The 133,548-nt window shown below is 40.6% G+C and overlaps 2 protein-coding genes across 6 annotated transcripts in view; both read left to right on the top strand.

Annotated features, from left to right (window-relative positions):
* The first annotated feature begins 31,972 nt into the window (after nt 1–31,972).
* On the top strand, nt 31,973–100,475 carry PPM1B (protein phosphatase, Mg2+/Mn2+ dependent 1B). 5 transcript variants are annotated; one of them, XM_069852650.1, is made up of 9 exons: nt 31,973–32,196; nt 46,771–46,879; nt 49,002–49,099; nt 60,297–60,442; nt 74,127–74,990; nt 76,905–77,022; nt 87,251–87,362; nt 91,135–91,192; nt 96,762–97,802. In XM_069852650.1, exons 5-9 carry the CDS (start codon nt 74,145–74,147, stop codon nt 97,065–97,067), a joined length of 1,440 nt encoding a protein of 479 aa, XP_069708751.1. In that variant the 5' UTR covers nt 31,973–32,196; nt 46,771–46,879; nt 49,002–49,099; nt 60,297–60,442; nt 74,127–74,144; the 3' UTR covers nt 97,068–97,802. The 5 variants fall into 5 exon arrangements, with proteins under 5 accessions (XP_069708751.1, XP_069708750.1, XP_069708752.1 ...); XM_069852649.1 differs by having other exon boundaries at nt 48,752–49,099; XM_069852653.1 differs by lacking the exon at nt 96,762–97,802 and adding an exon at nt 98,642–100,475 and having other exon boundaries at nt 32,123–32,196; nt 48,752–49,099.
* A 15,698-nt stretch (nt 100,476–116,173) lies between these two features.
* Nucleotides 116,174–133,548, top strand: part of SLC3A1 (solute carrier family 3 member 1) — a 19,095-nt gene continuing 1,720 nt past the window's right edge. Inside the window, exons 1-8 of the mRNA XM_069852645.1 lie at nt 116,174–116,857; nt 118,102–118,281; nt 122,596–122,750; nt 123,743–123,868; nt 128,262–128,381; nt 129,393–129,517; nt 130,811–131,009; nt 131,776–131,922. Of these exons, the coding sequence (XP_069708746.1) occupies nt 116,431–116,857; nt 118,102–118,281; nt 122,596–122,750; nt 123,743–123,868; nt 128,262–128,381; nt 129,393–129,517; nt 130,811–131,009; nt 131,776–131,922 (1,479 nt within the window). The 5' untranslated portion in view covers nt 116,174–116,430. The remainder of the gene's footprint in view (nt 116,858–118,101; nt 118,282–122,595; nt 122,751–123,742; nt 123,869–128,261; nt 128,382–129,392; nt 129,518–130,810; nt 131,010–131,775; nt 131,923–133,548) is intronic.

Raw genomic sequence — 133,548 nt, 5'->3', positions numbered from 1 at the left:
ACACAACAACCCCATGCAGTGCTACAGACTAGGAGAAGTCTGTCTAGAAAGCTGCCTGGAGGAGAGGGACCTGGGGGTGTTGGTTGACAGCCGACTGAACATGAGCCAGCAGTGTGCCCAGGTGGCCAAGAAGGCCAATGGCATCTTGGCTTGTACCAGAAACGGAGTGACCAGCAGGTCCAGGGAGGTTATTCTCCCTCTGTACTCCGCACTGGTGAGACCACTCCTCGAATACTGTGTTCAGTTCTGGGCCCCTCGCTACAAGAAGGATGTTGAGGCTCTGGAGTGTGTCCAGAGAAGAGCAACAAAGCTGGTGAAGGGGCTGGAGAACAAGTCTTATGAGGGGCAGCTGAGGGAACTGGGGTTGTTTAGCCTGGAGAAGAGGAGGCTGAGGGGAGACCTCATTGCTCTCTACAACTACCTGAAAGGAGGTTGTAGAGAGGAGGGTGCTGGCCTCTTCTTCCAAGTAACAAGGGACAGGACAAGAAGGGAATGGCTTTAAGCTATGCCAGGGGAAGTTCAGACTAGATATCAGAAAGAAATTTTTCGCAGAAAGGGTCATTGGGCACTGGAACAGGCTGCCCAGGGAGGTGGTTGAGTCACCATCCCTGGAGGTGTTTAAAAGATGGGTAGACGACGTGCTCAGGGACATGGTTTAGTGGCAGATAGGAATGGTTGGACTTGATGATCCAAGAGGTCTTTTCCAGCCTGGTGATTCTATGGTTCTTTTCAAGTTTTCTACCTTTCCTTTTCCTACTCCTTAGACTTCATTACATGGCTATGATTTAGTAGCTTGCTGAATTGTTCCTCTCCTATCCATGCATGTGGTGAATATAAGCTAAAATTACTACTTGACTTAAGGACAACAAGGTAGAAAAGTGGAGAAAAAAATAAAGCCTAAGTAAATCTTTGCATCTCAGCCAAGCCAGGCTCATAAGTACATCCTCTAAAAATGACCTGCACTTGGTATATTGAACAGTTCCTTTTGCTTAGAATATAATATATGCCAATGAAAAGTGCAAAAAAGTGAACTCCTAATTGCTAAATCTGTCATACCCATGCATGTATGGAATGCCTTTACTTTCATACTCTGCAGCAGTGCAAATATGAAGTAACATAGTAGGAATTTCTGATGATCAATGGCCTTACAAGAATGGATGTGGGCAACTAATAGACATATGATATGTCAGTTTGGTTCTGATGAGAAAGCAGTATTCAGACGTCCAAGCTGAAGTAAGAAAGGAGCCACTAAGCTAGTCTTTCATGGAGAAGCAGCTACACTGCTAGATGGAATCTAATCAATGCAAGCCTGCTTACAGGAAGGCTGGCATCAAAACACAACAGCTGAAGTGTAGCAGATGGCTAGATCTGAAGGAGATGTAAACAGAGGCTGAGTAACTAAGCATTGCATTCTGCAGATGTCAAAGTTTCCAGGCTGTCAGAAGTTTAGCCTAAGCACTCTCCTGAAAGCTCTTTTTGGTTTTGACTACCTAAGCCCCAAACTTTACCCACACTCTATCCATGCAATATCTTAAAGGCATCTGAATTCTCTGGTTACCTAGCATGTGTTTGATGAGGAGTTGTCCCTGAAAGGCCATAAACCACAGAGGATTATCCTTTCCCTGCTCCTTTTACATGGATTCTGACAGTACTGGGTGCTTTAGGGATTTCATTCTCAGTAGCAAGGAGTTTCTGTAAAGGTGAGGAAAACACTGATGTCAGTTTGGTTAAATGTTAGATAAATGCAAGGACTGAGCAGTTAATTCCAATTTGCTGCAGATGTGGGAAATAACAGCAATCTCTTCATTGCCTTCTCCTCCCTCTTCCTCACGTGTTCCCAGCTTATTTATAGGGCCTGCATGTGAGGAAGGAGTGCTATACCTAGATTATGGCAGAAAAACAGAAAACCAGGCTGTATGCACAAGTCTGTTCTCCATGAGAAAAATAGATTTCTGTGTAGACCTCCAAGGCAAAAAACAGACTCGAAAACCATGTGAGTCAACTGTGATCTGTTCCATGCATTTTCTGCTGCCCACTTCATTTGTCATCTTCTCCCACTTGTGACTTGCACTTCTTTTCATGTCACACCTCTGCTTAGAACAGGCCACTGCTTTGCAGATTATAAGCACCATTCATCTCTTTCAGTCTTCCTTTAAAACACTCTACTATTGAAAAGAAAAATTGTGAGATCCCTTTGACAACAATAACTGGCCTGTGCAAGCGAGACAATGAGTTGTTCCTATTCGATGTGCTCGGTAAATGCTATGTGTATACTCGATGCACATACACAGCAATGTATACACAGCAGTATCTTGCCAAGTTAGGTAATTCAAACTGTTAGGGCAGATGTTTTGACTAGTCTTCAAGGAAAGGACAGTAAACGACAATGTGGAGGGGAATAATAGCTCATACGCTGAGCCACTACCTGGAAACTGATACTAAGAAAGATCTATAGGGAGAACATTTGTTCCCAGCTTAGTGGTAGTAGAGAATGAAGTTCATTGGAAAGAATAGTGTGAGAAAATTAAATAAAATTTAAAAGATTTTTAGTCCCTCACTCTCATCTTCAGTTAATTGCAGTTGTTCTTCATGAGTAAGTACATCATAAATGATTTTTTTGCCTGATTTCCCCCTTGCTTTGCAGGAACTTCAACTTTATGCCCTCTTAACTTTGGGCTGCTGCCAGCAATGCAGCTTATCTAACCTAATATGCCTGTCTCAAAACATCAGCAATTCCATGCTCCTGTTGGCTTTATGTAAAGTCACCAAATACACCTACAGCTGTCTCTCCAGTTCCTGCACAGCAGGAATCCTTCTCAACAGTGGAAAAAAGGATTTTTATTTCTTCCTTTCAACTCTTGTCCCTCTCTGTGGCATAAAGACAAAGTATATTGAAGTTACAATCAGAATGCTCCCCAAAACCAGCTGAATAAAGGATAATTTTAATAGTGACTTCAGCTAATAGAGATGATACTATAATGATATTTATGGTAGCAAAAGATACTTTACAGAAAGAACAAAAAATGATCATGCTTCAGCTAGCATTCATGTTGCAGTATTAATTAGAGTGATTTGTTTCACTTTGGCAATAAAGCTTTAGGTAATCAAATTCAATCTGAGACAAGATGTCATTGTAGAAGGTAACCATAAATGACATTGACCAGTTCAATGACTTTGCTGGTGAAAGTACTATTAAAGCTGACAATTCAGCTCTGGCATATGGAAAACACTGTGTTCTAGTCTGGGCCACAGACCACGTGGGGAAACGAAAGTCTACATCCCTGAAAGCGTAATTGTATAGTGTATGTGTAGACTATGGGTTCATGCCAATTATGGGTTTGAGTTCAGATCCACATGTAAACATTGCCAGTCATTAAGGTCTTTCTTCCAGCCGCCTAAGCATTTTTAAATGCTGTAGGTGATCCGAAGTAAAATTCAGCTCCAATTGAAATTAACACTTTTCAGTAAAACCTGTTTGTTCAAAATGAGGTCCAAGTTCACATTTATCTCTAGCTAAATACTTTACTTTCTCCTCTTGAGAGGAGGAAGATTAATTATATAATTAAGGAATTAATGGAGTTAAACAGAGAAAGCCAATGACTGTGATTATCTTTGAAGTTCTGGCGGTTTTCAGGCAAAGTGCTTGAAACCTCTGGTCACTGACAAACCCCGTACTTTATCCAGAGTAATCCATTTCACCTCTCTTTCCCCAAACATACCACAGCACTGAGACTTTCTCACTCCCCAGAAAGTCCAGGCACTACACTAATGGACATCAGCAGATTTGAGAGACTAATTTCTCAGACATCTCTGGGCCTAGTTTCATCTTTTTGTACTCAGTAACTTGCTTCTCTAGTTAAGTCTTCCACTGCACAGATTCCATTACAATCCTTCTGTGGCTTTTGGCTATGAATTAATACTTCAGTCTTTCGGTGCAAATTCAGCCTTTCTCAGCTCCAAGGCACTCGCTTAGGAGCGCTGCTCTATAGGGTGCCACATGGTCCTGGCTGAAGCCTGATGCAGGAGAGATGGTGTGCATGAATGCTATCAATGTGAACTCTGCTTTTATAAAACTTTGCCTTTGTAGACACAGGCCAAAATTCCCCTTCCTTCTGCCACTATGGGGCGAGCTCAGCACCAGCCCATTGCTATGCTTTTCGTTAGAGAGGGTGGCATTTCAGATAGTGCTTCCTACAGATACATATTTCTGTACATACACATCTGTATGTATATATATAAAAACATATGCTACAGATTGTTCAGATTCTTTTGGGGCAAATGCTGCCAACATGCTGTTTTCTAAGCTTCAAGTGTGGCTATTTGCCACATGGAAGGAAAATGTTATGACTTTCTTTAACAAAACATGGAAGAATTTCCAGGTTAGTCCAAAAAGTCTAGGATCTGACCCTGGCCACTATCAGATACTTCAGACAAAAATGTAAGGGACGCTACGATTTCTGGAATAAACTCGTCAATTATACAGAATAAACCAAATGTAGCTGCCACAGTTAGTAAGTGAATATAAACCATGCACAGTACGAACATAAAACATGAGCGGAGTCAGCTGTTACCAACCTGAGTGATATAAGGAGTTTGAGGAGATCAGCACAGTCTCCAGCTCACTTCAAACTTTCTGCTTCTGCTTCTTAGACGCACGTTTCACTCACCTCAATACGGCAGCCAGGACTGTACATCCCTGTCACTAATTAAAATGCAGGGTTGTTTGTTTCTGCATGGTCATAGTACACCTAGCTCTTTACAACTGAAACATTCATATATATTCTCATAAATCTCACTCTGCTGGTCACTTACCCAATTCTTCTCTGCAGTTTTTCTCACACGTTACCTACAGCCTTCACTTTCAGTTTCTGAAGCTCTGCAGCGTGAAAGTTTCCATACATTGACAACCAGATACCAATATGCAGAATGTATAATTAACTCAAAAATATTGATGAGGTTATCCTCTGTTCAACAGCTTTGCTTTAGTATCCCTTAAAGAGAAAGTGACGGTGCATGGCTTAGCTCAGAAAACGGGGTTTCCTCCTAAAGTCTCAGAAATGCCCTGAAGTCATGTTTTCTTCCCAGTGGTTCATGTGAGTCTGTGGGACTTTCTGTGAGCTTATAGTTCCACACCAGTGGGTGGGTCATGCCAATGAAGCTTCAGTCTCTCAGACTGCTCATCAGACACGTCACTGCGCCTGACTGCCAACCAAAAGTGAATTGGTGCCTATTTGCCAGGGATCCACTCATAATGGCTGTGTTGGGTTTGGGTGGCAGGGTTTTGGTAGCAGCATGGATGGAGGGGTGATGTGTTGCTTTTTGCTGGGATACAATTAATTTTCTTCCCATGGCTAGTATGGGGCTACAGACATATTTTAGTTAGAGCTGAGCAGTACTTACACAGGGTAAAGGCCTTTTCAGACACTTACCCCACCAGTGAGTAGGCTCAGGGTGCACCAGAAGCTGGGAGGGGACACAGCTGGGATAGCTGACCCCAACTGACCAAAGGGATATTCCATAAAGCTGGAAGAGGAAAAAGGAAATTTGGGACATACAGAGTTATGGCATTTTGTCTTCCCAAGTAACCGTTGCACATGATGGAGCCCTGTTTTCTTGGAGATGGCTGAACATCTGCCTGCCAATGGGAAGTAGTGAATGAATGAAGCTTCCCCTGTGTCCAACAGAGACCATACCAGCTGGCGCCAAGAGAGATCCACCACTGGCCAAGGCCAAGCTCATCCATGAGAGTGGTAGCACCTCTGTGATAACACATTCAAGAAAGGGGAGAGTTACTGCATAATAGCACCTGGCACCAGAGAGAGGAGTGAGAAAATGTGAGAGCAACAACTCTGGAGACACCAAGGTCAGTGAAGAAGGAGGGGGAGGAGGTGCTCCAGGTGCCAGAGTGGAGATTCCCTTGCAACCCATGGTGAAGACCATGGTGAGTCAGGCTGTCTCCCTGCAGCCCATGGAGGTTAATGTTGGAGCAGATATTCACCTGCAGTGCATGGAGGACCCCATGCATGGGCAGGTGGATGCCCGAAGGACGCTATGACCTGTGGGAAGCCCATACTGGAGCAGGGTCCTGGCAGGACCTGTGGACCTCTGGATAGAGGAGCCTACACTGGAGCAGGTTTACTTGCAGGGCTTGTGACCCTTTCAGAGATTCTTGCTGCAGCCATCTGTCCCTGAAGGACTGCACCCCATGGAAGGGACCCACACCGGAACATTTAATGATGAACTGCAGCCCACGGGAAGAACTCATGCTGGAGAACTTCTTGAAGAACTCTCTCCTGTGGGAGGGACATGACACCAGAGCAGGAGAAGAGTGTGAGGAGTCCTCCCCTTGAGAAGGAAGGAGCCACAGAGACAATGTGTGATGAACTGACTGCAACCACTGCTTCCTGTTGCCCTGCATCACTGTGGGAGTAGGGGCTAGAGAAAGTCAGGAGTAAAGTTAAGCCTGGGAAGAAGGAAAGGGTGAGGGGATGTTAAGATTTAGATTTTATTTCTCATCATCCTACTCTGATTTGATTGATAATAAATAAAACTATTTTTCCCCAAGTTCAATCTCTTTTGCCCATGATGGTAACTGGTGAGTGTTCTCTCCCTGTCCTTATTTCAACCCATGAGTCTTTCATTACATTTTCTCCCCCTTCTCCTAATAAGGAGGGGAGTGATAGAATAACTTTGGTGGGTACCTGGCATCCAGTCAGGGTCAATTCACCACAATGGCTAGCTTGCTTGATTCTACACTGCCCACGGTTATAGTTTATCATTACGTAACTATGCCATCAACTAGTCAGAAAGGTAACCCAAAGACCAAGTGTGGGGTCAGTCAAAGGGGATGGTAAGGAATAACTGCAAATCTGCTTTGCTGGACTCCTCCCGTTTCTCACATCTCCTGCACATTCAGGGAGGCAAGGATAGAGGGGAGAGAACACAAACAGGTCCCTTTGACTTTTCTTAGGTCTGAAGATACTCTCCTGATAAGTATTTCTGGGCATGTGCCCAGAAGAGACAATGCCTCCACAGCCATTGTGATTTGGGTTCTATAATACTGGGTTGCATAGTTTTTACCTGGTGCGCTTCTCCTGAGGGCTGCCAGAGGAGAAGACAAACCAGTCACTCTCCACATTGCTCCCACATCTAGGAACTCAGGTGTTCATGTTGCTGAACACATGCCATGCTAGGAACGTACCTCTCAACTATTTAGAATGAATATTTTTGAATGACTAACTTATGAATAATAACTTAATTTTATGAATAAATAAAAAGAGCCAAATCAAAAGTGTGTGTCCGATTTAAGGAACAGAACACCACAAAACCTGAAAAGCATCTTTGGGAGGTCTATTTAAATGTTTGGAGGCAACTCTGAGGCAAGCATCTAAATTTAGTCAAGTGATTCAAGAGTTACATTAGCCTGCATGATACCAGCACTAACTGGTCTGGCAGGTAGCCAAAGCTGTGAGGCCAGTTTGTGAGCTGCTAGAAGGAAGACTTACTCATCTTAAGGAAAGCAGTGCTAGTTGTTCTTATTCTTTTAAATGTATATTATATGAGTAAAATAAGAAGAGGGAGAACATAGCAAATAACTAATACCGAATGCTCTTTATTTCTGACTCACTGACATCCAAGTATTTTAAATGCTCTGCAAACACCTGTGGGTTTAGTTGCAAACTTCATTTAAGGAAATAACTTGTATTAATTAAATAAATGCTCTGTAACACAGTAAAATTAAAAGACATGCCCAGTATTTCTGAGTAAGTGAATGCATTCCAAGAACTTAAGTTTATTAGAAGTTGAGTTAAAGATCTCTCTAGAAAGATTCAGTCACAGTGGAAACTTCATAAGTGGCAATTCATTTATTCCTTCCTTCTGACCTATTCTTCCTGCTTATAAATGAGTGCCTTGCATGGAATTGTGGTTTGTTGAAACAGCTCTTTCTGATCAACAAAACAATCCTGAAATTTGCAAGGCTTTTTGAAATCTTCCTCCGTTCATCTCAACTGCAATCAGATTTTTCAGCCTTTCTGGGACACTGGAAGTCTCACCAAAAATGCTAGGTCTAGTCTTGAATCAACAAATCCTTCCAAAAGCAGGCATAAGATATCTCCCTTATCACAACCCTAGTCCTTTTGGTGAGACACATCAGAAGAAGTAGTGCTGCGAAATGGCTGTGGCAGTCCTTCTTCTTGCATTTCTATAAAAGTATGGGTGGTGCTGGGAAGATCTGGACATGCCACAGAGCTGACTCCCAGTTTCTGGAGTGACTTAAATGTAGAGTGGTCTTCCTGGCAGGCTGCTGTGATCACTGTTACACCAACTCAGCTACCGGCAAGACAAGCCATTAGCATTTCTAATTCCAGAACACTTTACTCAGACCCTTGGTACCTTACCCTATTATGTTATTAATTGCTGTCCCAGCTTTGGACACTTTCACATATCAGAGACTGTGCTGTTTTGCAATTACTTTGTTAAAAGTGCAGATGGAAATCAGTTAGAGCTGCACTACCGGCAGCAAATTAATTTTGCTTAGAAGCTATTACAGTTATCAACACCAAATTATTCTCATCCCATGGAGTGGTACCTCAGTCAGCAATTCACCTTTTAAAATCTTTTTTATGTGAAATAAACAATTTAATTGGTCATTGTTGCAATTTTTATTAGTGCATTTCCAGTGGATCTTTTTGCTTAGCATAATGACAGGGTAATTCAGAAGCTCTGTGTAAATCAAAGTAACCTCTTGGATTAACTTGGACTGCCATGGAAGATGGAGATAAACCCTCAGGTTTGAGATTCAGCTGTTGGCTCATCCAGGATCTGATATAAACACAGAGAAAAGATGGCGTTTTTCCTAAATTTTTGACAGGTTTTCAACTTGGACGGGAACAGCTGTGTCTTTGGGGCCTGAGGAAGCTAAGAAAAGATGTGCTGGGCCATCAGCAATGCAGAAGGCAGCTCCATTCCTCCCTCTTCTGCATGGATAAAAGAAGAGTTTCCTATGGTGCTCACTGGTGCTAGCTGCAGAAGATGTGCAAGGGCTTAAATTTGCAGTGAGTGCTCAGGATACACAGCACTTTAGGAGCTGCCAGAAATCTGAAGGTTCAGGTGGGAACACAGGACTTACAGACACATGCTCTTGTTTGCTTGAAGAGGTGAGAGTAATTTGAAGGCAAGAAGTGCAAAAGGGAGGAGGTTGTGATTAACAGACACTTTATACCACAGCCTGTGTTGAAAGTCATGCCTACCAACATCAGACTGAAAGGCTTCAGAGGTACTTGGTGCTTGCAGCGAGCTTATCACCCTGAGACAGGAAGAACCACATTACCCTTTTTATTACTTATATGGCTTCGGTGGCAAAACATCCCATTCACAGAACAAGGCAGAAGGAGCAAAAAAGGGGCCAAACGACCTAGTAGCTTGGATTTAACTGAGCAACCAGCTAGTTAGTTTGTTGCCTTTGGAAGGAATCGTGTATTCCACGGAAGTCTCTCCACAGTCAAGTTGAAGCTGGCCATCAGTAGCTCTGCTCTGTGTGAGCAGTGATAGGAGAGGGGCTTGCAATATGGAAGTGGATCCGTCTGAGCTGTTCAAGAAAAATCACCCTTCAGGGATATTTAGCATGAGACTCTGAACAAATATAGCCAGGGTTTGGGAGAAGATTTTTACTGAAATGCGACTGTTCTGATATAATTTTATTCCTTTGTGATATGCATAATGCTCTATTCAGTTGTTCCTTGTGTTTTTCAGTTTAAATCAGCTCTTATAATGAGTTTATTCTCAAAATGATGGCACTGTGTGACCCCTGGCTACTAATTTCCACGTCTAATTATTCAGTTTGCAACTAAATAAGTGGGTTTTCTTTCTGTATAATCTTATCATATAAATTTCATACTAATTAGCATTCATGACCCTTCTGATCCTTGGCGCTCTTTGAGTAGAATACTCAAGTTAGAATACACCAGCTTCTGGCATGCCAGAGAGCAATGTAGCCAACATCTAATTTATCTGCTTTTGACTCTTCAGCCCAACTATGTGTTTACAGTTTTGAGAGGAGACACTCTTTGGACCAATCTCAAAACTCATCCTCATAACATCCCAGCAACCCGTTTTAACCACTCCACCATGGTATTCCTATGTTTTCCTGTTACCACTTAGCTTAATATGGCACTCTAAAAAACATAGTTTTCTTACACAAATAAGCTGGGATGCTTATTTAGGTTCTTCCCCTTATATATCGGCATTTGTCTTAATATACAAAGTTTTTGATATCTTGACAGCAATTATTTTCTCCATATAACAAATCCAAAGAGCAGAGAGAGCAGCCCTAACCTTATTCTTACTAAAGCTCTGTTCTAAAGGTATTACATGTATTTTTCTATCAGCTGTGATAGGATTGCATGTTATCCCACCTAAATATTGATATCAGGAAGAGAGAACAGGAGACGCTGGGCAAATCCAGCTGTTTTTCATCCTTTCACCTATCCCCAAACTATCCCAACTGAAGGAGGATCAGATGTCTGTCTTTGGTAGCACTTCTGAAAAGCTGCTTTACTATAAGCTGCAGAATAACACATCAGGTAGGCAATTAAGGTGGGTTTGCGCTGCAGAGAGTATAAACTGCAAGTACTGAAACTCCTCCTTTTATGCAAAGATGGGCAGGAACCAAAATCATAAAAACAACATGGGTTTCACCCCAATATCATTAGCATGTACCTCTTCTGGCTTCACAGGATTCCATTCTCCTGTATAGTGTTCACTGTCACTGGAAAGGGGATACTGCTGGATCCAGCAGTATGATGTAAGAGTTTGGAGGGGGGATGTGCTTCAGAATCTCTGGGGAAGTTAACAGCAAAGGATTTTAGGGAATTCCTATTTTCCTTACGAGAGAGAGGAATCCAGGTCAGGACCATTCCCTGAGTGCACAAAGGCCTTGACCAATAGCAGCTAGCACTAACACTGTGTGAGGTGTGCAATCAGGGATAGGGTCTCACTTAGCTTCCTGTGTCGACTCATGGAGAAAGACAGACACCCTTAGAAAATGCATTAGACCTTAGGTGGACCGACTCAGTCCATTGCTCATGACTAACACATGCAGACATGAGGGTTACTACTTACCCTTCTGATCAACTAATTTCCCTACAGCTAGGTGAGATGAATCCAGACCCAAGACATTATTCAGTTATGAAACATGCAAACTCAGCCCAGATACCAGACCCAAGACCTTTCCAGATCTTATCCTGGCAATGATGACAGAGAAATCTGTCAAATCATTTGTCAGCTGTGCCTGTGCATGCATGGTTTCATTCTTTGGTCATATCAATATAAATCCACTGACTCTAGCGGCTAAATCAGGTTGCAAAAGCATAACTGTATACATATATATTAGTTATATATAGTATAAGTAATAGAAACATAATACTATCTTCTTGGTGATGCATGAGACAAAGGAGAATCCAATTCATATCTTTCTTACTTGTGGCAGTTTTGCAGAGGTGCACGAAAGTAATAAGTGGTTACTTTTGTCATGATATGAAGTGTTTATGATACAGAAAACACAAAAGAACAGGTCTGTTCCTGGAAACGGTAGCAGTCTTACAAAATAAGTTCCATAACAGAGTTCTCCTTTGTTAATCCAGTAGAAAATAACTTTTTCGGCACACTGTTCCACTTAACTTTCTGAGGCCAGTTGAGTTGAATTATACTTGCCATTACATTGGAGAAGATGCATACAATTAAATGATTGGAAACAAGAATAAAATTTGTTTTATTTCTTTCTTATGTGCTAATATTTACATGAAAGACTTCCGGTTCAGTGCTCAGTATATTTCCACAACCTGCACATCTGTATGTGAAAGGGTAACAGGAATGATGACATCCTGTTGTACCTAAAATAGAATGGACCATCAAGGGGAGGTGTCACAAAATGACATTTAGTAAAAACTATTCTCCCTTCCACAGCCCTGTTCCCTGCCATGTCCTTCATGCCAGTTATTGATCAGATCTTCACTCGATGCAAAAAGCCTCTCTTTGAGGCCATGCTTTAAACGTAATAATAAAGTAGGTCATTGATTAACTGGAAGTATGACAGACAGCTCCTCCAGTCGGGTCCTGACGCGTTGTAAATCTTGAGGGAGGACAGCAAGTGATGAAGCAGTGATGTGAAAAGAAATAAAGCCCACAGGTTTTAGTCTTTTGGGAGGACTTGTCTCAGCAACATAGTAGTATTACCCTCAGCAAGACGAGGGCTATGCAAATTTACAGGAGAAGCTTTTTGGGTTTCCAGAAAAAAAAAAAAAGAAGCAAATGCATAAGATGAAATTCACTTACCCAACTCCAGTAGCTAGGGAAGTTTTTACTTCACAGGCAACTAACTTACATGGGCTACTCCTACTCATTGTTCTCTACATTTCGAGATAATATATGTAATTAAGCACTGTATAATTAAGCAGTTTTACATGCATTGGTTTCCACTGGCAGCACTTCCATAAGAGTCATTATCCCCAGCTCCACTCGATGGCTGCCCACTCCATCCTGGCCTCCAAGCAAATCAGCTGTCATCAGGAAAGCATGTGCATCAGCATATTCTGTGGAAGCCTCAGGGCTGCTCAGCTCCAGCAATGCTGTGAGACAGTCCTGCAAGGAGTTCTGCCATCCTATACACCTCGCTGTCCCAGTCTACCCATTGCCTGCAAGCTGCACAAACTCCATTTACTCAATTTTCCGTGTCCCTCGCGCTTCCTATGCAAAAATTGCAACACAGACAAGCCTTTCATTAACGGTTTGCAGCATTAGGAACATCTAAGGAAGGATGGTACTCACACCACAGAGCAATTCCATGTCAGACTCTTACTGGGAAAAGACCAGAGATGTGGCTTTGACAAAGTAAGAGCTAGCCTTATCCCAACCATGCTGAGTAGCCAGTATTCCCTCTACCCCTGCCCCTGTTGGATTTTGTTTTTCTCCAAAATTGCTCATTGTGTGCCATGACTGGAGTTGCTGGATGTCAAATCTGCTCATCAATCAGTTCAGAGAGAAGAACAATGTTGGCCCAGCTATGACACCCAGCAGCTTTTAAAGGCTTGTGTTTCAACTATTTTTTCCTAAGCATTTATAATCTGCAATTTCTCCTGCTGCCTCCTCACTGCCTCCTACTTTCCTACCCAGTAAAAGCTAGCTGAGCCACTCATACAATCTTCTTTTCAGACACTAGCATTGCACGTAGTCACTCTACATAAACAGATTTGTGTGCAAGAAGAGAAAATTAAACTACTGGCATTTTTTAGCTGGTTTTTATTTACAGCTATGCTCTATGGACCTCATCATCACCCACAGATCTCTAGCCCTTCTGTTTCTCGTGTCCATGTCCATGATGCTCTGCCAGCTCCAGCCTTCCACTCACTCAGCCTATAGCTGCAGTATCCTGAGCTAAGCTTTGGCTACTTTCATAGGTTCAAGGGGGGAAAATATGCATGTGAATTAACTCAGGTAGCATTGATTAGTTTTAAGTCAAAGCTATGTTGTTTATTTTTTATCAGAATTACACAAATCTACGTACATACATACAGTTCACAAATAATATTGATATAAACCTGTAAAATTCTGTCAGATTCCCCACTGCCCTGCATTTTACACTCACGCAAAAACACTTGAAGCGATATTAAATATTGCCAAAGTATAAGGGCCCCTGTCAACGAACAAGCTTTGTTTGATTTTGTCATGGTTCATTTTTACTTTTAGAAATGTTATTTGATTTTTATCAAACAAGTAGAAAGATTAAAGGGTGCTGAAAAATAACAATTTGTGTGTGTGTGTTTTAATCAGCTAATTACATAGCAAATTAACTAATGAAAAAATTTAGCCCAATCTTTTTCTTCAGAGCTTGCTTCCCTTATTCCTTCCTCTCCCTCTTTCGTTCAGTCTCTCTCCCACTTTCTCTCTTTTTTTTATTTGAAACTTCAACAGTTGTACCTGGTCTTGATGCTTAATTTATCAAAGTTGGAAAAGATTGCAGTAGGTCTCCGTGGCAGAGCTGAACGTTTGATACTACCAGCAACTCTTAGCTAGCAATTACCAAAATGCTACAGGCATGAAAATGATGCTCTAAATTACATTAAATGAAGCAACATACTGGAAAATGACCAAGATTACTCAGCAATTTCATCTTAGGAAGTCTGCCTGTTTCTAGGATAGAAAAGGACTTTACTAGTCCCTTTCCAGCAAGGACATAGAATACAAGGACACAGAACAACAACATATTTCCTTAGCTGAATTAATCCACTGTCTGTGTAGACAGAGAGTAATGTTATAAGTGCATTCAGAAATGACTTAAATTAGAAAACCAGCACTATGTACAATACTCAGGGGCTACGCAAAATTTTAAGAATAAGTGTCCAAAACCCTTGTAGTAAGGCCTGCTGAAGACTTGTGAAGTCATCCCATTACCCAGACGTGGGGGTTGGAATTTCCTTATTCAGAGTCCTACACAAGATCTCAAGGGAAACCTAAATGCTTTTCTGGATAGCTGATCAATGTCTGTGCCACTGAAGTGAAGACCAGCCTCTGCCCCAAGATACACTGAAGATCTGGACATGGACCCATCCTACCTTTTCAGGCAACCTGACTGGGAATGAGTAGAAATTGCCAACGCACTTGGGAAGCTCCCATGGCCCAGGAAGGTGAGTTGCTGATCAGAGACTGTGGCTCTTTCACGCAGCAGAGGAATTTGCTTTTAAATCCAACTGAAAGAATTAAAGGGAGGAAAGTAGGTAAATACAATTCTTGCTGATCACCCTCTTCAATGCCTACTTAGATTGCTCACAAGGTCTCCATGTCTGTAAGTCTGACCGGAAGGTTTTAGGTGTAAATCTGTGAATTTGAGTTTTAAGGTTTCTCTTGGGAGAACTTGTAGTGAGAGAAAAGGAAATTCCACGTACCTCCTTCAGGCTCCGATGGTCTCTGCTGGAAAAGGGATTCCCCCTCAAAAGTAACTCAAGAATTGCCATTCATTATGTCATTTGCTGCAGTCAAGTATTAAATCAGCTTTGACAAATCCTTTGTTCTGAACCTGTTGTAGGGTTGCCAATGTGGATTTCCCCACCTCATAGCAAGTTTGGAAATAAAATCCCCCCAAATTCACCACGAGAGTGGTGAGGCACTGGCACAGGTTGCCCATGGAAATTGTGGATGCCCCATCCCTGGAGGTGTTCAAGGCCAGGTTGGATGGGGCCTTGGGCAGCCTGGTCTAGTGGGAGGTGTCCCTTCCCATGGCAGGGGGATTGGAACTGGATGATGTTTAAGGTCCCTTCCAACCCAAGCTATTCTATGATTCCATGATTCTATGAAAATCACAGAAAATGTGAATTTCAGTAGCTGACAGGAAACCTAAGAAAATAGGGATTTTGCCTCATTTTTGATAACTTAAACTAGTGTTCTTCAACCCACTTCAGTTGTAGAGAATGCTGAAGAAAGAGCAATGTATCAGAAGACTGAGTGTTGCTTCCAGCAACATTTGTTAATGAGTTTACTAAAATAGACTCTGCTTTATATTTTTGTATAAAATACAGCTTGAAACATACTAAGCATATTGAGTATTGACTTTATGTGGAAAGATTACATGCTGAGAATATATTCTAAAAAGATGAGTATTTACGTAAGTGTATATTGCACCTATATAGCTCTACAATAATCAGTTCTCGGCAGAAAATGTTTTCCATTCTCCACTGTTTAGTCAAAAAGCAGCAATGTTCTACAAGATTTGACTTTGAGTACAATATTTGATGTAAAGCTACTGTTGAATAGTATTATTGGTCAAACATGGTTGAAGTAAACTATTTCTGATTTTTCTTTGTGTGCATTTTTTGTAACGTGCTTACTATTAGTAACTGATATGTTGCTAACTGATTTTATTTACAACTTTGGTTAAGTGCTGAAATCTTTTAAGTTGTGTGTGGGGAAATGGCAATCCTGATCACCAGCAAGTAAACAGCAGAAATGGTTGGCAAACGTGGCTTTGAGTTTGTCCATGTGGTTGCACTTAAGAGACTGGAAGCCCAAATCTAGCATTAAGATGCCTCTGACACTGAGAAAACATTTTGCCCTCAGAGCTTCTCACAAAGCCTCCAAGGGGCATACATTATTTTGTAAGGTGTGCCTTGGCTTCCCTGTCCTAATGTCACTAGATCACTCCTAAGTTCAACAAGATTCACAAAACTGGTGTTTGCTCAACCAGGCAAAAGGCCCAGTCCAGTAGACAAGATTCAGCTGTGGTTAATGCCTTACAAAAACAGGCAGAGGCAGTATCACAAGCAAGAATACCCTCTTTACTCAGCGGATAAGAATTAATATATAATTCACAGAATAAAAAAAAACTTACGAGTTTTTACTGGGCAACTAGTACATATCAATAGCACATGAAGGGCAATGTTAATTGCCTGAAATACTAAGTAGGTGACACAGAGACAATTTACCTGGGAAAGGAATTTATTAGGAAACAAAACATAGTAGTTAATCCACGAAACACCTGCCCCTTGAGAATAACAAAAGAAAAAATTAAGAATGCAATTGCCAAGCTATTGGGAGAGCAGGAAACAAGAGTCCGTGGCCTAAAAGAAGAGGTTAAGCCTTTTCTTTTTACACAAATACTAGCATATCTGTTAGAACCAGGGCCTCTGTTTTTTAACTAGATTAGCTGATGTGAATCTGGCTGCAGCTGTGTGGCATCACTGTAATAAGTGGGATCCAAATGAATGACTAATGGTGGCAGTGGATTTGGTTTCCAGGCTCGGCTGTGAGGTGGTCAGTCAGCCACATAGCTGTATAAGCCCATAAGCAATCCTTGTCTGTTCGCTAGGTTGTAACTGCAAGCATATTATGTGTGAAATTTTCCTTATCTGTAGCAAAACTAAAGAAAAGGTAAATATTAATATGAGCAGTAGTGAAAAATGCACTTCCTACACAGCTGTACAAATGGGGCTATGTTGTGTAATTATATATCCTAAATGGAATGACCCACTGGAAGAGAATGAAATCTGTTTTAGAGGAAAATGAAATACAGAATAAAAAATATAGAAAGTAAACAATTTAACTTTTCCACATAAATTAGGACAAATGGAAGAGGAGAAAGCAGGAGCAGTTTCAGCCTTACAAATGCTCAAATATATTGCATTCATAATCTTTCAAAAAGATGCTACAATTAAAAAGGCTTTCTGAACAAAACTGATGCTATTTTGTTTATGACACTGTTGGTGATGTCAGCTAAATAACTTCATTTTTCACAGCATCTTAACTCCCACTTGAAATTTTGAGTGATGGAAACAATTAAAATTGGAAGAGGGAAAAACTTCATGTTTCAGTCAAGTAATCAGAAATCCACATGAAGATTAGATGTCTGTCAGCATCACGCAACTATGTAAATGATTTCATGTACAACCTGAGGCTTTCCCAATGGCTTTTCATATTTGTGCTAGCTTTGCTTAATGAAAATACAAAAATAAAGAGGGATTTTTTTTTTTAACCTCTCATGTTGAGCTGAGAACACCTACAATATTTTAGGATAGTTGGGGCTGTCATTAATGTCACCTAGACATAAAGCAGGAGGAAGGCATTATTTTGTTACTGTGAACTGTTCCTAAATGTACCTTGCGGATTCATATAACCGTAGGATGGTATGTCTGCTGATGACTCATGCTGACTCACTCACCGAGACAGAATTTACTGAGCCGCCTTCTATGCCCACACACAGTGATATGATTTCAGTCTGAGTGAATTCTTTAAAATTTAATTTAGTAGGCTTTAGCTACAGAGACAGATACACTTCTTCAATTGTTGCCTTAATTTGTATTTATGTTTATTAAATGTATGTTCAGATTATGTTTTGCAGAATCCTTAGAAATTAATTTTTTTTAAAATGTGGATAAGTGCAACTGTAGTTTCCAAATGCATAGGTCTGTCTGAAAACACTGCAGGTACATAGAAGCAGTGATTATTTACTGATGCTGTGGACCTAAAGGCCTAATACATAATCACTGCCTTTTTGCTATGGCTCTAGCAGAAATGCTTATGGGCCTCAACTGCAATAAGTCCCTAGGCCCAGGCAATGAATAATTTATAAAAAGACAATTTGACCTAATTCTGCTTTTATTTTTAAGACTGAAAATCATATATTACCCCACTGAAGTCAACAGAATTAAATGGTATAAAACCTGGTGTGGAAGCAATTCTTTAAACACTACTACAAATACCTTCAGACTGATTTTGTTTTTTCTGAAATAAATAGGAACTGTATGGCAGACTTTAATGAGAACATTTTCAGTCCAATTATTATTATTTTCAGTCCAATTCTGGTTAAAATCTGATGCGATGTAGTAGCCTGAAAAGCAATCCTTGTTGTTACAGTACAAGCTACAGCGATAGAAGAGATGAATGCTGGTGCGGTTCTCTCTTGGAACCAAATAAATGCTTCTCTTCAAACTCATACTCTTTGATACACACTCATGTATTCGTTAAATCAGGATTTATGATAGTCTCATCCTCACCCCAGGATTCTTTCTCCTTCACACAAAGACTAGGAGAGAGAAAATAGAACTGTTTTGCTTGGACTACTTCTACATGATTTGCTTTTTAAACTCTTCTGGCAAATGACTAATGAACGTTCAAGCAACAGAAAACAAGATGCATATATCTCCCCCCAAAAGAAACATGATCAACTGCTCCAGCAAACTGATAGAGATCTCTAGACTTTTCTCCACCTTTCAGATATTCTGAAAGAACAGTTGATGCCCCCAAGCTGCACGCCCTTCCTTCTTTCTCTGGGAATTTGCCATTTCTCAAAAGTATGTCAGCTTTGATAGTGTTTTGGAACTCTGTGTCTTACCTCTCTTGCTCCTGTAAGTCAGTCAGGCGTGATTCCTAATCTTCATCAGCTTGTCTATGATTCTGTCTTCTCATCTCTGGGATTCACTAAATTGCCCTGTCCTCTAAATCTGAAAGTGCTGGGTGAGTAGACAGTTCATCCCCTGTGGTTTCTGCTTCACCGACTTCCTTGTACCATGGGTGTACAGTCTTTTGTTTTGATTTTGGAAAACAAAAATCCCAGAATTCAAATCTTTATTAACACCTTCCTGCCTGCATCATTGTTCACACAGGGCATTCTTGTAATTTTGTGACTACAATTCAGAAGTTGTTGGTTTTGTGGTTTGAGTTAAATCTGCTTGAAAATAGAGCATAACTTCTTTTTGTTGCTTCAAACCTTTGCTGGTCATTAAGATTCTGTATGTAATGCGGCGCAATACAAGGAGAACCACACGGCTTATGACAAGGTTTCAATGGAAGTTGAAATACATGTTTCTATCTCAGTCCCTGTATGTTCTGCCTAATAACATTCCTCCTCTAGCTTTTGCACTGCCAGTCACTATCTATATTTTGTCTGAGACAATCCATGATTTCTCTCAAACAGGCATAGACAAAAGATTCCACTCTGCTGAATTCCTGTCAAATGCTCTGTAGTAGAGATGCCCACTTTTGAGATGCTACAGTTTTCTGTAGTACTGCAGTCTGTTCTTTGCTGAAGGACCGGGTCCTTCAGGTCCCTTCCAACCCAAACAATTCTATTACTCTATGACACAGCAATTTCATGGAAGTGCTGTAATTACTGAATATAGATGACATCTTGTTTGCAACAAGTTGCCCACCCTGAAGAGATGAGCACTCAAGATATATAGCAGCTGAGAGTACATTACTGTCCCAAAATAATTCAGACAGCTCACTGTTGGTCTCCTTCTTTCCAAGCAGCGCCACAAACCTCTGAGGAGAAAAGAGTGATTACTAGATTAATTGTTCTGACAGCAGATGATTTCCAAAAGCACTCCTTCTCTAGGGCCTCTGGTCCTTCTCCTGTTTTATTGCTGTGCAGGGAAAGTGCCTCTGGAAGGAATGGTGTTAAGAACTGGGTACTGCTACTACCAAAGCTACTCAACTCGCCTACAGCCTATTCCAGAGGGTCACAGACTGCATAAATGAACGTGGAAGTCATAGCCACTGGAGACTGAATGCTGTTTCTGATGTCTCTGCAAATACTGTATCTTCCTTTCTTTTACTCCTGATTTGCAAAAAAATTAATGATAACGTAACAGTGACATGCTAATAATTGGAAAAAGTAACATTTTTTTCGAGGAGTGAAAATCCCCAAGGCCCATCTAGCAATGCAAGAAAGCCATTTATGGTGTTTCAGCTAACAATGGCCTACCTTAGATAACCATACACCATTGCAAAGCCTGTATACAAAGGCCCCTCTCTGCCTGAATTCACTGAGGTTTTCTGTATCTCTGTAGATTATACACTGCTGGCATCCAGTTTTAAGTATCCTGCTGTGATATGACAGTGCCAGCAGTGTTTGGCAGTGTCCACTATGTATTCACTTTTGCACATAATACATTTCACTTGTCGAGCCGCTCAACACTTTTTTTTTCCAAATACTTCATGAAAAAGTGGTGCCTTTTACCTCTGAAGAGCTTGTACAGTAGTGTTCTCCAGTGTCTGTTGTCATTCTTTCTTTTCCAGCCTTCAGAATTCTGCTATTCTTACACCCTTTTGCAGTGGAATCTACTATTTACATTTTTAGAATATTTTTCTAGAGGTAAAATACTCACCCAGCGTATCCTGGTAGCTGTACTCCCTGTGGTTTCCTGCGGCACTTGTGCTTTACTGTCTTGGGAGCTCCACCTATTCTTTTGCTTCAAGTCCTCCTTCCCTGTCATACGTTGCATCCTTTATAGTGCCAGAGCACCGTGTAACCTCCAAAATATTTACTCTTAATTGGGCACCTGCAATCTCATGTGTTCAGTGAATGCCTTACTGGAAAGACTTCTTCCCACAGTGTAACACTGAATCTTGATATGTAGTGAGAACTGCCCTGGTTTCTAAAACTTCTACCAGGTTGTGGGTATTGTAAAAGGTATGTGTGCCAACTCATTTATTTGGATTTGATGTTTCTTCAGGAATAACGTGTCTTGTTCTGACCACAGTTACTAGAAATCACTGTTATTACCAGGCAAACTTAAATGAGGAAAGCAAGGGTTAAGTTTCTAACTACAAAACGGTAACAAACTTAAACACACAAACAAAAAGCATAGAAACAAGAAATTCCAATTTCAATATGTACCTTGTCCTGGCAGTCATTCGCAGCTTGCCTGTGGGAGTCAAGGACTCAGTACAACTGCACATTAGGCTGTATTTCTCAGTTGGGTAGTGCCTACTTCCACCCAAAGTATGACTAAATTCCCACACTGCAAGGAAGGGTAAACTTCACAAAATTTGTTTGGGCTATCTGCCTCCCCTTGCTTCCTTCAATTTAGAGAAAATTCTAATATATTGTATGGTAGTTTTGATCAGCCCGAGCAATTTAGATGAATGCAAATGAAATCTGTTTACACTTGTCTCAAAGTGAATCATCTCTGATACACAGTGATCCTTTGACATGCCAATTTTAGAACTTACATTTATCTTCCTGCTTAGAAAGTCAGTTGAATTATAGCTTGATTTGGGTCTCTTATTTCCCAGACAGCATTACTTTTGGCTTTTTAGGATCTTATAAATTACATATAATAAAACTATCAACTGCACGCCAGAACCTAACCTCACAGCTTGTGAAAAATGAATTACTTTATTCACAGGGTTCACACATGAGATGTCACTAATAATGATGATCAGTTTAGGATTTGGAACATTTTCTCAAATAATTTTCATTCCTTTTGCTTCCTCGCTTCATCATATCAGAGGCTTTACTATTATCACAGTAACTTCCAACTCTAATTCCCTTAGCCATAGTTAATTATAGATATCCCAGCAGTTTCTCTCTGAGTTATTTGTTCCAGAATTTCTTGATAGTGAGCAGGCAAATCACAGATCTTCTGGGGGCCCTTTCACTTCCAGAAATACTGATTTTAAAATGTCAAGTCATATCACAAAGACTTTGGTGGTTTCATTTCATTTTGTACTGCAGAGTGTGAAATTAATGAAACTGCTCATTTCTCTGGAATTTAACAATCACATTTAAAATTCAATGTCATTTTGTCTCTAGCTTGAGATCATCCTTGAGATTATAAAATATTTTCTAATCATCTGAAATACAGTTGTTTAGTTGGGTAACTGGTAGCCTGTTAAAAGGTATGCTTTACTCATTTCACTGACTTAGTTGTTCTATTGGCAAAAAGGCACCTTTGCAATGTGCATGTTTTAACTTTAGTGGAGCGTAGGAACAGAATTCATAACATTCATCATGCAGAGAGACAACATGTTTATTCTAATTTTACATTTTCTCTTCTATAACTGCAACTACTGATTTATTTTTGTATTTCAAAAACACCACTAGATTTTTTTACTTTAAGAGGGATCAGTCTTACCTGGCTTGTATTCTCGCCAAGATTAGTGGTATACTGGCTTGAGCAGATCTGAATGCAAAGGCTGTATTAAGATGAGAGTTTCCCTTTGCTGAAACAGGAGGTAATCAAAGTACTCAGTACCTTGAAAGAAGTACACAGCATACTTAATGCTGACACTATTATTATGGTTGGCATGTTCTGATCATCTCATTTTCTCTTTGATACTGATGTACAGTAAAGTGTGAACATTATCTTTAAGCTGCAGTCTGATCTTACTGAGCATTAAGTGCAGCAAAGGGCAGTGGATTTTCTCCTCAGCAACAACATGAACAGCAGGGGCTCTGGAAATTGTAGTGGCAACAGCAGCTTCTGTTGTGACAGTTCTCTCCTAGGTCACCATGGTGAGAATGCATCTGAGTGTGGGGGTTTTTTTTCTGTCCAGACACTAATATAATTTCTAGAAGCCAGAATAGCTTATATAAATTAATACCCTTGTCATGAATAATCTCCATGTGGATGTGCTAGTAAGAAATATGCACATTTGACTTGTTAGGAAGGATTTCATAACTAGACAAAGAAGAATTTAACACTACTTTCAAAACTAAGTACAACATATTTACCTTAACAGTTGTTGAATCTGTTAGTATATAATAAGAAAAAAAAATCCCCATTGTTCATTGAAAAAAGCCTTAATAAATAACAACATGGAGCCTGGCCTACATTCTGCCTTGCTTTTCTTTGTGAAGACTCATTATATGCTTATATGTTTTAACAGTAAAAATGCTAATTTTTGAATTTTGGATGCTGCCAGACAATGCAGGGGATGTACCTGGTTGTAGCATGAAGAAGGCTAAGCTCTTTGCTCAGAGCTCAAAAATTAAATAGCTGCAATGTGATAGAGTGTCTGACAAAGGCTACTTTAATGGTCAGGGATAGGATCTATGAAACCACTCTACAGAAGTCCAGAAAAGGAAGAAAAACTCCTTTTGTTTCTGTAACATCTCAGGGAGGGGCTCCATTTGGAGTCAGTGGTACCCCTCTTGCTAATTACGCTTATTAGCTTCACTTCCCAGCAAGCTGGTGCACAGCCTATTGATCTTACTGGATAGGTTTGCTACTGATGACTGTCCTTAACTGAGTCACCACCAAGTGTTTCCATTAGCAAGTTCACAACCAGTCATGGCTGCAGCTCTGGCCTGCTGCGCTGCTTTTCCTGGGGTTATGCACCACCTGGATACCAGAGAGCACTGCATAGACCTAACAAGATTTTAGAGAAACAGAGGCCCTTTCCTTGCTGTGGGCTTACTTTCCTTGGTTAGTTTGATTTCTTGCCTCTTTTCTACTTAGCTGGTATTCATCAGTTACATGCATGCATAAATTACTCAACAGCCTATGCTGCAGCTCAATTCTTTAGGAAAAGGTTCAGTGACATGCGTGAAGTTTCTGTCAGAAGAAGACAGTTTTCCCTTAGTCTTTTGAAAAATCTTCTCAAAACCTGTTCGTTCATTGTTGATGTTTCAAGCGTGTCACATTGTGCAGTTCAGTTGCTGGTGTTTTCCCCCTTAGAAGGATGATGAGTCATATCCATTCCAGTTTAACAGCTCGGCTGATCTTAACAGAATGCCCTCACCAGAAACGTCCTCAAATAATACAAACCACGCACATAAATCAGATTGCTTTGGCCTGATGTGTTGCCCCATTCTAGGCAGCTTCTTTTATCCACGGGTGGATGAGAACAGCATGTGTTACAAGCCCCTTCTTTCACTGGGGCTTCCAAGCTGTTCTTCTCCCACAGCAATGGGGACAAAACCAAATGGTGGCAAAATACTGTAGGAAAATATTTTCAGTGTCGCTGATTTTATTAAGCAACCTTTGCCACTCTGCCAGGCATTTACTTCTTATAGTTACAGTAAGGAAAGGTAAACCAGTGAATTAACAGTAATGGTGATTCCATATGAATTAGGAAAATATCACAAAGATTAAATAGGAAACTGTTAACTCATTGTTAGATTGCTATTAGAGACATGCTTAGGATAGAAGTGCAAGTGGGCAGGAAGAGGTAGCAATAGAGTTGCATCAACAGTAACATACCTCAGGTAAAAGCTGCATATTTCAATGATAATCTCTTCAGATTCTTTTTGAATCTCATGCTTACTTTTGAACGTCCACTAGAATGGTCTGTGCTGTACAGCATTGTATCCACACATCATTCAAAAGACATTTGAAAAAAAGAGGATATTCTTACCAGAAATTGTGTAATTTATGGAGCCTAAAACCAAGCTTGCTAGCCAAACTTGACTGACTTCTCCAATAACACGAGCCTAAAAGATTATAAGAACATAAGTACTTTACAGTTGATTACGCTTAGGTTTTTGAACTCTTTTAAAATACTTCTAGCTCTCTTAAAATACTTCAGTCAAAGGGTATCAAAAGTAATCTAAATTCAAGATAGTCAGTGAAGAACAAACCAGGGCAGTAATAATGATGAAGGCACATTATGGACGGCAGGTGAGAGTAGTCTAAGCAAAAATTGGCATTCTAACATCACAGCAAAAAGCTTAGCGAGATTTTAGACTGCAAAAGGAGAGATCTCAGAGCAAGAAGTTAACAACTCCAACACGTTCAGCCTATCTTCTATGATAACCAGTATACTGCATCAAGTTTTGAGCTTCTCAGTAGCACAGAGGAAAAACATGCATGTATGTGCATAAGTGATTGGGTTACTGAGCCAAACTACTGCTTATCAACTAGGACGCCGCAGCACACAGCAGCTTAAACTAATACATTTTACTTCAGTAGCTGGATGAGCTGGGAGCTCGCACATAGGCACTTATTACAGCTTGTCTGTGGAGTAGTAACTTCTTAAGCCATGCTAAGTCATGGCTTAATTACGAACTGGCTTGACAGCTTGTGGCTGGCTGTCCCTTCCCAATTTAACAACATGAAAAAAAGCTCAAATGAAAGCAACAGAAATAATCATGGCACATCAATCCCTTCAGTTTGTTAAATCTCAAAGGTGGCTCATGGCTCTGCGTAAGTGATTCCACATTGCCAATTAAGCGCCTGTGTGAAGGCACTTAACCTGTTGCCCAGCCATGCTTAAGATTGCACTTGTCATTCTAATACTGAAACTGAGTGGCATTCCATATCATGTTGTGATAAACTAGAACATTCTGTCCTTCTCTGTCATCTTTTTGAAGTGATGAGCTGCCAGCTCCTAGAGGAAATTTCTGATATCAGTTCCCAAATGTCTTGCTTTTATACTCCTGAAGTTAAATGCATTTCTATTTATCCATCAGTTTAATTGTATATGGTTTCTTAGTTCTTCTCACTGTTAGTACCCATGAGCTCCGGGTCATTCACAAATTTATTTCCCACCATCTTCTTGTGTCAGTGTCATTAAGTGAAATATCTAATAGATTTAAGCCTAAAATGGATCTTGGGGGAAGGAGGAGGGAGAAGAGGAGAAAAGAGAACAACCTGTACTCAGATAATTCACCTCTGAGAATTAGATCCTGCTTTAGTCTCTATGCATAGTCCATTACTAGTCCATAGACTTCAGTACTGCTTTGTTAATTCCTGTTACCTTGTTGTTTATCTAGAAGTTGAATGATATTATCAGACAAAGATATTAGGTTAATCTGGTAAGGACTACCTTTTATAAACAAACATTACTCTTTCTCATTTCCTGCTATACTTACTTTAGAAAGCTTACTATGAGACAAGTGATTTAATTTGACACTTTTCTGACTTCTGGAATGGACATTACCTATCTGTTATTTCTGCCCAGAGGTAGGAGACTGTTTATTTTCATCTTATATGCGATACTAGCAGTTTCCTTTCCCTCCTAGCTATTAGTCATCCTGCCCTCTAACCCTATGTTCAACATCACCATCTTTACTGAACATTGAGATAAAACATGCATTTAGTTTCATAATCAGACATGGACTGTCTCTAAACCCCGTTTCTTCCTCGCTGGAAAGCAATACCACTTCTTTCTTACAATATTATGTCACAGATGGATAACATCTTGCATATTATATGCAAGGTCTAAATTAACCTGATTTTCCAGATAAATTCTCCCTTCATTCCCACATTTATTGACGTTTGAGATCTTTCCTGAACCTGACCTTTTTTTTCTGTTTTGCAATATGCTCTCTGCTTATAATTCTTACCTCTCTTGATGCCTCTTCCCTTCCACTTATGCCTTGAAATCCCTACCTCTACCTCTTTTTTCCTTGTGTGAGATGCAGAATCTCAATGGAATTAGCAGTTTTGATTTTAAGATACCTAAGGCTTATTCCACATTCAAATTTCTATTTTCACTGTACAAGCTGACTTTATTGCCAGGTCCCTTCATCTATCACAGTTTGTCCTTCTGAAACAGAGTATGTCCTACTTTCATTCTCCCTGACCTTTCATCACACAACTTGTGATCACCTGCTCCAGGGTCATTACCTACAGTCAGGCCTTCAAGGGCACATTATTGAATCATCCAAAAGCTTTACTTCTTGCAAGCTCAGTGACAGTTCAGAGGAGGAGTTTATTGACTGCCACAGTCCAGATTGTCTGGTCCCAGTAATGAGTAGCACATATTCCCCAAGCTATTAACTGGGAATTTGAAATCTTACTGACTGGTTCTTTGCATCCAGTCAGTACCACCTCTTTAATAATATAGTTTCCTAGCTACCTCCAAAACATATCCAGGGGTCTGCAATGATCTCGCAGCCCTCTCCCCTCAGTATGCTCTGTAACCTTCTTTTCCAAAAATACATTGATGCTAACCAATATGGTATAACCACTTTCCAGTATTTTGTTTGGATGCATTAACATTACTTGTTCTTTTCCTTTGTTTGTATCTGTCTTTTTTGTTTCTACCCATCCCACATCCTTCCTATTCCACTTTGCTGTATTGGCATTTAATCTTCCTCTTGTTGAGCAGAACCAACACAAAATATTACATGAATCTTTCCAAATTTACTCTAGTAATTTCTTAATATGAAGATGACCTTATTATCTGTGGTGATTTCCTTCCTTTCTTCACAGATGGTGTAATCTAGAAGCGGTACACAGGGAAGTGGTCAAGAACTTAACTACAGTTGTGTAGTGAATTCATTTCCATGGGAAGTAACTCAGCTGAAAATTAAAGAGCTTGTTTGCTTTGCAGATAAAAAACATTCATGGACCATGAATATTGTCAGTGTCTGAGAACGTTTTCTTGTGAAACTAGAGCAGCTGCCACAATCCAGTGTGAAGGCCAGGTAAAACACTATGAGAGATACATGCTTCAGAAGAAAAGTTAAGTTTTTTAAGGCTCAAAAACAGAGGTAAAACTCAAGATAGCAATGTAAAAATCCTGCCAGACTGAGTACCTTCTCAAATTTAGATATTTTGTCATGGCCTGTTTTATAGCTCATTCACTTGAACATGAAGCGAATTTAATTCTTGAGATTCAAAGGACAAATCTGTTCACCAATAACAACAGAACATTAAAAAAATGGGAATAGTAAAAACTCTGTATGGTAAGGACTCACTTTCATTCCTCTTAAATGTAGCATCAAATGAAGTTGTTTTCAAATTACCGTTATCCTGCACAATCTATTTCTCATTTATTGATTAGCATTTCTATAGTTCATAGTTATTTTCATCACCACTAAGAATCAGATGGCATTGCACATATTAAAAAATGCAAGCACTTTCAGGAATACACACATTACTGTCAATCCAGTACGCATATATTGTCACAAACAAATATCTTGCTGCAGTAATCTTACATGAAGCTCAACTGAGGCCAGCCACAAAAAGGCACAAAAATCTCTAGATTAGCCATTAACTGCACATTGCCACATACAGCCATTATTTCACCTACTTATTACCTTACCCACTGCCCCTGCTGCCTGTCATTTGCTGCTTGCCTCTTGCCACACACATCTCTTGAGCAATGCCAGCGTTTAGTTTCAGCCCACATAAACCAGCCAGATATGCACACTGTTTAGTGATCAGGTTTACACTGGGTTAAGGACTCGTGTGCAGGGTGCAGATTTTTAAATTTCTAACATTTAAGCAGATCATGCTTGAGAAGCAATAGGGGATGTGATTTACTACGTTAGAAATTATGTAGGGTAATACTTATTATTTTGGGAAGTCAAATCTGTAAATGTTGTACTGGTACTGAGGTGATGTCATAAGATATTTTATATTTTTCTAAATTTGTTAAAAAAATTACACATGCAGTTAGAGCTGAAGGTGAAATGGAGGGGATAAAAACAAAGTGTCAAACCTAGGAGCAAGGATAAAGGCAGAGTTAGAAGGTCTGAATGACAATAGATAGCCTAACTTGTGATTTCCTTCAATATTTGTGTGCAGTTTGGGTTTTAGCAGTCACTGTGGGAAGAACGCTGATGGAGGAATCAGTAGCAGCTGAGTATACCCTGGCCATACTGAAGAAAATTATCTAATGCTACCTATGGTATCTCTCTGGCAAGTAGCCCAAAAGAAAAGTAGAGGGTGTAAACAGAGACCTGGTAAAATTACAGCCCAGTTCTGTACCTGCTGCAGTCTTTAAAGAGGGGCAGGCTCTCCAAAAATTCCTGGTGAATCACTTGAAATAAAAACTATTTTTTAAGAAATCCGAGATTTACCTTGGCTGAACGAAGTTTACATTCATCAACCTGAAGATACAGTGATTTTTAGCCACATTTGTCATCGCTTTAATAATACATGAATTGTGTTAAAATGGCTACGAGATGTAAGCCTGAGGAACAGCCAAAAAAAAGAAAAATCCCTAGCTAGATATGTAAAAGTATCTTGAGTCCCAGATCATGAGGACGCTGTGAAGTTAACTAGGTTGATTGGCAGCTGGGTCTGGGCACTCAAATTAGCTTGTCTGTGAGCAAGTTTTCTATAACAGAAGGTTAACCACAGTCTCAGTTTTCTGGCTGTTTCTGAACTTGCTCCTAAGTGCCTGTGCTGAGGCAATCTAGGTTTCATTCTCAATCAACTCTATCAACTGGTAGAGAGGTATGGGATGCAGCACTATTACACTGCAGGCACCTTTCCCATCTTCTCATAGTAAATTTGATGTACTTGAACCCAAACAAAGCAAAGCTTCAGCTCTAACTTAGAGTTGCAGTTGCATCAGTTGCCTGAGCTCAAAGTGCTCCAGAACTCTGTGCAAAGATTTTCTAATGTGAGTGGCAGAGCAGATGACCTTAAAGCTAAAAGCTGCATAGCATTTTTCTGTCCTGTGGACATGACTCTGGAGAGCCTGGAAAAATAATCCTATAGTGTGCCTAAGTGGAAGAGTGGGAGTGTGCCAACTGCAGAAGGGAAAGTTCCTGTCTTTTTCAGGGCCAGCTCCTTTACGAACACTCCAGAAAAGACAGATGGATAAATAAAAACATAGAATCCCTAGGTTGGAAAAGACCTTTGAGATCACCAAGCCCAGCTGTACCTGCCCACTACCAAATCACATCCCTAAGCACTTTACCTACCAGTCTTTTAAATGCCTTCCAGGATGTTGACACCACCACCTCCCTGGGCAGGCCGTGCCAGTATCCGATGACCTTTTCAGTGAAGAAATTTTTCCTAGCATCCAATCCGAACCTGCTGTAGACAGCTTGAGGCCTTTCCCTCTCATCCTGTCACCTATCACTTGGGTGAAGAGACCAGCACCCACCTCACTACAACCTCCTTTCAGGCAGTCGTAGACAGTGATAAGGTCCCCCCTCAGTGTCCTCTTCTCAAGGCTGAACAATCCCAGTTCCCTCAGCCACTCCTCATAAGACTTATTCTCCAGCCCCTTCACCAACTTCATTGCTCTTCTCTGGACATGCTCCAAGATCTCAATGTCCCTCTTGTAATGAAGGGCCCAAACTACAATTCTCCCTCTCGTGTCATGCGTTGACCACTTGATATATGGAATAAAACTAGGATAACTGGAGAAATTCTGCCCTGTATTATACAAGGAGGCAAACCAGAGGCTTAACCACCCCAGTTCCCTTGGCCACTCCTCATAAGATGTCCTCCAGCAGCTTTGTCACTCTTCCTCTGGATCTTGCAATGACGGGCCCGATTTACAATTCTCCCTCTCATTTTGTGCACTGACCATTTGATATACGGAAAAAAGCTATGATAACTGGAAAAATTCTGACTTGTACTGCACAAGCAGACAAATCAGAGGGCCTCTTCACCTTAGCTCTACAGATCTCTGACATGCAGCCTGTGAGACCTCAGCGCTTTTACCTCCTGCAGACACAGTTCCTGCAAACACTCCTCTAAGGTAATGCCTCTGCTCCCAGACATTCCCTCTCATCACTTAGGAGAAGAGACCAGCACCCACTTATCCCGCACCTCCTTTCAGCGCTGACCCTGAAAAAGACAAGAGATTTCCCTTCCAGAGCTGGCGCTCTCTCCCACTGTTCCACACAGGCACACAACAGGATTATTTTTCTAGAGCAATAAGGCCTCCCCTCAGCCTCCTCTTCTCCAGACTAAATCACCCCAGTTCCCTCAGCCGCTCCTCGTAGGACTTGCTCCCCAGCCCTTTACCCGGGGGCTGATCCCAGATCAAGAGGGGAAAGGGGGATCCTCCTGGGGTCCATCGCCCCTGGGCCTCCCGCTCTTTCCCAGACGGCGCCTCTCCAGCAGCCCCAGCAGCAGAAAGGAAAAGAGAGACCTCCTTCGGGCACTCTCGCCCATCCCCTGAGTGAGGGTTGAAGGGGGTGGGCACGGCGCCCGAAGCCCGTAACGCCGAGAACCGGAGCCGCCTCCAACCTCATTCACCGCTATGGTAAAGACAGCCGCCCCCCCTCCCCCGGGCCCGCCACTTCCGCTCAGCAAAGCCCCACCCCCCCTCGCGGCCACTTCCGCCCTTCGAAGCCCCGCCTATCCGCTCGCGGCCACCGCGCTCCGTGATTGGTTAGCGGTGACGTAATCGCGCGAACATACGGGTATTTAACGCTCCCCCATGCTTCCCCTCCCCCTGGGGGCTACGGGGGAGGGAGGCCTCGCACTGCTCCCTCCTTCCCCCTCCGTGACCAATCGCCATGCGGAGCGGCTTCCCCTCGAGCAGCCGCCGGCCCCGCTTTTAGTAGCAGGGGTGGCGGCCAATGAGGAGGAGGCGCCCGCCGGCCCATTCACGCCCACTTCGTTCAGCCGCGGCTGCGGGACTGGCGGCGCGGGGAGCCAGTGGCCTGCAGGCAAACCGCGCCGGAAGGGAAAGGATGTGGTGGAGGCGGGAGGGAGGCGGGGAGGGCGCTCTCTGACAGCCGCCTCCGTCACTCCGTGAGGAAATAAAAACACAAAACGCAGAGCACGACGGAGCCCGTGCAGGAGCTCCTTGACTGACACGAGCCGCAGCCAATAGTCACAAAGCAGAGGGGGCGCTGCCCAATCAGGGGGCGGGGGCGGTGCATGAGCGGCGAAAGGGTTGACCAATGAGCAGCGAGAGGGGGCGTGGCTCCCCGAGCGACGGCGGCGGCAGCCAATGGTCATGTAGGAGGGAAGGGGCGCGGCCCCGGGGAGCGCGGGGGGAGGCGTGTCCGAGCGGCCGCGCCCCGCCCGGGGCGCTGTGACGTGCGCGGCGGGGAGAGGGCGGGCCCAGCGGCGGCCTTTGGGACGGGGGCTCCCAACATGTCCGCGCGGCTGGCGGCGACCGCGGCCAGCGGCGGCCAGCGCGGGGCGGCGCGAGCCTGAGGGCACGAGACGACTCCCCCCTCTCTACGTCGCCCCCCTCCCCCCCCCCATCCCGCCCCCACCACCATTTCGCACCGGGCCTGACCGGAGCTGCCCGGCCGCCGGTGCTCGCCCGCAGGTAGAGGCGGTGGGGGGTCAGGGCCGGCGGTGGGGCGCAGAGGCGGGGACGGGAAGCCAGCAGGCAGTGGGCTCCGCGGCGTAGGCCCGGCCCCCGCTCGGGGGGGGGAAAAGGGAGAAGAAGGGGCCGCGGTGACACGGGCTCGTAGCCGAGGCCGCTGGTGTTACCAGGGGTGGGGGCCGCCCGCCCTCCTTGCAGCACGGTTGATGGGGGGGGGTGCAGCGGCCCAGCCCCCGCGCGCGGAGGGGGGCGGGGAGAGGCGGCGGGGCGGGCCCCGCGCGGGGAGCGGGGCGGGGAGCGGGCGGGGGCCGCGCACGTGCATTGGCTGCGGCCGGGGGAGTGGCGGGGGCACCGTGTTTACCCGCCCGCGGTGGGGGGAGGCACCGGCGCCAGGGGAAGAAGGAGAAGCTCCTAGTGGGGAGGCTCGTGAGGAGCAGAGCCGGTGGGGTGTGGGGTGCAGCTATGGGCGGGGAAAGGAGTTTATGGTTTTAAATTAGAGCGCGGGGGGCATGGGGGATGGAATTTAGACTAAATCTTAGGAAGAAATTCCTTACGGTGAGGGGTGCTGAGGCGTTGGAGCAGGTTGCCCACAGAAGTCGTGGGTGCCCCATCCCTGGAGGTGTTCAAGGCCAGGTTGGATGGGGCCTTGGGCAGCCTGGTCTGGTGGGAGGTGTCACTGCCCATGGCAGAGGAGTTGGAACTGGATGATCATTAAGGTCCCTTCCAACCCAAATCATTCTGTCATTCTATGATTCTAAGTTAAACACAGCTCACTCTTACAGTTTAGAGCCAGCTGGCTCTGCGAACCCAGTAGATGTAAACGTGGAGGCGTTTTTACTGTAATTTGTATCTGGTCAAAGGGAGGGAGTCATTTTAATGGACTGGAGGCAACTGGAAAAATGTGCGTTGTTTTGTGTGCTGTGGTAGGTTGAGGAGTATGTTTGTACCGTGAGGATGCAGATGGTAGGTGAAACTCCCTGTATGTAGAAATTGTGGTACAACGGCATATGGATTTAGGAGTGATAGGTAAACAACCCTGTGAGTGTTATGAGAAGTAAAGTGGTGAGTTGGCCAGCTTCGAAGTGTTGTGGAAGGGGGAGGATTTGGGTGGTAAGCCTATGTACATCTTACAGGCACAGTGGTAACAGGTTGCTACAAGGTTCTGAACTTGTTTTGTTTGGTGGCCGCTGTGGTTATACTTAATGTGCAAAGACTTTCATGTGTAATATGAGACGATGTGTGGACAGAAAGGCATGCATGTTCATACTTCTTGTGAGTTGGTTTGTCTGCTGTTCACAGAGAGTTGAGAGAGAGATGCCTGGCTGTCACTGGCTGCGTGAGCCTTGTTTTTTGTGTGTTGAGAGAAGTTAGGGCAGCAAGCAAAACGGTCTGTGTCCTGGGAATGTGAGATGAGCTGTGAATTGATGTCTTGCCTGTTATGAAATGTAAGGCCTGGGTATTTGTTATCTAAGCTGTGGGGTACAAATTGGAAAACATGTAGCAGGTGCAGTGTGTTAGGGTTGTGATGGTGCTGTTTGGAGAAAAATCTATGTGTGTCTTGGGGAGCTGTAGAACTGTAGGTATCTGTATCTGTGCCAGATGCCAGGCAGTGTAAATTTTTGTCTATAAGGGCATCAATGCGCTGTTCTTGTGGATAAATTTCCAGAGTTCACCATGAATTGTAAGAAAGTAAGGGGGTTGGGTGGATATTTAGAAGTAGAAGTGAATGATGGAATTCTTTTGCAAAGTTTGTGTACGTTTGAAAAGGGGGGTAAGATGAATTCGTGGAGATTATGCATATACAGGGGGAAGATTATGTTAGGCTGTGTATACATGTGTGTACTGGGGGAATGGTATTTGTGCTAAAGGGGAGCTGGAGTTTTCCTGTTGCTGAGTTAGTGGGAACTCTAGTCTCTGCATGGAAAGAGGTGGCAGGCTTTTTTGGCTGAGGCTATGAAAGGTTGAAATAGTGTGAGAGAGGGATGATGAACTGGGACTGGGGTCATGGGTCTGTCCTGAGCAGGTGGGAGGCTGTGGGATTGTTTTCTCCTCTTAGTAGCTAGAAAAGTATTTTGTAGTTGTGAAAGTCAGTGGAAACTAAAATGGTGAATGGAGATGAGGGAATTTGTAACTGTGGTGAATACTGTCAGATTAAGGGAGGCTACAGAATAGTGGAATAGAATACTACAGAATAGTGCTGTTAAGGCTTGTTTGTTTTGTTCTGTCTTTTCCACTGGTAAGTTGTCCACTGACTTTTAAGGGTAAACTTTTGCTGGAACTAGCACTCATAAAGGTCTTTACAGGTCAGCAGCTACCTAAAGCACTTAATGTGATGTAGACGAGCCCCATGTATATGTGTGGACCCAGGGGCTAGAATGAGTGCACGTGTCCAGAAGGTATGAAGTATTTTGTACTGAGCATATGGTTATGTTTGAAAAAGGGTTAGTGCATAAACATTTGAGGGCCAGAGAGCTGTGAAAAGAGGTTTAGAATGGAAAGCTGTTTGGATCAGTTGTAAATGAGGAAAAATAGCACGTGTGTATCCCATGTTTTACAGGATTTTGTTAGTATGTAGTATATGTTTAGGCAATATCCCATCTCTTGTTCTGTGAGGATATTTACAGGAAGTTACTATGTAGGATAGTGATTTAGTTAAGGCATATAACATCAGGATGAGGGAAATAGAATTAATGTGTAGAGAGGGTTGTACAGAGTGTGCGTAGAACCCATTTTTATTGTAGTAGCTGTGAGGTGGTCAGTTAATGAGGTTGGGAACTAGAGGAAGAAAAGAGAGCAGCCTTATTGTAGTTACCCTGGATAATCCAGTTCCTTTGTGTCTGATGTGGAATTATCATTGTTCACTTACACTTTCCACTGGTAATTACTAATGTCTGCTTCTGACTTCTAAACTTGAGGCTCTCGCAAAAATATAAAGCCATCGCAACTGAAATTAAAGCTTGTGAAATCTGTATGTTGAACATAGCCTTTTAACGTGCTTGGTGTCAAGAACTATTGCTCTTGGAGTGGATGACTGAGAATAGTGAATGTTTCTTACATGAATGTGGGCCTCCGTATTACAAAAAAGGAAGGGCAGTAAAAATCCACTTAATATTGGATGTAAAAAATTGCCTCTGTGAGGTATTGTAATAATCAATACGACTCTTTGGAGCAGGGTTGATTTAGACTGCAGCAAGGGATGGGGTTGCACATAGAAGAATATTCAGAGAGGGCTGTCCATCTTGAATGAAGCAAACTGCGGCATGCTGAGCTAAATGCGACCATAATGTTCCTCATGGGGATGGGGAGGGGTTTGTTGGTTTTGTTTTGTTTTCCCCAAAAAAACCTCACTAAACAGGGAAATTAATCATTTGATAGTGGCTTGGTTCATGAATCCAGTAGAAATGCTTAAATCTGTCACAAAGGCCTGCTGACTTAGCAAGTGGTAGGTAGCTGTTCTGTTCTGGTCAGCACCAGGAGATAGCTAGCTAACTATTGTTTTTTGCAAGCACAGGTGAATGAAAAGGCTGTGGGGAAAGAATCCAAGCTCTAGATTCCATTCATTCTGTGCTTCAGTTTATGCTTGATCATCTTCAAGATTTGGCTTATGGTTGTACAGGGTGTGAGCTGTGACATTTTCCTCACTGTTTGTTAGCACTGTGAATGCAGAATAAATGTTGTATGAAACTTCAAGAGTCTGATTTAACCCTGGTCTTCAGTATGTCTAGAATGCATATAATCTTCAGATATTTTAATTTCTAAGTCCGGACAAGTCATCGCAGGTTCTTAATTAAAAAAAAAAATAGCCACGTTATCCAGTTAAAAGCCCAGAAAAGGGAAATTGTTTGTGTGGACAATGAAAAATATGTAGCGTGGGATACTTTGGTCAAACTGCTTAAAATTTGGCAAATAAGTCTTAGAGATTTATGCATGTATCATGTGCTAAAGTCGAGTAAAAATTCTGAAGAATTGATGAGCATCATTCCAAAAGAAAACTGATCTGAAAAGCTTTGTGTGAGATGGTAAGAAACAACTGAGCTGATTTCAACTTCTTGAGATACTATTGGCATGATGTTAGGGTTGCCAGCGAGTGTAGGTTGAATTAGTCTTCTGGCTCTTAGAAACCCTTACAATGGGAGAGAAGGGACCAAGGTGTTTCAATGTAGAAAATGATAAAAATGAAAACTTTGTATCTTGATAGACAACAAGATTTTCTTATAATTTTGGAGGAAAATATTCAGGCCCAGGAATTGTTCTGCTAGGGAAAATAACTCACCCACCCACAACTCTCCCCATGCACCATGAGTTTCTCTTTAATTTTACTTCAACACATCATTTTATGATGTTAGTACGTTACTGTCTCATGGCGTAGGTTTTCCCTTTGTTGGGAAATAACCTTTACATTGAGTTTTCTTTTGAATAAATAGTAGAACTAGATGCTTAAATCTATTTTTCCAAGAGTTAACTGGAATTCAGCTCAAAACCGTGGCTTAAGGATATTTCAGACTATGGGACTGGAGATGGCTTTTCAGTGTGTATGACAATGACAAGTCAATGATCAGAAACTTGCACTTAAGTCACAAAGGAAAGCATCGGGGCTTTCTTTGCAGATTTCAGGGGATTAGCCTGTTAACAGAAAGCTTCTTCAGTAGTCCTACTTCTGCGTCTGCACCTCAGAGTAGGAAGTTGACCTTTACTGAGTGCAGAGCACATGTGGCTCTGCATTGTTAGTATTGGAATTAATTGTTTTTATCAAGGAGTTAATGAAGTAAGATGATGATGTGTAGAGAAGGTAACGGTATTGTAATTTATTCATACAATGCTGACTTATTCTCACCAGCTCTTCTGATCTGCTCAAGCCAGGCATTATTTGTTCAAAACTCATGATCCCATATTTAAAATTTTGTATAGCAAGAGAAAAATTGGTGACTGTAGAGAACAGATCTCCAATGATGGAACTATTTGTAAAGAACTGATGTTTTGATTCAAGTGGAAAACTGAAACAATGAATAATATGTTGGTCAGCTTATTTAAAACAAAAAAACCTCTTATCTGGGCAGCTTTGTTGGTTAAGCTGATGTGCAAGTAATATAAAGCATTATCGAGCACATGCTGCTACTCTTTTCCTGTCACCAGCCACAGTGGAGCCATTGATGTGGGTTATTAGGCTGTTTTTTTCAGTGTTGTTTAAAAAGTTTTCTAAAACAGTAGATGTAGGTGATGCATGAGGTGCGTAGATCACGGGTGTTTTTAACTTTATTCAGAGAACTTTCCTAGATGTATCCCACTAGCTCTTGATACTCCTAACTGTAAAGGAGTGGGAGCAAAAGTGAATGAGTGGTGAGACACTGCTGCTACAGCTGCTCCAGGAAAAAACAACACAAATTCACAGTGCAGTCCTCCTTTTTAGGACTAATTAGGTGTGCATTGGCCGCTTAAGTTGAGGATAGACCTATCCTCGTAAAGGGTGTTGAGCTATGCAGGGGTAAGGATTCTTCCTCCAAAGTGCTGTTATCAGGACTGCAGAAATTATCTAGCTGCTCTGGGAACAAGGATTGTTTATCTTGAGTGGTAACTGAATATCTGTTCCCAAATTATTGTCCCTAGTTTTGAAATTGTGTGAAAATGACTCGTGTTAAAACTACAGTAAATTCTGGAAAGTAGTTCTTTCATGTTTTTACTTTGGTTAATCAAGAATGGAACTAGCTGTGTGAGCAACAGGTGATGAAACCTGACTTCCTGTGGCTTTTCACTTGTGGTTGGATTTTTCTGGGTATGTTGTATTGTGAGCTTTGGAAGTATTTTCATGTGTTTGGGGCACTATCTGTCCTGTATGGGAAGCTCTTATTGGTAAGACTACCTGAACTCTTCCTCTGCTTGTCCTCAAGGGGTACTAATTTGGATGTCTCTCCTTGATTTTGCTGTTAGTTTCCATAAAACTCATAAGACCTGATTATCTCTGAAATACTTACCCTTGTGTTAACTTCTGAATTATGGTCAGTTTCAATAGAAGTTGGGGAGTTAGAGGTTGGGCAGAACTGTTGCTTGGCTTTCTAAAGTTGTATTTTATTCATTTTCCACTAATAGTATTTCTTGTTTTGCTGCCTTCTTGTATTTACCACTATTTTAAATTTCTTTAAGAATTAAAAGTATTCCCCCCCCAACATTTCAGGTAGCGTATCTGTTAGTAGGAAGTGGTGTTCCTAATGGCAATTTCTTAATGGGTGCAAAAAAGTCTCTCCTCCATAGGACAGGAAAAAATCTTTGAAGTATCCAACATGTTTATTAAACCACCTCTATATAGGCATAGGCAGGTGTAAAGTTGCCTTTGATGTACATTGTAGCCTTTTGTAATACATACTGTAATATGCACTGCTACCACATATGGTAGTTTTGGACCATGACTCTAGGAGAGAAGTGAATAGAGGTTTTGAAAATGAATAATGTATTGAAGCCTCTGGAGTACAGGTAGATTGGATTTTGCGGGTGGTGGATTAGAAATTGGAGAGGGCAGGGACTTGTGTTTCTCAACCCTTGTGACCTTGAAAAGCTGCTGAAACTCTAATGTGCTTTGAAACTTCTCATAGGAGAAGTACTGTATTGAAGCTATGTAGTACTGCAAGCTGAGTTCAGAGAGGTCTGTCTTCACTGTATAACACTACAGAAATCGTTCCTTTTGCTTCTGTTTTAAATAGGCCTATACTCAAAGCACTGACTTCAGAGAGCTTCTAGTAAAGTTATGAAAGGTGAATCTAGTACAGGTGTTACTCAGTTTCTTGTGTCCTTTTTGCTCCTGCTCTTCATTTTCCTAGTGTAGTAATAAAATACTTGTTTTATGTGTTCTGATTCCAAACAGGAGAATCTCATCCTGGTCTAAAGATACTCTGCCTACCAGTTTGTGCACAAAAGACCTCAGATATGGCACTAGTTTCAGGCACTGGTTTCCACTGTCTAGCATTAAGTTTAATTCTCTCTTGAGCACTAGAGAAAAGTTTATAGCTGATTTTTCAAGAAGAGAGTACGCTTCTTCAGTGTGTGCATTCAAGACAGTCATGACGTGCTTTTCTTTTTAGCTGTTCTAAAACTTGAATCCAGACCTAACGGATGCAGTCCATTGACTTGCTTAGGTAGTGATCAGTCCTGTATCTTAAAGGTGAAGAACCTCCATCTATCTCAATAGAGCCCCAGTGCACAATACAGTCTGTAAGACTCACCAGTGTCTCACGTTGGGTGTTGTCAATGAGAACTGAAGTGACACCTTTAAGGAGGTTATTAACAGTGTCTAATTACAGGTAGGATCTACAGGTAGTGAGTGTTATCCAGTAATTGTGGGACTACTACCCACTACTAGTGTATCAAACTGACTCCTCAGCTGTGAGGTTTATCCATTTCCTAGCTTGTCACATTTTCTGTCTATTTACAAGTTTTTCAGGAGACGTATTACAACAGGGGATTTTTTTGTTTCACTTTTTCTTTTCTCTGAGAATCTCTCTCCTGCTCTTTTTCTTACTGAGTGCTTAGGCTGGTGGATGAGTTGATTGGAATAATCCAAAGTCTAGGTTGTGGCTTATTATGTTACTCTGAGTGCTTTTTCTAAACTATCAGAAGATTGTTTTCATTTTGTTTATGTACAAACCCCCTACTATTTGCAGGTTTATGCACAATCTTGTGAAAACAATAGCTAGAGAAGGGGGGGAGGGGCCTGTGTGAAACCTGTTATGTAAATCCTCTGTAAGTGCACCACGATTTCAACTGCTTTTTAAAAGATAACCTAGAAGTTCATAGGCATTCAGTCATTTAAAAAATGTTTTAATAATAGCAATTGCTTCTTTTTTGGGAGGTTTTCCAAACAACCCACCTTTAGATTCTGTGCATCTCTTACAATGTAAAGAAACTGGAAGAAGTTTAAGGTGACTCTCTTTTAATAGTAATTTGTGGGATCAAGGAAAAGACAAGCATACCACTTTTGTGGATGTTGGCATTGAAAAGAGGATGTTTCAGCATTTGCTAGAGGTGGATAGCTGTGCAGACTCCTCTGTAGGCAGGCCTTGAGAGTTCATCTGTTTATTTTTTATAAATGTTGAAGGTATAGTTTAACATTTTCATGTTTTTAACATTTAAATAATAGTTGGGCTTGTGTGTGGTATGGAAGAAAAACATTGTTAGGATTCTGCCAACATGACATTGATATTTTGTATCCTGCTTTTTCCCCTTAGTTTGCCTTATTCTGAATATGTTTTATGACTATATTTGAATGTAAGAGTGAAAGAGGTCCAGAGCTGTTGAAGATCAGTATCAAGCTTGTAACATTACATTCAATAAGATGAATTCTTACTTTCTTAACTAGAGTGCACCAAACACAAGTAATTCTGTGCTAGATAAGAACTTCTCTACTGAAATCAAAATAACAGCTGTTGTAAACTGTAACAGCTTACTATGTGTTTGTGACTATTGTTGCAGTATTGTTTTAATTAAAAGAAAAAAGGAACACTGTCAACTTACCTGACTTTTGGAGGGAAGCTGTCAAAACAATTTCTGATGTGTGATTGTTTTTTTGTTAACATGAAGTGAAATGAGGTGTGACTTACAGAGTCAGAGGGGAAGAAATAGAATTCCAGTATAGTTCAGGATTCTTGAAGTGAGCTTGTGCACTGCTGTTGCCAATGTCAGGGAATAGAATTCAACTCAATCAAAAAGATATCACTGGCGTAAGTACTCTGCAATTGTATTTTTTAAACCCTTTATTAATTTATATTTGGAAAAATATTTCCCATGAAAAATACTTTCAGATATACTTAATGATTATGCGGTTTCAATTTCAAGTTTTCCATATTACTGAATCTGTACAGAGGGAAAGTAGGTCTCCGTGCAGGGAAAGTACTAGTCAGTTACTAGGTGAAGCGATCTTTTTTCACTGTTGTTTCATTTTGTTTAGGGTTACCACATTCAAATGTGGTTTGTATAAGGAAAAACTTGGAATAGCAATTCCGTAGCTGAGCTAATTAATTTTTTTTGAAAGGTATCTTAAGGTTTGTCCAGACTGGAAGCCTGGTTGTTATCAGTTGCACAAAGAATATGAAGCTATTGTGGGAAACCTCTTAGTATGTTTCTCCATATTATCCCTTCCTACATATGTCTTGTTTATTTGTTTATTGAAGCAGTGATTAAAACAGAAACACTTACTTGCAAAGCAGACATGGCAGCTTAGATCTGTCAGGAATTGTCAGATTTGTGCTTGAAGTCTTTTTAAAGTAAGTAATGGTCCTCTAAGACTGTATTGGAATATCCATCATCCTTTTGTGCTGTTTATCTTCTTTCTGATAATTTTCTTTAGCTATTGCTAGTACAAAAATAGTGGGTGAACCTGGACTACCTGTGAGCAGACTTTATTCCATGCAGTTTACTTTGTTCTGTTTTCAGAACCATTGATACTTTCCACTTAGTATTTATCCTCTCCTTTCCTTGGATCAAAGTCTGATACTGTTAACTGCAAGACATAAACTGAAATGAGGCAGAAGAAACAAAATGGGGTCTTCTTAGTGAGACAGAAGTGCTTTTTAAAGAACTGAAGTAATAGATTCACTGAGAACTTAAGCTAATCCAGAGAATAGTTGAGTAGGCAAAGCACACTGTTCATTGAGGAGTAATTTTCCTTATTCTGTTATGACAGGATTCTGTTTTCTGTTCGTTTGTCTGTTGATCATATGAAAGATTTTTATCAGCGGATGTGCAACCTTTTATTACCAAGTTCTGCTGTCTGCCACTAACCTGCTGCAGTTATTTGCTTTTCAGGGGTATCATGACTCTGTCACTGCCATTGGTAAAAACCAACAAGTGGAGGTTGATCACTGACATCTATATTGCTGGATGAGATGGGGAGGAGGTTATTTATATTAGTTGTCATTCTCTCTTCTTATTTTTTATTGATGTGTGGTTTCTCTTGTTATGTCCCTTCTTGAAAAAAGTTGGGAGGAAATGGGAGACACTTTAGTCTATAGTGCGTTGTCCTGAATTGTGTAGAAGTGTTTGCTTTGTTGTTTTTTTCCCCTGTCTCTGAACTGTGTAAAAAGTCCTGTTGATAGATGAAAAATTAATGTATGGTATGGTCTATTCTTATTATGTATTTAAGGTCTCCTAGAAATGGTAGACTCGGATCACTGTCACTGAGGAAGCTAAGATTCCTAGAAGGTCTTTAGGTGACTGAAAAGGTGTACTTGGACTAAACTGCCATGTTCGGAGAAGTCAACAAGAATTAGAATTGGCCAATGTGACCCAGAATAATTTTTCCATTAAGTGGGGGAAGCCGTAAAGCTTGTTTGGTTCAAGTGCCTAAGGGTAGTGTCTTCAAAACCTTAAGGACAGGACAAAGGTAAACCTAGCACAGTTAAAGAAGTAGCTAGCATGTGATTCAGTTGAAGCTGAGTTTTTAATTCTGAATTTCTTGTTTCTGGTCACTAAATATAATACTACAGCAGTGAGATTGCTGGATACTAGAGGCATCTGCTTCCTTTAGCAGCAAGACACTGTTATTTCATTGCAGCTGTTTAAAAATAATGGATGTAACATCTTGGAAGCTGGCTTCCTTAATGTACACAATATAGCTTTGGTTTTGTCTCTTTGTTATGAGGAGTTCATTCCCTCTGCCCAAACAGCTTTCTACTACATGCTGCCTAGTTGGTGAGCATCTGGAATTTCCCTTTTTAGTTCAAGGTCCTTAGAATAATTTGTTTTTTCATCACTTTTCGGTGTTGATACAGTACAGAAGAAGAGTTCTTGTTAGGCCTCTGCATGCACTCAGGCAGTTGCTTCTGTAACTAACTCATAATTTTGGCTGTTTCATTAAGGAAGAGGTTCTCATGTAATTACCCCCCAAGTATGTTAGTGCTGCGCTATTTCTGTAGTCTTCTGCCTCTGGCCATGTGCTCCTTTTCCTTCTCATGCTGATACTTGGCTGTCTCGTGGTGAGAGAGTTATGTGCTGTGTTGAGTGTCTGTTGCTGAGGTTAATTTTTTTTTTTTTTTAGTTGGATTCTTGAATCAGCTTGCTGCATGAGGATATGAGAGCAACTACTGTTGCAAAAGTTGGAGTAGGAAGTACCCATGTCAGGAGGTGGGGTTACAGCAGTTACAGTTTAGCTTACATAACTTCTTGCAAGACAGCACCCTGAGATGTTTCAAAGGAGGTTCTTTTAAGGTGTAGTTATTAGTATCGGTTCTTAACCCTAATGGTTTGGATACCTGATGACGTGTCTTGCGAGTGGAAGTCCTAAGTTTACTTTGTATGTTATTGCTGATGAAATGAAGACCATACTGGAAGTCACATAACTGTGACAGTGGTAGCAGTGTCATCAGCCATGTTGCAATTCTGAAGTGAAAGAACATGCAATTAAATATTGACACTAAAGCCTCTATTATAACTAAATTAAAATGTCCATCACTTCTTTTGGTTTTTCCCTAAATGCCTACTACAGATGTTGATGTGACTCCCTTCACAGCAGCCGTTCCAGTTTAATTGAATATCAGCACTTGCTGACAAGAATGTCTTTATTCCGTAGGCACGTGAGAATACAGCAGAAACAAATACTTAACCAAATACTTAGCAAAGGTCACGGTAAGGAGTTTGTCAGAAAGTTCCTGAGCAAGTCAAGCTGTTTTTCTGTGCCTTTTGTCACGTTTGCAAATTGCCTTGGGGGATGAGAGGACTGCTTCTGCTCATCTGCTGTGCTGTTGGCATTGTTCACTGCTTAATGTGGAGCTAGAGTATCTTTTATGCTTGAAGCAGAGAGTAAATTTTTTGGGGAACTGCGAAGAAACTGTGGGGTATTTTGGGTGAAGCATGCAGTGTCATCACATGTAGAGACTAGAGTATGCAGTTGTTTGTCAGGCACTGACAGGTTTTGTGTCTAGGAGTTCTCAAATTTGTTCAAGTTCAGAGGTCTTATTAAGGTGGATTTGCTTTCAATATAGCCTGAGAGAAGTTAAAAACATCTGAAAAGATGTATTCAATTACGGAAACTCTGTGTTCATATTGAAAAGGTTACGTTTTCTTGGCCACTTCTGTTCTTTTCCACTCCTTTCTCATCTCTTTCTCTGCCACCAGTTTCTGTAATAAATTTTAGCTAGAGTTATGAGCACCAAGTTTTTCCTATTATAACCTATACTATTGCTGTCTTGTTGCCAGATGTCTTGAAAAATAGCCAGGAACTCAGTTGTTTGATGGCTGTGTTCACTTGTTGAGACCTGCTTACTGTTATGCACAGTGTTCTTATATAGAGACTTAGGAGCATTTGAATTCTGCAAATTGTTGAACCCTAGAGATGGTTCCTGTTCATGGTTTCAGGCGTCCCTGATATGTTACATAATAAAGCAAGCTTTCTATTTCACTTGATAAGTGTTAGATACTGCTTTACTTGGATAGCACTACCGATAAGTAGTTTATATCAACCTGTGGCAAAAGACTTCTGGGCCTGTGAAAAAGATGATGACTGGAAATAGCATGGCTTTGCCATGAGTCGGTCATGCTTGACCAACATGACTGCCTTCTGTCAAATGACTAGGTCTTTAGCTGAGTGGAGAGCAGTGGATATATTTTTACTTGGACCGTAGCAAGGCTCTTTGCAGTGTACCACAATGGGCTCTGTTTACAGTCTGAATGGGAGGGTGACTATACAAGTGAAAACTGGTTGAAGAGTCATCTCAAAGGGTGGCTGATGGTTCATACTTTGGCTGGATAGCAGTTGCTACAAGCTTCTCAAGTGCCTGTTGGCGGCCTATTCTTTTTCTAATGTTTTATCAATGACCCAGAGGAGGAGTTGGAGTGCATGTTCATTCGGTATGTGGTAGACACAGAACTGAGTGGCTCAAAAGCAGGACAGCCACCCTGAAGTACTATGAAAGCTAGAGGAATGGGCCTGTATGAAGTTCAGCAAGGGCATATGCCAAGTCCTGCTTCCAGGACTGTTAACTTTCCTGCAGTGCTACAGAGAAGGACCTGGTTCTGATGAACAGTAAGCTAAATGAAGTCGGCAGTTCACTCTGGTAGTGATGAAAACAAACAGATTTATTCCCCTTTAGTTGGCGCTTGTTCCAGGTGTTCCCAGACTGCATCTCTAATACTATGTCCAGTTTTGCTCTCATTTTCCTTATCTCCACCAAGAACAATATTGATAAACTTGGGGCAAGTCCATCAGGAGGATCAGGGAGCTAATGCCTTTTGTTGCACAGTTTACTCCAAAGAAGAGATGCTTAGGAGGCACCTTACTTATAACAAACATCTGGTATAGAGGATTGGGCACCAAGAAGATGGAACCAGTCTCTTTACTGAGATACATGGGGGAAACAAGGCGATGGCCATAAGTTAAAACAGCTGGATAAATGTTGAAAATTTTTTACTGTAAGGCTGATTGAGAGGTTATAGAGGTAACCTGCAAACCTCTGTGGCGGTTATCAAAACCTGAGTGGATAAAGTCCTGAGCAACTATGACCAAGTTCAGCATTGACTGCACTTTGAGAGGGAAATCGGACTGAAGGACCTTGCAGGTCCTCTCCACTCTGAAGTTTTCTTTGATGAGTCACCCATGGAAGCATATAAATAGCCAAAATAATCAATACCTTTTGGTTTTTTGGAAGCTTGATTCCTTGTATTAGTGACATTTATTTCTAGTGTTGCTAAATAAAATAGCTTGAACATAATCAGTTACTTTTGTTGATTATTTTTTATTTTAAGCATTAGTTACTTGAAAGAAAGATACTGGAAAAGGAAGCTCATTTTCAGTTTCTCTGAGATTGGTTCATTTATCTTTTTGTCCAGGCCTAAGAAAAGAAGCTGAAATTCTAGATGATACCTGTAGACATCTTAAACAGAGAAAGCTTTAGCTAGATATGTGCTGCAGAAATTGTGTGTTGGCATATCCGTGGTGGGTTTAACTGTGATAACCCTTTTCCTGAGGCTGGGCAAAAAGCAACTTGGTTCTTTCTTGTAACCGAGATAATTTTGGTGAGTAGTCAGATGTGTTTATACTTTTCCTTTTAAAGCAATCTCTAGCAGCTAGTAGCAGGCTTCTTTGTCATGGTTTCTATGCTTCACAATGAGTTTGAATCTCAACTTTTAGTCTTTCTTTTCCCTTGAGCCCAGGATCTGGATATATTCTTGTAAATAATTGCATTACTATGCCAGGCTTTACCATCCTCTCTCCACTTAAACATGTGTGCGTGTTCCTCTCTTGTCACATGAGTGCACATATTCCTGGCTTGGAAATGGATTTGCTTACACTTCTGTGAAGGTGTGGCGTATATTGATAGCGGTTTTTGTGGGGGCAAGCAGTGGCCATTTAAATGGTGTAACTTAGATCACTTCATGCTTTTATCTCTTAAGAAGTGAAAGGCATTCAAAAAGTTTATCTTTTGCTGCGTTACCTTAAACAAGCAGGAATTTCTTGACTAACATGGCCATTTCCAGGGGTTCATGTATTTTATTGGTTCCAGTCTAGAAGTTTCTATTAAGCAGTTCTTGATCTTAATGAATATGGTGTTGAACTAGGAGAGAAATTAGTCAATTCTTCCATCTTACTACTTTCAGACTCACAGACTCTTTTTCACCCATGTTATGCAAGGAAGAGTCTCTGATGTGATTCTTTATCAGAAGGGCAAAGATATGGAAGAAATTTGACTTTTGTACTACATTCAAGGTAAGACTTTTAAAATTGTCCATGATCAGATGAAAAAAGCATGAATACTGAGACTTGCAAAGTGGTACTGAGTTCTTTGCTTCTTGTGTAATACGAATATTAAGCGTTAAATACTTCTGCATAATTCTGTGGAGGTAAACTAATGATCAGATGCATATAAGCTAGCTGTTTAACTAAAGTAGTTAAGTAGGTTGTGACATATAACTAATGTTTGCTATGCAAAGCTCTCAGGTAGCATAGGTGTTTCTACTTATAAAAACTGATATGCTAAGTTGCATGGTATAAAATGGAATGTCTTACTAAATGGGAAGTGTCTTTGTAACTTCTTTTAGTTTACTTTAAGGTTCTGTGCTGAGCTTGTAATTTCTTTGGAATGCAGCATTATAGCTCTTGAGTGACCTTTCCAGTCAATTTCAAGGTATCAGGAAATAATTGAGAGTCATAGGGCAGGTTTGCTGTGTTTTAGAAGGAATGGTAGATGCATTTCTTTCACTAACGCCATAGCTTCAAGCACACACACAGTGGTCATCTGTCTGCAAGCTAGAGCACTGATGAAGTGGTAAGAGCCATTAGCATTGTTCAGTAGAGCAATACCATTGCCTTCAGTTTAACAAAATGTTTGACGTTTATTGTGTCATTGCCACACCACCCCCAGGGAAGAGTAGAGGATATAACAAGGACTGGGGGGATAAAACCTGCAGCAGACAAAGTAGAATTTCCTCCAGTGGGACCAGTCTTGGGGACAATGTTGGACTGCCCTGTTGACTGGGCTAGCATTGTGTTCATGGCCATCAAAAAGAGGAGCTGAAAAAGGGGTTGGAGAGAAGGGAGAGGCACATGGCTATACCTTACAGGGACAGTAGTTTGTGTGGGAAGGGGAATACAAGGCCGTGATATCCAGCCGTAGAACAGATGGTGAAGATACTCAGATGCAGTCACTCAGAAGGAGGTAGGAGGTGTTTTGTGGACTGAAAAGTACAAGTAGCACTTAATGTAGGCAGATGGTTACCTAAGGCTAGCTCTTCAGTTTTGGAGGGGTGGAAACCTACTGAAATTGGCACTCATTGCACTGAATTTAGGACCTATTTGGAGGTTCAGATCAGCCGTCTTCTATTCATGTACCTATTTCTAATTGGTGTGGCTCTGTGGTTCTTTTTTTATATAGTAGGTTTTACTGAATTATCTGTGTAATCCCCAAGCTGAATGTCTACTTTTCTTTTTAAACTGCTAAATCGATCAGATGCGTTCAGTTGTCATTCTGAAAAGGCCTGAATGCTTAAGAATATTGATTTGTGTGCCTTGGTGTTATTTTTTTATTTGTGTAATCCAGATAGTTTGTTAGACCTTGTATAGGATATATGCAAGTTAAGTTTCACATGTAGTGAAGCAGCAAGGCTGAAATGTGAGCCTTGGAAGATAGAAATAGCTTTAAAATATCTTGATACTTTGCCTCTATTAATGGGATGACAGAGTTAGGGTGCTTGCCCCTTTACTACCACTGATGTGGTTTCTTTATGTATCTTTGCGTTAAGATGTTCCCATCACCGAGAAAGGGTGTGTCTTGCAGCCAGCAAGACTACAGGAGCAGTAACCTGTGGTGGAGCTGGAGATGGTGTCTTAATCTGTGTTATCCAAATTTGCCTACAGCTGATGTATGATCTGAGTAGCATAAAATGAATGTTGAATTATTAACATGCTTGCTTCCTGGAAGTCTTTTTGCTGTCAAGTCTACGTAGACCTATCATTATTCCCTTTACTGCCTGTAATGCCCTTAAGCATCCTCTAATATTGATTTCTTGAAAACTGGCATGGTCGTCTTGCATGTTGGTTTTAACATTCTTACTGATAAAATTGCCCTTTGAATTTTTACAGGTATAGTCCGACACCTATTGTGATACTTGCATAGTGGCAAAAGTAAAACAGTTTTTACTCAATAGATATATCTGGAACTTCAGCATTGAAGTAGATATTGCAAAGCAAGAGTTTAAACTGTATTGATTGAAAGCGAGTCAAAGTGATTTATTGTGAAACTGAAGTTGCAGTACTGATTGGACAGAACTTTGAGTATTTAAGCTTGCAAGTTGCCAAATGGCTGCTTCTTGCCAAGTACTCCTCTGTTTAGATGACAAGTGAAGCAGTTCAGATAGCCTCAATGCAGACACCTGACAAAGATTCCATGTGTCCCGGCAACGATACTGGAGGCTGCTGCCAGAGGAAAAGGTAATGGAAATTTGCTTTGCTCTGCAGTTCCTAGCGATGGTATTTTTTTAATTAGATTTCAGACTATTTCTTAAGAAGTTTCTCTAGCCTGATGGAAAAGTAGACCATGCATTAAAAGTGCAGGGGGGAGTACTGTGTTCTCTGAAGTAGTCTGACAAGCCATCTGTGATCTGAAACCTGACTTTCTATAGCATACTGTGGATTGAATAGTATATATCCTGGAATTACAGGTATATTGATCCTGTTACAATAACAGTATAGGAGTATATAATTACATATCATGTAGGATCAGCCGCTTCTCTTAAGCGTTGAACTGCCTTAAAAGTGCTTTGAGTTATGATATGCCCTATTTGACATGAGCCATATCAGTTCCACTAAGTGCTCATTTTCTTCATGCTAATGCAGTACTGCTACTGAAGTAACTTTGCTAGTAGGCAGAAAAAAATTCTTAACATGGAAGAGACTATTGAAAAAAATCTGTTCTAAAACTGTGATTGAGGTATAAAAATAACTGTGTATTTTAACAATTCCTATTTGGAGCTTTCAGTTCCTGTACTGTTTTAATTAGTCCTTTTGGAAGATTGTGTGTAGGCTGTTAGTTGACATAACAGATGCTTGAATTATCTCTTTCCAAGTTGTGTGCTTTGCAGTAAACATTAAAATGCCTGTCACATAGTAAGTGTTAATATTTGGCAGCTTGTAGTTCTGCTGTTCTTATGTCACTGATTTGAATGTGTAGGTGATTTTATTATGATGTTGAATGACTTTTTTGCATTTAATTTAACTCCTTTTGTGCATAAACCTATCCAGTGGTTACAGGGCTTAAAAAAAACACAACTAGATCCATGTGGTTAAGTAGTGTGGCAGAGAATTTATGCCTCCTGTAACTGCCTGTGCAGTAACATCAGGGGTGTCCAAGGTTTTTTAATCTGCTATGATGGCTCAGTTTTAGTTCACATGTATCTGAAGACTTAACCTTAGAAGATAAGGGAAGAATGAGAACCCTTTTGGAGAGAGGGGAAGTCCTTCCCCTAATCATCAGTATCATATGTAAAGAAGTAAAAAACCACTCTTGTTATACCTTGTAGATTTGATACAACGTGATTTCTGTCATTGACAAACGTATCAGCATTAGGGAGTTCTTGCTGTGTTTTCTGTACCCGATGCTACTGTAATTTTGATCTTTTTGCTTGTTTTTCACTCCACTTTGTGGAGTTTAAATTCCTTCTAATTTTTTTATATACTTGTGATCCCACTTAAGGCTATGTGTATTTTACATGTAAGACAGGGATTAGTTGTCACGCATATATTGTGATGGCTTAATTCCCCTGGTAGACAAATTGGGATCCTTTGAGAATTCTTTGTGGGATGTTTACTTTAAATACAGGGTCTGTACAGAAAGGCATGTTGTAGAAAACAGGTTTAAGCTTTTTTCAGTCATAAGCAGCAGAAATATAAGATGTGCTATTGAGGATAAAAAAACCTATTGACTTCAATGGTAGTACCAAGGTGATTCAAAAGCTGACTTGTTCTCAATGCATTGCTAGCCACTAGATGCTAAGGTGAGATTCTCTATCCAGATTAAAATTAACCTTTGGGAACTCTAGCTGTTAGCTGGCTTAAAAATCACTGAGTATTGCTCAGAGAAGAATTGGTCAAGATAGCCTTCTGCAGAGAAACTGTTCTTCTCTTTTGTGAACATTTCCTCTGAGAGACTCACAATGCTATCAATCCTTTGAGAACTGTCAAACTTCCTGACTATATCCTGCAGCTGGAGCGTCTTAAAATTTCAGAGCTTAATCATCTTTGCTGTCTTAACAATGGAAGTAGACAATTATGCCAGATTTCTTACCTCTTTATCCTACAATATTTTGAAGGATATTTGTTATCCAAATGTATATGCTGCCTGGCTTAGGATTGGACAGAATTAATTTTCTTCCCAGAAGCTGCTGTGTTAGTAGGAGAGGAGAAGAATGTTGATGATATACTAATGTTTTTAATTGTTGCTGTGAAATCAAAGACTCTTTCAGTTTTCTGTCCTCTGGTGAGCAGGTGTACAAGAAGTTGGGAGTGAGCGTAGCCAGGCTGCTGACCCAAGCTGGCCAAAGGGATATTCAATACCACATAACATCATATTCAATATATAAATGGGTAGTTGGCTGCGGGCCAGGATTCATTGCTCAGGAACTGCTGCTCCAGACAGGCTGGGCATGAGTCTCTGCAGGTGGTGAGCAATTGTGTTGTGCATTGCTTATTTTGCATCTATTGTTATTATTGTCATCAGTATCTCTTCTTTTTGCTGTCCTATTAAACTGTTTTTATCTCAGCCCATGAGTTTTCCTTTTTTTCCAGTCATCCTCCCCATCCCACTGTGGGAGTATGTAGTGTGTGAATAAGCAGCTGCATGGTACTATTGCTGATTAGGGTTAAACCACAACAGCATTCATGCTACAGGAATAACTGATCTAAAATCTGTTGCTTTCTCTGATTTTCCTGACAACTGGTTCTTGTAAGAGTTTGTTATGGTCTTACACTTCAGAAATTTTCTTGAAAAGCTTAGCTACTGCATAATCAAGAGAGAAATTTTATTTGCTAGGTTACTTCTGAATTTGAATAATACCACAGTCTGCAAACACCTTGCTCTTCTTGACTCTGGATGCTCTTCAATACTGCTATGGTAGGTAGAGTGGATAAGATGTTTCACTTCTGTGTAAAGTGAGCTGTGGTTTAGGGACATGCTATTTTGGCCCAGACAGCTTCTGAATAGATGTGCCCTGTAATGTTGCCTGCTGACAGGTGTGTTGAATTCTTTTTCAGAACATCTAACCAGTGCTCAGGCTGTGATTTCTGCTTGTTTTAAGCAGATGGATATTTACAAAATCTAAACAGTCCACAGGGAGTGACTGCCTCTTTTTTTATTTTTTTTTTAAAACCATTTTGACAGCCAGATGTTCACAAACACAACAAATGGGCACATGGTTTCAAACAGATTAATTAGCAGTTGCTACCTAGGTATTCTAGCTAGTAAGATGATAATAAGCATGGGGAAGCACCATAGGTATGTGCTTAAAAGGTAGGCACATCAGTAATATTGAACATGATCTTATGTTACCTGATGTATATCACTCTGGCATGTTGGAGCTGGAATTTTAAATCCCCATCAGGAAGATGAATGTTCACCCTTTGCACTAAGCAAAAAGAAACGCAAACCCATTCAGAATATCATAGAATCGCAGAATAGTTTGGGTTGGAAGGGAACTTTAAAGGCCATATAGTCCAATCCCTCTTGCAGTGAGCAAGGATATCTTCAAGTAGATCAGATTCCTCAGAGCCCCATCCAACCTGACCTTGAATGTTTCCAGGGATGGGGCATCAACCACCTGTCTGGGCAATCTATTCCAGTGTTTCACCACCCTCATTGTAAAAACTATCTTAAAGCTAGTTAGAATGTACCCTCTTTTAGTTTAAAACCATTACCCCTTGTCCTACTGAAAAGTTTGTCCCCCCTCTTTCTTGTGAACGCCTTTCAAGTACTGAAAAGCTGTAATAAGTTTTCCCTGGGGCCTTCTCTTCTCTAGGCTAAACAACCCCAACTCTCTTAGTCTTTCTTCCTTGAAGAGGTGTTCCATCCCTCTGATAATTTATGTGGCCCTCCTCTGGACCCACTCTGGCAGGTCCATCTCTCTTTTGTCCTGAGGGCTCCAGAGCTGGATATGGTACTCCAGGTGGGGTGTCAGCAGAGTGGAGTAGAGAGGGAAAATCACCTCCTGCAACCTGCTGGCCACGCTTCTTTTGATGCAGCCCAGGATATGGTTGACCTTTTAGGCTGCAAGTGCGCATTGCTAGCTTGTGTCCAGCTTTTCATCCCCAAGTCCTTCTCTTCAGGGTTACTCTCAATCCCTCCATCCCTCAGCTTGTATTGCTGCCAGGGCTTACCCCAACCCAGGTGCAGGACCTTGCACTTGGCTTTATTGAAACTCATAAGGTTCACGTGGGCCCACTTCTCAAGCTTGTCTAGGTGTCTCTGCATGGCATCCTGTCCTTCAGGTGCATCAACTGCACCGCTCAGCTTGGTGTCATCTGCAGACTTGCTGAGGGTGCACTCAGTCCCATTGTTTGTCGTTGATGAAGATAATAAACTGTACTGGGCCCAGTATGGACCCCTGAAGGACTCATCGGGACACTGAGCCATTGACCGCTACCCTTTGGTGAAACCATCCAACAAACTCCTCATCCACCAAACAGTACATCTATCAAATCCATATCTCTCTAGCTTAGAGAGAAGGATGTTGTGGGGGCCATGTCAAAAGGCTTACAGAAGTCCAGGTAGACAAGATCTGTAACTCTTCCCTTGTTCACTGATGTAGTCAATCCATCATAGAAGGTCATTAGGTCGGTCAGGCAGGACTTGCCCTTGTTGAAGCCATGCTGGCTGTCTCGAATCTCCCCCCTGTCCTCCATGTGCTTGCATAGATATATGTATGTTCAGGTTACTCAAGTAACTTGATCTTTTCTCTTTCATTGGGAATGAGTTTGCTTCCCAATCCCTGTCTTGTGGTCCATCCACTCAAGAGTTGTGGAAAGCAAGATTACCAGAGAAGACAGGTCAAAAAATTTGAGTACCTTAGCCTTCTCCTTGCCTGTTCTTATTTTGCCAGTCTTGCTAGGTGGGGGAGTGGTTTGGGGTGTGTGTATGCTTTCTTTGACCTTCCTTTTCTGGCTGACACACCTGTAGAAACCCTTCTTATTCCTCATGTGCTTTGCCAAGTTCAGCTCGAGATGTACCTTGGCCTTCCTGACCCCGTCCCCATACAACTGGGCAGCGTCCCTATACTCTTCACAGGACGCTTACGCCTGTTTTCACTGCCTGTACGATTCCCTCTTGCTCTTCAGTTTTACCAGCAGGCCTCAATTCAGCCATACCAGTTTCTTGCCTTCCTTTTCTGGTTTCTTCGACCTGGAAATTGTGAGCTTGTGCACTCTGCTAAAAGTGTCCATAAGCATCTGCCAGCTCTGTTCTGCTCCCTTGTTCCTGGGGGCAGTTTCTCAGGGAATCCTACCAATTAACTCCTTGAACAGCTTTTAACTCCTAAAATTCAAGGTCCTGATGTTACTGTTCGCCTGACTTAGATCCCTCAGTTCTGTGAGGGATCTCCACCATTTTACGATCACTACAGGCCAGACTGCTTCCAGTCTTAATGTCACCTATTAGCTCACTTGTGTTCGTACCATCAGGTCCGGTATTGCATTCCCTCTGGTATGGCTGTTTATTACCTGCTTGAGAAGTTATCCTCAATGCTCTCCAGAAATCTCCTGCAGTGTCTGCAGCTTGCTGTGCAGATGACCCAGATATCAGGGTCACTGAAGTCGAGAGCCTGTGATTGCCATGCTTCCTGTAGCTAGAGTAAGAAGGCTTTTTCAGTAGGGTCCCCTTGATTGGGCAGCCTGTAGTAGACACCAGCCATGAGGTTCCCTTTCTTGCCTCAGTCTCTGTGATCCTTACTTACAAGCTTACCGCCTGCTTGTGGCTGTTCTTCAGAGACAGCGCTTCACACTATCCATATATTCATGTAGAGAGCAATGCCTCTGCATCTCCTTTGCCTGTCCCTTCTGAACAGCCTGTAGCCATCAATACCTGCAGTGCAGGAGTGGGGTTTGTCCCACTGAGTTTCTGTTATGGCAGCTAGGTCATAGCAGCGCGGTGACTGCCAACTCATCCTATTTGTTCACCATGCCACGTGCATTGGTGTAGAGGCATTTCAGCTGGGCTGTCAGCTGTGTCACCGTCTTAGAGGAACAACCCTTAATCCCTTTGAGGTGTTTTCACTGGTGTTTCCTTGTTGGCTCCTATTACCTCAGCCGGTGTCTTCAGCTTGTCTTCAGATGTGGTGCAGGGTAGTGAGCATGTCTCAGACAAAGCACTGGGCTGAAATGAGGCAAGACTGTTGTTATCCTGCTCCCCCATCAAGTCTAATTTAAAACTCTGGCAAAGAGCCCTGCTAGCTTGTGAGCGAAGACTCTCATCCCCCTTTGAGAAAGGTGAATCTCTTCTGACACCAGCAAGCTTAATGCTGGGTAGGATATCCCAATATCAAAAACCCCAAAGTTGTGGCTGTGACGCCAGCCACAGAGCCGTGTCTAGATAGACTGGGTCTGTCTGTTTGCTGCCCTGCAGCTGGAAGGAGAGAAAAGATAACCTGTGCTTCACATTCCCTTATCAACTGTCCCAAGGCTCTGAAGTCTCACCCTTGGACTATGTTTTGTGGCCTCATCGCCACCCACATATCAGAGCAGTAATGGGTCCAAGGGCTGTACTAGGCTAGAAAGTTACCTAATGATGTCATTAACCTGGGCCTCAGGAAGGCAACAGGCTTCCTGAAGAGGAGGGTCTGTCTGTCATATTGGATTCTCTGCTCCCCTCAGAAAGGAGTTGCCTACAACTACAACCTGTTCTATAATCCTTGTGGAGGTTGTCATGATACAGATTATGATTTCTAACCCTGGCAACAACTCCGGTGTAGATAGAATATGAACACGTCTTCCTCAGATTGCCATGGAAGGCATAATGCATATCTAGAACCTTATTTGCACTACAGCTATGATGTAAGATGTGATAAAAGCTAGTTAGACTTTTGTAAGCTCTTCTCTAGACTAAAGTCCTAGCAGCCCCAATAAACGTGTTTGTTGAAAGTATAAGTCCTGTGCTTAAAATCCTTCTTTGTAGTTTTAATTGAGACCATTAGATGGCCTTTTCTCTTCAGTGTCCCTGAAACTGTAAGTTTGAAGAGCTGTCCAGCGTAACCGAGAGATGATTCCATATTTCTGTGCTGTTACAGATGAACAGAGGAGTAAGTGCTTTCCAGCAATTTCCCAGTAAGCAAGTGTAGATTGTATATGTGCATTCTGAATTCTGTTAAGGCTGGCTTTTGGTATTCCTGCATCTTCTGCTTGTATAATTCAACAGTTTGAGTTACTCATCAGCTAGATGAGCACTCCCTGCTTCAGGTGTTCACTTGTACTGGCATATCTACCAATATCTGTTGCTTAGCCACACAGTGTGGAAAAAGGAATGAGTTGCTGAGAGCAAACATTGCTTAAGCAACCACTGCTGCTAAGACATCTGTGTAGCCACAATGCGAGTTTACTGATCTGCAGCTTACCTAAAAGAGAATTACAGAGAATTTGGGAATTAGAAGTGCCTTACAAATATGTGTTAAAGATAAGTCTGCAGGAAGAAAAGTTCAAAGTAGCTTTTGTAAGATGTATCGTGAGGCAAAAAAAAAAAATAAAAAGAAACCCATAGTACTATGCTAGTCTAATAGCGTATTCTTGTTGGAAATTCAGCCTTGAATAGTTCAAATGACTAACTGGCAATAAAAGTTCGAACTGCAGACTTCAAACTGCTGAACTAAATTTTCTCCAGAGCCCCAGGTAGATTTATTTTGATGCATTCAGGTTTTCAAGAAACCTGGATGTTCCTTGTAAAATGAAGTGTAAAGATACCTTTGCACATCTTACAAAATCATAATATTAAATGAACTGCTTCCAAAAGGATAAAGCACTTAAATTACTTGATAGAGCTTATTGTTTCAGAATTTATTCATTCTTCTTCCTTTAACTGCTGTTATAATCAACATTTTAGTACAGCTTCTGTGTTTGAAGAGAAGGGGAAAAAAAAAATCCCTCACCTGCAAAAACACAAATCAAGGCTATGTCCAGTCTTGGTAGATTCACAATGTTTTGTTTAGAACTAAGAACTACTTAGCAAATGCAGAGAGAATTCATTGTCCTTTTATTACAAAGGATAAGCAACAAAGGATAAGCAACTTTCTCTTTAAGGTGGAAGTTGTATGTTGTCTCAAATAATTACACAGAAATTAACTCCTGTTTTACTTTGGGCTTTGTCATATATATAGACTAAGGATGAACTACTACATGACCTTGCAGCACGACTACTGACTACATGGTACATGCTGTTATGCTCCCAGGTAACCTAATGAATGCCTCTTGTAGGAGAGGGATGTTATCTTATGTTTACCGTATGTTGGGTACATGCAATTTGGAGGTTGCAGCACACTAGCTAACCTGTGGTAAGCTTACACTATTGCTCTTTTCCTCCTCTCTCCTAGTATCTTTTACTCCTGCAAAATCTTTGGACTCGATGATCCGGTGGGTCTCTTCCAGCCTGGTTGTTCTATGATTCTATGATCTTCCGCATGAACCAGTTTATAATTCTAGGGGATGATATCGGCAGTGGTGGTGTTGTGATGTTGCAAGATCAATTATGACAAATTAGACTGTAGCTCTTACTCTTGATGTTCGGGGGGTGGGTTGGTTTGTTTGCTTGTTTTAAAGCAGTCATGATTTGGTTATTTGTAGAAGGTCAGAGTTGTAGCTGGCTGTGGAACAGAATAAAATCAGTGTTTTTCTGGTTCTTCTCTGACCAGGATACGGAAACTTGTAAAGGACTGGATGTTATAGTCGGTTTTGATTGTCTTTAAACATTTGGATTTAGCTTGAGGACCATTAGCACTTTGCCACCAGGGCTAAGTGTGTATTTAATCATGAGGAAGACCAGCATTTGATGCCTACTCTTCCATTAAATAACATGGTAAAATTCTTCAAATTTCTCTAGGCCACATCATTTTTATCCATGCACTTACTTTTAAATACTGGATTTAGTTCTTTAGCAGTGATTTACTTATGATGGCTTTGTCTGCATAGTCTTTACCTTCTGAAGAAAGTACTGTAAACACGGTGAAATTAAAGTTATTTATTAGCCAAAGAATACCTAAGTTGTGCTCAATTAAAAACTATTCTGCTGTAGGGTACTGATGTCTTAGTAGCAAAAATTATAAAAGTTTACTGTACTAACTTAGTCCTACCCAAATATTAAGCATTTACGAACTCCAAAGAGCTCAGGAGCCCAAATAAAATGCTTAGTTAAGCCTTTAATAGGAAGAATTCAGCTTTATTCTTGTGATGTAATTTATTATTAGCAATCTGGATAAGACCATTTCATTTGTGTATCTGAGCATTTTCTGCAAACAAATTATTGGAGGCTGGATATAATAGCTTGTTATCCCAAGCCTGTATCATGAATCAGTGTCGCTTCACTGGGAAAAAAAGTTGTGTGGCTTCTTTGGAGAAATAAGTTGGAGTAGCGCCCCCTCTTTGTGAAATGTTGAGTAGTGGAATAGATATTTTCAGATGGGTTTATGTTTGGGACACCAAATACTGTATTTCTCACTTCTGAGAATTACTGTAGATAGAATTTGTTTAAATAGGAGCATGTTCTGGGGTAAGATGCTCTTAGCCCAAAGTATCTGTGATTGGATCTGCCCTGCAGCAAGCAACCTGTTGCCAGGCTCAAAGTCACCCTTGTCTAATTAATGCTGTCACATCCTCTTTAGAGTAGAAGAATTTGGGAGGCGTCAAGCCTCATACTCCTGGGAAACACAAATGCTTGTCTTCTGGTCTGCTTTTGTGAGTTGGCCACTTCTAAAGGCTGCTGGAGTAGCATCAGAAGAACTGAGGCTCTTAAGCCTTCATCACCAAGCACTCTGTACCCTCATAGTTAAGAGCATATTCTGAAGGTGGGAGACAGTGATTGAAGGGGGCTGTGTTCTCCCTGCTGTAGGCACTGATGTATTTAAGAGGGAATTATGCTGTTTGTGCAGCTTTGTGAATCTGTGCTGCTTGTATTCCCCTTCCCCCTCCGGAGTTCTTCGATGTGGAAACAAATTCTTTTTTATTGATGAACTTAACTTTTTGGGGACAACTTCTGCCACATAGTCCAGTGCAGTGATTTAGGGTACTTCATGTCTAGCTCTTTAAAAATACTTCTTCAGAGTTCATTAATGATTTAGTGGATGCTGCTTAAGGTGTAGTTTGGGGCCAAATCTGAATTGGCAGCAGCTGCTGGTTCTATATTTCTGGTATTGGCACTTGTCTGATCCTGCACCTTATAAGCTGGTTTGGAGAACTCAAGTGGCAGAAAATAATTGACTTTTTCTGGTTTGGTTCCTTGAATCACCCATACTATTACAGTACTTAAGAAGAAAGAATGTTGGGGAAAATACAGGGCTTGCAGTAGTGCAGTGTTACAGGCATAAAACTTGCTAAACCCCTCCAATTCTTCTTTTGAATGATTTCTCGTGTATGACACCTTTGGTCATTAAAAACCACTAGTTAAGTCTTTGGAAGAGGCAAGCCATTATGAAATTCTGTCATAGCTCCATTCTTCAATCAGTGGGCATAAAGTCAAGGTCTGCATTATGGCCCCCAGCTCAACGAAGTGCCGTAATCAGTTTAAAAATCATCAGTGTTACAATAAGGCTTGTATTTTCCTAATGTCCCAGGCAAAGCTGGCTATTATTCAGAGTTCTTCCTGTGATAGTTCCTTCTACCAGTGTAACGTCATAGTAACATTTGTAAGATGCAGTGGTTTGTGAGGTTAAATATGTAGTCTCTGATCCATGAAAGAATTTGGTCATCTGCATCCTGTTGAAAACGAGTGAAGCCCTAGATGCTTTTGTAGACGAGTAACAGATCATATATGTATGTATGCTACTTTTACTTTTTCAGCTGAGTTTATGGTTAATTTTAAAGAAGCTACTTTTAAAGAGACATAATGATTCTTACGTCAGTGGAGCTGAAATATTTTTACAACCTAAGCCTATTGGGTTTTTAACTTTTATGCATTTTTACATCTAAACTAGTAGAATGAATAGTTTAAAAATTATACGTACTGGAGTAGGTGTGTTGAAGTTGTCAAACACTCAGGGAGTATACTCTGTCATTTCAGCAGGTGAATAAAATCAAGCAAATTGCACTGTTAAGTTAGCAGGCATGCAGCCCCTTCCTTCTGTTACTCAGTTTAGGGACTTGAATGCCAGCATAACTTCTCTCTGCAATAATACAAAGCATTGTTAATAAATGGGAAGAAATTATGACTTTTAGACAACACAGTAGTCTGTGCTGATGAGCAAAGAAAACAAAGAGGGGGTGAAATCTGGTTCTTTATTCATCTTCTAAATGATGTTTAGAGAGCGTGCTGAAAGGTCTTCTGACATCCAGGCATAGCTGCAGTTCAGGCACTTCCATTTTGGAAAAACTTGTGTTTATGAAAAAAATCACGTGCAAATCTGTTGTAAACTATCAGGTGTAGCTAACTGCTTTTTCTATTTCTTTCTAGGAAATACCAAAATAAGGCAGATGTTGTGTCCTGTATTGTTATCTCAAGTCATTTGCAAGTCATTCTGTTATGTGCTTCTTGGCAGCAGGAATGTAAACTAATTCTTTCAGCACTGAATTAGAACCTTGACAAGGTTGCAATTGCAGGTAAGAACAAATCTTGCAACTTAGAAATTTATGGGAAGGTATAATCACTTCTGCTTTGTGTTTTAATTTGCAATTTGTAGTTGACCAAGAAATTAACAGAAATTTCTGAACAGATTTTATAAAAGGATGGGGTTTTGTCCTTGTTTAAATGTTTTTGAGTTGTGTTTAACCTTACTTTTAATAGGGAAGAAATATAATTTAAAGTACAGCTTCTCTCTGCAATAGTACAAAGCATCATTAGTAAATGGAGAAAAATTAATTTTCCAGTACCTAGCTGTGTACAGACCCAGATTTTGAGGAAGGTCTTTTCTCACACAAATGTAAGTACAGTATCTCACTGAACAATATCAGTCAGTAAAAGTCATGAAGTGCTTTGCCACCAGGTTAATGACTGTGTGCGGCTTTTTCTTTTTCTCAAAGTCTGTACTTTCTTAAATGTGCCAATAGCAGCAGTACTGCTTAAGTTAAGTTTTTTAATCAGTTACAGAAAATCTCTAAATTGTTGTTACAAGTCCAGTATAGCTTCAACTCTTGAATGACATTTTCAAGGGGAAAGGTTGATGTCATCTTCTAGGTCAGTGAAAATGTTTTGGCTTATGGTGTTCCATCATAACTTTATCTGACAATGATGGAATTAAATCTTGTCCTGCTACTGTCTCAGAAATTGCATATTTTGGTTTGTATGTTTCTGAATAATTTCTTTGTATTTTTAAGCAAAGGAATGTGTGTTTTCAAGGCTCTCCATTAATTAACTTTATTATAAATATTCTGAATCTGTGGAATTGTGATCAACTTAAAGCTTTTTGGTCTTCATTCCACATTTTGGTGTCTTTGACAGGAAGAGCTGCTTGGCTTAGGCTACATTTGTCAATAGTGGCAGGACAAGCCTCAGGACTGTTGGTATCAAGCAGTCTAATATGTCTTACTCTGAAGTTGAATGACGATTAGTGATGGGTTTGTGTTGAGGACGTGGCATTGATTGTTCTGCTGCTACAATGAAAGAAAGGTTCAAATGTGTTTGTGTTTTCAAGTGTCTTTTTTTTTTTTACTGTTGTTGTGATTGAATGTTTGTACTTAATTTGCAGCAACGTAACAGGTTCAAAAATGGCACAACTGTTCTTATACTGTGCAAGTCATAGACTAAGTTATGGAGGAATGGACCTTTTAGACTCATCTAGCCCAACCCTTGTGCCTGACTTCCTCAGATTTGTGTGTGAATCAACAAGTCACTCCTCAATTATGCAAATAAGTGGCTTAGTGCTTTACTGTGGTTCTGCAGACCTGCCGCAGAACATTTGTTCTGGTCTTTCAGACCTGTTCAGGAGCAATTTATTGATGCTATGATGCTGCCCTATTCTCACAAAAATGTTTCTGAAGCTTTTAGTAAACAAACATTGAGAAAGGTGAGAAAAGAAGTTACCTTAAATGCCCAAATATAGAATAAAGGAGAATTTGGTTTTAGTGACATGCTGCTTCCTGCTAATAAGTTAAAGAAATTCTTCCATTTTAATACTGATGATGTATTGGCTAAACGTTGGTTTTCTTTCTTCAAAATCTTAGGTGGTAGTCCTTTAATAAAAGCCTGGCTGCTGGTAGTTACATGGATTGAAAAGAAGCAAACTAAATTTAATTCAAAATAGTTGGTCTGTTATTGAATTTAGAGAACCAGGGAAGCATCGCATCTATACTAGGTCGATGTTTTGTCATATCCAAGTGCCACATGTGCATCTGTTTTGAACAGTGCAGTAACAAAGTGAGAAGGTGCTCATTGGCGACAGGAAGTCTGAGTGGGTACGGGCAAACAAAACTGATTTCAGTTAATACGGTGTTGTGGTTTAGTCCCAGCTGGCATTAAGTACCATGTAGCCACTTGCTCACTCCTTACCCCCTGGTGGGATGAGGAGGAGAAATAGAAAGATAAAATATAAAACTCATGGGTTAGAATAGAGGTCAGTAGAATAGCACACACACACAGAGACACACATGTGCACACAGACACACACACTAGCAATAGAAGAATATACTAAGTGAGAAATGCACAATGCAATTCCTTGCCACCTGGAAACTGATACCCAGCCTGTTCCCAGGTGGCTATTTTCCCCTCCTTTCCCCTGGTCAGCTCTCCTGGTTTATATACTGAGCATGACATCATATGGTATGAAAAATCCTTTTGGCTAGTTTGGGTCAGCTGTCCTGGCTGTGCTCCCTCCCAGCTTCTTGTGCAATCTTGTTTCCTTGTTGGCAGGCCAGTGTGAGAAGCTGAAGAAAATTAACTCTATTTCAGCTGAACCCAGGACATAAGTCTTGTCATAGTATGGTCAGTAGGGATAAGTGAGGGTACAGTGCAGTCATTTGGGTGGTATAACAAACTCACACCTCGTTGCAGAGTTTGAGTTAAGGACAAAACGTGGCTTCAGGGTTAATAAGCCTGAGCAGGTAACATCTGATTTAACCAAGTGGGCCCATTTCTCTTGAGTGCCAGTGTACTTCTAATTCAAGAAAATGGTAGAAGAGCATGAATACTGGCTTATGCAGAGCTATTTTTGTTCTTAAAGATTTCAGCCTTCTTACTAGTTCCAGTGGAGACCTTACAAGCAATAGTCTGTTTGCTTTGCACTGTCTGGGCCCAATGTTGTTGTACATGGTGAACCAGCCTGCGTATTTATGTATCTTATGCATCAGTTTTTGTATAGTTACTCCATAATCCAGATGAACTGCAGATAACCAAGGGGACTGAATTTTGCCGACTTAATATTGTTTGTAAGAAATCTTGGTGAGGAAAAACTGAAGTTGGTCCCTGGAAAACTAACATGAGTGACATTAAAGACATTGACTACAGTTGAGTTTTTCTTACTGAGAATGACACTGTACTTCAGTAAATCCTTAGCTGTGGTGCTAATGTGAACTAAGGGCTGCCGGTTATCAGGAATCACACTGGCAAGCATAGAATTATGTGTAGCTACGTAGCGAGAGCACTGTGTGTTTTTTCTAGTCTTTCATTAGGCCACAAAATTGTACGAAGTTGACTTCTGAGACTTATGCAAGGGTGAAGCTGCATAATAAAAGCCTGGTGACTGTAAAGATGCATCAACTTGGGCAATAATGCCTTTGTACCATGATATGCTGTGATCGCAAAGCTAGATTCAGAGTCCACTTCAACGTTTTCTGTGAAGTTCATCTTGAATGTCTGAGGCGTGATCTCTAACTTTGTACCTACCAAACTGCATTCCAGAAAAATAAGAAGCCATGGCATAGATACGTGCAACTCATCCCTGACAAAGACAGTTGCCATGTGGGCTGAACTTGAAGATCTGTAATTACCTAGCTTGTTTTAATAAGGTGCAAGAGAACAGAATATGAAACAAACCTCTGAAAAGACCATGAATGTGTATTTTTCTGGGGTTAACAACACAGCTAAAAACATGGTAGCTCTTGATCTCACTTGATCAAGGAGAGCCTACTGATGAAGCCTTCTTCCTCCAGCTACAGGAGGCTTCATGCTTGCAAGCTGTCATCCTACTGAGGGACTTCAACCACCCTGAAATATTCTGGAAAAGAAGCATGGCATGCTGTAGGCAATCCAGGAGACTTCTAAAGTGCATCAAAAATAAATTCTTAACCCAGCTAATAGATGCCCCCACCTGAGGGGATGCAATACTGGACCTGATGATCACCAATACAAGTGAGCTCACCAGTGACGTCAAGATTGGAGGCAGCCTGGGCTGCAGTGATCATGCGCTGGTGGAGTTCAAGGTCCTGAGGGATACGAGGCAAGCAAGGAGTATAGTCAGGACCTAAAATTCTGGAAAGCAGATTTTCGCCTCGTCAAGGAGTTACTCAGTAGGACCCCCTGAGATATGGCCCTCGGAGATAAGGGAGCAGAACAGAGCTGGCAAATATTTAAGGGTGTTTCCCATAAAGCACAAGAGCTCTCAATCCCCAGATGCAGGAAGTTGGGCAGGGAGGGGAAGAGACAAGCATTGCTGAGTTGAGACCTGCTGGTCAAACTGAAGAGCAAGGGGACCTGCACAGGCAGTGCAAGCAAGGACAGGAAACCCGAGAAGAGTATAGGGACGCTGTCCGGTTGTGTAGGAATGGGGTCAGGAAGGCCAAGGTGCAGCTGGAGCTGAACTTGGCAAGGGAAGTGAAGACTAATGAGAAGGGCTTCTACACAGATGTCAACCAGCAAAGGTTGATGAAAGCGTAACCCCACTGATGGGTGAAAATGGTGACCTCATATCAAAAGAAAAGGAGAAAGCTGAGGTACTCGACTTTTTTGCCTTAGTCTTCACTAACCACCTTTCTCCTCCCCTCTCATGGGTCAATGGACAACAAAGTGGGAGCCAGGGGTTTAAATCCTTTCTCACTGTAGAGGAGGATCAGGTTTGTGACCGATCTATGGAACCTGACAAGATGCGTGCCAGAGTTCTGAAGGAATTGGCAGATGTGGTTGCCAAGCCACTCTCAATGATATTTGAAAAGTCATGGCAGTCAGGAGAAGTCCCTGGTGCCTGGAAGAAGGGGAACATTGTCCTCATTTTTAACGAAGGGTAGAAAAGACGACCCTGAGAACTACTGACCTGTCAGCCTTATCTCTGTGCCTGGGAAGATCATGGAACAGATTCTCCTAGAAGCTATGCTAAAGCACTTGGAGGACATGGAGGTGATTAATGGCAGCCAGTATGGCTTCACCAGGGTCAGATCCTGTCTGGCCACGGGGAAACCAGTAGATGTGATCTATCTGGAATTCTGTAAAGCCTTTGACACAGTTCCCCACAACGTCCTTCTCTCTAAGTTGGAGAGATACAGATTTGTTAGGTGGATGGTACGGTGGATAAGAAACTGATGGGATGATCGTCATATTCAGAGAGTGGTGGTCAATGGCTCAAAGTCCAGATGGAGATCAGTGACAAGTCGTGTCTCTCAGAGGTCCATACTGGGACCAATGCTGTTTAATATCTTCATCAATGATATAGACAGTGAGATTGAGTGCACCCTCAGCAAGCCAGGTGGTGCAGTTCCTACACCAGAAGAATGGGATGTCATTCAGAGGGACCTGGACAAGCTGGAGAAGTGGGCCTGTGAGGACCTCATGAGGTTCAACAAGGCCAAGTGCAAGGTCCTACACCTGGGCTGGGACAATCTCCAGTTTCAGTACAGGACGGGGAGTGATGTGATTGAGAGCAGCCCTGTGGAGAAGGACTTGGGGGTGCTGAGTAATGAGAAGCTTGACATGAGCTAGCAACGTGCGCTTGCAGCTGAGAAGGCTGTACCAAAAGGAGCATGTCCAGCAGGTTGAGGGAGGTGATTCTTCCTTTCTACTCTGCTCTTGTGAGACCACACCTGGAGTATTGTGTCCAGTTCTGGAATCCTCAACATAAAAAGGATATGGAGCTGTTGGAATGGGTCCAGAGGAGGGCTACAAAGATGATCAGAGGGCTGGAGCACCTTCCACATGAGGACAAGCTGAGAGAGTTGGGGTTGTTCAGCCTACAGAAGAGAAGGCTCTGTGGAGATCTTATAGTGACCTTCCAGTACCTGAAAGGGGCCTGCAAGGAAGCTGCAGAGGGACTTTTTACAAAGGCACGTAGCAATAGGACAAGGGGGAATGGCTTTAAATCGGAGAGGAGAAGATTCAGACTAGGCATAAGTAGGAAATTCTTCACAATGAGGGTAGGGGAGCACAGTTTGCCCAGGGAAGCTGTGGATGCCCCATCCCTGGAGGTGTTAAAGGCCATGTTGAATGGGGCCTTGAGCAGCCTGAGGCTTCGCTGCCTGCAGCAGGTGGGTTGGAATTATATGGTCTTTAAGGTCCCTTCCAACTCAAACCATTCTGTGATTCTTAACGTAGATCCTGGTCGTCTTCTCTACCTTCCCCCCACCCCTCCATCTTCTCTGTTGAAGGTTACTGCCTCCATGGATTTGCTGTCCAAGCTGCTGGCTTCTAAACCTACTGCAGTCAAAGTTACAAAGTTTCAAAATAAAATACTAAAGCTCTCTGCCCTTCTTCAGTGAAACAGTTCAAATAGTAAGGATGAATGTATCTCAGCCAGCAGTTCTGAAAGAAAAGAAATTGCTGGTATAATGTAGTGGTGAGTAGCTGAGACAGAGCACAAATGGTAATGTTTTCAAGTATTGCTACTGACATTGAAAATAGATGTGAATTCCCTCTGTTAAATTATGCCTGTGATTGTTTTGTACCTCCAGACCAGGTTAAAGTAGCCAAAGCACATTTTCAAATCCTCGTTTCATTTTTAATGTGGTAGTTTAAAAGTGAGGGGTCGTGTTATGTGTGTTGTTTTTGTTATTGTTTATTTCTCCCCAACTATTGTAACAATAGAGATGCAGAAATTCATGTCAAAGTTACAACTGTAGCTTCTAGGCATGTATCCTACGTGGTGATACAGATAACTTTCAAAATGTTTGAAATCCCCATGTAATAGCCTGTTGGGCTTCTTTCATGTCTTCATTGCAGGAGAAGTTCTTAGTTGTAGGCTCTATATGAAAAGTTTCTATTGAAATTAATTTCTGTTTGTCAGTATCTTAGGTCAGCTGAGATCCTTCCTGGTGGTGACTCCCATGGCCACAGAAGAGTTAAAAACAAACAAAAAAAACCCCTCAAAACAAATAAGCCTTATAGTGAGCTAACATAAATGATAATCACTGTCCTTTTATGTACTTCATTTTTAAGTGAAAGTAAAATAGTCAGATCTCATTCTTGGATTCCGGTAGTTGCTGTTTGACTCTAATAATAGTTGTGACTACATAGTTAGAGTAACTGTTACAGTTAAAAAGTTACTCAAAAATTCAATAACTATTTGCCTAATGTAAATTTATGTGTTACCAGTGTTCTTAAGGCAAATAAATCAAAAGCAAGCCCAGGTTTTCTGGGATCAAAAATAAAGATCTTTAAAGCTGATTTCATTCGTCAAATTAACTTGTATTTAGTGTGCATATGTAGGTACGGCGACAGTGTAAGGGTAGTATATTGTAAGTAAACACATTAGTAAAAAATTACTTTAAATATTCTGTCACAGTTTCTTGTGTAAATTGAAGGGTGCAGGTAATCTTTATTGATGTCACAACTACCTACAGTGTGTGTAGACGTCTATAATGCACTAGAGAGAGTGTGCGAGATGGAGACAGAGGAACTTTCTGTTGAGGCTAAGTTTGACTATTCTATTTAAACCAGAAAAGTTATTTTTTCTTCCATTTTCAGTAAGCCTTGAAATTGTCATGGATATTTTGATAACTTGTTCATCACTTCCATCTTTAATATCTAGTGCAGCATATTTTTTGTTCAAAGTCATGCGCTTTTTTTGTAGTGGGAGTACATGTGGTTTCTAGCAGGAGACTCTGGAGCCATTTCTTTTCCACAGCCCTGATTTATGAAAAATGGCTGGCCTAGTAAATGGATCCTTCTGAGGAAGAGATGTTTTTAAGTACATTTTTATGGCCTGGGCTTGAAAGATTGATATTGGACCATTCTCATTATATGAAAAGCTGTTATTGCCTTTGGGAGTGTTGGCCATCAAGGTGTAAGTCTAGTTCTAACCTTCTCTTTGAAACTGACATCTGGAACATAATCTGAAAATTGGTTTTGTGGTATCTACAGAAACCTTGGTTATGGCATTTAGACCTTTATAATCTAATTGCATTTTGGCTATGTTGATGACAACAAGCAAGTAAATATTTCTATCTATTAAATATAAATGTATATGAAAAGGAGCGCGATTTTCATGTAAAGTAGCTGCCTATTTCCCCTTCACGATATTGTAGAAAATCACGCACATCTGTAACTGGGCAAAGACCATTTGCCATTTTATAAGTAGATCTTGGGAGAAAATCAGTGGGCATGTTTGTTTTTCTCTTAAACAGAGAATTTCAAACCTACACACAGACTTGATTTTAAGACTCTTTACTATGTAGCTGATTTAGTAGCAAAGTCTTCACAAAATTTTTTTTAAGTGTCAGAGGACATGGCTTTTGTTTTTATACTTCCATACCTCAGAAGAGTAGATGTCTTTGGTTTCCTGAGCCTGAATTATTGCTTATGTTCCCTGTATATGAGATAATGACCTCATGTAGGATTTATAGCAGGTAGGAAACATCAGAGAAGAATATATGTTAGGACTCAGAGAAGTAAGCCTTGGGTTAGTTTTTTGCCCTGGGAAAGGGATGCCAGCTTATGTTAGAGTCACAGCCCTGAACTTTCTTGGAAATGGCTTAAGTATTGATTTAAAACTAAAGATGAAGAGTGTACAGTGGAGCCATAGGTAGAGCTGCTGCTTTAGCAAAATGTTGCTCAGATTCAGTTTCTTTCATTGCCAGAGGAGGGGAAAGACCAGTGTTTTCTTTCTCTCAAGGCCTTACAAAAGCCTTTAAGCCTTGCTCATTATTGGCACTTACCAGGTGATTTTTTTTTTTTTATGTATTTATTCTTACTCTTATTTTTACCGGCAATGGGAAGACCACTGGAACAAGGGAATGCTAGGGTTCTGTTCTTGATCTGAAAAATATACACTGTTAAAGACTAATCTCCAGAGCATTGTTGAGAACTAAGGCCTTCTCCATTTCCAAGGATGTTTTGGAAATTACAGTAGACACGGTCTTACATATTTTGGAAGTTTTAACTAATACTCTCATGCCGGGGAAATATTTTCTTCAGAAACAAATAGAATATTTAAAATGGGATCTTTGGAAATTTAATCTCAAAGGCTGAAGCAGTAGTGAATTTTGGAGCTTACATAAATTGAGTAAGACCATGACTGAATTACTAAGCTGAAGGTGGACACCTTATCTGTTCCTCTGCTGGCTGTTTTCTCTCAAGACTGGATCTTGCTCTACAAAGACTTAAGTCTTAATGCCTTAAATCCTTCAAATGTTGAGATATTTTGATTGTTGAGCGGAGGAAGCGTAATAGTCTTCATTAACAACTTAAACTGTGGAAGAGTATTCTCTCTGAGCACATTTGATACTGTATTGGGTGTAGTGGTCAATAAGCCAAAGGGCAGGCCTTAAAATTAGATAGAAAGATCTTGACAGGTTGGACAAAGGGTCTGATGGCAACCTCAGGAGGTGTGGGTACCTGGAATAGACTAACCTTGTCACTCAATACAGGCTGGGTAATGACTGTCTAGAAAAGAGCTTTGCAGAAAAAGAACCATGGGGGTCCTGGTGGGCAACCAGGATGAGCAGGTTGAACATTACGGAGCAGTGTCTCTTCTGTGCTGGAAGTTTGGGCCATATTTATCCAGCATATCGAGAGAAGTGATTATTTCCATTTGGAACTGATGTGGCTGCATCTGGAATACAGTGTGGCGCGTTAGCCCCTATTCAAGGCATAGATATAGTGGAGCAAGTTGAGCAGAGGACCACTGTTACTTAGGAACTAGAGCACATGATGTGTGAGGAGAGGTGCCAGCTGAGTTCCCTCAGTATGGAGGGCAATAGGCCAAGGGGTAGATCTGGTTGCTGTCTTCCAACTATGTAACGGGACGGTATAGAGCAGGCAGAGCTGTGCTCTTTCCAAAACTATGTAATGAAAGAGTAAGAGGCAAAGGACACAAGTTACTCTGATGAGAATTCTGTTTTCATTATTAACTTGGTCAGACATGAACTGGTTCCTCTGAGGCTATGTAATCTCCACACTTGAAGAGGTTCACAACTTGACAGGGATCTGAATAGGCTGAGCCTTGAGTTTGGTGTTGGATATTGAAATGATTAAACTTTGAATAGGGATTTTTACTAGATAAACTCTAGAATAATCTCTTCCAACAGTAATCGTTTTATGGTTCTGTAATCTGTGAACTCTTACCTGATATAAATGTTATCTAGGTGCTTTGGTCAAGGCTGACTTGTATCTAGCCTAGTATGCTTAAAATAAAAGATGGAAACACCTGGTTAGATTGATGATACGTTTTGTCTTCTATAGGATTTTTGCAGGTGAGTTGGGCCAAGTCCCTTTTTTAGATGCTTCAATCTGTTTGCTGATCTAGCCTGAACTGTTAGAAGGACAAAACTAGATCTGAGTACCCGGGTTTTCTTTTTGTAACCTTTCCTTTTTGAGAAAACAAGTAGAGTATTTTGATTGTTGTATTATGTTTTGGGGTGGGGTTTTTTTGTGCTTTTTTTAAAAAAAAAGCTGATTTCCTAAAAAAAAAGAAAAAGTAAAGTTTAATACCACAGACTTCATTAAAATATCTCTGATTTAGTTAACTAAGTTGCGCGTAGGTAAATACACAGCTGAGTTTATTGCTAAAGATGATTGTGTGTGTTGGCACTGTAGATGGGGACGTAACACCTGATAGGAGTGCACTGTACTTGCCTGTATGCCATGTCATTCCTTTGTTATTTTCTGTAACTTCCTAGTATTTTTAAAATGTGCAAAGCTGTTACTTTTAAAAATTTAGCTTTTAACGGAACAGGTGTTCATCTGTTTTAAGTTGTCTTTGTGCTGATAATTTTGATTGAAAACCTGAGTGTCAATGAATAAGTGAAATTGCTGTTTGTTTCTTCCATTTTCACTGAAATGTTTTGACTTTCTCAGCTGGTCTTCAGTTGCTTACTTAAATAGTGTGCATAATATACACAGTGATAGATTTCTTCTATGTATTTGGTGTCTGTTATAGGACCAGCTATAAATTGATTCCTGAACTTCTTGTTTTCTTACTGATTGACAGTCAGTCTTTGCATCCTTTATTAAAGATTTGTCAATATTAAATAGGATATTTAGAATATCAAGAATACAATCTTTTTTTCTATTTCTACCTTCTGTGCTGTAAGAAGTGAAGCTTCTTATGAAATAAGTAAAGCTAAGATGTGGAACATGTGATTTTGGTGTTTTTTAAACATTTTTTAACACATTTTTATGTAAATAAAATAAAAAATACATACTAATAATATTAATTTTATATATTTGTGCTTTTATATGAAACACAGCGGTTAATATTGAACTCACAGGCTTTTGCATTTAGATAGGTTTTGATCTTTTTCCTTACTCAGTCATATGATTTCTTCCACATTTTTTATTTAGAGAACATAAGGATGTACTGATCTCAATTAAAGGAATCTTGTACAAGGTCTGAAGTGCTGCCTGGGGGAGTTGTGTCACTTTGGCAGCATTTCAGTCCTGTGTTATATCTTACTGGTAAGAATTTTTTTGTGTGTCTTTAAAATAGTTTTATATTTATGTAGGTTGTGAATGAAAGGTTATCAGCTGTTAAAATCCTTTCAGGAATCTCCTTTATTGATATAAGTTGAACCATTAAATTATGTTGAACTTGTTCACCTCTTAACAGAGAATATCAGTTGCTGAGGTCACTTGCTTGTGGTGATCTGTAGCACTGCCTTGCTTTGTTTTTATGACAGCATTTGCCGGATTCTTTTTTGTTTGTTATTTCAAAGCAAAATCCAGTCTTTAAAGAGAGAGGGTTCAGAGAAGCATTTTAGCTGGATATCTCACTAGGCAGTGAATACCTTATTTCTGATGCTGTGCTTCCATTGACTTAGTGTTGCAAATATTCTTTTCAGATAAAAAAGGAAAAATAATGATGGAAATAATTATGAGCAGAATGACTTATTACTTCCACTTGCAAAGTACGTAGTATGCATCTTACAATGCGTGACATAATGTGGTTGTCTTTTTATCTTCATCATTGCTATCCCAGATAATATAATTAGAGGCTGGTGGATGGTGACTACAGAGATGAGGAATAAAGAGAATTTATTGTGTGGTTTCTTGTGTGTGGAGTTCTTCAGATAATATCATAAAATTGATCAGATTGGGAAGGTGGAGAAAGTTGAGGTTGGATAGTATGTGTTTGAAAGGACTTAATGACTTTTCAAGAGTTTAAATACAGAAAGTATTTTTGAGAACATGAGATGCAAGAAGGTATTGTGTAACTTGCCTTTCTGTATTAAATTTGCCATTACGCATGAAGTTGGTACTCCTGGTTGTGCTTCATAAAATCCAGTTTGAGGACTATGTTTATATGGAGTAAAATCAAATTGGGTCAACCTTTGAGGAAATTCTCTTAATTTGGTTTTACTACATATTCTGTATCTTAAGATTTGTATGTAGAATGTCCAATTTGGAGGCCAAGAAGGCATCTCTGGTGTCACTCAATTCCTTTTTTTAATAGGTACTTAAGGCAATTAAGTGCAGGATTTCTGTGTTGTAACATCACACTTGATAGCTGAAGATTTGGTACATAGATACTACTAACAATATGCAGGTGTGAAGTTCTCTAATAAATGAGAAATGATCAAAAATTGTGGTGGTATTTCATAGCTGAACTAGAGGGGGTAGTTGCACAGTGTTAACATTTATACTGTCCATGCAAAACCTCAATTTCTAGCTGACTGCTTAGGAAATCATCATCTTTAACAAATCTTTCTAAAACTGGGGTCAATGTTAGTATTTTATTCCATGTCAGAACAAATGATTTGAAGACTTGTAATTAGAACATAGTATAGTACCCACACACAAGAGCTATTTAGTTTCTGGTATTTCTCGGTTGATTTGATTTAGTCAGGTGCTTGCTCTCTGATATTTTTTTTATGGTATCCAGTCTTTTAACAGAACAACAATGCTCCCTCTGCATGATGTTAGTAGTACCTTAATCAAGGGCCATTTAAACCTAAAGTAAAAGAGGCAGTAAAACTAAAAAGTAAATCAGATACGGATTGCTGTAGTATGTGGGGAAGTTTGTCTAAATTTGTATTGTAGTAAGAGTGGGAGACAGTTCAAAAGTGGCATAACTGGTAAACAATTGTTGGAGGTCTGTGTAATAGTGGGGATCCTCGGCACTTCACAGAGATCACTAGCGGAGAGGTAGTGTGAAGTTTGGATTGTCTAGAGGAAAGCCCTAAAGTTTTACTCTAAAATGGGAGATGTGGTGCACTGGGGTGTATTGTATCTCCTGTCAAAGTAAGCTATGTATGCTGAAAATGTGGTTAGATTAGGGGAATGGTAGAAATAAGGAGTTTTTAACCACTTTTTCTGACTTGGTGACAAACTCTTAAACCAGAACTAGATTATCATGACTCTGCAGTCTTGGTGGGTGCTAATATCTTGGAGACCTAGTGTCTGACTACTCAGAATCAGTCATGGCAGCATTTTCTTAAATTCTTTTCGGGTGGATGTTGGTATAATTTTCACATCCAATCCCTAAGCGGTTCATTGGGCTGTCACTTTTAGGATGATCAGAGGCTGTGGTATCAGAGTTTCTGAAATTCTCAGTAAAGTACCGTGGGATCTTTAGACTAAATGTATTCTCTGCTGACTTCCTAAAGTGCAAGATAATTTTTCAGGTCTGCTAAGGACAACTGAGACAAGTACAGGGGAGAAAGTCAGAAATCCTCTAAAGCTTCAATATACATGACTTACATTTTACATGCAAGCTTGCTTTCTGAAGATGGTTCTTTCTCATGTGTTTTGAAGTAGGTCTCCATATAATGAAGGACTTTTAACTTGCCATGGATTATTTTCTTCCCTTGGATAGCTCATTTCTCTTGTAACTGGATACATTTTAAAATCAAAATCAGTATCAATCAGTCATTGACTTTTGCAAATGTGCATGCTTTATCACTTGTTTCATAAAAAAGAAACAAAGGAAAGGAAGAACAAAGCTTATATGGAGTGATGGTTTTATAAGTAAGAATATTCTTCTCTGTTTTCCAGATTCAATATTGCATAAACATGGGTGCATTTTTGGATAAACCAAAAACTGAAAAACATAATGCTCATGGTGCGGGGAATGGCTTGCGTTATGGCCTCAGCAGTATGCAGGGATGGAGAGTGGAAATGGAAGATGCTCATACAGCTGTTGTAGGTATTCCCCATGGCTTAGAGGACTGGTCCTTTTTCGCTGTCTATGATGGTCACGCGGGATCTCGTGTTGCAAATTATTGCTCCACACACTTATTAGAACACATCACTAACAATGAAGATTTTAGGGCGACAGAAAAACCGGGATCTGCTCTTGAACCTTCAGTGGAAAATGTCAAGAGTGGAATCAGAACTGGCTTTTTGAAAATTGATGAGTACATGCGCAATTTCTCAGACCTCAGAAATGGGATGGACAGAAGTGGCTCAACGGCAGTAGGAGTTATGATTTCACCCGAGCATGTATACTTTATCAATTGTGGTGATTCACGTGCTGTTCTCTATAGGAATGGACAAGTCTGTTTTTCAACACAGGATCACAAACCTTGCAACCCAAGGGAGAAAGAGCGAATCCAGAATGCAGGAGGCAGTGTAATGATTCAGCGTGTTAATGGTTCATTGGCAGTTTCTCGAGCTCTGGGGGACTATGACTACAAATGTGTTGATGGTAAAGGCCCTACAGAACAACTTGTTTCTCCAGAGCCTGAGGTTTGTGAAATTTTAAGGGCAGAAGAAGATGAGTTTATCATCTTGGCTTGTGATGGAATCTGGGATGTAATGAGCAATGAAGAGCTCTGTGAATTTGTTAAGTCTAGACTTGAAGTGTCAGATGACCTGGAAAAAGTGTGCAATTGGGTAGTGGACACTTGTTTACATAAGGTATGTAACTGTTTTCTCCAAGCAGCTGTTCTAAAATGGTCTTCTGTTTAGGTGGGTATAGCGTTAACAGCAGTCGTGAACCTGTTCTTCCCTTTCTCCCACTTCCTTCCCTTGGTCTTATGTACCTACTTGACTATATGTCCTTGCTGAAGAACATACAGCTTCATCCTTTGTGGCTGGAGAGGTGATAGCAGTTGCAAAAATAAAGGTTTATTGTTTTTTTTCAGAATAACACTTGTATGTAGCTCCAGCTCTAAACTTTGTTTTGAAATACAAAAAATTTAAAATGTATAAATTTATGCAATGTATTTGGGGGCTTTTTGTTCTTTCAAGTTGGGCAGTGTTTGTATCCTTTGCATAAAACCAGCGTTTGCACCATCTCCTCTTCAAGGTATGATTTATCTGTTATCTGAAATGGTGTCCTCAGCTCATTGTTGTAGTTTAGATGTAGAAGCACTACTTTTGCTTCTGAGCTTGCTCACAGTCCTCAAATTGGAGTAACTGCAGGTCAGTTAATATTTCATAGGTATTTCCAGCATTCCCTGAAAAGTGCAATTCTTTCTAGTGCAAGTAGAGTTCCTTCATTAGGCCACAGACCAAACATGCAGTTTTGAGAACAATATTAAAATTCAGAATTTTAACACTAAAGAGTAAGTGGGGTTTTTTTCAGACGTAGGGTTATATTCCAGCATGTACCAAGCGTTGTATGATTGGTTTAAATGCTATGGCTTTTCTGACCAAGCACTTGACCAACCTTGTTAAAGGATGGTCACTCTAGCATACTCTTACTAACACTGGGCCCTGACCTCAAGGGTCTGACTTGATAAAACAAACATGATCTCTGCAGTTTGTAACAATATTAGAGCATTCTCCTCTGTCTTCAGGATGTGGATTGTACCACATAATCTTAACTGCTGTAAAAGATACGTGTCCCCATATGCTTGGTACAAAAGGAAACGTAGAACAATTCTTGAGTACTTCTGAAGGAATTTATTGTCAGATTCCTACTTAATTTATTGACAAGGAGTTGTTGTAGTAGATAAGAACTCTCCAGTAGATTGGATTGACACAGAAACGATATGCAGTAACTGATAGCATGTAAGCTTCTACCAAGAAAAAAAAAGTTGAGATTTCAAACCAAGGGTTTAAGTTATGGTTCTGCTGGATCTCCTTGTAAGCAACTCTAAACACTGTGTTTTTAAACTTGACTGTGGATTATAATTTTGAAAATTAAATGTGAGCAGGAAAGCAGTATCAGAGCTTACTAGTATAGAACTAGTATAGATATGAAAATTAATATCTGAAAAAGCCATTGGGTGATACTGTTGAGCACATGATAGTCTGTAAAGTCGGCTTGGCCATACTAAATGAATTCGTATTTCATACTTACTTTCTTCAAGGTGCTATGTATGACACTGGTGCCTTCTGATAAAGACACTTGTAATGAATATATTGCCTTCTGTGAATGCTCTCAAACTGAAATAAATCAGTAGCTGGCACTAGCCATTTCAGTAGCCTACGATAAGTATTCTGCATTTCATTTTGCAATAAGTGGTTTTGTTTGTTTGTTTTTAACTTGGATTAAGGTAACATTAAATGACTGTCTAATTTCTGAACTATTTTCTTTTTATTATGTTTAGTAATAACAGTTGACATGTAAGTAAGTTCATTAAATATTTTAAACTTTTAAAACTAGGTATGTACAGTAAAAATCGGTAAAATTAATTTTAAGGAGTAGTTCAGTTGGGAAATTTGGAGGTTCTTATTAATTAAAATATAGTTTTATTGCTAGGTTTCTTTTTTCCTAGGTATATCTTTAGTACTGTATTTGCAACGAGTTAAAATGTGACTAGAATAGAAAAATGAAAAATAAGACTCAAGAGCTTGACTCTTCTTTTTTTTGTTGTTGTGTAGGGGAGTCGTGATAACATGAGTATCGTACTAGTTTGTTTTTCAAATGCTCCTAAGGTCTCTGATGAGGCAGTAAAAAAAGATGCCGAGTTGGATAAGTACTTGGAATCACGGGTTGAAGGTAAGAAATCTATTTTGTTCATTAGAAATGATGTCATAACCTTCGTGAGCATGAAAACAAAAACCCAGACAGCCATCATGCCACTATGTGTTGGGTCAAATCAGGCCTAGTTACAAGTCTGAATATTTGTGTCAGGAAAAATATTTTAAGCTATGTGGCTATTTTATTCTGGTGTTCCACAAGCATTTTCTTAATGCAAGCTTTAGGTTTCTACTTCTGTCTTTACTGGTCAAACTGCACCACTGACCTTGCAAAGTGTTACATCAGCTAAGTAAATTGTGTAATTGTTAATGTCTTGCATATAAAATATTAAAAGAGATACTTGTGATACTTGCTTCCCTTTTTGTGAAAGCTTTTGACAAAAAGAGGAAGCTGTAGTGGCTTTTCAGAAAGGGACAGGTTATTGAATTATCCAAGCTTTTCTTAACTGTTTCCATTTAACACAGCTGTTATTGTTCACACCAGCAACTTCTTTAGATGCACTTTAGTGAAACTTAACAAAAGACCAAAATACGTATGAATGAAAGAACCTTAAAATCATTCCTTTGGATTCTGAATACTTGCTCTCTGTGTGTGAATAAAAATCATAATCATCTGGAACCTTTGTGGAGGACTAAATTCCTAACCAGTTTCATTTAGTCACTGATTCTGTAACTCTGCATGCGACTTCTTTCATTAAGCAGAAACAGTTAAAGGAATGTTTGCTTGTCTGTGAATGACAGGCTTGCTGTTGTATGTTTATTCCTTTTCTGCAGCGTTCTTAATGTCACAAAAGCCGACATTTGAAGCAGGCTTTCAAACTTGCTTCTTATTTAGCATCTTTTATCATGGTTTAAGGGTGTTCTAACATCTGAAAATATGTAGTGGCCCCCCAGTCTCTTCGATCTTAATTATTGTAGTGATCCAAATGTAGTTCAGTTTTGGTAGAGTTGACTGAAGATCAGGGTTGGTGTTGTAAGTTTGTGGGTTTTGTAATGTTCTTATGTTGGCACAGGTTTTTGCAGAAGTAACCCAGGCATGAAAATAACTGAGTTTTTGGAAGAGTTTGTCTTGCAGTTACAAATGTTGCTAGGATAATACTGTGAAGTAGCATCATTAGGGCAAAGCAGTTATCAGAGGTTTCAAAAGCCTTGTTGTTATGATTTTTTTGAATTTCTGTAATCTCATCAGAACAGCCCCAAAGTACTGTCACCTGCTTATGGTAGTGCAGCTTATTAATTTATTTGCTGTAGCTATCAGTTATAGCAACGGTATTCAAGGAGGGAAAGGGTTTACTGAAGAGAAAGCTGAGGTGACTTTTACCCTTTCTCAACTTGTTTCAGGCCTGGGGCTAGAGTATCCTCATCAGTAGTTCTAAGTTTGATTGTGTTCCGTGAAGAGGTGGTCCCTTTGTAGATGAATAATGAGTCCTGTAGTTTTCTTAAATGTATTTATGCCAGGTGCTGAGATCAGTAGTTTAGCATTATGCTAGAGTATTTCTGTCCTGATGGTACTTCTCTGTGTTCAAATGGAAAAATGCGATACTGGCATGGAAAATTGTGATATTGGCAGTTTACAGGACTGCTCAGCAGAGCTCAAAGAAAGTAATTTTAAATTTGGGTGTCAAGATGTTTGGGACTTTGCAGGTCAGAAGCAGCATGACTGTAACAAGGTCTCAGTGGCATAAACCACAACTCCTGGCCACTTACTGCCTGAGCTTGGGCACTTTTTGTGGAGGAAGTTATGTCTGACCAAGTTTTCTCAGCATGGATCCAGAATCTTTCCAGACGCCTAAATATGGTGTGTATAATCTGTAGAGCTAAAATACTTCATTTCCTTTCTTATGACTATTTGATGAAAATTACTGATATAGGATTCAAGCACTGTGACACAGGAGATAAATATGCCTTCTGTTTTTCTTTTGAATATGAGACACACCCACTATCTTTTTAACATGATGTAATGGATACTGAAAGGACTGATTGGATGTGCTTTTATTAGGAAGTAGTTCATATCCAAATAAGTAGTATTAGATACAAAAGAGAAGTAATCCTGCAGATTGGATCCAAGGAGATCGTGCATTTTCTGAGATGTGCAACAGCAAAAATCCCACAGCTAACCATTCATAACTTTTCTTGACACTAGGTCAGTGTAAAATGCAACACTTATAGGGAAATGTGCATACTGCCACTGTAACCTCATTGCTGTGGACAACTGTTAGTTTTGCTGCTTTATCTAAAATTCACAAACTTTGTTTTAGTATGAGAAATGACATTTACTGTAGATAATTTTATAATTTCATTTTTCATTTGTGTGAAGCAGCTGTAAAAATCGCTAGTTTTCTTTGTTTAGGTATCTTTTTTTTTATTGCACTCTTACTTAGCTGAATGAGGTAAACTTTAGACTTTTTTGTGTACTTGTGTCAATGTCCCATTAATCTAGGTAGTTCATGTAAAAAAGCTTAATTTTTAAATACATGAGGGCCTTCAGGCCACAATAGAAATTATATCTGAATGTGCTGGTCATGCATGTGTGGTGTCTTTCCCTCTTATTTAAATGGAATCTAAATAGAACTGGTTTGCATGTTTGTAGTTTCTGTTGAGGTTAGAGAGAGCTAATGGTCATTTCAAGTGCTAATTCTAGGCATGTTTCTTGGAACTTAACTTACAATCCAGGCTTACTAGTTCTCACTATTTAAGGTAAAGGCCTGTTTTCTTCCTGCGTCCAAGCAGAGTAGACAAGTTGTTAATAGCCTCTGGGATAGAGCCAGCAGCAGTTGCTTTCGCTGACAGTGGTCAGATGTGCACACAGGGGTTTTTAGTATTCCCAGCTTCCTCATGGCTCCTCTCTCAATTAGCAAGTAAAAAAATGTATGAAAATGTAGTGTATTTCATGAGTGAATGGTAAGAAGAGTAATAGAAAATAACTTTGGATCAGTGTGTCTGGATTTAACTGAGAATGACATAGAAAGCACTATTTACTAGTAATAATGCAGTGCTGTAGCTTAATTGAGCTACTACTTTAACCTGCCAAAAGAAGTTTTAGCAGAAATGTGTTCTAGCTGTATTATCCCGGTTAACAAATACTACACACACAAAAAAACCCTGGAGACGTTGTAGTTGGAACTGATTCAGAGCCATTCAGAATATAACTCAAAATTGAGTGTTAAGCTGAAATGCTACGGAGAAATGAGTTGCTTCAAAGCTCCAGCATGGAGCTGTTGCTTCAGTTCTTCTTGACTTTTTTTTTAGATTTGGTTTTGTTTTTTTTTTTTTTCTTCTGTATGAGTTCTTTGTGTCATTTTGTGTTCTGCTAATTGGATGGAGTACAAGGCCTTTAAATGTCAAATATTTAGCAAGGAATGAGAGTATATTTGAGGAACTTCCATCAAGAAGTGGAGAAAAAGGAAACAGACTATCCTGACATATGCTGGAAAAGTAGCAAGGCAAGCTGTAGGCAATCCAGGAGACTCCTGGAGTGCATTGACGATAACATCTTAGTCCAGCTGATAAGACCCCCACCCAAGGAGATGCAGTACTGGACCTGATGGTCACCAATATAAGCGAACTCATCAGTGACATAAGGCTAGGAGGCAGCCTGGGCTGCAATGATGATGCATGGGTGGAGTTCAAGATCCTGAGAGAGATGGCTGAGTGAGGAGTATAGTCAGGACCCTAAAATGCAGGAAAGCAGACTTCCAGCTCTTCAAGGAGTTACTCAGTAGAATCGCCTGGGGCATGGTCCTCAGGGACAAGGGAGCAGAACAGAGCTGGCAAATATTTAAGGATGCTTTCCATAAAGCACAAGAGCCCTCAGTTCCCAGGTGTAGGAAATTGGGCAGGAAAGGGAAGATACCAGTGTGGCCGAGTCGAGACCTCCTGGTTAAACTGAAGGAGAAGAGGGGACTGCACAGACAGTGCAAGCAGGGACAGGGAACCTGGGACTTGTATAGGGACGCTGGCTGGTTGTGTAGGGATGAGGTCAGGAAGGCTGAGGCGCAGCTGGAGCTGAACTTGGCAAGGGAAGTGAAAATTAACAAGAAGGGCTTCTACAGGTACATCAGTCAAAAGAGGAAGGTTAAAGAGAATATACCCCCACTGATGGTTGGGAATGGTGACCTTGTGTCAACAGACGAGGAGAAGGCTGAGGTACTTAACTTTTTTGCCTTAGTCTTCACTGATAACCACTCTCTTCACCCCTCCTTGGTCATGGGACAGCAAGATGGTGACCAGGGGTGTAAACCCCCTCCCACTGTAGAGGAGGATCAGGTTTGTGACCACCTGAGGAACCTAAATATTTATAAGCCTATGGGACCTGATGAGTTGCATCCCAGAGTCCTGAGGGAACTGGCAGATGTGGTTGCCAAGCCACTCTCAATGGTATTTGAAAAGTCATGGCAGTCAGGAGAAGTCCCTGGTGCCTGGAAGAAGGGTAACGTTGTCCCCATTTTTAAAAAAGGGTAGAAAATATGACCCTGAGAACTACCAACCTGTCAGCCTGGCCTCTGTGCCAGGGAAGATCATGGAACAGATCCTCCTAGAAGCTATGCTAAAGCAGATGGAGGACATAGAGGTTATTAATGGCAGCCAGTATGGCTTCACCAGGGTCAAATCCTGTATGACCGTCTTAGTGGCTTTCCGTGATGGGATAACCACAGCTGGTGGGTATGGGTAAACTGACGAATGTGATCTGTCTAGACTTCTGTAAAGCCTTTGACACAGTTTCCCACAACATACTTCTCTCTAAGTTGGAGAGATACAGGTTTGTTGGGTGGATGGTACGGTGGATAAGAAACTGGTTGGATGATCGTCACATTCAGAGAGTGGTGGTCAATGACTCGAAGTCCAGATGGAGATCCGTGACAAGTAGTGTCCCTCAGAGGTCTGTGCTGGGACCGGTGCTGTGTAATAGCTTCATCAATGATATTGACAGCAAGATCAAGTGCACTCTCAGCAAGTTTGCAGATGATACCAACCTGAGTAGTGTAGTTGGCACATTGGGAGGACAGGATGTCATCCAGAGGGACCTGGACATGCTGGAGAAGTGGGCCTGTGAGAACTTTGAGGTTCAACAAGGCCAAGTGCAAGGTCCTACACCTGGGCTGGGGCAATGCCTGATTTCAGTACACGATGGGGGATGATAAGATTGAGAGCTGCCCTGCAGAGAAGGACTTGAGGGTGCTGGTTGGTGAGAAGCTCAACATGAGTGAGCAATGTGTGCTTGCAGCCAAGAAGGCCAACTGTATCCTGGGCTGCATTCAAAGAAGCGTGGTCAGCAGGTCGAAGGAGGTGATTCTGCTCCTCTATTCCTCTCTTGTGAGACCTCATCTGGAGTATTGTGTCCAGTTCTGGAATCCTCAACATAAGAAGGATATGGAGCTGTTGGAATGGGTCCAGAGGAGGGCTACAAAGATGATCAGAGGTGCTAGAGCACCTTCCATACGAGGACAGGCTGAGAGAGTTGGGGTTGTTCAGTCTGGAGAAGAGAAGGCTCTGAGAAGATCTCATAGTGACTTTCTAGTACCTGAAAGGAGCCTACAGGAAACTATTCATAGAGGCTTGTGGTGATAGGGTGAGGGTGAATGGGTATAAACTGGAGAGGGGCAGATTTAGGCGTGATATAAGGAGGAATTTCTTCACCATGAGAGTTGGTGAGACACTGGAACAGGTTGCCCAGGGAAGTTGTGGATGCTTTGGGCAGCCTGATCTAGTGGGACGTCCCTGCCCATGGCAAGGGGGTTGGAACTGTATCATCTTTAAGGTCCCTTCCAACCCGAACTATTCTGTGACTTTATGATTCATAAGAACTATTTACTTGTTTCCTAATGAACTTCTACATTCATAATAAATTCTATGAAATTGTCATTTTGACAATCTTAATTTTAAAAGCAAGTCGCTGGACTGCAATTTTTACCATACTTCTGTGCCTTGAGAAAAAATACAGAGAACCTAGAACAAAATGTCTCAAACTACTAAGCTGCATGGGGAGAATTGCTTGGAAAGATGTTGGGTTCTTTAAAAAAGTAGTCTAATTTAAAGGCTTAAGCAGTGAACTTGGAAAAAAAAATAAAGGGAGGAAGCAGGGGGGAAGGAGTTTTATCTCCAACATTGGAGTAATAAGGAAAAGTTTTGGAAGGTGGGAACGCCTTTTTGATCAGGGAAGGACATCTGCCATGATCAGTTTTGCATTCGTATTTAGAGTAAATGTAGTCTGGAAAAAGTGCACTGTACTCGAAAGGTTAAATTGCCCCACATTCTAGAAGCTTAATGCCTGGTAGATAAGTTATGGTGTTGATAAATATGGTTTGATCATCTCTTATAATTATTTTCAAAAGATAGAAGTCGTATATCTTCAGATGTATTCTAGTTTATGCCTTAGGGTGTCTATATTGAAGCACATTAGTTATAATTAATTTGTAGATCTGATGTGTTTTCAGTTACGTCTGAGAATCCATGTTCGATTACAGCAAGCGTTCAGAAAAACAACTTGGTTTAGAGCTACTAAGCTGCAAAGATGTAATCAGAAGCTGCAAGTTCTCTTAGATACTCTTGTCTTTCATTAAGTGACTGATTTAAATGAGGGCAACATTGACATTTAGTATAAAATCCTGGAGCAATTCTAGTTTGATCAATGTGTTTTTTATTGAGGAACTTACACTATTCAGTATGTAATATTTTTCTGTTCTCTTGTGGACCTTAAATTTCAAGTTGGCAGAACTAACCCATCAGACCTTTTAGAGGAGGTATTTTCACGGCTAGGCTTGGGCATTTTAAGCTCTGGCTTGGAGAGAAAGGCATTGTTTGAGACAGGCTTTTGTTTGTTTTGAAAAGTAAAAAAAAATAAGTGTGTTCAAAAGGAGCTTGTAACTTTTGTGTTCTATCTTGTACATTCCTAAGTAGAATGCTGTCTGTTTGTACAATGAGTTGAGTTAGTAGTTCTGTAAGCTCTTTCCAGAGTTATTAAAACAAAACAGTTACTGTTTTAATAACAAAACACATTCTTTGTTTTAACAGTGTTATTAAAAAAACAAACTCAGCAAGTGGGTAGCTTACAGAGATTTCTAGTGGAAGAGCTGTATGTCAAAGCTCTTTTCCTAGTTTGGGTCTTGATGATGATGGAATGTGTATAACTGCATTCTGAAGCTGCCAGTTCAGGAATATTCTGAAATATCCAGGAGGGTTATAGTCTACAGGTTATGACAGAGTTCAGTTATGATGATTTGAGTCACTGAATTCGTTAATTTCCGAAGTAATGCAGGTTGTGTGGGACAATTGTTAAGTTATGCTAGGTTTCTTTTTCCAGCCGCTTTAAAATGCTACTTTCTGTTCTGGTTTTCTTTGGGTTTTTTAGAGATCTGAAATTTGATCGCAGGAAGGAAGAACTAGGCACAGAAATCAATTTAATTCTCTGCTGTGTTTCATCTTATTTGAAAGGGTATATCAGACATGCGTTTCAAAATGCAAACCTAACAAACAAACTGCAAACAAAACATAACAAAACAGACCACTAACAAACCCCCGGATCATAAACAGGGACATGTGTTCTATGTGGGCTTAAACAGTCTCAATAGTAGATGAATACTGAGTTCATATAATGGGTTGGATAGTGCATTTTATATTTGTGAAATATATATTGTATATGAAAGTGATTTGTCATAATCCTACAGCTGGAGATCGGAGGAGATGCTGGAACACAAGAAACTTGTAGCACTATCTTGTTGAGGACTTGCATTATATAAAATTCAAGTAAAATTTTGTCTAAATTGTCAAAATGCTTGTCTCAGAGTAAGGGTTATGATAAGTATTTTAAGAAAAGTAGTAGACTAATAGAATTTACAGTGGATTTTAATGGATTTGTATATATGATATCAGGAAATGATTCTTTAAATGTCTCAATTATATCATCAACACAGGTATAAAAGTTTCTGCAATTGCCTTTTGCTCATTCACAAGGGAAAATGTAATTGTGGGGATATTCTCAACATTATTGAGATGAAGGTGAAAGTCTTGTAAATGCCTATAAATCTGTTTGTGAAAACATTTGGCTTATTTTTGTAGTGGCCTTTGTCAAACAAATCTGCAATGTGTATCTGCTAACTGGTGTGTAATGAAAAAAGGTCATGCTTGGTCATTTGCTTTATTCCCGGATTTTCTATCTGGAAGTTTTGGTGGGTTTTTTTGGTTTTTTTTGATAGAGGGGACATGTTCTATATGAAATTATTCACCCTAATATCAGGAAAAGGAGGTGGTCATTTCCACCGGAATTACTGATTTGGCATCTTCTAGAAATGGAGAGAAGGTGCTCGTAGTTCAGTCCAGCACTCCCTGAAAGGTGGTCATACAATAAAAGTTATAAAGTAAAAATTCCCAGTACTAAGAAATATATAGCAATACTTAGTTGTGATTGCTTTAATTCCCTTTTAAGAAGATATAAATATCTTTGCTTGCATTAACATTTATTATTTGCTGACTTCTGTCATCTTTCTTCTTAATTCTTGCTATTTGTTTACTTTTGGTATGTATGGAACCAGATATGCTTTTGATATAAAAAGCAGTATATTTATTATACACATTTCCTATCAGATATGAATTAGAAAAATTTTATTATTTATTGTCCAAAAAGGTGCAGTGTATAAGAGGACTTTGGACTGGTTTGTGTAAGTGTGTGTGGAAGGAATGATCATAGTCCTAAGATTCAAGCATGCATACTCAAGCTGCCATTTCCTTTGCAAGCCATGATTCATTCTTAATGTTTGGATGGTCATATACATGAAGTTTCATGGATGAGTGTTTAATTACTTAAAGGAGTAGTGAGCACTCTATTCATTGCAGAGATTGTGTGGTGCTGACTTAAAACTGAGGTTTAGAAGTGTAGTGCCTAATAAGGGTTACAGGATAGTAAAACTATTCTAAAAGTAGAATTGCCTTTGGGGATCTTTACTACAGATCTCCCTGATATGTAGTAAGCAAGTACCTTCCAAACATATTGTTGTTTTTAGTAGTTCTGAGAGAAGCCTGTATATGACTTGCTTTCTAGATAGATGACAGCCTTAGGTTTAAGTACCGGGAAACCTGGGGTGAAGTATTTAAAGAGGGTAGGTGATGTGCTCTTCTACTAACTTCAGAAACTCAGATTGTGACTTCTTCTCGCTTTAATTGCATGCTTCAAACCAGGCATCTAGCATATAATTGATTGTAAGAAATTTAAGTTACTTGTTTATCTTTGAAAAGTATGCAAGGTACTGACTCAAGTTTTTTTTAGGATGCTGTTTGAGAGGATTCATTCCTAATTCCTTTGGTTTTGTTTTGTGACTCCAAGAATTTTATTGTAGAACAGTCTACAGAAAGTGGCACGTTATTTCTTAGTTTAGTTGATTGTGGCAGGGGCGTTGGTTTTGGGGTTTTTTTTTTAGGAAAAAAATTCTTTCTTAAAGATACATTACACATAGTAGAACTATAATTTGTAGATAACTTAATGAACCTTTTTCTTCTGTGGTAGTAGGTGAATGACTGGAGGCCGACAACTGGAAACTGATACTTTTAGGTGTATGTGAATATATATGGAGCTATTACATGTTTGCCTTACAGTAGCTTTGGTGAATAAGAACATGTGAGAACTAACTTCAGTGCAGGCAGTTCTCTTCCAAGGCAGAACTTAATATCACTGGACTTGTGTGATACTTCTGCTTTGAAAATGGAATACCACATTATTAATGATTCGTTTTCAATGCTGTATTCTGTTTTGTCCACTTGAGTGATAATGGGCCATGATATATGACTCTTTATTGCCTGGTGGTCTAGGGGCTTATGCACCAGAGATTCAAGACTTTGAGAATATTAGTTGTTGATCACAATCAAGTATGACAGTGAATTCATTGGAAGCATTGGCTTTATGGCACGTAACTTCTTGGTTTGTGTTGCAATAGAATGGGAAGGTAACTGAAACAGACTTCCCAATCTGCTTTATAAAGCAAAAATGCTGCTTTCTCTGGGATATTTCATCTAGTTTAGTCACCTTTTGAGTTTCTCTGAGAATGGCTAGAAATGTACTGGAAAAGCAGGCTATGGATTGAAATAGCTCTGTTCCACCATGCAAAGACTACAGTAAAATGTAAGGAATGTTTTCATGTTTACATGTAACTTTTTCATAACGTCTTTGTTAAAAAGTGATAGTATCTTATATTTTAGAGTCTTAAGGAATAGGTGGTATTAATTCAGTAATCTAAGAACTTCTTCTGTTTTTGAATTAGAAATTATGGAAAAATCGGGTGAAGAAGGAATGCCTGATCTTGCTCATGTTATTCGTATTTTAACTGCGGAGAATATCCCTAATTTACCACCAGGAGGTGGTTTAGCTGGCAAGTAAGTACAGTAATGGAACATCTTGAACTGTTTAGTTCACTGAAACAAATAATTTTACCTAAACGTTTTGAAGCTTTCTTGTTGTAATAGCTATATTCAAATTAAAGAAAAAGAACGGGGTTTATATTTTAAGCTAGTTTTCCTTTTGCAGTTCATAAACATTTGTTCCCAATCCAGAATGGTAAGAGGAAACAGATTGATGATATTCTGATACAGAACACAGTAGTTCACTATTTCTGTATGGCTATATTTTCTCCACCTGTGTGCATTCCAGGCATTCAGAGAAGTTGTGGTGTGCCTCCCAACTGCTGAACGCATTGGTTTGTTTTGTTGTTTTGCTCATTAATAACTGCGTTGTGAACTGCTTCGTTTTTCTGGAACCTTTGCATATGAATTCTATTTTAACTTGTTGTGACCCAGGTTCAGGTTTTAATGGGATTAGGTTCAGAATTTGCCTTCTGATGCTTTTCTCTCCATTTTGATTTCTAAAGTCCTGGGTTACAGAAAACTGACTTCAGGAGGTATACCTGCAGCTTCATTTAAAATAACGTCATATAGTATTGAGCAAATTTTTCTTGGCCTTTAAACTTAGGACCAAGACAAACAGTGATGTATTTAGCTTGTTTGCAGGATTGAGCTCCTGAATGAAAGCTTTGACTACAGCTACGCAACCCAAAACCACAAAGAGTCATAGAATCATAGAATAATTTGGGTTGGAAGGGATGTTAAAGCCCATCCAGTTCCAACCCTCCTGCCACGGGCAGGGACACCTCCCACTAGATCAGGGTGCCCAAGGCCCCATCCGAACTGGCCTTGAACACCTCCAGGCATGGGGCATCCACAGCTTCCCTTGGCAACCTGTGCCAGTGCCTCACCATCCTCATCGTGCAGAAATTCCTCCTTATGTCTAAATCTGCCCCTCTCCATTGCCCCTTGTCCTATCACTATAAGCCTTTGTAAACAGTCCCTCCCCAGCTTTCATGTAGGCCCCATTCAGGTACTGGAAGGTCGCTATAAGGTCTCCTTGGAGCCTTCTCTTCTCTAGGCTGAACAGCCCCAACTCTGACAACCTGTCCTTGTATGGGAGGGGCTCCAGACAAGGGGTAGCTTCAACTTTTTAAGTTACTGGACAACTTAAAACTTTTGTCCTAAGAAGAGAATATTCTTTGCCTCGAGATCCTTATCCTGTGATGCTACCAGAATGTGAAGAGTGCACACTTTGTCGTTCTCTTTGAACTACAAGGTCATGTGTGTAGCCAACATCCTTGGTTTTAGCAACAGCTGTAGTTATTCCTGGTTTTTAGTATGTCTGAGATTGAGAAACGCAGTGCAATGTTACCATGACTGGACTGTTTGCAAACTGTAGGAATCTCTAAAGTAGCTCCACTTGTACTGGCCTTGTGTACTTCTTCAAGCACCTCACTTTTGTAGCCACCCCTACTGGCTCATTCTGCCAGCAGATCTAGAAGTGTCAGCTTGCTGTGGTCACTTGATGGTGGTGTTCTATCCTTTATAACCTTGCTCTTCAAGACTGGCTTCTGGCTTGACTTGGATCCGTCTGTAACTTCAAGTGTTGCTGAAAGAATGGTCATTTTTTGCTGAAGAACACAGAAGTCCTGAGCCACTCTGTCTCTTGGATATTAGTACTTTCACTCAAAATCTCTCACTGGAGTTTTCCCATCAAAGGAAAGTATGGAGAAATATGCTGTTCAAAGAAAGAAAAATTGAAAAGATAAGAAAAATCCCAAAGGCCTGAGTTTCAAGTCTGATTTAAACCCTGTGCAATGGCTGTCTGCTGCTTCTGTGGCAGCCTTGCTTAGGCCATTCCACCATCACTACGTGTGGAACTAAATCAAGAGAAACTCTTCAGTATCATCTGCAAAAAGACTGTTTCTTTTCTTTAGGAAAATCTTCCATCAGTCCTGGTGGATCCCATATTAGCTCAGACATGCAACTCTTCTCGATTTCTTCTTTAAGCATTGCATTTTATTCATGTGCTTTTGGAGAAGTTGTTCTTCAGTGGACTTCCGATATTGGACATAATTTTAGAAGTGTCACTATCAGTTTAATTCTGAATTTCTTTCCTGGAGCTCATCTAGGCATGGCCCAAAATCTTTGTGTGTGAATGTGCACCAGAGTCTTAAGGCTTTGAGAAGTCAAGTGCATTTGCTGTGACTGCCTTCTACCTATCTAGATGCACCACATCAAGACAAATGCTGGTTCCATCAGTGGCAGCTATTGCCTTTGAACACATGATAGCATGATGATTTTAGTGTTGTAGGTTAGTGGTCATCCAGATTTAATGTGCTATCCCTTGCTTTCAGTGTTCTGCAAACCAGAGTTCTGAGCATTTCAGTACATACTGTTTTACATGCTGGATCATGACTGGGAAAGTATATTCTGATGTCAGACCCTAGATATTGAGGTTACCTGACTTACTGCTGTATCTCAGAAGTCAATGTACTTGCAACATTCCATTAAAAAAAACAAGCTCTTCTGGTTTGAATACGCTTTGCTTCCATGATGTGAACTTAGGAACCACATCATACTAGATGAAGCCAAGGATCATTCTAGCTCTGATCTGTATGGAGGACAACTGAAAGTAGATGCATAGGGAAGAATAATATAAAACAAAAAAAAAGTAAAATATTTCCCCTATCATTATTATTTCAGCTTTTGGTTTCTTACAGCTAAGGTGCTTCCTGATCTTTAAGTAGTTCATGTTCTTAGTGATTTAGAATTTCTCTTCCATGAAGTTAAATACTTTCAGAAGGAGCCTCATCAAACTTCTGGCATCTTCCATATTCTGGGGCAGAAAGTTCTGTTGCATCAAGAGCCATCACCATGTATTTTTGAGACATTTGCCGCTCTGTTCATTTAATGCCCTTTTGCTCTTTGTTTGGAAGAGTCAGCTGTCAGTGCTTATCTGCATTCTGTAATACATAATTTTTATAGATCTTGGCCACTTCCAGACTTGAGAGTCTTAGTTCATGTAGATGTAGTTCAGTTCTTCTTAGATGAAGCTGTCAATAACTTTGAATGTATATATTATACATGCCTGAACAGTTCTGATTTCTTACTATGATTTGAAGATGTAGGGACATAACCTTTTTCCTCTGAGAAGTATATTTATATTTTGGTGTTTAGTTTTTAGAAGCTTTTTGTGTTTATCTTGTCTGTCTGGGAAAGGGTGGCATTATATGATACCTCCAGAAAAAAAAATCTAGCTAGTGGTATTTTGAGTTTTAATTTCTACAGTGTGAATAGACACTAGACAACACATTTCAGACGTTGAGTACTCTGGTCACCTCACTTCAAAAGTTCATAAGCAAGTAGCAATCTGTGTATATGTAATAAAAATGTGCAAAAAACCAACTATCTTCAAGTTCTGCATTCAGAAATAAGGCAAGAAAACCAGCAAACTTTAGGACTTTTGTTATATTAAGCAAAATAGTCAAATGTTACTCTTGGCAAAATCTGACTGCGCAGCTGGAACTTCTGAAGATGTAAAGGGGTAGAGCATGGGAAGGGGAAGGTAAGAAAATGTTTTGCCTTGATTAGTCTTTGCAAAACTTGACTTACTGTTATATCCCCAAACCTCTTATTGAAAGTAAGTAAAGACATTGAGAGCAGCCTTCATCTTTTTAAGAGGCACGTTAAAGACAAAACATCTTAAACGCTTTGAAATTATTACTGTAGTCAAACCTTTTATGTTCTCAGTGTTTTGAGATCCTTTATTGTGCTTAATTTTTTAAAAAACTTCTCTTTTTAGGCGTAACATTATTGAAGCTGTGTATAGTAGGCTGAATCCACACAGAGAAAATGAGGGGGTAAGTACCCATTTTGATTGCTACACCTCTTTGTTAATGAGAACGTTGGAGTAGTGTCATACATTAAGCTAAAGTATATGTCACTGCTAGTAAAGTATTATAGACACAAAGTATGTCCTGTAGTATACAGTTCGCTTTGACCTTGCTTTGGATGGGTCTAATATAGAACTTCATCCTCAAAAAGACAGCAAAGCAACACTCCATTCTGAAAGACTTTTTGAACCTTTAATTGCTGCATTTTCAGTCAGACCTGTAAGGTAACAATGCAGGGTTTTCTGAATTATAGTTCATTATTTTCAGAAATAACGGTCAGCATATTCAGTGCTTAACTAGCTGTTATGTCTACTGTCCAAAAACCCAGTAGAAGAGGGGACAAACACATTTCTTATTGTAAGTGTGAAAGACCTTGGTACACTGAATATAAAAGATGATGAGGCTTATCTTGTCTATTTTTAGAGTTTATACTATCTTTAAATATCCCATGTACAGTGGTTTGAAGAAAGTGTAAAGGGATTTTAGATTACTTCAGTTGTGATTTCTAAAATGGCTTACATTCTTTTGTCCTAATAAGATGAGTTTTAAATAGTATGTTGAAATAAGGCTTACTGTAATTTTAAATCTGATTATTAGATGGTTCTTAGTATGGAGAGTAATAACTGGTGTTCATATCAGGTGCGGTTAAATTTGTTTGAAAAAGTCTTTGGAAAACTGAAGAACTGATAAAAACCATCCCTGCTTGTGCACATGTCATTTCCTGTACAGTTTATGTGAACTAATCTGTGAAGATACCATTCATCTTCTAGTAAATCCTTCAACGTATTTTTTTATCTTCTGAGATGTCTGCAAGGTCCTCAGGTAGTCATTACAATGAATGGTGTTGGGGAGATGTCAATTTCTATTTCAAATACTTCAAAATGATCAGCTGTGCACCTTGAGATTGTGAATATGCAGTCTCGCCACAATTGTTGGGGTTTTTTCAAGTCATCTTTTCTTGGCTACCCATATTTAATTTATTACCTTAAGTTAGAAAGGTACAAGGCAGTGTAGGTGAAAGGGTCTTAAAGTAGCAAATAAAGAAGAAATTTGTGGTGGTGGGGTTTTTTGGTGGTTTGTTTTTTTTTTTTTTTTTAAGGACTTGTCCTTTTTGTAGTTAAAAGTGATAGAGTGGGTGTTTGTTGTATAACTTAACACAGATTGTGCAGCAGTACTCCAAAACAAGCTAGCCAAAATCTTCCTCTTCAGCTTGTTTAGTCCTTCAGGAAACTCTACGCTTCTGTGAGCCTGCTGCTACTTTTCATATTTAGCTGTAATATTGCTCCTTCTTCTGGGGTAAAGTTATTGGTGAAGATAGTTTATTTGAAGGTTATGGCATACGTTGATTATCTCATAGAGTTTTTCTAAAAGTTTATCTAACAGTAACTTTCTGGAAGTATCATTTGCCATAATTTCTTTTATGGCGCAACATTTATAAGTCTAAATATACTTTTTGATAGCCATGCAAGCTTGCTGAAAGTCCTGACACACAGTAAAGCATACTTTTGTGTATTGGCTACTTCCAGGAAATTTTTGAACATCATTCATTGTAATTTAATAACATTATGTAACTGAACTAAATACGCAAGTTGCTCATAATATAGCTTTAACCCTTTTTGCCATTAATAGCTTTGACCTTTGTTGCCATTAGAATCCCTAGATGGTTGGTTTGTGTCCTTTTAATTTGGTTTCTTTAATATTAAGTGTGAGCAGTACACCCCAGTCTAGTTTGTAAACTTTGTCTTCTGTTGGTATTTAATGCAAATCTCAATAATGACGTGTTTAAATTCACTGGATGAAATTTTAGTTAAGTCTTGTGGTAAGATGTCTTTTGCCAGTCAGTACTTTTTCTTTGTTCCATCCTAAGTGATTCTGACCCAGAGCAGTTTGAGAGGAGTATGCACCACCAAGTGAAGGATGCAGTTCATGCTTATACTTTTCTAGTAAGCAGAAATTGTTCTTACTGTCCTTGAAGTGGATGAATTTAGTCAGCCTCGTCTCTGAGGGGATGAAAGCATGACTTCCTCAGTAGTCTTACTCAGTTCCAGGTATCAGTGTGGTGATCTCTCAGTCTTTTGAACTGAATACTCTAGAACGTGAGACAAAGTAAAAGGGGGAAGGAAGCTGTTCAGTTGCTCAACATCAGACTCTCCACAATGTCTACATACGGTGATAATGTTGCTATACATCTCACTTTTAAACACGAAGTTAAGGTAGGAAGGAAATATACAGTGCATCATCCCAATGGTGACATTTTCATGTGAGACCGAAATCTAATAATGCCCCTGTTATAAACTTGGATGAGGCAAGAGCGGATCTTCATACTAGAAGATAGGAGTTGCAGACACAGACGCTGAGTCTGCAGAGCACAAAGGTGCACTGGCTTGCGCTTGAGAAGCTTTCCCCTTGTGTAGCTAGCAGCGTATACTTGTCTGTTACTGTGTGGGCGTAGTGCAGAAAATTGCTGTTGCTGACTGGAAATTCTGCCTGTGGCAGTCATCTTCACCTGATCATTTTATGTAAGGCTAGAATCACTTTTTTACCTTGACAGAATAATAATATAATTAATTGATAAAATATTAATGCATGGGTAAGAAAATAAAAAAAAAATTACCAAACCCCACAAAAACAACCTAAACCAACCAGATTAACTTTTGCAACTGAGAATTACTTCCTTCTGAAGGCTGTACTTTTTAACACTGAACAATTTAAAGTAGTTACCCTGAGTTACTTTGAATTGGATCATAATAGCATTGTGTGTAAGTTCTTAGTCTAAAAATCAAAACCAAAGAGGTATCTTTTTCTGGATTAGTTTCATTTTCAGTCATCACTGTAAAGATTTTAGTTAGTGTAGTGCTTGGAATTTTTTTGTCTTCCAAGCTAGTGGTTTTAGAGTAACTTCTTCCAGTTCTTCACATGCATTTTCTGACAATCTTTAACAAAAAACCTAAATGGAGGGTATGTTGTGTAGAGACTGGGGTGTGGAAGAATCCTTACTACAGCCATGTTCAGAGATCAGTAGTGTAACTTCAGGGTGTAGCAGCTGTAAGTACTTTTTCTTTTAAGTATCTCAACAGAGTGAAAGTATTTGGTAAATCCAAGATGGTTGGAGAGAGCCCTGCATTGGGCACACAAAGAGCAGCTTTGCCTGTGTTTGAGCAGAAGGACTTCTGCTATATATGTGGTGGCTTGTGCCTTTGCAAGTGCAAGTGAAATCATAGAAATCTTAGGGGTGAAATCTTAGAAATCTGAGGCTTAGGGCTTTCAGATCTTTAAAGGGAATTTAAAAGAACCTCTTCATAGCTAAATAATTGGTACCCCTGTAATGTTACAATACCACCATGTCGGTGCTCTAATTAACATAATAAATTATTACTCTAAAGGCTCTACTTCTTCAGCCGTCTTTTTTGTACTATCCAATTAGGCTCCTTGGCTGCATGTGTATCCTTAAACACAAGGAACAATCTTAAAATTACAATGGCTGCCTTAATGGTTTCAGTGGCATTTGTTTAAAGCTGCATTTGAGCATCTTTTTTGAAACCAATCATTTGTGTCTTGCTTTTACTTATACTGTACTCTGGCATTTACTAAATCAAATAATTTGTTATTAAGGGCAGCTACTGATAATTTTAGGAATGCAAATGGACACAGTTCTTAACTTCTTAAACATGGTAAATCCTGTCCCTAGTACATAGTAGTCCTTTTTATAGACATAATTTAAGAGTGGAACTTGTGTAAAAATTATGAATGCCCATAGTAAATATAGCTAGCAAAAATTTATTATTGTTTTTATTGTCAGTAGCAGTAAGTTGAATTAGAACATGAAAGAAGACAGATGCTAGCTTACACAATAATCGTAATTCAGGGACCTTTTCTAGCCACACATCATTAGAGCAATCTGCATTGTAGTGTATATATGACCTACTGTTTGCTGGCACTGAGGGAGATGAGGAAAGCACAAAATAGCCTGCCAACAAACAAGGTGCTAAGCAGAATGTGAGGTTTGAATATTAAATGCTAACAGCACTGTTACTTTGACTCCTACTAGGATTTGAAATGCTTAGGAGTCTCAGAGCTGCTATGTCATTGCTTATTCCTTTTATTCTTCAATGTAAATAGAGAAGTTTTTGGTCAAAACCTAAAAAATGGGATACACCTGTAGCCTCATCTTGATGTCCTGAGTTTTCAATGACTTAGAGCTCAAGAAGGCATTAAACTAGTCCCACTTCATACACTAAAGCTACCTCCTTTAACTTGCTTCTCCTCACTGAGCTCTTGAGGAGCGAACTGAATATTAAAATGCTAGCGCATGAGAGTCAAACAATCTCAAACTACGACAGCAAACCACAGTGGAAGGATGTCTCTGTGAACCAATTAAACTTGGAGGGATAGCATTATATGCAGTAACATTCATTTTTGTGGTAAAATTGTCCCCTTTTTAACTTAGACTGTTCTAATCAGTCTTGGGGCTTCTATTCCAGGAGTATTACAGCATCCAAAATCCTACTGAACTAGGATGCTCTTAATGCTGCTATTAAGCTTGTAAATGAGTGACTGCAGTACTTGTAGTTTATGAAGCTTTTGGACTAGATGATAATAAAATGAGGTCAGCATGAGGAAAAGGCAGTTGAGATTTTGTATTGCAAATTTTGCCAGTTTCTAGAGACAGGGTTCCATTTGCCTAGATTGATAAGATGCTAGATATTAATAATTTAAAATTTACTATTCCGTTAAATCAACAGAACTCCTTTAGCACTTGAAAGTTAAATTATCTAGCATCAGTCTCAGCACTGTAATAGATGTGCCAGTCAATTGCAAACACCCCAATTTTTTCAACTGAAGTCTTCTAGCCAAATAGGTGGCTTGCAGAGGAGACATCTGTTCCTTAACAATGCTTGTTGTTCAAACACCACCATTCCTGGTCCTGATACATAGCTGTACCTTTCTTTCATGGCAGCACCATGCATGCAAACCCCAGTTTTTAATGGGGAGGGGATTGTTTTCTAAAACACTTCGAGTGTTTGTTTTGGTGTGATGCTTCAACCAAACTGCTAGCATTAGTTATCTATTCTCTTTAGTAAGTTTTTCTGCAGGACTGTGTTGCTGTTGGCTATGCAGAAATTCAGTTAAATATTGATCTGATGGCTAAAGAAGCCTAACTGCTCAGTTTTTTCACTGAGAACTGACCATCGTTGTGGGGAACACCAGCTATATTCATTGAGAGACAATTTGAACTAAGTTGGAGTTAACTGGGAGGAGGTACCATATTGACAGTATCTGACTGAAAATAAACTGAAATCATTAAAAATGCTGCTATAATAGGAATAATTTCTTAAATTATTGTTATATAAAATAGACAAATATGAATGATCATTTTCTAAGATGTATGTTGCTAATAAGGTGGTTTTTATTTAAATAGAGAAAAGCTGATGTTTTCTCAGAAAAATTGTTTGCTGTTTTTGTTTCTTTTTTTAATGTCGTTAGAAAATATCTTAGTTTACCTACTGATTTTTGGGGTCTTGAATCTTAAAAAAAGGACCCTGGCGAAGCCGAGGAAAGTGGAACGCAGGGAAAATTGGTGGAAGCGCTCAGGCAAATGAGAATTAATCATAGGGGGAACTACCGCCACCTCCTGGAAGAGATGCTGAATAGTTACAGGCTAGTTAACATGCAGGGAGAAGAGTTCACTGCCGAATCAGCCGCAGCATCTACTTCAGATACTCATGCTGGACCCAGTGATCCCGTACCAGATACCCACACAGAATCTGGGAATCACCTTGCTGAAATACAGAGCTCAAACGAAGATTCAGGGATGAATGGGATGAGTGATAAACAGACATAATGTTTTACATGGCAGATCTTATGCTTCGTTTCACTTGGCATATTTTACTTTGTTTATATCTCAACAGTTGTCACAATTTATCATAGAAGTCTGTTTGTTTTTACTTTAGTTATTTGTACAGATTGTTTATACGAAGCTGTTTTTTTCCTTAGAAGTTCAACTACTGTGTTATATTGTAGTAATTGCATCTTATGTTGTGTAGTAGCTGTTAAATTCTCGTTTGAGTTTTTGAGGGGTTGTTTTAAATCCTGCGACACAACACCAAAACATGCTAATGCAAAAATAAGTTTTAAAATGTTTTCTTGTAAGTACACTCTTAAATAATAATTTTGCTAGTATCAGTTTGCTAATTGTAAAGTAATTCAAAACTTAATTGTACCTTTTGTGAAAATAGATTGAATTATACAAATTCTTCGGGGTTTTTTTTGCCCGAGCATTATATTCTGCATGTTTGTATTTGAGTCCTGTATAGTTTATATTACAACTAAATTACAAAAGGTATTATATTTTAGGTTGTCACTTATACTTCATGAAATGTGTTTGAGTTTTTTTTCCAGGTTAGATTGTATCCACTGTTCATCATAAATATCTGTTTTCTAGATGACTGTATTATTACTTCCCAGGTTGTAGCATAACATATATTCAGAAATAAAAATGTACTTAGATTTAGTACCTAGTGTCAAGTTCTAAAAATTTGTGTTTAAGTCAAAATAAAGAATAATATCTGTGGAATAATATCTGTATGCATATTGACTCTTTTAAGCAAGTAATAAACTTCCCTGGAAATGCTGTCATTCTGACATGATTTGAAACTTCCCATAGCTTCTAACATTAACTCATCATGATGTTCATTAATTTCTACAAATATTAGAGTAATTTTGCGTTTGGCACAATCATCATAACTCTGTGTTTAGACAACATTTCTCAGGTTCATGTTAAACATCAGCCATATAAATGAGCTTGCTATTCTACCTGTTTGCCAAATTTTTTTCACTGCCTTTTGGTGTACAGTACGTATATGTATGTGCATTTGTGTGGATCAGTAATTGCACTGGGAATTTACAGTGGTGGTAACTAATTTGCTGATAAGTTGAATCTGGAATTCGTGTCAGAAGTCACTTCATGATATAAAACTTCCACAAAAAAATATAATTGCTCAAAATAGGTACAAATTTCACTGCCTTAATGAAAAAGAGCCTGTGGGAATTTCTTGTGGACCAAGAATACCTGAAGAGCTGAGTTCCTTAGTATTTTATAGACTTTTTTTGTTTTGGTAGTCTGTAGATGTAGTATCTGTTGATAGCTATGATTTGGTACAGTTTTGGATGGCATTTGTTTTTATGCTAAAATAGGTTTACTGGGTTCATGCTTTGTGAAAGTAAATTCCTTCATGAATTTGAGGGAACAGTGAATACTTATGTGTGGAAGTGAGCAGGTCTGGGGGGAAAAAAAAGGCAATGTCATCTGTCTTACAGTAGTATTCTACTTAATTATGCCACTGAAATCCAAAATGCAACAAAATGTTTTAATTTATATTGGTGAGTAGTAATAATTCTCCTCTTCTTTTCCTGTAGGGTGCTGGAGATCTAGAAGATCCGTGGTAGCCGTACAAATCTACTAAAATGCTTTTGATTCTGAAAGGGGGAAAAAAACTTTTAAATCCATTTTCTTCAATACAAGGGAAAAATTCTGGTGGATTTCCAACATTTTGTGAAATGGGCAGAAAGATATTAGAATTTTCCATCATTTGTTCATTTTTGTGTTTTCTGATCTTGCCACTCTTAGCATTGCCTGTACTACAGTATTTTTACCAGCCTCAGGCATACTGATTACATCTGTAATGAACTTTGGCCCTAAAAAGAAAGGAAGGAAGGAATGATTCTCTCAGCAGGTTGGTATTTGTACCTTAGGCGCGTGGGATTGTAGGTGTATTCTGAAGATACACTACGACTAAATGAAATGCGCAACACACAAGCATGAGAGAGTACAAGTAATTGAGATATTACTTATTACTCTTTACTGAGTTGGAAGGCTTTGCAGCTCTGTGGCTTGGAAGTAATTTCAATTGGGCAATATGCTATCAGATGTGTATTTTTTTTTTTTTTTAAATTTTCCAGTTTTACCTGTATTACCAGACCGTTAGGTTTCCCTGCGGTGTCCAAATTGTGATATGTTGCCTACTGCTTGCTTGAAGATAAGTGTATTTGGCAATAACATGTGGAGATTCTAGGCATCTAAAAACAGTAAGAATTTTACGCATGTGTACAACACACCCTTAAACTGTTGCTAGAAAAAAATCTTTTAAAACCAAACTGATGAATTTAGTTAGTAGTGACTTGCTTTGACATCTCTCACAGCTGCAAGTTTTTTTAAAAATGCTGAAAATTTGCCTTTATTATAATGTAAATCGTGATTATTTTTTGTTCTATATGTGGTTTTCTATAGTTTTTTGATTTTTTTTTTTTAGCTTAAGATACAGACAGAAGTCTTGTGTAATATGGGTATAATTTTTAATTGTTTGCATTATTTTCAAAGTTCAAATTATCACTTTGAGATTACTATAAATACACTTAAAATTATCTATTTTAAATTAAGAAAATATTAGAGATATTTTCATGGGTTCAATGACCTTTCATTTTATAAGCAGTGGGCATGGTACAGAGTGGCTGTCATGTAAGGTACTTGAAGATTCTTAGTTTAATTCTATTTTTGCAATAACCTTGACTTTTTTTCTGACTTCTTTTGAGTTGTGCATGTAATGAGTCCGGTAGATGCTGAAAATGGGGAAGAGTAAAGTATTTATCTAAAATAAAAGCTATTGGGGAGGGGAAACAATGAATGTATCCATCTGTACATGATTTACATGCTGTGGATGCCTTGTAAACATTTTCCTATTTGTTTAAACTGTGTTTCAGCAAGGATGTAATTGCCCTTGTGTGTAGTTTTAAGCTAATGACAGTCATCAACTGGTTTTGTGTGAAATGGAATTCATGGTATTTTTCTGTAACTTTATCCCCATGGTGAGTCTGTAAAAAACACATGCTCTTTCATACTGGTGCCGAAGGCCAGCTTTCCCAATCATTTTGATTCACTGTGTATCTAATTTTCTTTTTTTTTGGTCTAGAGAGGATTATTGCCACAGTATATTTTATTTATTCATTAGATTTTAGCCTTGTAAGTTAAAGTGTTTTAAATGATGATGTTAACAGGTATTTGTCCCTTTACTGTTTTTTTGGGGGTTGTTTAAAGGTAGGGAATGAAGAATGCAAAATGGTTTATTGTTCAGACTGTCCGCTCTGGTCCAACCCTGTACTGATAGTACCTTCCCAGTATGATATTGTGATGTTTCATACAATACAGTGAACATAACCAACTTGTTATCTTCAATAAAGGATTGCTAAAACAGTGTGATATGTTTATATTTTCTTGAGAAGGATTTATCAAGAAGGGTGTGTTTTATGTAAAAAGGTAATCAAATAGCATCTGTGATGTGTCTCTTAGTGGTGGACTTGGGTTTGTTCAATAGTGAATGTGGCTCTTTGTCACAGTAAGTCAGAAGTCTCAAAGTGCATTTCTCTGGCAAACAGAAGAGTACAAACAACATGTAGAGCTCTGAGGCTGAATCCATCTGAAGTTCAGCTGGAAAGAGCTATGGGAGTGCATTTGTTTAAAGTCTAAAAATTCTGATTAAACTTGACCTTTTAGTCAACTCATTTCTTGCACTTTCTTTAAGATCTGAGGTTAGACCTGTAAAGTTTCACTTTTGTACAATGTTGTGGATAAAAATTTCTCTAGTATTAGTGCTCTTGGATTAATACTTCTGATTTTTTTTTAACTTATTAATGAAGTTGTTTAGAGGGGCAGGGGATGGACACATGCATACACTCTTTTCCATGTTACTGATACTGCATCGTAGTAACCTGAATACTTTGTGTTACTGAGGAAGGAGTGTATTTATGAACAACCAATACATTTTTTTCAGTCTATAAGCGGTTTTTCAACTTTTTTGTTGGATCTGTTTGTACAGCATAACCTCTGCATGCTTTCCTCATGGACTGCAGTTTTTATGCCTTGTTCCATTGGTAAGAGTTCTTGTGCTCTATAGGCTGCAATCCTGTGAACACATATGTGTGAATTTATACAGCATGTGGAGAGTCTTACTGAAATAAAAGGGTGTGCACTTCGATTGTATAGAGGTGAAGCACGCATGCAGGCCCTTTAAAGCAAAGGAGCATAGCTTGCACTGGTACAAGATGATTTACATGAAGAATAATTTCTTTTCTCTTCTTTGTCCTCTAAATTAGCACTACTTTCCATTCTAGCATCAGAACTCAAATCGTGTTTTTTAGTTTAATCAAAACATGCTTTGGATTTCAACAGCCTGGAAAAATAACTGTGCTTTTTCATTTTGTATTCTTAGTTGATAGAAGTCTTAATGTTTGCTAAAATTTATTGATGTATTTTACTATATATCGTAACCTGTCAATTTTAACACTTGTTTTTAAAATTGCATTCTCTTAATCATGTTGCTACCTGGTAACTAACATAAATATATTTCTGTAGAACACTGGGAAGGGAGTGTCTCTTCCATCTCAAGTCTTTCTGACATGTCAAATTCAGTTTGATTCTTTTCTTCTCTTCATTTTTATGAGTTCTGTAACGGAGACAAGGTAGTCTGTGTCACTTCTCAAATCTGCTTTCTGGTAATCTTGAGCAAAATAAGAACTTGTTTTAATTGATTTTAATTTGCATGTTAAAGGGAATAGGGAATAAGGAAATGGAAGCAAATATAAGTGGTATCATCCTGACTTTCTCAATAGGCTTGTATGAAAGGCTAACTACAATGAAAGTTTTATCTTAATAGACCGGGTCTTTTTGTGCTTCTTTGAGCCTGCATGCAAACCTTTGCAGGACTTGGCCTGAATATCTGTACTTTTCATGGTCCTTACGTGAATCTGATGCTGATGTTGCTATTTAGTTGAAGGTGTTAAAAAAAAAAAAAAAAAGCCAAAGTCTACACTCAAAATAGGTAAGAGGTCAATTCACAGAATTGTTTGGGTTGGAAGGGACCTTAAATATCATGCAGTTCCACTCCCCTGCCACGGGCAGGGCCATCTTCCACTAGACCAGGTTCCTCAAAGCCCTATCCAACCGGGTTTTGAACACCTTCAGTGATGGGCTATCTGTCACCACCTTCACAGTAAAAAAGTTCCTAATATCTAATCTTAATTTACCTTCTTTCATCTTAAAAATGTTACCCCTCATCCAATCCCTGCACTCCCTGCTATAGAGCCCCTCCTCAGCTTTCCTAGGCTCCCTTTAAGTACTGGAAGGCTGCTATAATGTCTCTCTGGAGCCTTTTCTTCTCTAGGCTGAACAACCTCAACTTTCTCAGCTTGTCTTCATATGGGAAGTGGTCCAGCCCTCTGATCATCTTCATGGCCCTTCTCTGGACTCACTCCAACAGGTCCATGCCTTCTGTAGGTTGGGAGGCTGCAGAGTTGAGTGTAGTAATCCAGCTGGGGTCTCATGAGAGCAGAGTAGAGGGAAAGACTCGCCCCCCCTTGGTCACACTTCTTTTGATGCAGCTCAGGATATGGTCGGCTTTCTGGTCTGTGAGTGCTCACTGCTGGCTAATATTGAGCATCTCATCCTCCAGCACCCCCAACTCCTTCTCCCTGGAGCTGCTCTCAATCCATTCTCTGACCAGCCTGTATTTGTGCTTGGGAGTGCCCTGACCTGAGTGCAGGACTTTACGCTTGGCCTTATTGAACTTCATCAGGTTGGCACAGGCGCACTTCTCAAGCCTGTCACCTTCTCGCTGAATGGCATTCCTTCCCTCTAGTCTGTTGACTTGGTGTCATTGGCAAACTTGGTGAGGGTGCCCTTGTTTCCAGTGTCCATGTCTGTGACAAAGGTGTTTAACACCACCAGTCCCATTACTGACCCCTGAGGAATGCTACTCGTCACTTATCTCCACTTGGTCATTGAGCCATTGACCACCATTCCTTATCCACAGAGTGGTCCATCCAAATCTGTCTCTTTCCAATTAGTCGCAAGAATATTGTGCGACAGCGTTGAATGCTTTGCTCAAGTCCAAGTAGATGATGTTAGTTCCTCTTCCCTTATCTACAAGCACTGAAACCCCATTGTGGAAGTCCTCCAAATTCATCAGGCATGATTTGGCCTTACTGAAATCATGTTGGCTGCCACCAATCGCCTCCTTATTTTCCATGTGCCTCAGCAGTTTCCAGGAGGATCTTCTCCATGATCTTGCTGGGCACAGAGGTGAGGCTGACTGGCCTGTAGTTCTTTGGGTCTTCCTTTTTTCCTTTTTAAAACTGGGGGTTGTTTCCCCTTTTCCAGTCAATGGGAACTTCACTGGACTGCCACAAGTTCTGAAATATGACGGATAGTGGCAACTTCATCTGCCAGTTCCCTCAGGACACATATGCATCTCATCAGATCCCATGGACTTGTGCAACTTTAGGTTCCTTAGACTGTCTTGCCACCAGAACTTCTCCTATTCTTTTAACACATCGCAGCTGTTAGTGGCTAGATAGCTTCTTGGTATCATGTATAAAGTGGAATTAGGTCAGTCATTGCAACTGTGAGCTTTCTTATACTGTCAGCCGTGGCTTAAATCTTAAACAAAAAGTAAAATTAACCCCAGAAAACCAGTAGTTTTTTTCTTGGCACTTTAAAGGTTCATAGTGGAAATAAAAGTCAATAGGAATTAGTTACAGCATTGAACCAAGTTTTATCATGCAAGTTTTACTTCTGGAAGTTGAAAGTAAAAACAACGCTGCCTTATGTTATTGTGTCTGTTCTGGAGAGGGGAAAAAAAACCAAAAAACAACATAGTGCCAAACAGTTTTTAATCTACCAACTACTTTGGTTTTGTTGGACTAAAAAGTAAATTTTAGATTTAAGGATTGTCTGCCAAAGGCAGGTTGTTTTTAGCTCTTTATAGTTGATTTTTTTAGCTCTAAAGCAGTTTAAAGGAAAAAAAAAGGGTCAAGTAAAGGTAACTCTGCCAGTACAGGTGAGCAACTGCATGAGCTGCACCCAGAGATTAAGGTAATCCAACTAAACCACAATCAAGTACCCCGTATTTGGAGTGTAATCCAGGTAAGTATGTAGTTTATGCAGCTGAAACTCCAGCTGGGGTCTCATGTCTTTGTAACCCCTTTTTCTCAATGTGCCAATCTGATCTCATCCTGCTCATGTTTATTTAAACTGTTGCTGTACAGATCTGACTTAGCTATGCTTTGCTTGTACCATCTTACATTCCCACCTATCTGCTTTTCTGTCAAAAGACAAGCAGGTATTGCATTTTAGTGTGACTGCAGCTCCATTTTATGTTCAGCTCCCTGCTGGGGGTCATCTCTTGTTTCCATCATTCGCTTTCTTACATGTTTTATCAGTGCTGCTGTGCTTTGCTCTCCTTACATCTGAAAGGTCATGTTCCCCCAAATACCTTATTTTTCCTTCTTCAAAAACCTTCTTAAAACTCTCCTTTGCTGTGATGCCTGGGTTTAAATACTAATTTGGATTACTGAGAACTACTTTCTCCAATGATGAGCAGTACTTCCAGCTTCTGTCTTTATGCAGCTTGACTAGGAATTTCCAACAGAAGGAATTTTATTGTGCTTGTGTTACTGGGGCTAGCAGCTGTGAGTTAACATCAATCTATGACTGCATCAGCAACAGCTTTTAAAAATTACCAAAGACCAATAAGGATTCGAGTCATGGGAATAGGCCTCCTTAGGAGGAAAAAACACATTCTCTATCTGAAAGCAGTTGCCATTCCTAGTGAAGGAAGAAAAACACTGTAGTAAGAAGATGTAATTCTGAATGCTTGTGGCAACTAACTGAAACAGCATTGTTGGAAATAAATTTTCCTTGCCTGTTATATTAAGTCTATTTTGGAAATAACTGCTACCCTGATTTTCACTTTCTCAGTCTTTTGGAATTTAAGGTGAGTTGTGGGGAAGGTGGTGCTATGTTGCTATAGTTTGATATTGTAAGGCCCCTGCGTTTGACCTTTAAAAAGCTGGAAACAATCCAGTTCCTAATTGTCTCATGATAATTTTGGAAGTTCATCTGATATGTAAATATAGAAATACTGATTTTTCTGGCCTTTGTCAGGTGGCTTCTGGATTCTATTGGGTAGCTATGAGATGATTTCAAACGAGTATTTTTCAGAGAACTTCTATGTAAAGTTATATCAGAAAATGACTAAATGGGATCTGCTTTTATCACTTTGAAAGAGCTGTGAAGGTTAAGTGAAAAAAATTGGACAGAAATTCATAGAATGAAAATTCTGTGGCTTGTGAGGTGAAACATTACTTTCAGGAGTCAGTATCCAGAACTTAAAAAGGGTACCCAAAAACATTTGAATTTGTTATATTCTTTGGAATAATGCTGATTTCTCCATGAGAAGTATGGGTTGTCTTTAAAAAAAATTGTGCTGAAAGAGAAGCTGTGGTGAAAATACCTCTCTAGCAGCTCTCTGCACTGACATATAGTAGCTGTGGTTTTTTGAGATACGAACACGTAGTTTGGTAAATATCCTACATTTAGAAGTTTGTTGGAATCTTTGAAGTAAATGGCATAGATGTTAAAAATCTAATTATATAAATACATCTTCCATGATTTTTATAAGAAAACTTCTCAACTGTCGATATTGAGTTCATTCTGTGAATGTTTTTTCTGTTTTGGCAGGTTACTCATATGCAAAAAGATGGATGTCTGCTTTATGTTCAACAAATAATCTAAGTGTTTAATTTGTTGTTTTTAGTGTTTAATTTGTTGTTTTTAGTGTTTAATTTGTTGTGAAGACCTAACTAGAGAATGCAGTCAGATTTATTTTTTTTTTTAATCCTTTATCCAGCAGTCCTCTTCAGTTCATAAACACATCTAAGTTTTAACAGTGCAATAAGGATTTTGGCCTGGGTATGTAAAGCAGATAGTTTTTTTTCTAGTGTTCTAAAAATGCTAATAGCATTTCAGTTTTGGGAGCGGAGAATGTGTGAAATCAAACCAGTATTTCTTCCAGCTCTCCTAAATCTGGATTTAAGGTGATAGGCTATAGTTATAGAAAATGCTCTGCTAATGCAAAGAGTGTGCAAGGTGATTAGAAGTGTGATGCTTTATATCCACAACTCAGTCTCCGCTTTTAGTCATGGATACCTTGTTTTATGAGAAGGATATGAAGCTGTTGGAACGGGTCCAAAGGAGGGTTACAAAGACGATCGGGGGCTGGAGCACCTCCCATACGAGGACAGGCTGTGAGAGTTGGGATTGTTCAGTTTGGAGAAGAGAAGGCTCCAAGGACACCTTATAGTGACCTTCCAGTACCTGAAGAGGGGGCTACAAGAAAGCTGAGGAGGGACTGTTTACAAAGGCTTGTATTGATAGGACTAGGGGGAATGGGTATAAACTGAGGAGGAGCAGTTTTAGATTAGGTATAAGGGGGAAATTCTTCACAATGAGAGTGGTGAGGCACTGGCATAGGTTGCCCAGGGAAGATGTGGCTGCCCCATCCCTGGAGGTGTTCAAGGCCAGGTTGGATGGGGCCTTGGGCAGCCTGGTCTAGTGGGAGATGTCCCTTCCCATGGCAGGGGGATTGGAACTGGATGATGTTTAAGGTCCCTTCCAACCGAAGCTATTCTATGATTCCATGATTCTATGAAAATCACAGAAAATGTGAATTTCAGTAGCTGACAGGAAACCTAAGAAAATAGGGATTTTGCCTATGTCTTTTTATCCAGCCTTCAGTACTGAAACATTTGGAAGATCTGTCTTTGAAAAGCAAACTGGTTTTGTTCAGAGTGTGTTAGAGTCCTGCTGTATTGGTACTACAAACTCCTATAGTGCACGGCAGAGCTAAAAGCATGTTAGCTATGAGAGAATGTATTGATGATCTTAAAGATCTTTTCCAACTTAAATGGTTCTGTGATTCCATATAATGAAAGGTATTTGCTTTAATTTTCCTTAGGACTGGGGCACAGAATGAGTATGTATAGTAGTTGTCACTCTACTATTTGAGTGACAGGGGCACAGGGACTTTAAATGCACTACATGAAACCTGGCAGAATGTAGGATTATGGGGTTTTTTTTTGGTTCACTAGTATAGATGAGCTAGGTTCCTGAAACCATTTTATGCAGGTACATAATGTGAGATAGGGCACCTGAAAAGCCCACACAGTTCAGTAGATTAGTTAAGTTCGAAATGGAAAGCCTGGTATTCACTGCAGGTGATGCTTTCTTCACCTTTCACCAAACTGCTTTTACCCTGATAACTGGATCCTCAAATGCCAGGTGATTCTGAAATAAAACTACAAACTGATAGGAGTGATTATGCATTCACATATAACGGCATATAACGGCATATAACGTCACTGCTCTGTTGTCAGATAAACACTTCTTAGTTTCACTTCAAGGGAACGCCTTATAGTACAGTGCATAATCCTAAATGCTGTATATCGTGGTGAAGACCTAACTGAAATTCCTTTTGCTGGAGGAAAACTGGCACCAACAATAATTTAAAAACATGCACAAAAGCCAAACTCTAAAGCCTGCCCTTGACAAAACCTACTTTGACTACATTTGTTTATTTGTTTTAGAAGTCCCTTTAAGCCAGCATAGGAAGAGGCGGTCTCATCTCATAGGGACTCATCTCCAGGGAGGTTATTCTCTCTCTGTACTCAGCACTGATGAGACCGCTCCTTGAATCCTGTGTTCAGTTCTGGGCCCCTCACCACAAGAAGGATGTTGAGGCTCTGGAGCGAGTCCAGAGAAGAGCAACAAAGCTGGTGAGGGGGCTGGAGAGCAGGTCTTATGAGGAGCGGCTGAGAGAGCTGGGGTTGTTTAGCCTGGAGAAGAGGAGACTGAGGGGAGACCTCATTGCTCTCTACAACTACCTGAAAGGAGGTTGTAGAGAGGAGGGTGCTGGCCTCTTCTCCCAAGTGACAGGGGACAGGACAAGAGGGAATGGCCTCAAGCTCCACAAGGGGAGGTTCAGGCTGGTCATTAGGAAAAATTTTTTCACAGAAAGGGTCATTGGGCACTGGAACAGGCTACCCAGGGAGGTAGTTGAGTTACCTTCCCTGGAGGTGTTTAAGGCACGGGTGGATGAGGTGCTAAGGGGCACGGTTTAGTGTTTGAAAGGAATGGTTGGACTACATGATCCGATGGGTCTTTTCCAACCTGGTGATTCTATGATTCTATGACTTTGCTATAGGCAATGCTATATGAAAGATTCTTGAGACAGTTCCAAAGAAAAAGGTGTAGTTGGTAGATAGCCTATATGGCTTGAACAAAGTAAATAGAATTGTCCAGGGAAAATGCAGTCAGTTTTTAAATTGAAACTTAAGAACGTTTCCATGAGTGTTTTTGGCTTCTGGGCTTCTGTTCCCCATCTGTTAATCAGGAGTGGTGCCATACTCTTCCTTTTGCAAAGCCGTGAGAGGAAAAATACCTTAAAATTAAGGAGGTTGAGTGTTTTGTTGTTCTTTTCCTTCCTGTGGCAGTAGTATCTGTGGTGGTGTTGGAAAGCTACAGTCAGTTACAGGTCTGGTATTACAACACTGTGGAATCAGTTTTGCCTTGATGAAGTGGAATCCCATCCAGTCGTGTGTCTTGCACTGTAAGTAGCTTTATATAGCGAGACAGGATGGCTCAGTTGTCTGATGTGGACTGAGTTATTTAGTGGGAAGTGTGCTGTTTGTAAAGGGAGACAGATCTAGGACGAATTGGATTGTCTGTGGAAATGGGAATCTGCACTGAGTTTTATTCCTTCTTAGGCCATTTCTTGTGTACTAAATAAACAATCCTCCTATGATAAGCATAGTAAATTCTGTATATATTTAGTACATGTATAGAAATGGTATAATTAAGAAAATAAGGCCCAAAAAATTAACCCTGAATAAGGCAATAAAGAAAATTAAATATGGCTACTGACTGTCAATACATTGCAAGAGTTTTCTTAAATGAACTAAACAGTTTTTAACATAAATAACACCCTAGAAAATATGGATAACACAGGAGAAGACTCTTGGAAATTTATGTGTGTATGTGCTGCTGTCTAATGAGGTTGGTATAAGCCTGTGGTATTTTTGATATCTCAAAAATATCTTAGGATCATTAGAATAGCTGGAGACCACAAGATGGGTCCTGGTTTAATGATTATCTTTCGTAATTTTTGTGGTATGGAACTAAAGTTTGTTCAGTTGTATGGTTAAATAATACTGAAATGATTTTTGAATGGTGACCAGGGAACTTAATTAAATTAAGAAATTCCAAGCCAACAATTTAAAGATAATTGGGAGGAGGTTGGGAGGAGTTGACTGATTGGTGAACTTGGCAGGTAATATGTGGGGTGATGACCACCAGGCATCCCTAAAGATGCCCTTGGAGCATGCAGAGAAGATGCAAGGAATGACTTGGCATTTTTATTATAATTACATGTAAATATGTGATTACATGCATGGTGAATAATGTATGGCTTTGTGTAACTTTGTGTATAAATTAAGGCCACAAACCCTTTGAGGTATGCTTTGATTTGAAGAAAACCCCCAAGCACCTGGGATTTGCACAAACCTGAATAAAACAATGTCTCTCTCGGTGATGTAGTTATTGGCTTATTCCACACTGGGTAAAAGATCCATATTTTGGACAACAGCACTTTTCAAACAGCGGTCTGTCAACCTGCTTAGCATGTGAGCACTGCTTGCTTATGTACTGAATGCATTGACAATGTTTTTCGAGTGGTAATGGTAAGTGTGCTTCTTGCATTCCCTTTGCTTTTGGACTTGTATACCATAAGTGCAATAGAGAGGTGCTTTATACATGGCAGAGGCAGAGCAGCTGTGGGATAATACAGAAACTGGAATTGATGTCTGCAAGGTGGTGTGAGGGCAAGAGGAAAGAAAGTGAGGATGTGAGTGGGATGTGAATGTGCTGTGGTCCTGTGTAAAAGGAAAGCAGCGTGCTGAGCCCGTGTCGGAACTGGAAGGAAGTTATGCTACGTGGCTGAAGAAGGAACCATGCGGAGGTTTGTAGGGCAATGTTTAGAAGGTAGTACTTGAAACTTAGGGGTTTTTATTTTTAGCAGTTCTCCTAACTTACAGAAAGTCAGGATTGTTTTCAGTTTTAGTCTTTGTATTTTTTTATATGCCCAGAGAAGTTGTGGATGCACCATCCCTGGAGGTGTTCAAGACCAGGCTGGATGAGGCTGTGAGCAACCTGACCTAGTGGAAGGTGTCTCTGCCCATGGCAGGGAGGTAGGAACTGTATGGTCTTTAAGGTTCCTTCTGACCCAACCCATTCTATGATTTTTCAGGCTAATATGGAATTTAAGATTAGATTCTTAAGATCTTTGGAAATGGCTTTGTATGGTTGTGAAACGTTTCTTCAATGCAGAGGTCTGGCTTATACTCACCAGAGAGCGCCTTCCTTGAATGAAGAACCTTGTATGTGCCAGCTCTTGCTGCGCAGCATGCTAGGTCAGTCTCGCTCAGTTGGAGAAATGTGTTTTTCCTTGTTTGTTTTACTAATACGTGTACTTTTACTTTTTTTGGTTTCACTCCCAATGATCACAATGATTTGACACACACACTCGACATTCCTTTTGCTGGACTGTTATGGTCTGATGTGGAGTCAATGAACTGTTGGTCATTAGCAGCCATTGTAAAAGCCTTGGGATACAGTTCAGTAGTACAGGGTAAAGCTTTCTGTGCACGGACTGGAGATTTCTGATCTAAACTGAGCTCTTTCAGCTGGAAATTATTTGAAGAGAGCACAACCTTAGTAGGTTTGACCATGAAATGCCTGCCACCAATTTGATATATGTGGGGGGAAGAAGAAAATTAATTGCAGGCAAGTCTGTATAGATGTACTGATAGAGACAAGAAAGGATTAAAATCATTTCTCTAAGCTCTAGTGAGGCTGAGTGTAGTGCTATATGTAACTGTGTGATTCTATGTGTGATTCCTGCAGGTCGGAAAATGAGGCTCTGTGAAAAGCTTGTGTAGAATGGCAATAGGTAACATGTAACATCAGCCTTGTAGAGAGGCGGGGCAGAACGAATTGTTCCTTGCCTGACAGGTCCTCCCTGAAAATCCTTTCATTCTTCCACATGAGGAAGTGGTTAATGCTCAACAGACCAAAACTTGCTCCTCTGTTAATCTTCAGCGAACTAGATAGTTGACAGAGATAAGTTGTAGCAAGGATTGATGTAGCTTGCTATGGGCTACTGTCTTTTGGTTACCCAAAGGATGGATGTGGTGGTGATGCAATGTGATGCCATTTTATTTTTCAGCTTCTGCTTGGCCTCCCTTTGGGCTGCCTAGCTGTGCTGTCTGTACCATGAATTTCCCATTTCAGAGATCTTACGGTAATGCCAACACTTTCTTGAGTTAATGGCCATCAAAAGCTTCAGCAACAGTCTTTTAGGGTTTAATACTATACTAAGTATTGCCTGCTTGTGCATGGGTAAAATGGAGGTCAGGTTCTCTGATTGGTAAAAGTTTCAAGGACCAGTTTGAAAAATTCTTTGGAAATTGTCATCCTCTAGGACAGGAAGTGTGATGGATGAATGCTGTAAAGGGAAGAATGACAACAGCATAAACTGAGAAGGGTGCAGTTATGTGTGTGCCTCCTGGAGAGGCAGCAGACCTGGAGTTTAAAGTACATTTTGCTGTGGGTGCATAGAATCATAGAATAGTTTGGGTTGGAAGGGACCTTAAACATCATCTAGTTCCAACCCCCCTGCCATAGGCAGGGACACCTCCCACTGGCTCAGGCTGCCCAAGGCCCCATCCAACCTGGCCTTGAACACCTCCAGGGATGGGGCAGCCACAGCTTCCCTGGGCAACCTATGCCAGTGCCTCACCACTGTCATGGTGAAGAAATTCCTCCTTGTGTCTAGTGTAAATCTTCCCCTCTCCAATTTATAGCCATTCCCCCTAGTCCTATCACTACAAGCCCTTGTAAGAAGTCCCTCCTCAGCTCTCCCTGTAGGCTCCCTTCAGGTACTGAGAGGTTACTATAAGGTCTCCCAGCGTGACAGTATAGCGTCTGACCCTCTGTGGGGCAGGGCTTCAAGAAGGACTCAGCTCTGTGTGCTGCTGTTCCTGCAGCCATGCTAACAGCAAGTATTAGAGGATAATTTTTCATTAAGAATAGTGGGAGAAGCCAGCCATGCTGATCACCCATGAGAGGCAGGGGCCAGGTGCCTCCTTCCCCTGAAACATCATGTGAGCCAAGCAGTAGCTAATTACAGCGTTTATTATGCCATTAACCTTTAATTGCATAGTCCATAGAACATTAAAAAAAGAAATCCCACAAAAGAATCCCCACCAAACCGTGTCTCAGCATCCCATGTGGTTACATTTTGCTACGTTCTAGGTCTTCAGGCTGATGGCAAAAACTTCATGCATGACCAGGGATGCCCAGGGTAAAAAATCCTGCATCAGGAAACTCATTCCTTGATAGCACCTTTCACTTGATGTCTGCCCTCTGTGTCAAGGGAGGGCTTTCTTAGTGCTGAATGAAATGTAGCTTTAAAGGCCATATTATCTATCAGTGTCGTGGGAGGCATTGAGGAAAAACTGACAACCATACTGTATGTCTCTTTACACGGCCCTGACTCTGTAAATATGAGTTCACATTTAGAGGTGAAGTCCATTATGTTAGACCAGTTCCATTGGTAACAAACCATTTAATGAAAAAGCATTAAGCGAGAGAACTTTTCAACAATAAACATCTTCCTACACTTAGCACTTTAGGTTGCTTAATCACCACTTTGTATTGTTTGGGATATGTATGGTACCAAATGGTACTGAGTAACTGGCAAGCTACTTGTTATTTGTATCGCGTCAAAGAGCAGACTACTTAGTCAGCCCATTCATCTAAATAATTATATATAAGAAATACTTGTGGAAATTAATCCCTCCGTCTTATAGAAATAACCATGGTAATCTGTGTGGAGATAGCAGCTATTACTGCCCACATACTGGTTGGTTTTGTTTCCCTGTCTAACCCTGAGGTAAACAGAGTAACTGGCACAGAATACGAAGCGTTTCCTCTACTATTTAATGGTTTTCAGTGATTTCAGTTGCATTGGCTAGTTACTTCCGCTAAACTATGAAATTGCTCAGGAAGGAACCATTTCAGAATTACTTGAGAGCATGCCAGAAGCATAATGCCTGCATGCATAAAATATATTTTAAAGGGAAAAAATTAAAACTCAGTGGATATTGATCTGCCTCTCTTAAGCTGAAGTTAGCAGCTTCCCATATCAAGTAATTTTAAGGTGAGCAGCTCCTCAGGTTGAGGAAAAGAAAAAAAATAGGTCTGTAAGAAAAACAAAATACCTGTGTGGTTTTATTTTTAGTCTATGAGGAAAAACATATAGGAGGAGGTATCAGATTCTTGGGCTTGTTCTCTAGGGTCTGTGGTAGTTGGTTGTCCAGATTCTATTTTAAGCTCCTTGGTTGTACTTTTCCCTCCAGGTTTCTAGAGGAATTTTTGGTATTCAAGGTCCAGATGTCCAGATTAAGCATACCTGTGGTCTGCTGGTACTTGCTTGTGCACACTTAGAGCATGGCTGGCCTTGGCTCTGCGGGCTCGTGTGTCAGACCTGATGCTAGAAAGCAAAAAGAAGGACTGATATCTGATAAAATGTCACCATTAATGATTTGCTCTCTTGTTATGCAGTTGTCTTCCAGATGAATACATCCTTTGTATTTTCTTCAAATACGAGGGAGTCATTCCTGGTTCCTCTTAGCCTAGTAGGAAAGACTTAGAACGAGCAGGGTACTGGTTGGCCCTGTTGGCCGCAATGCTGTGGCTGGGAATGCATGTCAAAAATAAACAAAAAGCAAACAGGCAAAACAAAACAACCCTGTTTCTTGTATAACTAGTGTACAGTCTGCTTGTCAGTGTTACTCCTAATTGATTCTTTTCAGTGAATGTCCTTCTTCAACTTGTTTGTTTGTTGGTTTGGGTTTTTTTAAGTACTACTTGCCTCTCTCTTTCTCAGTATTGCTGCAGGGTCCAAGCTTTACCTTACAGGATTTGGTTTTACACCACATCTGTGATCTGGGAGAACTGTCTTTGTTCTTGTTGTGAGTGATGAGATTTTGGGGGTGGAGGGCAGAGACACTGCTGGTCTCTGTGTGTGTGTTCATAAGTATAAAAACAAAGGCTCAGGATATATATTTTATATATACACACCCCTACACACACCCCTACACACACCCCTACACACCCCCCCACACACCCCCCCTCCAAATCTGTATTCTCAACTCTGATTCTGTATAGTGGCAACCCTGTATCTTAGAAACATGCTTATGGTCTTGAAAAATAGCCCAACAAACCAACGAAACAAAACACAAAACCCAAGAAGTGCAAAACAAGCTACCAAAAAATCCCAAACAAACAAAACCCAGCAACCTCCAATTCATGGTGCTGGGACTTTCCCAACCCCAGCACTGAGCCCTCTCTGTATATCCAACCGTCTCAAGCCCCATTGGCTCAGCTGACCTGCATGTACACAGCAGGCAGCTTCCTTTCACTTGTCCTTTGCTCTTGCCTCTGACTTGCTTTGCTTTCTGACACATTTAGGTGTTTGGAAGAGCTTTTGGGTAGTGCAGGAGGCCACGGGAATATTTAAACTTTGGACTTCGGGTTAAAAACAAGGTGGGGATTATGAAGATCTTGAGGTGTACATGATGCAATCTAAAATTTTTCTGTATTTGCACATTTCCTATTTCAATCTGAAATGATATCATTGGAATAAAACACTTGGAATAAAACAATTGGAATATGAGGTGGGGGAGTGATCAGCATTGTAGAAAAGATTAATGAAGCATACAGGATATGAAGACAGACTCATTCAGACCAGATACTGAATACAACCTTATGCCCCAAGCGTAGCGTGGCTGCCTGGAAAATTTTACAACTCGCTGATATGATGATATTAAGACTGTAGAGTCATTAGATGGGAGACTGTTCCAAATGGTTTCCCACTTCTGAATTTCCTGGCTGTCCTGAATTACAGGGAGTGAAACTCCTGCCATTACCTCAAATGGCCCAGCAGCTGCCTCACTTTGCACAGGCTGAGGGTGCTGCCAGACACTGCTGTGAGGAAGAGGAATGAAAGGATTAGAACTCTCAGCGAAAGAGACTTCTTAGTTCAGCTACTGAAGAGGTTTACAACACATTGTTTAACCATTTGCATATTGCATACCGTATCTTTTTTCTAGTCATTAATTTATATAGTATTTTCATGGTTTGGGGCAAACGATAATTTTTTGAGGCCAAAACCAATCTTTTCTCCACTGAAGTTGTCCATGGAAGTTTACTTGACTCTGTTTGTGGGCAGGTGTTTGCTTTTACATGGGATAAGGCAGCTTTGTTTGCTTCAGTGTGTGCCTGGGCAGAGGACACTGGCTGGAGGGGCTGTCTTGGGGGATGTGGGATTGCTGACTTCAGGGTTGCTGGGGCTTAGGTCGAGCAGATCTGTAAATGTGTGTGTGCTTCTGCAGACTTTAGGGAGTGGTTTTTCCTGGCTAGAGTAGTAGAAAGTGGAGGAAGAGGGAGAAGGGTAAAGGTTGCTTTCTTTAAAACTTTTTTTTTTTTTTTAATAGTGGACAGTGGGGTTTCCTTTGAGTGTTGTTTGTGCCAGTGCAGAACTATCTTGTCCTGACCCAGGGACAACACTGGGTGTAGCAACCTGCTGCATGCCATGAATTGCAGGATTGGCATGCACCTTATCGTTGTTAACTGCTTACCAGTTGGGTTAGTTTGGGGGGTTTTGTTTTCCTGAGCTGTGAGAAAGGAAGCGCAACAGCCTTTGTATCTTTTCATTTTAGTTAATCTTGTTGCTTTTGGGCCACAAGCTGTTAACACCTCCTTTTTTCTCTGGTTAAATTACTCACCAGTGCTCAGACTGCTTAAGGCAGGGAAGACCATGACCAGTCTGTAAAGCTGCACATTTACTAAGTCTTCTGGTAAAAAATCCCCATATTTTCCCCTGCTGTCAAAAGGAAGAGAAGTTTGGTGTACTGGGGAGAGCAACAGTGAATGTAAATCTGCTCAGCTGGTAGGAGCGATAAGCTTGCCTCCCTGGAAGACTGTGTGCTTTCTTGTAGCATTTTGTTATCTTGCTGAAGATGCCTATTAAGGAGCACTTTGTCCTTTCTGTCTTTTTTTGAACTTCGAACAGTTGGTTGGGATTGATTATAAACCCAGACGCTAATTACTCTGCTGTTCATTTCACTGAACAAAGGTATGTTGGCACACTTCCTTGCTGTGGCCAGAGTTTCTGTGGCAAGATTTTACTTGAAGTAAAATGGTTGAGGAGGAAGCTAAGATCTTACGTATGGAGCTGAGTGAGAAGGGAGGTGTAGAGAACAACGGATTTGTTCAAAATGAGGCTTTTGATGACAAGGAGATTGATACCAGTAACCAAGAAGAAGCGCCCAAAACATGCATTGTTGATGTGGACCCAGCAGCTATGGAGGAGCCAGAGTTGAAGCCCTATGCTGGAATGCCAAAAGAAGTCTTGCTGAAGTTCTCCAGCCAAGCCCGGTACAGAGTCACCCGGGAGATTCTCTTCTGGCTCATAATCGCTGCTGCTGTTGTGCTTGTGTGCGCTACAATTACAATTATTGCTCTCTCTCCAAAGTGCCTTGACTGGTGGCAGGCTAGTCCTATTTATCGGATCTATCCTCGTTCCTTCAAGGACAGCAACATGGATGGGAACGGAGATCTGAAAGGTGGGTGAATTTCTGTTCTTGGTACGTGCAAAGCTGTGTAGCAGTTGTCTCTGTGTGTGTATATATATATAAAACCAGCATACAGTCCAATAGCAAAGGCCACACGAATGGAGAAGGGAAAAAAAGTTGTCTTACTAATCACTAATGGCAACTCACATTGTCATTAAAAGATCTAGGGGTTGATTGCTCCAGTTGCTAGGTCTAAACCTGGAGTTAGAATGGGTGTTTAAAGGTGGTGCTGAGAGGTCATAGCAGCACAACTGCTATCAGAGTAAAATATCCCCACAAAACTGAGCTCAGTTGGGAGGTTGGCTGGTGCTGAGCACTTCGTCATGTTAGGTTGGCTGCAACCAACATGGGGAAAGTGAGAGAAATAAAAGGAAAAATGAGAGAAATAAAACAGGGGAGAGAAATGTGTTTCTATGTTTTGGTCATGGTCTGGGTATTTCTGAGTGCTTATGAATGCATTGAGAAGGGGTACTTGATGCTAAGAGGGAATGCCACTCAGCTGAGACTGTTTCAGAAGGGGAAGGCTCAACACCGTAATGGACAATAAACTTCTAAACAAGAAGCTTTAGCTGTAATATACTGTACCAGCAGGAGAAGAGAAGAAACTTCCTGTAGTTGCATGACAGCTGTAATATGTCAAGAAGATGGAAGAGATTTGGGTTTAAAAAAAAACCCCAACAGTACCAAACCCAGTCCACAAAAAAACCTACTGGACTAGGGGTCATAGTAATGAAAAAAAACCAACCAAAAAAAAATGCAAGAGACTTTTCTTAACAACAGGGAAAACCTTGGATCTTTGCATCAAAATTATGCTTCCCTTTGCGTGATCCAAGGATCAATGAATTGCTGTTTCTTGAAATGCGAAAGCAATGCTGTTACTGCATTTAACAAAATATAAGAGTCTATTTTCAGAAGTGAATATTAAATTTATCAAATGAAATGTAAATATTTTTAGAATATAGAGTAGGAATTTTCTTTGATCTGGTATTTAGAGTTTTTCAATTCTTGCTTTATCTTCCTTATAAAAGTGGCTTCGAATGGTTTCCGTTCTGTGATCTCATGCTGTCCCTGAAGACACGTCAGGATTGCCTTGCTGCTCCCTGAGATGAGTGAAAACAGGCGACGGTTATGTACCACAGGGATCTGTGTACTGTCTTTGAGAGCTCACAGCTCTCGTATTTCAATGGAAGTATTTTGTCTTTCCTGAACAGATGATGCCCTTTTCTTTTAAACAGGTATCCAAGAAAAACTGGATCATATCACATATTTGAATGTAAAAACAATCTGGATCACCTCTTTCTATAAGTCCCCCTTAAAAGACCTTGGATACGGAGCTGAAGACTTCTATGATATCGATCCCATGTTTGGATCAATGAGGGATTTTGAGAATCTGCTTGCAGCCATACATGACAGAGGTAACCCACAACATCTCCAAGCACAATGACTCATTAAAAAGACACTCATATTGTACAGATGTACCCTGTTGTGCTAGGTTATGATTTGAGATTTTCAATTGATGTATCTGGCAATGCCCCCATGGTGGTGTTGAGCAGAAGCAGATGGGTGTGCTAGTTAAAGATTCATGTTAGCTTCACAGCAATGCAAGCTCTGTGATTGCAATTTCCTGGCCTTGGGTAGTGCTGGGGGCAGCACTGAAGGCGTGGGGAGCTACAACTGCAGTGTCAGGCTGCTGTACGTCCTCTACAAGTCATGGTCCCCTCCAAGGACGTTCATGGGTGGTGGACTGACATACTGTCCATGCTCCCTGGTGCACATGAACATGGGCTTCAGTAGTCTGGAGGATCAAGGCTGAGGTATAGTTATTTCTGGCTGAATTTTCACAGAATCACAGAATCACAGAATCACACAGAATCACAGAATAACCAGGTTGGAAGAGACCCACCGGATCACCGAGTCCAACCGTTCCTACCAAACACTAAACCATATCCCTCAGCACCTCGTCCACCCGTGCCTTAAACACCTCCAGGGAAGGTGACTCAACCACCTCCCTGGGCAGCCTGTTCCAGTGCCCAATGACCCTTTCTGTAAAGAATTTTTTCCTAACGTCTAGCCTAAACCTCCCCTGGCGGAGCTTGAAGCCATTCCCTCTTGTCCTGTCCCCTGTCACTTGGGAGAAGAGGCCAGCACCCTCCTCTCTACAACGTCCTTTCAAGTAGTTGTAGAGAGCAATGAGGTCACCCCTCAGCCTCCTCTTCTCCAGGCTAAACAACCCCAGCTCTCTCAGCCGCTCCTCATAAGGCCTGTTCTCCAGCCCTTTCACCAGCTTTGTTGCTCTTCTCTGGACTCTCTCCAGAGCCTCAACATCCTTCTTGTGGTGAGGGGCCCAGAACTGAACACAGTATTCGAGGAGCGGTCTCACCAGTGCCGAGTACAGAGGGAGGATAACCTCCCTGGACCTGCTGGTCACGCCGTTTCTGATACAAGCCAAGATGCCATTGGCCTTCTTGGCCACCTGGGCACACTGCTGGCTCATATTCAGTCGGCTGTCAACCAACACACCCAGGTCCCTCTCCTCCAGGCAGCTTTCTAGACAGACTTCTCCCAGTCTGTAGCACTGCATAGGGTTGTTGTGCCCCAAGTGCAGGACCCGGCATTTGGCCTTGTTAAACCTCATGCCGTTGGACTCTGCCCAGCAGTCCAGCCTGTTCAGATCCCTTTGCAGAGCCTCCCGACCCTCCAGCAGATCGACACTTCCACCCAGCTTAGTGTCGTCCGCAAACTTGCTCAGGGTGCACTCGATGCCTTCATCCAGATCATTGATGAAGACATTGAACAGGGCTGGACCCAGCACTGAGCCCTGGGGAACCCCACTTGTCACTGGCCTCCAGCTGGATTTCACACCATTTACCACCACTCTCTGGGCCCGGCCATCCAACCAGTTTTCCACCCAGGAGAGTGTGTGCCTGTCCAGCCCAGAGGCTGACAGTTTCTCAAGCAGAACGCTGTGAGAAACTGTGTCAAAGGCTTTGCTGAAGTCCAGGAAGACCACATCCACAGCCTTTCCCTCATCCAGTAGCCGGGTCACTTTGTCATAGAAGGCGATCAGGTTAGTCTGGCAAGACCTGCCTTTTGTGAATCCATGTTGACTGGGCCTGATCACCCGGTTCTCTTGCATGTGCTTCATGATAGCACTCAAGATCACCTGTTCCATGACTTTCCCTGGCACTGAGGTCAGACTGACAGGCCTGTAGTTTCCTGGGTCCTCCCTGCGGCCCTTTTTGTAGATGGGCACAACATCAGCCAGCCTCCAGTCCAGTGGGACTTCCCCAGTCTTCCAGGACTGTTGGAAGATGATGGAAAGGGGTTTGGCCAGCACATCCGCCAGCTCCTTCAGTACCCTAGGGTGAATCCCGTCCGGCCCCATAGACTTGTGACTGTCCAGTCGGGCTAGCAAGGCTCTGACCACCTCCTCTTGGATCACGGGAGCCTCATTATGCTCCTCTAGCTCCTGGGTTTGTACACAGACGGAACGACCCTCCTTACGACTAAAGACTGAGGCAAAGAAGGCATTAAGTACCTCAGCCTTTTCCTCATCCCCTGTTACTGTTGTCCCTTCTGTGTCCAATAGGGACTGTATGGTCTCCCTAGTCCTCCTTTTATTATTTATATATTTGTAGAAAGATTTTTTGTTATCTTTCACTGACTTGGCCAATCCAATTTCTAGCTGAGCCTTAGCCCTTCTGATTTTTTCCCTACACAATCTCACTTCCCTCCTGTAGTCCACCCAAGAGGCCTGTCCCTTCTTCCAGAGGCCATAAACATTTCTTTTCTTCTTGATAACCCTCAAGATCTCTCTATTCAACCAAGCTGGCTTTCTCCCCTGCCGGCTTTTTTTCCGGACCACAGGGATGGCTTTCTCCTGAGCTGCTAGGACCACCCCTTTGAAGAGCTCCCAGCCCTCCTGGGCTCCCTTGCCCTTGAGTACTGTCTCCCATGAGACTTCACCAACCAGCCTGCTGAAGAGATCAAAGTCTGCCCTCTGGAAATTTAATGTTACGGTCTTGCTAACCACCCTCTTCACTTCACCTAGAACAGAAAATTTTATAATCTCATGATCGCTTAGTCCTAGGCGTCCACCTACCGCCACATCCCCTACAAGGCCTTCTCTGTTCACCAACAGGAGGTCCAGGAGGGCACCTTCCCTGGTTGGTTCATTCACCAACTGTGCAAGGAAGTTATCTCCCACGCACTCCAGGAACCTCCTAGACTGCTTCCTTTCTGCTGTGTTGTACACCCAGCAGATATCAGGCAGATTGAAGTCACCCACCAGAACGAGAGGCATCGATCTAGAGATTAACCCCAGCTGTTTATAGAAGAGCTCATCAGCTGCTTCTCCTTGGTTGGGTGGTCTGTAACAGACTCCCATCACAAAATCTCCCTTCTGGTGGGCTCCTCTGATTTTGACCCACAGGCACTCAACCTCCTCATCTCCACAATCCATCTCAGTGATGTCCAAGTCCTCCCTTACAAAGAGGGCTACCCCACCTCCTCTCCTACCCTTCCTGTCCCGTCTGAAAAGCTTATACCCCACCATAGCCGTACTCCAGTTATATGAGTCGTCCCACCACGTTTCCGTGATGGCAACGACATCATAGGCCCCTTGCCCTACGACAGCTTCCAGCTCTTCCTTCTTATTTCCCATGCTGCGTGCATTGGTGTAAATGCACTTCAGCTGAGCTGCCGAGCCTTCAGCCCTCCTAGAGGGAACAGGGTTCGTTCCCAACTGCCTGGTAACTGGAGTAGTTGACACCAGAGTGCCTGCATCTCCCTTAACACCCCGAGGTGTGTTCTCCCCCACTTTTTGTGCGGTGAGGTACTGGTGGTCCTCGCCCGCGCACCCTCTCCCAATCACCAATTCCCCACATCCAGGCTCGTTCCTGTCTAGCCTGGGCTCAACCCCCTCCCCCTTCACATCTAGTTTAAAGCTCGATTTATGAGCTTGGCTAGGTTTCTGGCAAGGGCTTTAGCCCCCCCAGGAGACCCATGTGTCCCGCCCTTAGCGAGAAACTGATGACTGATGGCTGCTTTCTGGAGAAAGCAAGAAGGCAATTATAGGGTTGAGAAGGGGACACATGCTTCCTTCCTGCAGTTGTTTCCTTGGTTGGTGCGTTTATGCCTTAGACCAAATGTTTCCTCAGGTGTTTCCCATACAGCTGTTCAACTGAATGGAAAATGGTTTGCCAGTCAAACCGTTTGGGATTTCAAAAAACACCCAGTGTTTAAGAAGCGTGAGGAAGAACATGTGTTCCCTGATGCTACACTGGTGAAATGCCTTTCTCACCTGGGAGATGGGAGACAGAGTTACTGGAAGTGGTTCATAACAGCAGAAATCTATTCTAGCTTTTCTTCTCCCTTCTTTCCCCCGCCCCAGCAATGGGCAGGGGGGGAATGGTACCAGCAAGATTTGTCAGCTTCTTGCAGGCTCATTAGGCTAACTGCACCAGTAATCTGGGTATTTTTGTTTGTGATAGTGCATTCCCATATTACTAGCCATGGGGCTTTGCTGGCACAAAATGTAATGTGCTCATCGGCTGCTTGAGCCTAAACCCTGCTGGCAGGATCCCTTCTCTTTTGCCAGACCTCTGGGAAGGAAGAAGCCCAAACGCTTCTGATACTTCATTAGAAAACAAATGTTAGATTTGTCTTAAAAGGTTTAATTTAAATTTTTTTAAATGATTGTTTTGTTTTGTTTTGGTTTTTTTTGTAAGGGTTAAAAGTGATAATGGATTTAATACCAAACCACACAAGTGACAAACACCAATGGTTTCAGCTGAGCCGCAATCGGACTGGGAAGTACACGGACTACTACATCTGGCAGGACTGTGTACAGGCTGCTGGTTCAGTCACTCCTCCAAACAACTGGGTAAACATGGGAAGGGACATGTGCAAATCCGAAGCTGGATGCAGGTTGCCACGTAGTAAAAGCAGCTGTGACATGATTTTCCCAATGTACACTGGGTTAAAATTATAATGAGAGGTACAAACAGATGTCACTAGATGAGTTAGTGCAGATTAAGATTTAAACCAGCTCAGGGCAGAAGGGTTGCGACTTCAAACAGAAATTAGAAAATTACTTTTTTCTTCCCTCAGTGTTATATCTTCACTCATTAAACAAACTAAAAAGGGATAGTTGTATGCGAGTTGTTTACACTCACCCCCTTTGGTGTCTAGGAACTCTGCTTTGTAACTTCATCTCAGCTCCTCTGAATCACAGTTGGTAGGGAGGGAAGCAAACTGTATTCTTGGCTTTTCTCCTTTTTCAAATATATTTATTTGAAATTTGAACTGATGAGTGCTTGATTAGGAACTGGTATATTCTGAAAACTCAGGTTGGAATTAATATTTGCTACCAGCTAGTGTAATTCCTCTTAGTCTTAAGAGCTATCATAGTTTTTGTAATCTTTCATTACAGAGATGATAAAGTTAACTTTTTCAAATGCTTACTGTTGCTGGTGCTTCGAAGGGTTAATAACTGATCACAGAAAGCTCTAAGTTAAGTAAATCTATTTTTAGGAAAAACAATTCCAAAATAAATGTTCCCGTCTACTTTTTCCCTCTATTCTGAATAATTCCCAGTAAAAGTCTACTTAAAACAAAAAAAACAACAACAAAAAAACCCAAACAGAACATTGAACAAGAAATAAATGGGTGAAGCATGACTAAAGGGAGAGCAACTAGCAAGGAGGAGGAAATGTAAAACATAAATACCAAAATCTACTCAAAATTTCATCAATTGATTAGGCATTTTGTTCTTTCATATATGCTTGTAATGCACCACATCTTAAAGTATGCATAGGAGTAAATGTTTGTTAAATTGAGAGTTCTGATTATTTCCCCCCTCCTGTATATGAGCAGGTGAGTGTCTTTGGGAATTCCAGCTGGCAGTTTGATGATGTGAGAAAGCAATGTTATTTTCATCAGTTTGGCAAAGAACAGCCAGACTTAAATTTTCACAACCTTGCTGTCCAACAAGAAATCCATGTAAGTATATTGCCTGCTGCTCTCTGTGCCAACAGCAGAGCAGCTTTTTCTGCACTTAAATTCTCTGATTATTTGTGCTACGCAATTTATAGTCGGAATTAATTCAAGGATTGTGGTGTATGCGAACAATTGAAACAAAAATGTGTCTTGACAAACATTTAGTTTATAAGCAAAATGCAAGCTTTATCTTGTAATGCTTCCAGTGTGGGAGCTACTCTTCTTCAAGTCTATTTAATTTAAAATCAAACAAGCACACACAAAAATCCAAATATAGTTGTTCTTGAGTAAAAGTACTGTCAGTGGGTGGCATTGCAGTCTTCTGGATTTTAAGAAGGCACAACTATTGCTTTTTTTGCTGGTTTAAGTCCCTTGCTCTCACAAGTGCCTGGCTAGATCTTCATATGATTTTGGACAAGGCTATTGCACTTCAGGAGGAGCTCCCTTTCCTGTTCTTTTCCCACTAAAGGCTATCCTAAATTTTCTTTTCTTCAATGCCTCAGGAGTCCTCTGCTTTTCAGCTTCACCTTGTTTGCCAGCTGTTTATACTTAGCTCTCTGTGAACCAAACCTGTCCTTCAGCTGAAATAGCTTTCTTCCACCTTGTTTATGCTTATTTGGTTTTCAGCTCTGACAACATCCCCTTTTAGCTTTTGTTAAGCTAGATGAATTGAGGTGGTTTTCAGTCCTTTCTGAAGTGAGAAACTCTCCATGCCTTTGTTTAGCCACTGCTTGTTCTCAGCACTTCTAGGCTGGGGTTTTCTCAAATGTGGATAGCCAGAAGTTAACAAATTTAACAGAATCTTGTATGATGGCACAGACACTTCTCCCTCTGTGTCTCAAGATTGATGATACTTGCTTTTAAGTTCATCACTGCTGTCTGGAAGCAGTTAACTGCTTTCAGCTCTAGTCTCCATCAGGAGGCAAGGATGAAGGCGCTTAGCACATCTGGATGTTGTATCAAGGATAACAATTAATGGAAGGATTGATGTGGAAGGCCAAGCAGCTCTTGCACTGAAGACTGTGCTGAAACAGAGGTGAATCACTCAAGAGTAGAGAAGTTTTTATCTCTGTTGATACAAGGAGCTGTTAATTAGCCAGTTCAATGTGGGGATGACACTTTGTTTTAGCAGAGAGAGGTTTGCCTTTTCAAGGAAGTGAGATAGCACTGATTTGAATGTCAAGGAATGCCTGAGCTTGTAGCCAAGGGGGAGATAATGAGTTTCGATCTGTCTGTACCTCTGATGAATTCACAGGGGAGACAGACAGATGGACAGCAGTCACTGTGAGAGTGCTTCACCTAGGCAAGGTGGTGCTCTGATGAAACCTCATGCTGTCTGCATCAGAATGTAGAATTCATTAAAATGTGGGGAAGTGGCCCTGAAAATGGAGAGTCCAACAATTACTGGTTTGGGTTTTTTTTCACTTTTAGGTTATACCCCATCAAGTAGAACAGCTACCTCCAGTGTTTTGATTTGATACTTCAATGTTTCCTACTTTGTACTGTTGAATTTTGGCACATTTCTTTGGAGGTAGTCTTCACAGCTACCCGGTTCTACTGTGGTGGTCTTGCTGTCCCTCTGGGAACTTTCCCCTCACTGTGGGTACTGCATGTGCACGAAGAAAGACTTATAGTTGTATTTGTTAATTAAAGCAAGAAATGAGACTGATCCTTGAAGAAATCTATTAATAACCTCTCTGTGCCTTGGTGCTTCCCTTAATGCCACTTGGCCACTTATTTCCATTCATACCTTTTTCTCCTAGCATTGCACATAGTTTTCAATGGTCCTGACTAATTATTCTTTTTGAACGGTACCTGATATATCAGTGAAAATCCAGTAGCGAATAGATGCTGCATTTCCTATGAAATTAAATGAAAACCAGTAAGTGTGGCCTGCAGCAGTTTCCAAAGACTGATTTTATGTGAACATCCTTAATTGCTCCAGCACGTTAATCTTTGCCTAGTATTTTAATTCAAAATCTTGTTTCAGAAGGTTAGGGCTCTGGGACTGAGCCAGAAGTGAATCGACTTTACCAGAGAAGCTTGTCTTTGGTTTAGCCAAAGGGAGTTGTGGAAGCAATGGAACTTAGCAGCCGTTGTGTTGTAGCTTGCATAAATAAAAGTAGATCAGTCCGAGTGAGCACCTTGTCAGTGCTTGATAGCTGCATTGCTGATAGTTGGTGTTGTTTTTCTGATGAGCACATGCATAAGCACGAATTAATTTCTATCGGATTCAGTATTGGGCAGACACCATAGTGAGAGCTGCTGCTTTCAGAATGACTTTACGAGAAAGTACAACTCAGTAAGAGGAGACTTTTTTGCCAAACTAAAATTTGTAAAGCTTGAGTGTGGACTAGTTCTATTCCAGCCTATTGGGGCAAATGTACTTCATACACTTTCAAAATGGGTATAAATGGGTATAAACTGGAGAGGGGAAGATTTACACTACACATAAGGAAGAATTTCTTCACAATGAGGGTGGTGAGGCACTGGCACAGGTTGCCCAGGGAAGCTGTGGCTGCCCCATCCCTGGAGGTGTTCAAGGCCAGGTTGGATGGGCCCTTGGGCAACCTGGTCTGGTGGGAGGTGTCTTTGCCCATGGCAGGGGGGTTGGAACTAGATGATGTTTAAGGTCCCTTCCAACCCAAGCTATTCTATGATTTTATGAAAATGGCAATTCAATAGCTGTCATTTAAAAAATAAAAGTTTCTGTCCTTAGATGAACCTGATCTAAAAGAATGTTCGCAGAAGCCACTCAAGAGGGACTGAATTTTAGAGTTGTTTGTTAAAACTAGAGCAATTAAAACTGTAGTAATATAATAACTACAGAAATATCATAGGATATCATTTTAGTATTAGTGGCTAACCTCTGAATTTGAAAATGAAATTACAGATTGCAGTGAAGTTGGATAATAATTTTTTGTGTTTCTGCAAAATAAGCCTCAACATAAAACAAATAAGCCTCAAAATAAAATAAAAAAAAAATCACATTGGTCAACTGAAAGATAACAAATGTTTAAAGAAAATTGGTGGTGCAAGATCTATGCAGAACAACATATTCTTGCATGTTTGAATCAGGGTGTTCTAATTGTATGCAGCCATGGCAGGTCTTAGAATCATAGAATCACTAGGTTGGAAAAGACCTCTTAGATCATCTAGTCCAACTATTCCTATCTGCCACTAAACCACGTGCCTGATCACCTCATCCACCCATCTTTTAAATAGCTCCAGGGATGGTGATTCAACCACTTCCCTGGGCAGCCTGTTCCAGTGCCCACTGACCCTTTCTGTGAAAAATTAAAGCCATTATGGCTTAAAGCCATTTCCACTTGTCCTGTCCCCTGTCACCTGGGAGAAGAGACCAGCACCCTCCTCTCTACAACCTTCTTTTAGGTAGTTGTAGAGAGCAATAAGGTCTCCTCTCAGCCTCCTGTCCTCCCGGCTAACCAACCCCAGCTCTCAGGCGGTCCTCATAAGGCTTGTTCTCCAGCCCCTTCACCAGCTTCGTTGCTCTTCTCTGGACACACTCCAGAGCCTCAACATCCTTCTTGTGGTGAGGGGCCCAGAACTGAACACAGTATTCAAGAAGCGGTCTCACCGGTGCCGAGTACAGAGGGAGAATAACCTCCCTGGACCTGCTGGTCACACAATTTCTGATATAAGCCTTCTGATCCCTTTGCAGAGCCTCCCTACCCTCCAGCAGATCCACACTTCCTCCCAGTTTGGTGTCATATGCAAACTTGCTAAGGGTGCACTCAATGCCTTCATCCAGGTCTTTGATAAAGACATTGAACAGGGCTGGACCCAGCACTGAGCCCTGGGGAACCCCACTTGTCACTGGCCTTCAGCTGGAGTTAACTCCATTTACCACCACTCTCTGGGCGCGGCCAGCCAACCAGTTTTCCACCCAGGAGAGTGTGCGCCTGTCCAGGCCAGAGGCTGACAGTTTCCTGAGCAGAATGCTGTAAGAAACTGTGTCAAAGGCTTTACTGAAGTCCAAGAAGATACATCCACAGCCTTTCCCTCATCCAGTAAGTGGATCACCTTGTCATAGAAGGTGATCAGGTTAGTTGCCCTCACCAAGAAGAACACTTGGCATAACCCCAGTCACTTTGATGGATGAGATTAGTGACAGCGAGGCATGGTCTCATGAATTCCGGAAGTTACGGACCAGTCCTTTTCTATGCTAGCTGGCATAACATATGTTTTATGTAGTTCCTTGTTTGGCCTTAGAATTACATGATTCACTTTAACTTCTAGTAAAGTTTGAAGCACAAGTCAAAAAATATGTTGTTACATATTAATGCCTAGGAACAGATTTAGGTTTTTTTTTAAATATATAGTGTTTTGAATGGGATGGACTCACTTGGAATTCTTAATTTGTACCTTTGTCTAGAATATTATCAAATTCTGGCTTGAAAAAGGAATCGATGGATTTAGTTTCAGTGCTGTAAAATTTCTTTTAGAAGCAACACACCTCCGAGATGAGCCTCAAGTGAACAAGTCTCAGAATCTGGTAATGTATACATTCTGTCTTTGAGTTTTCCCTGTAAAGTGTATGTTTTTACTCTTTTGGGTTTTAATTAAGGCTTTAGGAAGACTGAGTCAGCCATGTCCCTTGAAGGCAGGTGGCTCCTGGGATGTCTGCAGGAGTGACAAGAAATATATATACAAGAAAGAAGCCCGTGGGCTGAGGGTGTAAGTGACTGAGATGCTCACAAGCAGGAGCACTGCGGATGGGAGCAGAATTGCCCATTATACCCTTTGTATCTCTGTTCTTACAGACACCTTGAATTTTCTGTTTAAAATAATTGCTTTTCAATTCATATTCTAAAAAATCTTGGGATTTTAATAGTTGATTATTTGTCGCTGGGAAGCCCGTGACAGAAGGTAAGCTCAGAACTCTTGCTCCTGTGGGATCCTGTAGCAGTCACTAGCACAAATTTCTTCTACATTGCTAGTACGAATCGGAAAAAACCCAAACCCCTCATCTTGGCAGTATATCACAGTGGGAGGTGGCCAGAGAGATTGAGAAGGATGCACCCTGTTATTTATGCTCTTTGTTTTCACTGAGGCAGTGGCCTTGGTGACTTCCCCAGATGGTACCAGCACCAAGATGCTGTTCCCCTGCTGAGCTGGGGATTGCATAAAACTGATCAGCTCCACAAGTATCATTGCCTGTGTGAGTTACCACAGTATTGTCCATCTTTGCAGCTTTGCAGCCTGCTGTGTGGCTGCAGCATCTACTGTGCTTGCTGCTCCAAATGGGCTGGTTTGGTTAGTGCTGTGGGTAGACTCTCCCTCTCAAAGGATGAGATACAAAATAATCAGCCCTGTGCTACCATATCTTTAGAGTTCCCCACCCAAGCGCAGTTCAGCTCTGCACCGTTAGTTTGGTATGCTACTCATTTCAGTTAAAATTTATCTGGTCTGGTGCATTGTCTCAGGAAAGGACAGGAAGAATTTGGAGAGTTCTGAAATCTAAAATACTGATGAACTAATGGGAAATACGGCATTCTTCATTAAGGGGAGTATCACAGCCTATTCCCAGCTCTACCATGACTACACGACTACACAAGTTGGTATGCATGATATCGTCCGTAGCTTCCGTCAAACCATGAATCAGTTCAGCAGTGAACCTGGCCGATACAGGTAATCATTATAACAGGTTGTGATTTTTTTTTCCTAATATTTGTCACCCTTGTGCTAGCAATACATTTTTTTAATAATGTAATATGCCATAAAAAGTTTTCTTCTTCAAATACAAAGTGGTGCATAGGCTACAGTGTCTCTTCCCCAGTGTGCAAGCAAAGTGAGTTTCCCTTGGCAACTCTACTGTATCTACGCACTGTAAGAAAGTAGAGCAGTGTGGGTGACTGTTCAGACCACAGAGAGACTGTACCTTATCAGCCCTGTGGATGATTTATTGTGTCGTATTAATAGTGAAGGTCATTAATAGTGAAGCACGTAGTCAGAGATTGTTAACATCACAGAATGGTTGAGTTTGGAACGGACCTCTACAAGTCATCTGGTCTGACCCCCCTGCTCATCAGGGCTACCTGGTTGCTCAGGACTGTGTCCAGGTGGGTTTTGAACATGTCCAAGGATGGAGACTCAGCAGCCTCTCTGAGCAACTTGTGCCAGTGCTTGGTCATCCTCCCAGTGAAAAAGTGTTTCCTGATGTTCAGAGGGAACTCTAGTGTTTTCAGTTTGTGCCAATTGCCTTTGGTCTTGTCTCTTGGTACCACTGAAAAGAACCTGGATCTGTCTTCTTTGTGCCCTCCCTTCAGATATTTATATATGCTGATGATACCCGCCTGAACCTTTTCTTCCCCAGGCTAAACAGTCCCATCTGTCTCAACCTTTCTATATAGGAGAGATGCTCCAATTCCTTAATGGCCTTAGTGGTGCTTTTCTGGACTCTCTCCAGTATGTCTGTGTCTCTCTTGTACTGGGCAGCCCAGAACTGGACACAGCACTGCAGGGGTGGCTGAGTAGAGGAGAAGGATCATGTTGTCCTTAAGTTGCTGGCAATGCTCCTACTAATGCAGCCCAGGATAACACAGCCCTCTGTTGCAAGCACAGATTGCTAGCTTGTGTTCAACCTGGTAGACCCCCAGGTCCTTTTCTGTGAAGTAAAGCATGGAAACTGCTGGAATGGAGTGTGTGATTCAGAAAGAGAAGACTTCAGTTAGATCATTACAGCCTTTTGTTGACTCTTGTAGACTTTTTTCCAGAAAGTTCTAAGAAATATTTCTCCTTATCTCCTTGTCTGCTTTATGAAATATTGCTTCTCTGTATCAATCTTTTTTGATGGGAAGGAGGGAAATGAACATAGTTCTTAATACCGTGTGGCTTCTGTTCTCTCCAACACCATTCCTAGCTTCTTTCTGCTCTGTGCAAACCAAGAATGAGCCAAAAAGGTATTTCTGTACTTCTTTGTAGATTTATGGGTTCTGATGGTGATGAAAAGGAAGACATTGAAGCAACAATGATGTATTATGGAACAAGTTTTATCCAAGAAGCAGATTTCCCCTTCAATTTCAACCTAATTAACATGAAAAATCTATCGGGCAACAGTATTTTTGAAGCTGTCAACTTATGGATGAAAAACATGCCTGCAGGAAAATGGCCAAACTGGGCGGTAAGAGTTCTAGACCAACTCTTAAAGGAAGGGCCTGGTCCTATATGTGATAGAAACTTATAGATGATAGTTCCTCTTATGGTGATAGACCCCCCCCCATTGATTGCAGTGTGATTAGCAGCAGCCTGAGCCCATGGCTGGGCTATAGTAGACATCAAGGAGAAACTGAGCTGCCGTAGTTGCAGTTGTTGGCATTGGCCAACCAGCTGGCTGTCATGCCCTTCAATAACAGTTATATCCCCTGTGCAAGGGTGAAAGCAGAGAATTTACAATCGTCTCTCTTGGTCTCTTCAAGGTAGTATGGGGCATTGGCTTAAACTACCAATGAGGATTAACCTTGGCCCTAAACTGACTCAATGCAATGGATTCTGGAAACCTTCCAGCACCAGGGAAGAACACAGCAGGCAGCTAACTTGAAAGCATGCTGGTCTTTGCTAGGAATTATGTTTAGGATGTGCAGGAGATCTTTTCAAAACAAGCACCACCTTCACACAGCAGAGAAAATGGCAGAAATATGAGAAAAATATAGCCATGGGGAGTTATTGTTTCTCATCTCTCCTCACTTCTACCTAGTTGGCTGCTGCAGGGCTTCAGTGTGCTATATTTTTTTGGCAGAATTTTGTACTAGTGCCAAGATAAAGATAATTGCCCTCACAGGCCTGGAGGGGAAAGAAAATAAACAAACAAAACCCCCTACTACCTTGTTAAATTTCACATATGTATGGAATTTTATAATGTATGTTTAAGAGAATGATGTTTCCTTCAGGTTGGAAGCCCTAATGCTGCTCGGATTTCATCTCGGATTGGGAAGGAGTATGTCAATGTTATAAACATGCTGCTTTTAACCCTCCCTGGTACTCCTGTAACTTACTATGGTGAAGAAATAGGCATGGAGAACATTGTGTCAGAAAACGTAAGTGAAGAGCATATAAGCTCTGATCCTTTTGTTGTTCAGTTCTGAGAAACAGAACTTTCAAAAATGCAAGAACAATCCATTGTTTCCTCACTGTTTCGATGGTTTTCTGCATTCCCCATGGCACGACTGCTGGTTAGGAGAGATGTGTTGCAGTCATCCGAACCAAGAGGAACCAGGTTGCTAACTCCTTCCTTCCACAGAAGTAATTCCACATAATTACTATGTCCACGTCCATTATTTCCTGGCTACTACTTAAAGGAAATCAGAATTCATGAGAGAGCATAGCTACAGTCACCATCACCTGCAGAGTGCTTTGCTCTGACTTTGCATAGGCACCTGCCTAAGCTGCAGCCCTCTATAACGTGCCCAAGCTTTGAAGAAGGGGTCTCTACAAAGGGGTGGGTGTACAGACCAAGATTTGCTTAGCGCTGCCTGGTGGCAAGCAGAAGTGGCTTTTGCTTGTCACCCAGGGGATTTTGGTTTGTGTTTTAGATCCCTTTCTAGAAAGGATTTAGCTACCTGAGCCTAGGAACCAGGTGCCTTAGCTCACTTGGTCATTGCTACACAGAATAGAATCATTAAGGTTGGAAAATGTTCTGCCTGCTACGATCATATTTGAGCACAATGAGAACCTGCTCCTAGGGCAGATGGTGGTTTCACTGAGGAAAGTGTCTTCCAGTGAATGAAACTGCCTCTGATGATGTTACCAACGGTGTTGGATAGCTTTGTGTCAAAGGGAAAAAAGGTACTTGAAGAAAGCACAGGATCATTGCCAGGTTTGTCTAATTCAGGTGTGAGGAAATGATTCTCTGATTTAAAAGGAAATCAAATATCATATGCATTTTACTGCTGATAGTCCTCAGAGAAGTGGCTTGCCCTTGGCTCCTCAGGGTTTACTCTCCTTTAGTGGGTAACCTGTGGCTCACATTTGAAACTGCTCTTCACAGTGTCCAGAGAGGAAGATTCCCTGATTAAAGGCTCTCTTAGAAAGATGGAGAGTATTTGCTCAGGGTGTAGTTTTTAGCCTCAGCATTCTCCTCACTCCAGGAGAAGCTGAAAGAGGCAACGATGAAAGGGAGTGTTACCAGTGTTGAAAAATTGGGATTTTTTTTCCCTGCTTTTCAGAACATACTAAAAGGAGAAACCCGTTATTTATAATGTCACAAAGCACAGTGACAATTTCTTTTGTTGAGTTGTTGTTCTGACAGATTGTATTGAAAAGTGCCCTTTCCATGAAAACCAGTTTTTATGGAAAACAAACACTCAAAGTATGTACAAAATATTTTATGCCCTCTTACATCATTAAATATAAGTGTCAGATCTTTTGGCAGCTCCTGAATAACAATGAGGAAGCTTTTTTCCGAATTTTTCTCAATTCAAAAGGAAAACTTCAGACTTTTTAATCAGCTAAAAGCTGGTTTTCAATAAAGTTTTTGCACTTGGAAATAATTTTATCTTTCTAATGCAAACAATACTGTCCAAACTGTACCCCTTGCAAATGTAAGCTGGAAGATTTCTAAGGTGAGAAGTGTGATGCCTACAAATGAACAGATACTGAGTAACATTTACCACTTGCCCTTAACAGCATCTCTTAGGACTCATTACCTCATATGCTCACTCACT

Source organism: Phaenicophaeus curvirostris, chromosome 2, assembly GCF_032191515.1.
Source record: "Phaenicophaeus curvirostris isolate KB17595 chromosome 2, BPBGC_Pcur_1.0, whole genome shotgun sequence".
In the NCBI taxonomy this organism is placed as follows: domain Eukaryota; kingdom Metazoa; phylum Chordata; class Aves; order Cuculiformes; family Cuculidae; genus Phaenicophaeus; species Phaenicophaeus curvirostris.
Note: the sequence above shows the minus strand (reverse complement) of the source record. Positions and strands in the feature narration are given on the sequence as shown.

What these genes read in the sequence shown, in the direction of transcription:
- PPM1B (XM_069852652.1), top strand. Translation starts at nt 74,145, where the DNA reads ATGGGTGCATTTTTGGATAAACCAAAAACTGAAAAACATAATGCTCAT. An exon ending in TGGACACTTGTTTACATAAG is followed by an intron (nt 74,991 to 76,904) that starts GTATGTAACTGT and finishes GTTGTTGTGTAG; the next exon opens with GGGAGTCGTGATAACATGAG. An exon ending in CACACAGAGAAAATGAGGGG is followed by an intron (nt 91,193 to 96,761) that starts GTAAGTACCCAT and finishes TCTTAAAAAAAG; the next exon opens with GACCCTGGCGAAGCCGAGGA.